Below are 143,876 nucleotides of genomic sequence, written 5' to 3' on the forward strand. Positions count from 1 at the left end.
AGCAGCCAAATGTCCTGTAGCACAGCGCTTCCTTGGTCAGTGTGTGCATGCTGTTCTGCCTCCCCTCCCCCCATTGCCTACCAGGGGAGCATTTCTGTAATATTTGGGAACTGCACACTTTGAGCATCCTTGGGATGAAGCTGTTGGAGAGAGCAGGAGAAAGACACTTGTATCTGTCACTCGGAAACAATATACCACATGTGAGCTTGATTTCAGACCTATCATATATTTTTTTTTTCCTAGCTGCTGAAAACATTCTTATTCTTCTTACAAAAGAGAGTGGAATTTATTCAGCTCTTGTGAAAATCCATTTACTCATGTTAGAGATAGATTTGCCCCTCAGGACTCTAAAGAAAGCAGTCAGAGTATTCTGGAATGCAAATAATCACTCCTGCTCCTGAAATCCATCCTGAGGCATAATGTATTCTCACCCACGCAATGTGCAAACTCTACTGGCTGGTACTGAGTAGGAAGCAGAAAAATATCTCTGCAGCTTCTCCCTTTCAGTTTGCCTTTTTCTAATCACCATCCCACCTGACTGTATGGGAGTTGCCTGTCAAGTGCTGCTCAGCCTTTACCAGACATGGAAAGGAAGAAGACAATCTCCTGGTTTTTTCCCCCATGCTACTCTTGCCTGAACAACACCAGACTCAAGCTTACCACCAGACTGAAAAACTGCAAAGGTTCTCTCAGCTGACAGAGTCTGTGGAAACATAGCATCAATCTTAATGGCCTCCTATTGGCAGTGTCTGGGATCATCCCTGCTTGCCTGCAAGTATTTATTGAGGTCAGTAAAACCACTCTGACATTTATGTGTTGTTTGCAAAAGGAAAGGAGTGGCTAAAGACTTATACTGGAGGTTGAATCTTCATTTTATCAGGAGCTATTTGAAAAGTCAAACTAGATTTAGTGAGACAGTCCAGGAAGGATCAATGGAGCTTTATTTCATATAGTCCTAACTTGAGAGCCAGGATTCCTTTGCCTGAAATTGCTGTCAAGCTGCTTCTCAGTAGAAATGTGGGGTTTATGCAGCTTGGCGCCATCTTCTCTCCTTAAAATCCTTTATCTGATATATCAAAATTTCAGCCTTTGAGGATGCATTATTTGATTTTTACATAGCAACATCTTTGATTCATCAGGATGCACAGGGAAGACTGATAGTTACACAAAAGCCCAAAGCAACAGTACGAAGTAAACTCAAAAGACAGGGTTTTCTTTGACATATCAATAAAATACACACAATTTCCAGGGAGAAATTCCCATCTTTATTTACCTCCCAAGCAGCCCTGGCAATGACAGCCTTTATCAAGTTGTCAATACCAAGAATAGCACTCTGTCATTTTGGGCCATCACTGCAGAGTTGCACAATCAGGTCAGCAGACAAGAGCATCTGGTTCCATCATGGCAGAAGCAGCTCAGCCAGGCTGCTCTGCAGCTCACTGAGGCCAAAGCACTTTGCAGAGTAAGCCCCCTCCAGACTTTTTCGTTTGTCCTTTTGAACACCTCAGAGTGGCTATGCCAGGCCAGCCCAGCCTTCTCACTGCATTGGTGAAGTTTAGCAGCTTTTCTTTGCCCAAAACAAGGAATAGGAGACAAACTGGGTCATCACAGATAAATAAAATTTTCTTCACCCTTCCTCCCCAAAGTCTCCGAGTGCAGGAACTGGGAACTAAGAGCTCTCTTCTGGCTCACTATCTCTGAAAATAACAGCTGGGTTGTTATCAAGGAGCTGTAAAAGTTCTCCATCTAACACGAGGCCTAAAATATTAACTCATTGCTGAGACCAGACTGGGATTTTCCTGATTCAGCAGTACTCACTCAATGTGTCTGCAAATGCTTATAAATTTAATCACTAAGAGCCTGTGCGGATGACAGATGGAGATAGACAAAGTGGTGATGACAGGGGTGGAGCGTTGAGTATTTCCTTTCCCTATTTGTTGCTTAGTCAAATAAATAGCAGCCAAATAACACTCTCCAAACTCCCCCATCTCTGCAAGGTAAGGGCAGCTACAGGATGTAACAATGGTATGTAACTCAAGGCTCAGCTGGTATTTTTCATGTGGAATGAAGAACAAAAATATAATTGGAAAGTTTATTGGCTGGATGATGCCTATTTCTTATTTCTCTGATTGCACCTGAGAGTTAATTGTGAAATTTTGCACTTGAAAAACATGTATGTATGTTATATTAAAAAAAAAATACCTGATTATAGAACTTTTGAATAGAAAGCAATGAACCTTTAGTACTCACCTGTAGGAGTATTTCAAGTAGTCCTTTTATCTAGCTATTATTCTTGGCCATTTTTTCCAATAATTTTATTTTTACACCAGAACAAGAACCTTGGAATCCAAAGTCCCCTAAAATAAGAATAACTGTAGCACATGAAGCAGCAACACAATCTCTTTATGTTTCATTAATATTGCCAACCTCTTTCTCTTGTAGCCAAAGAAGCAGCAAAGCAGCCTACATCTTTTTTTGGCCTATATATATCTTCATCCAGGTCTTTTGGTGTGGAACTAGAAATGCCAAGTTTATTCCTAGGTTAGCATTCTTTAAAGCACCGGTTTTAATCCATGGTCCAGCTTTCCTGGTCTGTTGTCTATATCCTCTTTATTTTCTGTGTCCAAAACACTTGCTGCAGGGGCCCAAAATAGCTCCATATGCTTTTTCCTATTCTTCTTTGTCGTTACATTCTTCCAGCTTCTCCCTCTGTATCTACACATTTATTATTATTGACCCTGTCATCTTCTACATTTCATTCACCATGAACACATCCATCATACAGTTATGGCAATTGTGTCTCTTCATAACCTACAGCTGCATCTCACCCCAGCAATGGCTGCATTGTGCAATCTGTGCCTATGAAAATTCAGTAGTAATGGACTATAGTAAAAATTCTGTGGCTGCCCATAGTGGTCCTCATTTTCTGTCCTTCAACTGGTTTTCTCCTCCTGAAGAAATTATTTTCTTTGCCAAGTTGGAAGCTAAAACTTTGCTGGTTTTTACAGTAGTTTTTTTTTTGCTTAGCTCAGAAAATGGCATGTTGTTATTGTCCAGACGGGAGCCCCAGGTGGGAGCCAGGCCTGAGACATCAGCTGTTTAAACAAGTGGAACGGCTGTCATTAATCTCTGCTTCTGGAGCTCATAACAGGAAAATGGAGCAAGCAGGGAATTGGTTCCCAATAAAAGAAGCGTCCTTCAGCCTTGCACAGCTTCATGTCCAGCCACCAGTCAATATCTATTGTTCCCATAGATCACAGCAGCGGCAGGTGAGAAATTGCTTGGACTAGAGGCTTGTGTAGAGTGGACATGTGAGGATTTCCCATGCACACTACAGACAAATCAATCTTCTAGAATAAGACTTGAAAGAAGGATCAAGAAAAGGCAAGAAATGATACCGAGGATGTTTGGGAACAGATCCTTTGTGGGGAGTATTTAAGACAGGAAAAAAGCCTGGTTCTTGTCAAAAGGGTTTTTTTGTACTTCAAAGATCAATACAAACATGTTAGAGGTATGTCTTTGCAAAAATACTGATAGCTGAGAGCTAACTGCAGCATCATCTGCCTGCACACCAGGCTTTAACTTGCTTTCCAGTACCAAAAGGAGGCCTAAAAAAAGCCAGATGCACTTTTTGAGTGCCACTACAAGGTCTTGTAGTGATAGGGCAAGGGGGGATGGCTTTAAACTAAAAGAGAGCAGGTTTAGATTGGTTCTAAGGAAGAAATTCTTTACTGTGAAGCTGATGAGACATTGGAACAGGTTGTCCAGAGCAGCTGCAAATGCCCCATCCCTCAAAGTGTTCAAGGGCAGGCTGGATAGGGCCCTGATAAACCGGATCTAGTAGAAGGTGTCCCTTACAATGTCCAGGAGGTTGGAACTAGGTAATCCTTAAGATCCCATCCCAGTTCAAGCTTTCCTGTAGTTCTATGTTTCTAATGCCTCATTCTCAGTATCTACATCAAAAATCTGCAGCTTCAGAATGACATTTCTCATTAAAGGTTTTAGCTACAAGAAAATCAGTTTTTCTTTGGAAACAGAGTAAAACATCAGCCCTATTTAAGTGCTGTGGTGTTCAAACCCTGTGTAAAGGCTACTATTTCATGGCCTATCACAATCTCTTTTCACTGCTGGACAGTAGGGCATGCACTTGACTGGACATCTCTGAAGGAATGGTTTATTGAGCCCAACAGCTGTCTCTTCTGTTCAGAGCAGAGAGTACCTGAAAGTGGGCCACAATGGAGAATAGAAAGGTTTTAATGGCTTGGACTTTGCTCGGTAGGTAATAGAGCTGCAATGTTTTCAGATGCCAGGAAGGTTAGAGCAAGAGGCATTTCAATTCCCAGAAGGAAGAAAACACTTCTGGTTATATTACCAAGACAAATAGTGCAGTGAAATCAGTTTTGAGAGACAAAAATGGGTCCCAAAAGATTGACTGAGTAAATTTTCAGTACAATTCAATTCATATGCTCCTGTGATACTTTCTATTTTTTTCCTCATAAGCAGGTGGTAGGCAGTGCAGAATGTGGCAAGCTCTTTTATATGATTGATGGTTTAAACTTTTCAATTAAAAGCATGTTTGCAGGTTTGAGGAAATCTTTGGGATGAAGGAGAAGGGAAAGCGCTGTGTGAAGAAGAAAGCCTTATTTGCTCTGCCTATTAGCATCTCCATTCCTGTTTAAATTCACTCATTTCTTGACCAAGGGGACAAGACATCACAGCACATTGTTGTTGGGTAGAGGTGTGACACCCAGCTCCTCTCCAGAACGGTGTCCACAGCACCCTGCCAAGGACATGGGGAAATGGAGCATGAACTGGAAGTTTTGCCATTGTTGAGTTGTTCTTGGTCCTTTCTGTCACCCATCTCGTCATTCTCTAAGGGTCTGCCTAAGGAGGAATAAACTCAGGGAAGCTGTGTGTCACTACAAGTCTAAGCATTTTTAAAAAGTGTAAAAATATATTTCTGCTCTGGAATATTATCATCCAGTTCCTTTTTCCTCTTTCAGAACACTGGAAATGCCACCACTGGTGTACCTCCTCTTTCAAGGTGAGACATGCCCTGCTTTGGTTTGGCAGTTCAGGGATCACAATCCCCCCCACTGTGTCCCTGCTGACTGCCAGGGCTGTGCGTGGACTGAGGAGATGCTGATGGGCTGCTTCAGTGTGCTCCCATACTCTGGCTTATTTTGCAGACTTTCTAATAAACACTGAGACAAGACACCTTGGATTGCTCTGCTGCCTGGCTCCTGACAGGTGTTTTGAAAAAGACATTTCACCTTTTTTTTTGCTGATTTAAAATGATTCAGTGAGGATGATATGCACTGAAAATATTCAGATTCCCCATGATCCTTGAGATAATTAAACTTTCTTATTCTTGTATGTGGTAGTCTGTAATGTGTCCATAGCACATGTTTTTAGTATCCTTGATACACAGACATTTATTTTGCCATCTAAGAAATAAGATTTTGCTTGACTTGTCTTATAAAAGACATTTTATTATGGTCACAACTGCTGAGAGTCATAACAAGCAAGTTTTTTCTTTTGTTTTCACTAATTTATTGCAAATTACATGATGAGGCACCCCATCAAATGGTTGATACCTTCACTGCCTAAACAGTCATGGGATAAAAAAAGCCTGTTGTCTGCTAGCGGAGACAAAAGCAGACTTTTGTAGCCCTGTTGCCATTAGCTGTATTTTGAGCTGGGAGTTCACTGACAGTTATTTGTAAGGTACTGAAACAACATTGTAAACTGGCCTGGCTCCAGCTGTACTTTGGAAGAAGTACATGAACAGTACACATCATTCAAATCCACCACATTTCAGAGATGTGCTTTTGTTATAAATTTGGGATACAGAGCAGCTATAAGGCAACTATAAGGCTTCCAGACTACAGGTGTTACTTCAGTTAGTTGTCATGTTCTGTTAATCTAAGGGATGTTGCTACAAAACAACCTCTACTAGCTATACCTGAGTAATCATCTGGAGGTGCATCACTTTCTTTTCCTTGATTACAGATATCTTTGTACCTTGATCCCCAGGGAAGTGCTTGACTTAAACATCCCAGACTAGATGGAATGAAGCCAGTCTGTGTGTCCCCACTGAAAGCCATAGAAATTTATATAATCTTGATGTCAGAAATATAAAGACTGTGAGATTTTTAGCACAATGGCTAAAGCAGGCAGCGTCCATCAGGCTAGATCTACAATTTGTGATGCTGAAAACATTCCCATTGGAATTCGCATTGTAGCCAGGTAGAAGTGGCATGGCCTGCCTATGTTGACTGTAACGATCTATAAAGAGCCAATTGGGAGAGGAGTCCTTTGCATGGGCTTCTGTGGTACTTGGAGCAGGAAGGTGTTTTAGTCAACAGAAGCTATCAGGGAGTATAAGACATTATTCTACCATGTCCACTAACTCCCAGCCCCTTGCAGCCTGACATTCTTCTCAGAAAGGTTTCTTTTGACCACAGACTGTGTTGTGGGATAACAAGCCTGGCCTCTCCCCCTTCTACTGTCTGCACTGACTTAGGTCTGAAATGTATATGCCAAAGCCTTACCTGAGTTTCCCTCTATGGCAGCAAAGATAAACCCTAAGACGTGCAGCAAGGACTTAGCATTAAATTATTTTGACAGAGCTAGGACTGTGTTCCCAGAGAGAGTCAGAAGAAAGCAAGGCAGCATGAAAAGTACACTGATAAGGCAGCTGAGACTGGAGTCCAGAGAAGAATCTTTTGAGGTGAAAAGTCAGTAGAAAGGGCTTACAGCATGATAGAAGAGCTGGTAGCAGCTGCAACACTATGCCTTGCATCCTGCAAGACTCGGAAAGCCCCTGTCATTTGAATGTCTATGGCTGTTGAAGATAAGCCATGCATGAGTGATGGTAATTAGCATCTGCCTATCTTTTGTGTGCAGTAACTCAGTTCCCAGTGCCATGGTACAAACACGTGAAAACATTGCTGTTTAAGAATGACTAAATCAACTTTTATCTGAATTTCCATATGTTTCTTATAAATATTCATATGTTTATTTTTACAACACATTTATTGCTCCTTCAAAGCACGGATTTAAGCACCTGAACAACATAAACTGCCAGCAAAAAAGGGACAAGCTCTGACCCTCTGAAGGTATAGGCTAATGCCACAAAAACTCGCTCTACATGAAGGTCTACATCAACTCAGAAATGTGCAGTACAGAAAAGGGAGCTTTCATGATCTTCACTTTTTGTAATGGTTTTTAGCCAGAAAACCATCATTTCTATGTATTGTCCTAGTGTAAACTATGAGACTGTATCTTACTTTGTTTAAATAAAAAAAATCTGAGAGGAGTGCAGTAAAGCAGCAAGTGTAAAAGTTCTACCTACGCATGGCTTGAGCTCTACCTGATAAATGCATTAAATCTTCTCCAGAAAAGGGTATGTGGGACAGATATTTGGGGTTTTATTCAAATAACCTCACTAAGGAGACAATTTTTACTGCAGCCTGTGAAATTATTAGCTGTTCATAACTTCAAGCACAGCATCTTAGCCATGACTTTGACTGTTCACTTGTAAAATCTATGTTAAGCCTTCAGTGCCTTGATAATCCAGTTTCTTTGTCCTTCTCTGGATGGATGAGGGTGTGAAACTAAGGGACTATGAATATTTCTCACCTATTCCTAAAGTTAGAATTCCAGTTCATAGCATTGCCACTAGAATAATTACTTATTAGATTTGTCATTAATTCTACTTATTTTTAATGCATTAGCATAGAAGCTGTAAGAACCAAGGGAACAGAAACATCGGAAGCTACTTCTCACACATCAGTGAAATAATAAAACACTATGAACTCAAAGTGGAACATGATCTTAAAAGAACAAAATTGCATTTGGAAAATTTATTTATGTATCAAAACTAATTATTGCAAGTTCCACCTCAGTAGTACTTGAGGATTTCATTACAAGATCTAATTGGACTTACATGTGCTGTAATTTTTTTTTATCTTTTAATTGGTAGCAGAGATCAAAGTAAAGAGAATGAAAGACAAACTTGGTATTTATTTCATAAACTCATCTTCTGACTTCATTTGTATTTGCATGGTTCCTTGGTGATGCTCATAGCAGAGGCTTGTATTAGCATGCCAAAAGAGAATCTGCTCCTGTTTTTTCAGTTCAGCACTTCAGAGATTCATCAAAGTCATTCAGCCAGTCAGATCTTAATTACCAAAGGATGCTACTTCAAGTCAGTCTTGTGTATCCAGCCTCTCCTCATGCCTTTCTAAAACAGGTTTGGAAGAAAAGACAAGTAGGAGCTGTTGTGCCATTTTAGGCAACTTTCCACCGTGTAGCCACAAGCCTATTTTCCCAAGGGTGAGTGATTCCTTGTAATAGCTCACCTGAATTAAATTTGTGGGGCTGGGCCTTTTAAACTTCACCCTACTTGGTAACATTAACATTTTTGATTGATTCTGTCTTCAATGCAGCCACACTGAATCAACTCCTTCCGAGCTCATGGATGTAAGAATAAGAATGAGTGAATTCTGTCTGCACTGCCCAGTGCTGTCTTGTGCATTGACCCCCATTAATGCCAACCTGGCTGGCACCAAATCCAGAAGTAATATAGCTGTTCTGTCATAATGCCATAAGTTAAAAATGAAACATACACAAAATTTAAATGCCACTTTTTGCACTACCCTCCAACAGTTACTGGAGCTGAACCACTGTAAATGATGGTAAGCAAAACATCTCTTGAGCCAAGGGGGATAACTTCTGGAGTCAGTGATGAAGAAGAGACCTTAACACACCTGAGAGGTGTGCTGAGGCAAATGTCATGAACTTCAACAAAGCACAAGGAGCTAGACAGCAGTAATCCCAGAAACATCTACAGCCTGAGTGGAGAAGTGCTTGAGAGTAGCCCTGCAAAGCACTGGAGGGCAATGGTTGATGAAAAACCCATCATGAGCCAATCACAGCCCAGAAAGCCAAACCAATCCTGGGCTGCATCCAAAGGAGCATGATCAGCAGGTTGAAGGAGAGGATTGTCCCCCTACCACGCTCTTGTGAGACTCCACCTGGAGTGCTGCATCCAGTTCTAATGTCCCCAGCATAATAAGGAAATGGAACTGTTGGAGAAGTTCCAGAGGACACCATGAAGTTGGTAAGAGGACTGGAGCACCTCCCCTATGAAGATATGCTGAGAAAGTCTGAGCTACTCAGCCTGGAAAAGAAAAGGTTGTGTGGAGACTTCATAGCAACCTTCCAGTATCTGAAGTGAGCCTACAGGGAAGTTGAGGAGGGACTATTCATCAGAAGTCTAATGCTAGGACAAGAAGTGATGGGTACAAATTGAAAGAGGGGAAATTAGGCTAGGTATTAGGATGGAATTCTTACTGTGAGACTGGTGAGACACTGGAACTGGTTAACCAGGGAGGTTGTGGATGGCTCAACCCTGGCAGTGTTCAAAGCCAGTTTGGATAAGGCCTTGAGCAATCTGGTCTGGCGGGAGATGTCCCTGCCCATGGCAGCAGGGGTGGAAATAGATGATCATTAAGGTCCCTTCCAACCCTTAACATTCTATGATTCTAAGTGGATTCTTCCAGTCCAGTGAAAAAATGGGCCTCTTAAATATTTAAGCTAGTAAGTTTAAGCTTCCAAGTTAGGCAGAATGAGCAAGAGCTGCCAAAGAGACTGTAGAGTTCATTTTGTACTTACTACTCACATGTTCTTGACATTCTTTCAAGAATACAACATGATTTGTTGTATTTTGCCAAAAACTAGCTTTGTTCTTTCTTTTATTACACTTTTATTTTACATGCAACTTCAATATTTATGAAAGATGAATTGCCTGTCAAAGTTTCCATTGGGAGGTATTTAATCTTCCCAATTTTTTGTGTGTTTGAGCTGTGTGGTTACATCTGTAACACATTCCAGTCCTGGCCACCCAGCCTAGGAGAACGGTTTTATGTGTCAGAAGCGTACTCCCTCCCAGTGTCTTCACTTGAAATTGTGAAAGTTGCCAGTCCAAACTTCTGGTTGTCCAGCAAAAAAAAGGCAAGTTTTTTCCTAAATTTGAAAATACAAATAACTGGCAAAACTGCACACACACCACAGACAGAAGGGGAGAGGGGAGAGGGTAGAGGAATGCTGCTTTCAAAGGCTCTTGACCTCCCTGCTCTGTACCTTGCTCTGTCATTTTCCAGTGCTGCACTTTGCCAGGTAGAAAAAGGAAACCACAACCTTTACAGATAGATTTCCAGATGGCAGAAGGCCAAACTGTCATTGCTCGGTTGTTTTTGGAACCTTCAGAGAAGGTGACTCAGGAAAGATAAAATGTGATGCTGACCCAAATGACACCATGATTTGCTCTCTGTGATGGTCCTGGAATGTCTCCTCCAGTAAATAAACATCCTGTTTCCCATGGTACTTGGACATAAAGTGATATCAAGGAGGATTCTTTTCAGAAAGCTGCTTTATTTCTTTTTCTCCAGCTAATTCTAACTCTTGCCCTCTCCTTGAGCTGGCCCAAGGGCTTCAGTAGTAGATTCTTCCCTTTCTTTACGAGATATTAATTAAAGAGCTCAATCCTCAATGCATTTATTATAATAAAAGAGCTATGCAGTGCAAAGCAATCTAATCTTCCCTGCCTCACAGATGCCAACAAAATGCCCATTTTGGGGCCTTAATAAAATAAAAGAGCTGCAGAGTTATTTAGAGCCAAGCTGAAGATTCACATGTGTGAGTGGGTCATGGGTGCTTTATTATATGCTTGTCATTACAAAAAAAAAAAGCTTATTCTGTAATGAGTTCCAGGGTGACAGAAAGCAGGCAGAGGCTCTTGTAGGAGCAGCCAACATCTCACAGAAAGTATATGCAGTCCTGCCTCTGAATTATTAGCTTCTCACAGCTAAACAGCTGCAGAACTGGATGTGGCCCATGACACAGATGGGCTGCAGAGCAGCACATTTCTTCCTGAATCTACCAGTAGTGCACTGTACCAGCTCATATAAATGGACAGATGGGAGGAAAGGCACCAGCTTCTTTGGCTGGTGTGCCCTAGTGACAATGCTGCGAAGCAAGTCTTGCTCTTACCTGATATTTTTTATGTCTGAGAAATTGAAGATTTTTGAGATATGATCATCTTCACTCAGCATTAGAGATCTGATGAAGAAACTTGTCTGAAATGCCTCACCTGCAGTGTGTACATTACAGGATACTGAGAAATCCACCCACAATATACAAACCCATAGGAAATCAGAGTTCATTTGTCTCAGGACTACATGTTTATATATGATGGTAATTCTCTTGAAAAGAAGACTTTCATTGCATGGAAGTTCTCCTGTGTTCATAATCCTCTGCCTGGAACATCCTAATCCTTTGTTTGCACAGGCATGTCTATACTTTGAAGTGTTAAATCATTGAGAAAAGTTCACAGAACAGTACAAGAATGGCTTTGGAGTTTTGGTATATCAAAATATACGCTGGGGGGTGATCTCCCCCTGCATTGGTAATCATTTTACATCTGCGTAAAATGACCTTCAAACCTTTCCAGTCTGATTCAGATGAGTTCTGACATCTTTTATGGGTTAGTTTAAATGACAGCACAAGCAGCAAGACAACAGAAAATCAAGCACTGTGATTTGGATATGCTAGCTCAAAATGGATAAAGCAATAATAAAAAAGATTAGCATTGTGGCTTTCATGCCAGCAGCTCTAATATCATTTACGTCGTCTACAGGAAAATAGGGACATAGGACTGGCAGAGTCTGCCTGGGTCATTGAGTCTGGTCCTCTGCTATCACAGGCAACAATATCATCTAATCCCTTTCATAACTCCTGTGACTTGCCAATAAAACACAGGAAACACATGGGAGAGCATTGCAGCTGTTCAGAAGAGCACAGAAAAACCCACAGCCTGTTTACAATTAAAAATGTGATTGAAGTTATATAGGATTTTAATAGGGATGAATCAAAAATTTTGGGTTAGTTCAGCTCTACTCCAACATTTTCTGGTATGCAAATGGGAAAGGGTCATATGTGAACATGTCATTCAAGAGATTCACATACCTCTTTCATATATAAAGAGGTACTTTGAGATCTGAGTTTTGATTTGAGCACCAGCATCATCAAAAAGTGCTCATGGATCTTGAATAATCAAGACTGGTTCAAAATTCCCCTTTATCTATCACTTGACATATATTCAAGATGACATTTGAGTGGGTTGCCTGTTGACTCCAGGAACGGCTAAATAAACCCAGAAGAGACAACAGCCCAACCTAATTCCTCTTTTGCATGGGATATCAGAGTTACTCATCTATGGCATGGAGAGTTCTGAGAAAACAACTGGTGTTTCCAAGAAACTTGTCTCTGTTCCATTTGTGATTCAGACATTTAGTTTTGTCTTGCTCCTTGTTAAGTTTCATATAAATAATCAATTGCTAGTTGAGTTGGCTGTCCAAAGGGACAAATTCAATGGCAAGAGAAAGGGAATAGTTGGAATGCCTCACTGGGACCAATAAGGCTAATGAGGGAACAGTTCATATTGTAAACTTCTAAAGAGTGCATGTCCAGAAGGTTAACCTTTTGCTGTTTCCTTGACAGTAGCTGATATTTCTGTCTGTATCTTAATAGGGGAATCATAGGTCTCTCTTTCAGAGCTCTTTAGGTTGCAGATTGTATTACTAGCCAAACTATAAGCAGCTAATAATCAAGGAATTTAAACCCATGCCAGAAGAAAAAGTCCAGACTGTCTCTTAAGCTAAAGAGAAACAATCTGTTCCCTGCTTGTCCCCTACAGGAGACAGTTCTCTGTGCTGCGTCAAACAAAGCAGGGAGGAATATATAGCTGCAGAGGATCTTCTTATCAAGTTTGTTCAGTTTGGACTGAAAAATAGATGGTTTGGGCAATACTAGGTCAAAGCTGAGAAGGTGTTTCAGTGGTCTCCTGTTGTCACAAATTCAGAATGGAAAGAGGAGTGAGTTGGTAAGGGAGAAAGTTTAGCCAGTCCAAAAACTGCCACAAACTCTGCTGACCCTCACATGTCTTCACTAGTCACTGTTTCACACCATTTTAGAAAATACAAATTGAGGCCAAGCCGATGCCTCTTCCAAACTGTCATGAGATTATATGTCTGCAACATCATTCTAGAGGGAATTTGTTTTTCACTCTTACTATGTATTATACTCAGTTTTCCATAGTATGTGTAAGATTCTATTGCAACTGCAGATTTCCATCATGAAAAGATATAATTATACTAGATAACCCTTTGCTTGGGATTATCTAAACAATGCAGAGATGAAAGAGGCACTGAATCAAGGTGTTGGACCTCATTCAGAATATATTACAGATGAGATGTTGGGAAATGGCCAGTTTGTAGAGTTGAGGGACAGTTTGTCAGAAAATAACAAGAAGATGTACATAATAAACACCTCTGGCTTCAGAGCCTGGGAAAAGAGAGAACCACTGAGAGAATTTCTGTGGTTTAACCACAGCTAGCAACCAAGCCCCACACACCTGCTCACTCACTGCCCACCATGGGATGGGGAACAGAATCAGAAGGGTAAAAGTGAGAAAACCCATGGGTTGAGATAAAGACAGTCTAAAAGGTAAAGCAAGAGCCATGGACGTAAGCAGAAAACAGCAAGGAATTCATTCACTGCTTCCCATGGGCAGGCAGTGTTCAGCCATCCCCAGGAGAGCAGGGTGCCATCATACCCTGGTTACTTGGGTAAAAAACCACCATCACTCTGAACATCCCTCTCCTTCCTTCATCTTCTTCCCCGAGGTTTACAAGCTGGGCATATTGCCATAAGGTATGGAATGTCCCTTTGGTCACTTGCGGTCAGGTGTTGTTGTCTGTATCCCTGCTCAACTCCTTGTGCATCCCCAGCTTCCCCACTGGTAGGGAGGAGCAAAGGCCTTGAGCACTGCTCAGCAGAGCACTGTTGATAACTCCCCATTATCAACACTCTTCCCAACACAAACCCAAAACACAACCACATGCTAGCTTTTGTTCTAAGATGTTAAAAGTACTTTCTTAGAAGTTTTTTTTATTATAAGGTTTTTTTGTTCTCACTGCTACTACTAGAAATTAAGATATCCCCCTTGTCTTCACTGAAGTGTATTCATCACATACCCCCAAAAAAGTACTTTCACTCCCTGAAAACATGATATGCATATTCTCTGTCACTTTCTTAGGTGCATATTTTAATTAATTCTTTCTCTTTGAAAAAGCAAGGAAACTCAGCTAGGTACAGCATTCATAACAGTGTGACAAAATCTTCATACTTTCAGCACAGCAGGTGCAACTAGTGAAATTAGTGTCCTAGAACTTCCATGTCTTGACAGAAAACCCCTGAAAATACCAGATGCTACTGGCCTTCACTTTGATAAAGGAATTTTTAGTCTCCTCTTTCCAGTAGGTGCTGTGCTGATTCTCCTGACCATTACAAATACCATCAGTCTCTGCTGCCAAAACAGAAAATGAAGGTGAGGAAATAAGTGCTGTGGACCTGAGGCAGCACTGCTCATCCCAGGGTCTGTTCTGAGCAGGTGATGAGCTGAGAGGCACTGGTCTGAGGAGTTCCTGTGGTCCCAGAGATATACAGACAGATGTGAAAGAGCATCTCTAGCATAGGGCTTGAAATGCTAGAGAGAGGCAGGTAACCTACACAGCACATACAAAGGAACACAGGGATGGGCCACTCCATATATTGGGCAAAATGACATGGCATAGCCATGCCAAGACATGGCAGGGCTGATATTTCCTGAGATCAGAGGAAGAAAATTATAATTCCTAACAAGAGCAAAAACATGAAACAAAAGAAAGTGAGAATGGACAGAAAAAACTAAATAAGGCGAGGAGGTCATCTAAAGAAGCTCCAAGTCAATGTAAGCAAACCAAAGCAGGAAGAAAAGGACCAGGTACACTCACCCTTATGCAAAAAACAAGGAAAAATGGTCAATGCTGCCACATGCTGGAGGGTAGGGAGAATAAATTAATAAATTAATAAAGGACAAAAGAAACCGTAGCTAATTATGGTGTATTTCATGCCTCTCTTCTAGTAGTTAGCAACTGCAGCAGCAAAAAACTTTCTGCTCTTTCTCTGTTAGGAGAGAGAAATACTGCCAAAATGCACTTAGGTAGTGAAGGGTCTCCAGTGCATTTCCTGCAGACTAGCACTCTCTATCCACGTAAAAACACCTCCCACATCAGTGCTACCAAAGACACATTGAGCTGCTCCTGAGGGAATGAGATGTCACTTTGGTCTCTGGCCGTTCAGTTATCCATTTCCCTGTTCAGTGCTCTCCTATATGAACTGGGCGATAGTAATAGGTAGGGACTGAGGAGAGAAAATACTTGTTCCTTCTCCAACTTTGAGCCTGTGCAGCAACACTCAGCTCTCCACACGATGCATAAACACAGCAGGCTGGTGGCTGTCTCAAGTCTACCTCCTGCTGGGCAGAGTTCATTTCTATCTGAAGTACAAGAGCAGAGAGACTATGGAAATGTCACCAAATTACAGCAAGGTATTCACAAGGGAAAAAAAGACATGCTAGCCAGCAAGTGTTTTCAAGGCATGTTAACAAATCCAGTTTATCTCTCATGCCAGCTCTCCCCCACCTCATTCCCATTCCCACTGAATAGATACTAATTGAAAATTATGTTTTCAATGTGAAGGCTTTTTCTAATTTGGTCTTGTTTAAAAGCATTTAGGGATCTTTTTGTTTGTTGTATTTCAAAGTGATTTGCATGAACTCCCCAGGGAAGCCAACAAAGGGCACTACCAACATTTTGCTGGCAGACAGCAAGGGTTTCTACTCACCACAGAATATTCACATGCTTCAAGAAACACAGATTCTTGAGGTAGAGGAGACAGCTGAAGAGCTCCAATGCAAAATATCTAGGAAACTGTTGTAATATCTATTCCTGTTCAGCATTTTTAGCAATCATGGTAGACACGGAGCTCAATTGAAAATATGAATAATTTTTAAATATTTTTCATGGGAAAGGTAGAATTGCCAATGCAATATAAACATGCTCAAAAAGATATTTTCCAGGCTTTAAGTCTCATGTATGCATCACACTGCACACTCTAAAATCTCTTCACTGAATTCTATAGACTGCCACATATTTATGACAAATGAGTATTTACAAAGTGTAAAACTTTTTGTATTTACCCAACAAAATATGTAATCATGCACTCAGGCATGCACTGCACACACACCTATATATTTGACACATGCAGGATGCCAGACATTGTGTATATGCACATATTTGTGCATTATATTACATGAGTGTCTTTGCAGATCATACAAAGCACAGGAACAGCCTGCACCTTACAACACACCCGCAGGACCTGCACCTTACAACACACACCTGCAGGACCTGCACACAGCCAGATTTGCCAGTAAAGTTCAGATTACTTATATCTGTGTGCATTAACAAAACCTGTGTTTATGACATCTTCCAATTTGTATGTATGCAATACATGTCCATACATTCATTTACGTAATGAAGTATGATATGGAGGAGGAAAAAAAACATTAAGACATACAGTAAAGTCTGAAGAAGAGACTTTGTTATACAGAAAGCCCAGTTCCTATTATTACGAGTTTTCAGATTGGTGTAAGACCTGGTCTGCATGCAAAAGCTTAGTTGGCACAGCTAGGTTGAGAACATAAAAAACCTCCATTAATTGACATCCCCATGACAACAGAAGTCTTAGAGCTATGCCAGAAAAAAAACCTCTTTGGCAATCTAATTTCTCTAGTTCAAGAAATGGGAGAAGGAAAAAGAATATTTTGCTTCTTTTTTCAGAGTAATTAGAGATTCAACTTGCCATCAATTTCTTTCCATTATAACAAAGGCCTGCATCTATTTAGGATGATTTTTCAGATTAGAGTGGCTCAAAGTGCCAGAGGAATACTATTTCATTCTAATCTAGTCAAGTTCCAAGTTGAAAAGAATCATCTGGTTAGAGATCCTGTTTCAACTGTGACTTGGACCACAGCAAGTGCTGCAGACTGTGGTTTCCATAGCCATGTTTACACAGCTTGCTACAGCCCACAGTGTGTCATCCAGGTGGCACGGACCATTATTAAGTGCTCCTTGAGCATATATTCCAAGTATCACAGGTATTTCATCCACACTGCTGGGATTTTTCTGAAGTATGTCTGAATAACATTGCCAGAACCAACTAAAAACAAATCTCAGTCCTCAAAATTCTTCTCTCTCTTTTGTCACCATCTAGCTCCTTCTGTGTAGCCACTGTCATTTTCATACTCTTATCAGCCAGCACAGATGAAAACAGTGCTCCATGCCATTGCAAATGCCACTGCAAATACACAGAAGCTGTGGGAAAGTTTTCACAGCCTGCTGCCATGTGGCTTTAGCACTTCCAATCTGTCACTGTGCTGCAGAGCAGCTCTCACATGTTTTCAGAAGCAGTGGCAACAGCTGTCTCACCAGCAGCAGCATCAGGAGCAGTGGAAGGTACAGGATGTCAAGCTGCTCAGTGTGGGAGCTGGGTCAGTATCCATGTCTGAATTCATCAAGCAAGAGGCAAGTGATGGGGAATTTCATAGAGTCATAGAATGGGTTGGGTGACCTTGAAGATCATCCAGTTCCAACCCCCCTGCCATGGGCAGGTACACCTTTAAGCAAACCAGGTTGCTCAGAGCCCCATCCAACCTGGCCTTGAACACCTCCAGGGATGGGAGATCAACATCCCTGAGCAACCTGTTCCAGTACCTGACCACCTTCACAGTTAAGGATTTTTTCCTAATAACTAATCTAAACTTACATTCTTTCAATTTGAACTCGGTTCATCCTCGTCTTGTCATTACACACTCTTGTAAACTCTTTCCCCATCTTTCCTATAAGTTCCCTTCAAGTATTCTAAGGCTGCAATTATTTCACCCCAAAGCCTTTTCTTTTCCATGTTGAACAATCACAGCTCTCTCAGTCTTCCCTCACAAGAGACAAAATTCTGACCAACGTGGTAACTCTCCTCTGGACTCACTCCAATAGGTCAATGTCATTCCTGTGTTGAGGACCCCAGAGTTCCAGGTAAGGTCTCACCAGAGCAGAGCAGAGGAGCAGAATCCACTCCCTTTCCCTGTTGGCTACACTGCTTTGGATGCAGCCCAGCATATGTTTGACTTTCTGGGCTGCAAGTGCACATGGGTGGGTCATGTCCACCTTCCTATCCCCCAGCACCCCCAAGGCCTTCTCAGCAGGGCTGCTCTCGATCTGTTCGGCCCCCAGCCTGGATTGATACTGTGATTGCCCCAGCCTAGGTGCAGCACCTTGCACTTGGTCTTATTAAACCTCATGATATTTCCCTGAGCCCATATCTCAAGTTTGTCCAGCTCCCTTTGGATGGCATCCTGCCCTTCATGTGTGTCAACTGCACCACTTGGCTTGATGTTATCTGCTGAGGGTTCTCTTGATCCCACCTTTTATGTTATTAATGAAGATAATAAGTAACACTCATCCTAATACGGACCTCTGAGGAACACCATTCATCATTGATGCTCATTGGGACCCTGAGCCATTGACCACCTTCTGGAGGCAATCATCCAAGCAACTCCTAATCAATCTAACAGTCCACCCATCAAATCCATCACTCTCTAGTTTGAAGAGATCCTTCTCTGTTGTGGGGGACCGTGAACTGGCAGCGTGAAAATGCAAAAACTTGGAGGCAAAATACAGAGATAAAACCTGTTGTGAGCAAGCTCAGAGAAGCAACAGACTCACACTGAAATGTTCCAGGAGGTAGGAATCATGGCATGGCAAGTCAATGATGACTATCATAGCAGAGAGGCACAATGCATCCAAACATTAGCCTGTATAAAAGTAACATGCTAATCATGTCTTTTCAATGAAGGATGGAGTACCCATTATATGCCCTATTAATTTGTCCTAGCCAGCATTGTACACATTGTGGAACTTTTCAAAAAAAGTAGCATAAACTCAGTATAAACCAGTTATCTGTCCCTCTTTCATAGACGCTTTTTGAGCTAAACAATTTGTGGACGCTATGTCTGCTTTTAAGTCTTCTTGCCAAATATCATATTTCACAGTCCCATTTTCTTACTCTTCAAGATGTTTTGTCTCTAATATTGCTGTATGAATGTTCCACACAAACAAGACAATCAAAGTCTCTGAAGAGGGCTGGGTTTTCAATATTTAGCCAGCCTTGCCCATGTGGAAAGACGTGCAGAATTTTGGTCTGCATATGAGAGCGCTGATTGAGCACGGTTAAATGCGCATAGCACACGCTTTGTGGGGGTTGTGGGAGCCTCTGGATTGTAGAAGAGAGGAGCATTACTAACACATTCACAAACCATTTAAAAGGATGTTCTACATTTCCTACACACTGTGGCAGGGTAAGCGGTAAGAGGGGTACAAGCAGACTGTGTACAAAGGCAGCAACCTGGAAAAAAAATATAGGGAGAAAGAAAAAGCCGGCTCTATTTCTCTAATCCCTTTTCTCGGCTGAATTTGGAGATGTGACTTGGAACAGACTAGGCGTTTTTCCAGAGGGCCATGCGGAGTGCAGGGAAATAGCGCCACAAGGGCCCGCGCCGTCCAGCGGCCGGGAGCGGCTCCTCCGCGGGGGCCGAGCGCCGCCTGCTGGCCCCGCCTGGGACCGCGCCCGTGCAGCAGGCGTAGGGATTGCCACTCCTATAGGAAAAATTTCTCGCCTTGCCAGGGAGAAATTTTGCAGGAAAAACCGAGCACACTAGAAGGAATTCGTGGAAAATCTGCGCTTGTCTGAAGACAGCAGCTAGGTGCTTATAGCCACGCAGAATACCTTTCGTGTATGGCAATAAAAGGCTTTACATCTGTGAACATAGTTATGCACTCATTGTATTCCCCTGTGATATCTGGACACCCTTTTCTGAAAAGATCTCCACAGATTTTTAAGATGGATGGAGGGTAATTGCTGTACCCTTTCACGTGTAAAACCTCTGTTACTGGCTCAAGCCCAATTCTAAAATGTGAGTTTAGAAGAATTCAGGAGCAATTGCTCATCCAGCATAAGCCAACAAATGGACTCTATCTCAGTCACTTTATTATTCACAGAAACCTTCCAGGTTTGGTTCATGGGAATAAACCACTGTTCCAGTGTGAAGTTTTCATTAATCGTGTCTTCTTCTGTCATAAGAGAAGTCTTTCCTTGCCCCATCTATGGTTTTGTCTGAGGCTCGTCCTCCACCAAAAACCAGAGAACTTGTGGGATAGGAATAATAATTTTTTTCCTCTGAGGAAAACAGAAAACATCATTAATTTTACAAATAAATTATTTGTCCTCTGGAGAACCTGCAGTGATTCCAGAGTACTTGATTTATGGGCAGTGCACAGGAATAGGAGTCAAATGTATAATGACACCACTTCATTATAAAATTTACCACAAAGTTATCGCCACAAGCTTGGGTTTGCAGAGATTGAGAAGAAAAAAAAGAGAGAAAAATCCTGACTGATGGCCAGATTAACCCTGTTTTGTGAAACTATGAGACTTGCACTGCAGAGTCTGAAAAAGCTGTGTGTCATTCTCAAATGTGCATTTCAAGCTTCTGAGTTCCTAAAAATGCGTTTTCAAAAATATCACAACTTTAATAAAGAGATCCATTACTAACTTTGAGAAATAATTTCAAACAACTTCTTCAAAATGTGTAACACCATCAGCTCTTCATTTATTTTCTTTTCATATAAAAGCTAAAGACTAACGTGATTAATTTTAAACAGGTTCATTATAAAAAATGTTATATATATATTTCATAAATAGGAAAAAATTAAAAAGACTAGAGAATTAAAATTGTTGTCAGGAGAGAAAAAATGAAATTAATGATGTAAAGAAACAAGGAAGTAATTGAAGAAATAAAATTCCAATATCAAAGGATGGAAACAGAACAAACCTCAGAGAAAATATTTTTTTATTGTGGCTCTGAATACCCCTCTTCATTTGTGTGTTCTCTGTTAGAAAGACAATGAGAACAGCTGAATGTATCGCTGCTACAGAAGGTGGAAAAGTATAATTCCAAGGCCTATAACAGATATTATAAAAATGTGATTAAAATAGTTAGTTGTAACAAAATACATAATGCTTACCATGCCACCCTACCAGTTAATCTCCCTGCCATGCAGCCGAAGACCATCACTCTCCAGTGTCTGAAGCGCCCCTTCTGCTCTCCTACAGAATGCAGAGCCAGTCTTTCCCAGAAGGTACACAGCCCCTCTCACAGCCATTTTCATTCATGCTTACTTCTTTTTTTCTCCACAACTGTCATACATACAACAATGCATAAAAGCTACATATTTATTCATGCTTGCTATGGAATGTAATCATGATTTGATAGAGCATTCTTGATGGAAAAAAAAAAAAAACAAGAAAATGAGATAACAAGGCAGCTCCTCCATCTATATAAACACTTCAGCAGGGGAGAGTAAAAGGCAGTTTAATGAGATGTTCATCTTTCCTCCTTTGTGGCCAAGTTGTAAAAGTTTGCCATGGTAGTGCTGATAAAGATGATTATAGTGAATTTTAAAATCTGCATTCAGATGCAATGCTGCCTGGAAACTGCTGGAGGACAAGAGATTGACATCTCTTAATATCCGCTAGGCTGCCCAAGGAAGCTCTCCCTTCCTAGAAAATGGCAGGTTCTCCTAAGCATGCAGCTCTTTTGTCATATCAAAAATATTTCTTCTCTCATGTTACATTTTGTTCCCACTACTAAGATTACCCAGCATATTCTTTTTAGATTACTTTGGGTAAATGTGATGGCCACAAGCACATTGAGGGGCAGGATGTGGTTAGATCTCTCTGGGATCTGACAGCAGCCAGAAGCTTCCACACTCTCAGACCCCATCAGAGTGTGCAGGAATGACATGAATCCCCTGGTGGAGGAATGCCGAGGTAAAGGCACTGAGTCTCAATTCAAGGAAGGGGAGAAAGGTGACTGATGCCTCCAACAGCACCCTTCATGCTGCTGGGAAGGATACTCAAGAAAGGTCCAGTGCTTTGTGTAGCTCAGCCTCAGATTCACATAAGGGGAATCCTCTTTCATTTTAATTGCCTGTGAAATTTCCAAGAGGCTAAAGCACATTGATATACGAAGAGAAGACACTGCTACAGCCTTAAAACCTTTGCCACAATTTCTATTTTGCAATTGGTGCCTAATGAACACATGCAGTCTTCATTGGCATGAGTAGCAGATACTTCAGTTCCTGGAATTGGGGAGCATCTTCCTCTGCAGGAAAAGACGGAAGTGACCAAATCACAGGAAAGCAGTCTCCGTCTCGTACTAGGAGCTCAGCGCGCAACAGGCGCTTCCCGAGCATCTCCCAATGTACTTGTATAGACAGACAAAAAGGGATACAGAAACGAGGCGCTGGGGAAAAGCATCAATCAAGGGAAGAAGGAGTGTGAACAAAGACCCGGGGGGACCGGACGACAAAAAAAAACTGCAAGAAGCGCAGGCCATGGCGCATCTGTGAGCACAAGAACGCACTCTGTAGCGCGGCCCCTGCCCGAGCCTGCGGCCGGGCGGATAACGCAGGGCTCGGTGAGCAGCCGCTAGGGCCGGGCGGATAAGGCAGGGACGGGCGCTGCTGGAGCGCGGCTCGTCGGGCGCTCCCCGGCCGCAGTCCCGCTCCCGGTTCCGGTCCCGCCCCGCTCCGCCTTTAGCTCCCGCGGCTCCCGGCCCTGCAGTGCCACCTCCCACCGCCAGGGGGCGGCGCGCAGACGGCGGCGCGCGGCCGCTCCGGGACTGGCGCCTCGCTGGTGCTGACGACGCGGCCCGAGCGGGAGCGGCGGCCGGAGCGGCGGCGGCGTCGTCAGTGGCGGGTTCGGTGTTTCGGTGGCTCTGCCCCTTCCCCGCCGCGCCATGCCCACCGTGGAGGAACTCTACCGCAACTACGGCATCCTGGCGGACGCCACGGAGACGGCGGGCCAGGTGCGATGTGGCTGCGGCCTGCAAGGCCTCGCTAGACCTCGGGCTTGCGTAGCGCCACGGCGGGGAGTTCCGGGCCGAGGGGGGGCGGACGGGCCAGGGTGCCGTCAGAGGGGATCCTCGCCTCGCCGCACAGCCGGCGAGCCTCCGGGGCTGTGCTCGGGTGGGTTTCCTCAAGCCGGCGGCGGCGCGGGGCGGGTAGAAATGAACAGCGCGCCCGCGGATCTGCAAGAGCGCGGTGGCTCCCGTCGCTTTTGCAGCATCCGCGTCCTTTCGGCAGCTCTCCTTTAAATGCGACGTCTCGGATATTAACCGGTTCTTTGCTAGAGTCAAGGCTGTTTTTTCCAAGGGGGCGGGGAGTTTCGCCTGGCGAATTCGGGCCTTGAAGCCTTTGACACCGCACTTGCAGATCCAGCGCGCTTGCAGGTCTGGAGGGCGTCTGGCAGGCTCTCTTGCTAAGAGGCTTGCTGAGGAAGGTGAAGTATGTTATGGTTTGAAAGCTGCCTGTAGCCCTTTGGTTTTTTCCTTCCTTGAGGCAACAACATAAGTTCGACCCTCAAGACTGAAAAATGTTTTTTCTGTAAAATTTTGGCGAGATCTGCCATTTGTTTACACTATTACTGAAGGATTCAAGAAAAGAGGGTGACTTAGAATATTACCAACAGAAAATATTATGGCTAGTTGCAACAAGTTTTGGAGTTAGTCCCTCATTTTCCCAAATGGCCACCTGAAAAAGCAAAAGATACTTTTTTTTCCTTTTGGTCGTAATGTCAGTAAGTAGGAAAGTAGTTCTTCCATCTCTGTATCTAACCGTGGATTTTAAACTAAATGAGAACACTGTTATACAGTGTCACTTAAAAACTTCTTTAAGAGAACAAATATTTTGGTGGTTGGTTGGGGGCAGGGGGGTGTTGAAGTTTTTTTGTTTGTTTGTTTTAATTCAGGTCCCTTCACTTTGCTTGTGTGGTTATGCCCTAGTGAAACAAAGCATCCTTGCAGACAGTCCAACAAAAAACATCACCTCAGAGCCAAAACCAAAGTGCAAATAAAATGTAGGGAGCTGCAGGGAGAGGTGCAGAGTAAAACATGCTGTTACCTTGCCACTTCAGAAGTGCACAGTTCATCTCACTTTGATTCTTGTGAGGAAGGAATGGGTAGAGCAGTCTTAGGTAGAGCGAACTCCAGCATGGTTAAGCAATGCAGCCTGTGACAGGGTAGGTGTGTAAGAACCTCTGAGGATAAGTATAGAGTGGGGATTCCTAAAACTCTCCCAGCTTTGCCCCTCTCCAGCTTTTGGGTTCCCAGAGCCAGAGGAAGTGTCTCTGTAACAAGCATATCTTGTGAGGTTATTTTTCAGTGAACTTTTCTGATGCTCTGTTGAACTGAGTGTGCTTCTGGCATATAAAGGTTCTGTGCTAAAACGTTTCATTGTTTTGTTAACCTTTGTGGTGGAGTTCCCTCTTTCAATCTGTCATTTCATAATCTTTACTGGTGGCTCCAATTTCTGCATTCTGAGAAGCCATGAGTTCCTTGTTCATCAGTTTTATCCCACTTAATGCTTTATTATCTCTTAACAACATCATGAACGTGATCTCTTACTGCAAAACATCATGGTCACTCTGTTTCAAACAAGGAAACATTGAGCATGGGCATGGGGACTACGAGAAGTTATGGCATCAAGAGAAGTACCAAGCTTGTCCAAGAGTGTTTCAGTTGAGAAAGGTGCTCAGGTATGAGGTGTCCACAAGTGGAATGAAGGTGAGAAGTGGGAAAAAACTATTAGGAAGCTGGCTGAAAATAAAGAGGAAGACAAACATTTCTTCATAAGGCATTGTGGACCTTGGCACAGGGCACTGCAGGGCATGAATTGACTCAAGAATGTACCTAGAGAAGTTAATGGATGATTGGTCATTTAACAGTAATTGAAAACAAAGGTCTGGACACTATCTCCAGCTTAGGACATTCCTTTGTTACAGGTGGGAAGGGAATGCACAAAACAGAAGGATCACACTGCTTCTGTAGTTGCCTGTGGTTTTTCTAGAGCATTCCATGCTGCCAGGTACAGATAAAACAAACTCCTGCCTGAACGGCATTTTGCCTATGGTAGGAGTAGTTAGCATACAGGAACACAAATGCAGGGAACACAGGCTGCTCTGTTCCAGTGCTGTGTGAAGAATACTTTTTCATATGTATTAAGTTTTATGTTACGTGTTCTACAACAGAACTTGTTCTTAACATGCAGCCTGAGAACCCACGTCTGTTCTGATGTGTGTTTTCATTGCTGGTTTGTGCTGGCTGATTCCTGCCTTTGCTGCTCAGTGCACTGCCCTGGCCCAGCTACAGAGGGAACTGGGTGGTGATGTGGTTCAGCTGAAAGGCAACTGATTCTTTCACTGCTTATTTTTCATCCAGATCTGTATCCCTCTCTGGATTCTGACAACCCAGCTATCAACAAGCTGTAGGGAGTGCTTCAGGAGCATGGGCACTAAATTTTAAAATGCAGCTTGCTTTAGAGGGCATTAAGGCAGTGTACTGCTTTGTAAATTATTATCTGTATTTGCTATGGGACAACTTTCATGTGGAGTAGTGGTGTTGACATATGTGGCTCTGGGAAACTTAATGTAAATAAAGCAAAGAAAGTGTCCTGTGTTGTCAGGGTTGCTGTTTAAAGTAGAATAAGCTGTTTTAAGCATTCTTTTTCACAACCATGAGGAAAATTATTCTTAAAAGATCCTGATTTCTGCTAGTTATCTAATAATGCTGATTTGTATTTTTTGCTGATTTCTGCTAGTTACCTAATAATGCTGACTTCTATTTCACAAAAACACAGCTAACCACAAAGACTTCAATTAATTTGAAGTTTTGGTCCTGCAGGCACAGAACCAGAGCACCTGTGTGATTCTAGTTGGAGCAGCTAGAGGAAATTTTATTGTTGTTGAAGTGTTTATTCCTGTATTTGGAATATATATTTCCGTATTTAAAATTGGAGGTTTCTGGGCTTTTTTTAAAGTCTAGTTTCCCTTAACAGTTCTTCCAAGCACTGTATTTCATCCCAGATTAGCTACCTGAATACATACCAGAGATTCCAGGTGACATTAACTACCTGAATAGATGCCAAAGATACTTTAGCACCATATATGTTAACAAGAATTCATGATCCACTGCAGTGGCACAGTTACTGTAATCTCTACTTCAAAGACATGAAGTACAGCATCCATGAGGATACAAAAGGCAGAAACTCCCAAGTTCAGTGGCAGGGATCATAGAATTTCTTGCACTAATCTAATCACAGTGTGCAGGAGGTGTTATTAGGGCTGGCAGCTGGAGTGGTACATGCTTGAACAGACAGGAGCCAGAATAACAGTAAAAGCCAGGCAACAGAGGCAAATATTACCAAACTGGCATGGTTATATCAGTCTAAGAAAAAAATATATTCCTTTGTAAGAAGATTGTATAATATGGTTCACTTAAATAGTTTCAGAGAATGGGAGGAAAAAGTCCTTCCTTGTCTTGAGAATAAGCCAGGATTTTTCCATTTATGTATTCTGGTTTTGTTTTTTAGCATAAGGATGCCTACCAGGTGATCTTGGATGGTGTGAAAGGAGGTGCCAAGGAGAAGAGACTCGCAGCCCAGTTCATTCCTAAGTTCTTCAAGCATTTTCCTGAGCTAGCTGACTCAGCTATCAACGCCCAGTTGGACCTCTGTGAGGATGAAGATGTTTCTGTAAGAATAAGAACCTTGTCGCAAGTTGATACTTTGAATTTGTATTTTGCTGTTTTTTTCTCTTTATGTTTAATGGGCTATGTCTTTTGGGAGGGCAGGGTTGGTCTTTGGAAAACATAAATTTCATTGTGTTCTTTTATTTAATTCATTGTGTGATGGTTTGGGAAGATGCATCAGTTTTCATTTATCTTCTTTAGCTCCCACCACTAATCAAAGGAATAGCTCTGTAGAAAGAAACTTACAGTTTATTTGAATAGCATTTACATGGCTTCCTATCAAAGTGCACTTTGTCGTAATTGATTCTGATAAATACTGCTGGGAGACAGAATCTTGTTTGCACCTGAGAACCATGGGTATGTGATTCTGACTGTTGTGCTTCTTGAGATGCTTCATGCTGCTTCTGTGGTGCTGGTAGAAGCTGTACCTTTGAAGCATTTCTGTTTATCAGGTCTTAAGGGATTTGGACAGATCATTCAAGGATTTTTTTCAGTACTGGGAACAAACTGTAGAGTTTATCCCTGCCGTATGCACAACTATGGAACTGTCCTTCCTGTCAGCAAATTAAACTCCTTAATAACACACATTCCAGCCTTTATTTTGTTGATCCTATGAATGATTTTGTGAACAGAAGTGCTGTTTGAATTTGATTTTTCTCCAGTGCTGCATAGCTCTAAGAAAACTACATTATTTACTTCATAAATATGTCAAAACAGGGGGATTTGGAGTGTTACGTAATTCCTGAAAGTTTAAAATTTTTTTAATTTCCGCATTATTGACAATTTTAACAGATCCGTCGACAAGCAATCAAGGAGTTGCCTCAGTTTGCCACTGGAGATAACCTTCCTCGGGTAGCAGACATACTGACCCAGCTTCTGCAGTCAGGTAGGAGACACATCCTGGCCAATCTCATGGCATGCCTAAATATGTACACCATTTTGCTTCTGAAGAACATTTTTCATTGATTCATAATTTATCCCAGTGCTGTTCATGTCCTTCTTGTGTTTTCTCCTGCTTTGTATTTGCTGTACAGTTAGGCTGAAATGGCACTAATTATTCTAATCAAAACCAAAAATCTTTCTTTTAGATAAAACAATCTTTTTTTCATTCAAGTTCTCTGAAAGCAGTAGGAAAAGGCATGGTGAGGGAAACCTTCCAGTTATGGACTGCAGAAAATTGCTTTCTGAAAAAAAGTTACTGAATTTCTGATCCAGTTTCTAGAACCTGAAAAGGCCTGAGGGCATTTTGTCCAATACAGTTGCATTTTTTAAAAAATACCAGTTATGTTGGTTACAGGTAAATGCTGAGGATAGAATTCTTCTTGTGCAATATTAGCCTTTTTGGTTTTCTGCCCTTACCTTTCCATTTCAAGTGTATGTATATGATTTTTTTTCTCTCTCCAGATGATTCTGCAGAATTCAATTTGGTGAACAATGCCTTGCTCAGTATATTTAAGATGGATGCTAAAGGTAAAGGACAGGTTTTTCTATACATGGCTTTTATTAATACTTTAGTCTGTAGTAGGATGAGAACAGGACTCAATTTTGTATCTTGTTAGTACAGTGCAAAAGTGAGACGCACACTAATTGTTTGGTTTTGCAAGCAGTACTGAACTTAATAACTGTGGATCTGAATTATGCAGACTTAATAAAAGAGTGTGAATTTTTATGTTACGATATATGAAAATTGTAATTTTTTTAGAAGTTAGTATAGCATTTATTTTAAAATGTTTCATGGAATATTAAAAGAGGAAACTTCTGTGTAAATGGTCCAGGTCATAACTTCTAAAATAATTTGTGTTACCCAATTTATTCTCCTTTCAGGGACTTTGGGAGGTTTATTCAGTCAGATTCTTCAGGGAGAGGATATTGTGAGAGAGCGAGCCATTAAGTTCCTTTCTACAAAACTGAAAACCTTGCCAGAGGAAGTGATGACAAAGGAGGTGGAGGAGTTCATATTGACTGAATCAAAGAAGGTGAGTGTTTGATTTCAGTTCAAATTCAAGTATTGTTCAACCATCCCTTGTCATTGGTGTTGCTTTGGAGGTCTGTTTGAGCATTGTACAAATGTGATCTTGTACTTACCTATTCTGATACTCCAAAGTTTGCAGCATTTTTTTTGTGGTAATGTTAAAATCATGGCTCTTCTAATTTTGTAGGAGTGACTTTGATTAGAAATGGACCCAATCATTCACATTGGAAAGGGTCTTTGAGAGATTGTTCAGCTCAGGGAATCATGCTCAGCTGAATTCTGATCAGACTTCCTGGTGCTTTTTCCAGTTGGGTTTTGAAAGCCTCCTATGAAGGAGAGTTCCTGTACTCTCTGGCCAACCAGCTTCAATATTCAGTTGTCCTCAAGAGATTTTTTTTCCCTCTATCCAGTTGAAACCTCCCATTTTAGTTTTGTGTCATTGTTTCATTCTGACGTGTCCACCTCATCAAAGAACCTGGCTGCTATGGGCAGTGTCTTGTTCTGAAGTGTTGGAAGATTAGTTAGTTTGCTCCACCTACATACAGCTCTCTTCCTTTAGGCTGGAAAAACCTGATTGCTTTAGGTTCTCCTCATAGCTCATGTGCTCTAGACACAGATCATCTTGTTGATTTACCTTCCTAAAGCTTATCAAACCCTTCCTCATACAGGAGAGCCCAGCACTAGGTGCAGTATTCCAGATTTGGTCAAATGAAGGCTCAGCCAAGGACCTGTCAGTCTTCTGTCCCTTTGTTTCCCTTAGTCTGTGCTCTTGTCCTTAGCCAAGAGCACTGCTTGTCAGCCAGGGTATGGTGCTGTCACTGGTGTTCAGCCTGCTGTCCCCCAGAACCCTCAGTCTTCTCAGTAGAGCAGTTCCCCAGCCAATCAGTCCCCTGCATGTGCTGATGCAGGGAAGTTGCTTCATCCCAGGTGCAGGACTTGGCATTTGTCTTTGTAGAATCTTAGGAGATTTCCATGCATTCCCTAAGCTGAGAAAGATGCAAAAAGTTTTAAAACAACCAGTAATTAGTAGATACTTGTTTAACATTTATCCTGCCTGAAGCATTTGATTTTTGTTAGAAAGAGGTTTGTTCTCAACAAATGTTTGTTTTAAAGTTAAAAAACCTGTTTCCTATGCACAGCTTGATGACGGTTGCTTTGATTTGTAGGTACATTCAATTATACTGAATGTTTTCATTTGTTCCTTCAAACTTGTGTTTTTAAATTACTAAATGTTAAATTTAAATGCTAAATATTTGCATACTTTACCTTTTCAAATCCAGTAGGTCTGACTTGGAGGCTTGCAAATTGCCACCACAAAAATACGTTTTCTGGTTTTCTCTTAAGGTTCTGGAAGACGTGACAGGCGAGGAATTTGTTCTGTTCATGAAAATATTGTCTGGATTAAAAAGCTTACAGACAGTCAGTGGGAGACAGCAACTGGTGGAGCTGGTGGCTGAGCAGGCTGACCTGGAACAAACGTTCAATCCATCAGATACGGACTGCGTGGACAGACTTCTGCAGTGCACTCGGCAGGCAGTGCCACTGTTCTCAGTATGTATTTGTTTGCTGTGCATGAGGACTATTGAGGAAGTTAATGGCTGGAGCTTAGCTTTAGTGTTCCCAATGATTATGTTTGAAAGACTACAAATCAGTACTTCTCTGCCTTTAACCTCTAATGTATGCAAATGTTGGAAAACATCCTTAAAGCCTCTAAACACAAAGATACCTTGTATTTTCCTCTTCTCTTTTCAAATTTAAGCTGTTACAGTGAATTATGACAAGATTCTCACATTATTTTGTATTAATTTGATTATTTCAAGTCTAGTGCCAGGCAATTGCAGAGCTTAAGGGCCTATTCTTGGGTTGCAAGCAATCTTTTCAGCTGCTGTTGTGGTCATCCTCTGAATTTAGGCTACCTACAAGGAGGTCTGTGTCTTAGGAATAAGAGGGAAGTTTCATAAAATTTTAAGGTACAGCTGTGAGGCAGGCATTTATAAGGGTGGAGAGGGGGATGGGAGAAAAACATTTAGCCCCTTCAGACTCAAGACTTACATGAATTAAGTGTGATCATTTGTTTGTCGGTTTGTTTTTATTTTTCAGAAAAATGTTCATTCCACAAAATTTGTTACTTATTTCTGTGAGCATGTTCTGCCAAACCTCAGCTCTTTGACTACTCTAGTGGAGGGTCTTGATATCCAGTTAGAGGTAAGCCAAAGCTAAAATGTCTTTCAAATAGTGAAAAATAACCATCCTAGATAAAGACCCCTATTTTAAAAATCACAAGCTCTTTCCTCAAGTAGTTTTCATTTCTTGGCTTGTAGGAAAAGTAGCTGCACTAGAAAAAACATTTGCTCTTTTGAGGCATGACTGAGCATTGCCTTTTAAAGCATGTGTCATCTGTCCCAAGCTTTTGAAGCAAGGTAGAATAAGTAGATCAGTGTAATCATTTTTATATTACTCTCAATTTTTTTTAAGCGCATAGCATTTACTGAAATGATGGTTGCATAGTTTGGGCTAATTTAGCCTCCTAAGGGAGTGGCTTAATGTCTGTAATTTTGTTTACATTAATCAGTGCTAGGGCTTCAGTTAGATCTCTGTGGCTCTCACTTGAGGGTGAGCTGTGCTGCAGATGTGGAGATTAAGTTTTGTTTACTTGTTGACTAATGCTTGTTGGGATTAGACTTGCAAACCTGTGTTTCTCTTTACAGACAGGAAAAACAAATTAGGCATGTTCTTCCTTGAATTGCTTCCTGCTGTTTTGGGAGGGGTTTAGTTGTAATAGCTGGCCTCTACTGTTCCAGCCATCACTGTGATGTGATAAGTGATTTTAGGTTGAATCTTAAGCTTGTGTTCTTTCAGTTAACACACAAAAACCTGGCTCTCCTTATGTGTAGGTTTTGAAGCTTCTTGCTGAAATGAGTTCATTTTGTGGTGATATGGAAAAGCTTGAATCAAATTTGAAGAAGCTGTTTGATAAATTGCTGGTAAGACTACTTCAGTTTTTATTCATGTAAAACACTAAGAAATTAAGTTTTCATCAAAACAAGTTATTTTTATGTATTCATCTCTTTATCCTTTTTCTGAAGTGGCTGTTTCAGAGATAGTCCTGTCCACTGATAGAAGGTTAAACATAATTTTGCCATTTAAAGCCTTTGTAGGTAGAGAGCTGTTGCCTGAATAATGTTTTTACTCCAGTAAGTTCATGTGTGTTTCTTCTTTTTAAATTTCATAGTCATGAGAAACTTGTGTTGATATCATTAAACACTGTATCTGCACTGACAATTCTAAGCAAATTTAGCACTATTTCAGAAGCATTGGTGCAGTACATTATTGCTTCCTGTGGTAGTTGTGCCACCATAGTATTTCCTCTGAGTCAAGTCACAGAAGTGTAGGTAAAACCACCTGCACCAGGACTTTGTTCAGTACTTCATCCATTAGCATAGAGATGGTGGATACTTCTTAAATTGTCAGCACAGATAAACCATCCAATTCAAACACTGTGAAAGAGCAGTCATTCAGCATAAATGTGTCTCATGCATTTGTTTTCCTTTCTGTTCTTCAGGAGTATATGCCACTCCCACCAGAGGAAGCAGAAAATGGGGAAAATGCTGGCAATGAAGAGCCCAAGTTGCAGTTCAGTTATGTGGAGTGTTTATTGTATAGCTTCCATCAGCTCGGTCGCAAACTTCCAGACTTCCTCACAGCCAAGCTGAATGCAGAGAAATTGAAAGACTTCAAAATCAGGTAATGATTTAGAGGCAAGTGTTAATGTTCTATTACAAGGTGTTTGTTAGAAAATGTTAGTGGAGTTCCCCGGGGCTCAGTACTAGGGCCCGTCCTATTCAATATGTTTATCAATTACTTGACTGAGGAGATTGGCTGCATCCTCAGTAAGTTTGTGGGCAACACCAAGTTGAGTGGGAGTGTTGATCAGCTGAAAGGTAGGAAGGCTCTGCAGAGGGTTTTGGACAGGCTGAATCGATGGGCTAAGGACAGCTGCATAAGATTTAATAAGCTGGAGTGCTGGGTCCTGCAGCTGGGTCACAACAGCCCCTTGTAGCACTGCAGCCTTGGGCCAGAGTGGCTTGAGAGCTGATCAGCAGAAAGGGGCTTGGAGGTTCTGGTTGGCAGCCAGCTGGGTATGAGTCAGCAGTGTGCCCTGGTGGCTAAGAAGGCCAATGACATGCAGACCTGTATCAAGAGGCCAGCAGGACCAGGACAGTGACTGTCCCCCTGTACTCGACACTGGGGAAGCACAAGTCTCATGAGGAGTGGCTGAAGGAGTAGGGGCTGTTTAGTCTGGAGAAAAGGAGGCTCAGCGGGGACCTCATTGCCCTCTACACCTGCCTGACTGGAGGTTGTAGTGAGGTAGGAGTCAGTCTCTTCTGCCATGTCTCAACTGAAAGGATGAGGAAATGGCCTTATGTTGCACCAGAAAAAGGGTCAGATTAGATACTAGAGAAAAAAATTCTACTGGAGGAGTGGTTGGGCACTGGAATAAGTTCCCCTGGGAGGTAGTGGAATCACTGTCTCAGGAAGTGTTCAGGAGGCATCTGGATGTGGCACTTAGGGGTATGGTTTAGGTGTGACACTTGGATTAGGGCAGTTGGATTAGTTTGATCCTGTAGGTCTCTTCCAACCTTTGTAATTCTCTGACTCTACGAAAGTGTGAATTATTGTCTGGGTGCTAAAGAAGCACAAATCAGATTGATGGAAGACTTACTTTGAGCATTTTTCCTAAAGGGGAAGAAACAAGATTACAGCTTTCCTTTGCTTATGCTTTTATTTCTACAGGACTGTGTAGATTTTACTAAGGGATTGCTTTTAAATGTTTTAGGCTACAGTATTTTGCTCGAGGACTGCAGGTGTATATCCGACAGCTTCGTCTGGCACTTCAAGGAAAAACAGGAGAAGCTTTGAAAACAGAGGAGGTAAGAATTGTCCAGGAATTTGGATTTTTCTAATTGAGCTTACTGAAAGAACCATTGGCACACGTTAATAGGCTGTAGTCAGTTTTAAGTATGCAAATAAATTAAGGGAATAATTGTGCTAACATTATTGCAAGTGCATGTTACCTTATGCTACATTTTGCAAGTGAAGATGATCTAGTTTTGACTTTCAGCTGCTTGCTGCAGTCACATGTATTTGGTTTAATTGTGACTGTCCTTTGTTTTGAAGGGGAGATTTTCATATGTTGAATAAAAAGAAAAACACAGTGGGAACTCTACTGGAATATTGAAAGCAACTAGTTAGTGTGAAACTACAAGAATCTTAAAAGCAGCTGTGATAAAAACTTGAAAGTGTGCACACCTTTCACTATCACTGTTGCTATAGCAATTCACTAGGAAGAACAATGAGTTTAATGTTATGGCTTTGTGTAATGAGGTTGGCATAAAGCTACTAGATGCTCATTGGTGTCTGTTTTTTTTACAGAACAAGATTAAAGTGGTTGCCTTGAAAATAACCAATAACATTAATGTTTTAATCAAGGTAAGTCCTCACATTATGAAGGACTAAATTCCCACTGCAGAGTAACCTATGCAGAAGAAAGGAATGGATTTGAACCAAGTTGTTTTGTGGTATTGTGTTAATTGGCGGCAGCCAGCTCAGAGTTGGTGCTGCTTTACTTTTTCTCAAGAGGTGTGGATCTTGCTGATCATGCTAGCAGCTTAGCTTTTGCTGCTAATTTTCTTGGGATAGGGTGTGGACACACTTCCTTACAGTACTAGTTGTCCCCAGGAAAAGACCACCTTGCTTCTTTAGGGGTGTCTGGATTTTCTTGTCATTTCCCTTTCCTGCAGTGTCAGTGAGGAGTATGGAATAGTTCAAAGAGGTGCAAGGAGATCTAAAGGAGGGAGGAGGCAAAGCAAGCTTCTATATAGAACCTGTTTCTCCAAAACACCTAGAAGAGATGGGCTGCAAGAAAGAGACTTTTATCTGGAGCCCATGAAATTCTGATTTCTTCTAACCCCCTTTTCCTCTCTTCTTCACTCTTGCTTCCCACAATGAACCAAAAACTTGGCCCACCATATTGAGAAGCTTTGTACCATCATAGGGATATCAAATGTCTTCCAGCAGGAGCCACTGTAGTTCATTGTAAGGTGCTTGATGTGCACAGGGAAGGAGAGAAGTCCTGGGCTTTCTCTGTAGATGCCCCATTCCTTGGAACATTCAAGGCTGGATTAGATGGGGGTCTGAGCAACCTGATCTAGTGGAAGATGTCCCAGCTCATTGTAGGGTCATTGAAGTAGATGGCATTTAAACATCCCTTCCAACCCAAACTAGTCTATGATTCTGTATTTGGTCAGTGTAAGACACTATTCTGCGAAGATAAATCCTACTTGAATTTCCTAGTAAAGGCAGCCAGATAAGGCAGTGTTCTGCTGCCTTCTCTCTCTGCCATGGGACTAAAGGGTTTAAAATTATTGGAAAGTAGTGGTTATTCTGGAGTCTAGTAAGTAAGTAGCTGAAATTTTGAAGTGCAATCGACATAAATTTAACTGTAGAATAAACTGTCCAATTCTGCATCCATAGGATCTCTTCCACATTCCTCCTTCTTACAAAAGTACAGTTACATTGTCCTGGAAACCAGTACAGAAGGCAGATGCAAGGTAAGAGTTCTTCATATAATAAAAGAAAACAGTGGGGTTTGTTTTGTAAACAGTAGAATTAACCTTCCAAGCTGTGTCTGTACAATATAAACAGCATTTGAGCTAAAAGTTTCACATCAGAAATAACACCCATGCTGTGGAGAGATGCTCTTAGTCATGCTTTAGGGATACTAAAGACAGTCAACTGGAGGCTCTTCTGAGATACTATTATTCAGGGCATCATCATTGGCTGCTGCTGGCTTCCAGGGGTTAATCTTTGTGGCTGAGCTACTATTACTGTACTTGTCACCATAGGGGTGTAATGATATGTTTTTGTTTTCTTCTGTCAGTCAAAAAAGAGCAAGTGAAGATACAACTTCAAGTTCACCCCCAAAGAAAGCTTCAGCAGGACCAAAAAGGGATGCCAGGCAAATATACAATCCTCCCAGTGGAAAATACAGCAGTAACCTGGGTAGTTTTTCTTACGGTAAGTTAGGCAGCTTGGAAAAACTTCGCCTAGTGACAGTTGTGTCTTGGGGTGGGGCAAATATCACATTAATGGGAGATCAAATTGTACTGCCATTAATTTTTGTTTGTGCTGGTCTCTTCCTAGCTGTTGATGTATTGCCATGTTTGAATGTTACCAGCCTATGACTTAAGTCATTTGCAAGTTAGTTTTAGTAATGTTTTAATACCTAGAGCTAGTAATTGAACTGTTGTGTTCTGTTAGGACACACAGTGCGCCAGTTTCCCATTCAACAGGCCCCTTGCAGCAAATGGCAGAGCTGGGTTGCCTCCTGTCATACGACTGTGCTGCATTTCTATTACAGCCACTGCTGATGTTACAGACCTGATCCAGAAGTTCTGGGAATTGCCAGGTTCACTGTGCATGCACACAGTTATATCCTCGTGCTCCCAGTCACACTGAATCTGCCTTTCTGCGAGTCATATTTTTGGGTGAATCACAAGAGCAGTTGCAGACTGAATGAGTAGGACCAGCAATGGCAGCAGCCCGTTCCTGTCTTTCCTGTAGGCCCATTGGTCCTACCTCTGGCAAGTAAAGAGTCTGCTATGACAAATTGTCACCCACACCCATGGGTTGAAAAACTATTATAAAGCTTTGGCAGATACATAAAGCAAAGAGAAGAGATAAAAAAATTTCTTATTCTAGACATCAGGTGACACACCTATGTCTTTTAAGATAAGCTTGTAATCCTGCAGGTCTAAAGATTGGGAAGCATTCAACCAGAAATGTTTTATTAATTGCTACTGTTTCTTGTTAGTGAGATGCTTTAGCCTAGTCAGTCAGCTCCTGATTTCTCTAGCCTTTAAAACCAGCATGAATTTCTCTCTGTAGATTAATATAAACTGTATTTAAAGACGATACATGAAGAGAAATTGTGAAAGGGAATGAGGGTTTGGTACACCTTCAAACAAATCCAAAGAAACTATATAAACTTATTAAGTTTTGTGTTATTGGGTAATTTTTTGCTGTGATCAGTTATGTTCTTAACAAATAGAAAGGAAAAACTTTCTACAGTATCAAATAGTTTGTGTGGTATCCATCTCTAGCTAGGATTTGTGACTGAATGATGATATCAGCCCCAGAAAAAAAGAATAATATGCTGGTGGTAACTTAAGGATAGGAAAGGACAGAGAGAAAGACAAAGTTCTGGTTTTCCATAGTTTTATAAAATCACTAGTAGCAAGTCAGACTGACACCTCAAGGTTAATATTGTGTTATTGAACAGAAGGAAGAGCTAGGCAGCCAGCTTTCTATCTGTGGTGATGGATTGGCCCAAATATAGTCCTAAATTACAGGGACAGTTATGTATCACAGTGTTAGTATGCAGAAAAGCTCCACTTAATTTGGATGGGCTCGTTCTCCTGACCTCCTTTTAAAAGTCAGTGGGGTCCATTTTCCATCAGAAAATAACTCAGCAATCTCATGGCCCATAAGGAGGCTTAGCCTCAGAGACTGAAGTTACCCTTCAGAACCTCCAGATCCTGCTATTCAGTTTGGATCTGTATACAGCATAAAACCTTCCTGAAAAGTTTTGACTCTTTATTTCAGAGCAAAGAGGTGGTTTCCGGGGTGGACGAGGAAGAGGATGGGGAGGACGTGGCAATCGCAGCCGAGGAAGAATCTACTGAGAAGACTGCTAAGTCTTGCATGCCCCTGAAGGGCTAAAGTGAAAGTGCTACTCAGCAAGTTTGCTTGGAGCATTGTTTTCTTCAAGGACTGCCTTCCATTGAGACTGACTTAAATGTTCTTTATACCTTTGTATGTATGATCTACTTTTCTAACGGACTACAACTTGTCCATAGTGAAACTACAACTGTATTTTTGGATGCTTACAGTCAGCAGTTTTGGGTTCTTACTTTTGAAGTGTCTTCAAGATTCAAAATTGGAAAAGAGCGTAGATGTTTCATCAAAAGCTGCATCTTGACAGTTTGTATATTAACCTAAAAGTCAGCTACTGCATAACTGAAATATATAATTGAGTTTATGTATTAAGTAATGGACAGGAAAGGCATGACAACAGAGATATGTGTTAGATAAGCTTAGCAGCTGAAGTAATCCTTTCCTCATCTGTAACCATATTTTGCAATATGTGGAGAAGAGTACCATTGTTAAATTTGCTTTGATTTACTTTCTTTAATTGAATTGAATTAAATACATGCTGGTTTTTTAAAGTTTGCAACGTGGCTGGAAATCTGTTCTGCTTGTAGCATGAAGCATTCTTACTTAGAGATGTGGAGAATGTGGCATTTTTTGGTTTGCACATCTTACTCTTCTCCGTGCATTGTAATACAAAAGTGATGTTTTGAAAATTAATTTTTAATGTTTAATATGAATATGTGCATATAGTTATGCCGTGAAATCTCAGTAAATGAATAGCATAAAAAAACCAAAACAATAAATGACGAATTATTTCAGGAATGGGTAAAGACTGATGCAGTGATTAAGCTTCATAGACTGGAGCTGGACCATAGGTGTTTCTGGCTCTTTTCTGTTTTATGCAGATTTCTGGATTAGTTGGCACTTGAGGGTGGGCTGGTTGGTTGGTTGGTTTTTCTTGTTTTGTGATTTTTGTGTGTGTGTGTTTTGGTTCTTTTTTTTTAACCAATAGTTGCATTTAAAAATATATAAATAAAACTGTATTTTGGGTAACATTGAAAAATTCCAGCTACATACTTCAATTCAGGTGGAAAAGTTAACAATTCCATGCTATTTTTTCCATAGCAACTTGAGATTTTTATTTACTGATGTGCACCCAGAAAATACAATGTAAGAGCACAATGTTGTTTTGTTTTTTTTATTCTCACCACTCAAAATTTTAACTTCTCAGGTCATTCAGCATTGTAAAGGAATTAGTATATAGTAAAAAGAAGTCAAAACCGGAAAAGAATTTTAATTAAGTGTTCCAGAGCATGTTGATGTAAAATACCGTAGGCTTTAGAAGAGTGAATAATACTTCTTATCCTCCTGTTTTTTTGCCCAGTGATATCCACAAAAGATGATGTCTCCCCACCCTAGTTGCATTTGTATTTGCTTGTGAATCTCATTCAGGTGTTTTCATTAACACTCTTTGATATTTATCACTACAATCAGAAGGCCAGAATACCAAAATTATGTCAAAGTTAGAAACATTGTTGAGGATGCTAAATTCAAAGTCTGTTTTTGCTTAACTCTGGAACAGTAGGTAGGAAACTTTGGACATTCCTGGACATGTGAGCTGACTGTATTTCTTGTTACATGCCAGCTGCTAACCTCTGATTTGTCATTAAAACCATGAAACTTGGCTAAAAGCTTCGAAGAAATTTGTGAGGTCAAAATGTCACTCTGAAAATAGATTTTGGCATCTGAAAATAGGCACTAGATATGTAATAAGCTTCTACTGGGAGGAAAAAAAGGAAAAAGAAAAGACATTTTGCACTTGTGGCTATAATTGGTATTTTGAGGGGATTTAATAATGTAATCCCAAAGCCTAAACACAGCTTGTATTTAGACTAGTAACTAGGTACTAGCAGCTTCTTTTCTCACTGAATTTTGGGTGAGTTTTCTTTGTGTGACTTCTGTATTTCAGAGGTGATGTGCAAAGCTCTTGTGGCCTCAGAAGTAGTTAGATCATTTTTCCCCAGTTTCCTATCTAATTTTAACATGGTGAGTTCTTGTGGAAACACCTGTTTACCATCTTGTTGAATTGTAAATGTTCCCTTACAGCTTTGGAATAAATTCATTTTGTAATTTTGTTTGGCTCGTTGTTTCACAGTTACTCTGCAGTATTGTGTCACCTTAGTAAAAGAAGTTCTGTGGTACCTTTTTGTTGTAGTTCAGTTACTCCTTAAGTTGCTGTAGATGCAGAAAGCTGTTTACCACCAAGGAATCATAATTAGACTGCGTTAACTGTTTCAAGTTTTAAGTAATTCAACTTTCAAATGTAGAATTTTGAGGGGGAATTTAAATATTCGGCAAAAGCTGCACATTTACATCTTACTTGGAAATTCAGTGAAAAGGAGTCAGTCATTGTCTGACTCAAGCTCCTCGATGTTGACAGTGTGATACAGTTTCTTAGTAACTTATGAGAGGAAAGCTAATGTCTACAAACAATTTGATGGATGAAGGTGTGGGTGTTAACATCTTTGAGACGTGTCCCAATGTCTCTCCTAACTTTGGGCAGCAGGTTTGTTGCGGAGCCCAGGCAGCTTGGCTCCTGAAACAGACAAGGGTGTGCACAAACCTGAGTTTCTGAACTGTGGTATAAAAAAAACTTTGGTAGGTTCAAGGGAGGAATATGTGGAAGGCGGTTCAGGAAGGCTGTACCTTCCTGGTACCTCAGAAAGTGGGGAAAGGAAGAGGGCAACATGCAGCCAGTTTGGGAAAAAAGGAGGCTGTGCCCTCCAAAACCCCTAGAGAGAGAAAACCCTACAGCTGTGTGCCTCAGTGGACTCTCTCCTTTTCCTGGAATAAAGTTGCAGGACTCCTATTTCCTTTTTGGACATAAACCTCGGGCGTCTGTGAATTTTCCTGACATTTTTAATAAGCAAGAGCCACTTGGAAGGTCAGCCTAGGGTTTTTTGTGGAATCTAATACGCCTGATTTGAAAACTCTGGCAGCAGTAAGGAACTATCATACTTGTGCAGTATTTTCTCTAGGCTGACAGAAACCAAATCCATTGAACCACTGACATACCATTTCACCATTTTGTAAACTTGTTCTTGTTTCTCCTTAATGAGTTTGAGTTGCAAACGAATGTTGCTGTTTAATAGGCGCTGGGAAGTTTGATGTTCCCAAGAAGCTGGACTGCAGAAAGATTGAACAGATCAACATTTGAACGTGGCAGCTTTTAGATTTCTCTCGGTATTGGGGAAACAGGCTCCCGCTGCTGGGTTGGTATTTACTGTCAACTAGAACAGGAAAAGCAAAGTTCAGGTTTTGCTGTCTAACTGGAAAGCATTAGAAGGGATGTGGCCTTCAGAGCTCTCTTCACCCAGCTCCCGGGAAGGCCGGCATTAATGTGTATACATGGCTGCGGGGTACGGCTTGGTTTGTGCTGGCCACAAAGTCGTTCCCTCGACCCGTCGTGGCAAATGTTCCAGTGCCCCGGACAAAAATCACCTCTTTTAAATCGAAATTCAGCGTGTCGCCACACGGCGCTTGTTGGCATTTAACGCCGGCCTTATGCTCGGGGCAGCAGCTCGGCCGTTACCGGCGGCTGCCAGGGCTGCGGGAAGGCGCCGTTGGCCGGGCCCGGCTCCCCGCGCGGGGCAGTCGGTGCGCGGTGCTCTAACGGTGCTCCCAGGCCACGCTCCCGCTGCTGGCCGCCCCTCAGCCCGGGGCAGCTCCAGAACTGAAAGCGCTGCAGCCGGGGGCTCCCGGCGCCGCCTCAGGCACCGACCCGGGCCCGTCCCGCCCCCGCCCCGCTCCGCCCCCCGGCGCGGCCACACCGGGCCGAGCGCGCGGCACCGCCCGCTCCCAAAATGGCGGCGGCGGCCGTTCCGCTTCCGGGGGGTGCGAGCAGGCCGGGATTGGGGAAGATGGCGGCGGCTGGAGCGTCCGGGCGGGGCGGGCTGGGGCGGGTATGGGTCTTCTCCGGCTGGGCCCTGGGCCTGTGCTCGCTGCTGGCCTCGGGGACGCGGCCCGCCGCTGCCACCACCCACTGGGTGGTCACCGAGGACGGGAAGATCCAGCAGCAGGTGAGCGGCCCGAGGGACGTGGGGCGCTGCCCACCCGGCTGCGGAGGCACGGAGAGCCCCTGTCCGCGCCGTCACTCACCCATAGCCCTGATCTGCCCCGAGCTGTGCGGCGCGGGGCACGGGGCACTCGGCCCGGGGCGAAGCCCTGCCTGTTCCCGCAGCCGCTGCAGCAGCCGGGCGCCGGTGCCGGTCGCTCCCGCGGCCCCGGCACAGGGGTCTCCCGCAGCGAGCTGGCGTCGCTTGTGAAACGTGGCTTGAATCCGCCGGAGCCCCGAGGAGAGGCAGCGGGGAGGGGCGGTCGGTGGGTTGGGGTGAGCCGAGGATGAATTTCGGCTGGAACTCTAGAGCAGCGGCCGTTCCTGCCTGGGGCCGCTCCCGGGAGCCTCCGGCACGAGGCCGGGTCCCGCTGTGGTGGCAAAAGCAGCGGTGCCGCGGCTCCGGCTCGCAGCCGGGACCCGAGGGGGGCCCCGGGCAGCCCCGGGCTCCTCGCCGCGGGGAGGGGATGTCAGTGAGTTTGCGATTTTTCACATCCAGCCGCACCCGACCCGGCCACTTTTCCTTCCTGCTGGAAGTAGGAAAGAGAAGCGGCGGCGTGTGTGCTCGGTGCCGGAGCACACGCACGCCCTGTGGGTTTAGTCAAAATGTCTTATTTTAGTGAGCTGTGCCGCATGTTCACTAGGCGGCTTGAAAGAGTCGATCTGTATCTCATATTTAGGCTTTTTCTTAGTTGTTTGCCTTCCTCTTTGTTGTTAAGGGAGCAGTACTAGAAATTTACTTTTGTGCCAGATCTGTCCGTTTCCCTCTGGAGTGGAAGAGTTGATCGCTGTAGCAAGCAGTGTGGCCTTCCCCCTGTACAAAAGAGTGGAGATATGAATGCCCATTATCAGTTTCCATTTGTGAGGATTTTTAGTCGGGTTTTCTGTCAGAATGCATTGAGGTCCTCAGACAGGTGGAGCAGACTTTTCTCTGCAGGAAACTCCTCCTGTCTTTATGGTTCTCGGGCACTTTGGCTGTCTCGGTGGATCCAGGCACTCTAACACCCTCATTAATAATAAATTAATTAATGACACCACTTCCAGTGCTGTCTCATCTCTTTTTGCTGCTTAATATAGTGGAGAAGTGGTGCAAGTATATGATAATGGTTTGGAAGCATCTGTGTGTGTATACTGAGTGTATATTATAACATTTGGGCTAGGTGTTGATTTTGATTATTGCAAGAAAAGCAGCTGTGACTTGGAAAAAATCCAATTAGATAAAAAGGCTTGAAAATCTTATTAGCTAAATTCATTACTTATTTGAAGGCATGGTTTTTCATTATGTCAGCTAACTGATGGTACAGGTAGAAGCTTCCACTGTACCATTGCTGTGCATTAGTCTTTTCTATTACAGTTCCAAAGGCTTTGTAAGCAGGGGCATTCGCATGTTCCCTCTGTCAAGTTCTCAAAGTCTGTAGGTGAGGTGAGAAAACAGTATCTGTGGAATAGCTTCTCTTACTTGCATGGTCAAAATTAATTCACCCATTTCCAGGTGTGCAAGGCAATTCCAATTATAAGTATGTTCTTACTTGGGCTATGAGAAGCCAGATTCTTCGGTACCTGGAATGTAGTGCTGCAAATTGTCCAGTGAGCTTTTTGTAATTAGATGCATTTTGGCAGCTGTTAGTGGCTCTTGTGAAAATTGTATTTAAATTTGTGCTTATTGCTATTGCCAACTCTGCATGACACCTCTGAATTTCATTTTTTCCACTTACTTGTGTTTTGGGGAATCACTGGATAAGTTTTTTAGTAAACTTCAATGTTGTTTTAAGTGCCAAAATGTAGCAGTAGTTCAGTAGTTAGCAGCAAAAGTGACAGTCTCCACCTGTCCAGCAGCAGGCAGGAATTGTTGTTGTCCCACTCTTCATTGCACAGGTGCAGTCACACCTTGAGTGCTGCATGCAGTTTTGGGTGCCTCAGGATAAGGATATTAGACTCTTAGAGTGTGTGCCCTCCCAGAGGAGAGCAAGCAGGCGGATGGAAGTTCTCAAGGGCTACAAGAAGCAGCTGAGGTCCCTCAGCTCATTCAGCCTAATTCTGAGGAGACCTCATCCAAGCATACAACTTCCTCAGTCAAGGCAGTGGAGGCACAGGTGCTGATCTCCTCTCTCTGGTGACTGGTGAGAGGACATGAGGAAGTGGAAAGAAGCTGTGCCACGGCAAGTTCAGACTGGACATTAGGAAAAGGTTCTTCACAGACAGGGTGGTCGGTCACTGGAGCAGGCTCCCCAGGGAAGTGGTCTCAACACCAAATGTGTCTGAGTTCAAGCAGCATCTCAGCAGCACTTGGAAGATTCATAAGGGATTTATCAGTTAATTGGTCGAACCACAATATTCCAAAATATTTAAGCTGTCCTCATAATACCAACAACTTATTAACAGGACAAAAGCCTCCAACTTCACTGCAGAGCATTCCTTTGCTTTAATCTTTCAGAGTATTTTTCTTTAAGTTGTTATGTATCATGAGAACTCAGGGTTCCATTCCAACCTGAGATACTCTGTGATTCATTGGCACTGCAGACCTCTGTTTGTTATGTGCTCCAGGGAATGTTGCTGGTGGTCAGCTGTTGTTGGACCTTGCACTGCTCATTGCAGTGCTTCCAGCACAGCAGTTTCTGACTGCAAGTGGCTCCTGGTAGCAAAGAGTGGTGATATTAATCAGCATTTATATGATTTAATTTTGGAAATACTAACATTCTTAAAGTCTGAAACACATCTTCAAAGATTACCAGCTTTTTAGAGAGGCACAGGCTTGATCTTCACTTGGACTACTTCACTTTATCTGAATGAAGCCTATATAGTTAAGAGATAGGCAGAACTTAATTGATAGTAAGACCCAGACATTCCCACTGCTGAATGAGCCACTCTCAGTGGAAATGCAGATGAGCACCAGTGACAAGTGACTTCCTTGTAGCTTTGAGTTTGCTGCTGTGAGCTTTGTTTTCCTTCTTACCAAAGTGCGGAACCAGTGGGTGAGGAGCTGACAGCAGGAGTCACAAATCCTGACCTAAATACAAAAGATCATTGCTGGAATGTGTTTGAGGGAGGAAAGATGAGATTATTATAAATTATTGACCTAAAGCCTCTCTTAGCTTTTTTTCCTTACAGTGCAGCAAGGGTGCAAGCATTTAATATGGGACTGTATTCAAGCATTCAAGTGAGATTGACTTTTCTGTGACCCAAGGCCACAGGAGTACCCTGGCTCAGCCTTGATTTCCTAGTGGTACAAAAACCTGGCAGCAGTGGCAAAATTAGCACAGACCAAACAATTTTCCATATATCATCAAGATTTCATCTAGTAAACAAGAGTACTTGCTAAGTAGGCCCTGTTCAAGTTTCTAGTGAGCATTTCTAAATGACAAAACAAATTACTAGCAGTGCATATGATATTTCAGAGTCTCAGCCATCAAGAAAAAAGCCATCAAGCTGTATCTGTTGCTATAGTAGCTGGTTTTCAGATCAAAGACATCATTCTCTGGATCAGTTCATATTCTTCTTTTAGTCTGAGTCTACCTTCAAATGTGTGCTCTTGCAAGGCCAGACTGACTAATCGTCTCTCTTTAATGAGATAATATCTGCTCAGTGCACATGTTTATAAGCCATTTCACAACTCACAGTATAAAGTTCAGGCTAATATATAACTGATTTTTGACAGTGCTTGTCTACCAGTAGGGAAGCTAGTCACTCTACAGAAATACTAGTGTGCTTCCAGAGAAGAGAGAAACTCGGTGTAAAGAGAGGACAGACAATTGTCACATGAAAAGCAATGCAGAATGCAGTCATTCGTGGCTTTAATGGTGGGGACCAGCTGCTACCATGGCTCGGAGACCTGACATATGAGAGCAGAGGTGGGATCTTTCTAGAGATACCTGGATGGAGGTGATTAAAACTGAGCAAGCTAGTGGGGACTCAAAGGGCTGCCTTTTTGTGGACTGCTGTAAACTCTGAAGAAGTTAGGTCAGAATAATGAAACAAAGTACAGAAACTTCTAGGCAGATGATCCAAAGCAGGATTGGGAAAGTGTTGTCAGGAGCAAAGAGCCCCTGGCAAGAAATCTGAGTTGGCAAAAAGTTGTTTTAGTTTTAATGTGTTGTCATGTGTTTTGAAGTTCATGAGAGATGATCTGGAGAGGAGAGTCAAAGAGCAATGCTGGCTAACTTATTTGGAATTAAGACAACCAGCTGCTCAATGAATGTGACATCTGGATTTCCCGCAGTGGTGTAGTGTGCTTCACTCTGGCATAGTCCAGTAGAGAGGAGAGACAGTACCTGCCAGTTGTTCATTTGGTTGCAGATTTGAGTGCAAGTGCACCTCAAGCAGCAGCAAGGCAAGTTGATTCATGGATGGCTTTAGAGTTAGTTAATGCATTACTCTGTCTGGCATCTGAGTGCACATGTATGCTAACAGGTTGAAATGAGAGCAGTGGTCCATGTGCTCAAGAATACAGGAAAAGCAGCCATCCAAACCCAAGGAAAGCTGAGATTCTAGTGCAGCCAAATAAAAAGCTATTTCCTGCTTACAAAAGCATCTTCTGTGATACATTAAGTAGTCCTATCTTGAAAATGACAGGTGAATGTTTGCTTTGCTCTTACTCTAAAGGTTAGTTTGCTTGTTTGCATGAAATCCTGCTTGACTGAATTTCTTATCCTTCCAAGTCTATTGTGTGCTAAACAACAAAAAAACAAAAGACAAACAAGTAAACAAAAAAACCCCCACACACATACACAAAAATTGTTCATTTTTACTGAATTGTGTAAGGTGGAGCTATGCCTTCCCCAAAATAGTTGTCAGTCCCTCCTTACGAGGATGTGCAAAGACACCTGGGCTGGTTGGTTTGAATGTTCTGTAGTTTATTAGATGTTACCCTGTCCCTAGGATGAGCTGAAGCGGAATGGTTCTGATGTAAGGTTTTCTTTAAGGCATAGGTAAGGTTTTCTTTAAGAAAAGGAAAACTTGTTTAGAACTTCTCTCTTGATCACCAGAGGACCATAGGCCTTCATGTGCTATGAAAAATAGTAGTTTAAAAAATATATATCTTTACATTTTCTGCCTTTACATAAGTGTAAAAGAAGTTTTTTAGCCTGAATGTTTTGTGAATGGCTGAGTTGCTTAATGTCCTTGTCCCAGGCAGGCATTTAGAACTGCACTTCACCAGTGCTGCCTGCTCCCAGGGGAGCACAGCCTATGTCTGTCTGTGTCATTGTGAACATCATAACTAGATCCAAATTTATAAAAATAGGCCTTGTGGTAGCCTGTATGTGGCATCAGAAATGCAAATGTTTCATTCAGTGGAGTCGTGGTAGAGAAGTGGCTTCCACTGCTCCCAAATCAGCAGTGAGAGATTTGCATCTGAGGTGGACGAGCTAAGAGGCAGATCTCAAGGGCTGCTGAGTTGCAGCTGCCACAGTCCAGCAGGTAATCTTATGGCAGGTTTTGACTGCTGACAGAAAAGCTTTGGTGCAGAGATGTCTGGATTATCTGAGCATGGTAATGCACACCAAGGCAGTTCCGGCTGGAAGTCCAGAGTGCTGCTGCAGTGGCTCTGACCATGTGTAGGGCATGTCCTGCTCATTCCTCAGCTCCTGGTTTTCATACAGCCTTTGTCCTCTGGACACACTGTGTTCCCAGGTCCCGTTTCTTTTAGGGTCCTCACACTGTATTTCCTGTTTTCTGTCACCTTTAAAATAAAGGTTGGACAATCTGAAAAGATGATATGAATAACTGTTTCAAACTGGCTGTTCTGTGGTGAGGGTTGTGCTTTGTGCCTGGAATGCCTTCCCCTTATTGTGAGCTTCACAGCTGACGGGTAGCCTCGGAATTGGCCCAGGCACATGTTTGCATGAAGACCCCACCAAAGCCCAAAAGATCAGAGTCAGCAAGACTGATATCCACTGTTATTGCGTGTACCTGCCTGCTTTAAAAATACACTGCTGGATAAAGTCATTTCCCTCAAAGTTTAACAGAAAAAATTAATGGGTTTTCTATTGTTCATTTGCTGAAGAAATTACTGCTCAGAATTAATCTTTTTTAGATATCTTGTAGGTCTAATAATTAGTCTTCCTGTCTGTATTTTCAATATTAGAACACTTGACAGTTTTAGGATTTGGCAGTGAGGAGACATCAAGAACCAGTCTGCTTTTATGAAAAAAAGTACTTGCTCTTTACAGATGTAATCTGAATGATCTCTCCATCTCTTGTTTTGATTCAGCTGAGCATATAGGGACTGAAGAATATAAGCCTTACCTAGAATATACAGGTTAGAAATTTGTACCCTTAAATATGACTAGCAACACATTGGACACATAGTGTTCCAAGTAAAGTCTTGTTTCCCTTTGATGCATTTAGATCTGTTACCTAGGATATTCATAGCTTGTGTGATGTCAGTTGAGCAGAGCTATTCAGTAATACTGCAACTTTGTTAGGTTTTATTTCTGAAGTGCTACAAGTGTTTAAAATTTGTGTTTTCCCTGTAGCACAGTTAGTATTAATAATATCAAAATATCTAGTGCTGTTTGTTAACAGGTTCTGCAGCAGTAAGCTTTTAAATGGCTCTATACTTATAAAAACTCATTTCAACGTCATTTTTCTGTGTGAATTTTTCAGTGACAATATTGGAACAAGTATCTTCTGACACTGCCTACTCATCATTTGGATGAGTCAGTTTATTTTCCAGTTTTGTAGTTTGTCTTGCACTGAAACCTGTACAGATTTTTTGTGGCATTTCCTCAGAAATGCTATGTAGCATAATGTTGGAGTGTAAAGTATCTCGAGACAGCAAGAATATACCAAAAGACAAGCACTAGTTTTCAGTGCTCCCCCTCAAGACTTCAAGACGTTCCAGCCTGTTGGAGGGGGAATTGCCTTTATTTTGTACAGTGACAAAACATCCACTGCCTGTAAAACAAATATGGGAGCCCATATTTCTGTATGTCATCATTTGATACAGTGTGTTTTCAGCTTCTTTCTCCAATAATCTGCCTTCTGCATGTAGTATAATGCTTTTAGGATGTGCAGAGGCACTAACAGCAGTTCTGATTTTGATGTGCCGGTGCCTCAGTTAACAGTGGGGTTTCCACAGTGCTTTAAAAAAAAGCCTTACTTAAAAATAGTTGACTGAGGCATTCATCGACCTTCATTTTAAAATAATTACTTCCTGGTGCAATGTAACTGAATTGTTGGGCAAAATAACCTGGAAAGTTTGGCAAAACTTGCAAGTCTAATTGCTGAGAGACTTTGATATGTGGAGGTAACATAGGAGACTAAAACTTCAGGGTTTGATTCAACTCGCTGTCTTTATTCATTACACAAATTCTGTGTGTCTCTCGCTGAATCAGGTTCTTGGTGTACTTTGTGACAGTGAATAAATTTGAACTGTGCTTTATAAAGAAACTTTCACCTTTGGGCAAAGTTGAACAGAAAACACTTATTCTAAAAGTGTTTTACTGGCAGGCTTTCTGCAGTGTAACTACAGTAGCTGTCAAAGGTTCAAAGAAAGCTTTTCAGCACAACTTTTTTTCCCTGTTTACTGTGTTGGAATTGAAGTCAAATTCTTGCATTTCAAGCACTTCATCTTGCATGTCACAGTTTCAGCACTTTGGAGGAAGAATAAATGAATGTGGTGCTTTGCTGTCAGCCAAGCAGAGTTAAAAATTACTAAGTTGGACAAAGCATCTGTTCTGGTGCAGGGGTCTCCACTCTCCACACCATGAGGCTGTGTTTGCTGTGCAGGTTGACATCTGTTCTGTTTCATCCCAGAGGACCCTTATGGAGAGTTGCTTACATTTTGAAAAACATGATCCAAGTCACAATATCTGTGTATTTTTCACTCGTCTGATTCCAAAATCAGGTGACAAGGCACGACAGACTTTGCATGAGGTGGTGAAGGTGGCAAGTGTTTGTAAGAGCACAAGCATGACATGAGTCTGAGTGAAACCAGTATCCTCTGAAATCTACCTGGAGTCTTGTTGTGGGAAGGAAGGGCATAATCCAGAACAGTCCCGAGGTATCCATCAAATTTTATTTGGACTATTGTATTTCTGACTAAGTGAGTGAAGCTCTGAGGGCTTTTCCAAGTCTCTGGGCTATGTTGCCTTATCTTTGAATTTTAATAAGCCGCAGCTCACAAGAAAGTTCTGATTATTTTGTGGTTTTATTAAGGGTATAATTTTCCTGGTTTGGGGATGTGGCTGCACAGGAAAGCAGGAAGATGCCAGGTGGAACTTGAGCACAAGCAGCATGAGGGAAGTGTGAGCATCCATGTAACAAGCCCTGCAGGGCTTCAAGTGTGTCTTCCTGATTTCAGCACATCCTGCTTCCCACTTATCTTTATCACTGCTGCTACTCATATCTGTGCTGTACACATTATGCAGTTGCAAACCTTTGTTTGCAACTTACTGTATTCTTCATGAGGTCACTACTCCCCTCAATGGCAAACACAGTATTGGTGCTCTTCACAGCTCAGTATGTCAGCTTTGTCTTTTTCTTACTGTACAAATGGCTGGCACTGTGAAGAAAATGTGTTTGATGTAGGGATGGGTGTTGTAAAAAGCTGAATAATGAACTGTAAGTCTTCACAGCTTTGCTGACTGGATCTGAGATTAATAAGTTTCAGTTCAAAAGCCATCAGTCTGTCACTACAGAGAGGGGGGTAATGAAGAGCTTACCAGGTGCCCACCAAAGCTGCTTTATCACTCCTCCTCAGCTGCACAGGGGAGAGAAAATACAAGAGAAAGCTCAAGAGTTTGGATAAGGACCGGGAGAGATCACTCACCAGTTACCACCACAGGCAGAACAGACTCAGCTTGAGGAAATGAGTTAATTTATTACAAATCAGACCAGAGTAGGGTAATGAGAAATACAAGCAAATCTTAAAAATACCTTCCCCCAACTCATCTTTTTTTTTCCTGAACTTAACTTAATTCCTGATTCCTTACCTCCTCCCTCATGGATGGTACAGGGGGATGAAGAGTGGGCATTGTGGTCTGTTCATCACAGAGTGGTTTTACCACAGCTTCCTCCAAGAAGAACTCCTCCTCCAAGGAAGAACTCTTTCCTGGATGCCAATGTCATGTCCCTTCCACAGGCGAAAGTCCTGCATGAACACTTCCAGTGTGGTTCCTTCTCATGGGCTGTCACAAACTCTTCCAGCTCAAGGTCCCTCCCAGGAGATCCCATCTTTCAGGAACAGGCTGCTCCAGTGTGGGTCTCCTGGAGGGCCACAGGTCCTGCCAAAAATCCTGCTCTAGTGTGAGCTTCCCACAGGTTCACAACCTCCTTTGGGTATCCACCTGCTGTGGTGTGAGGTCCCCCCTAGGCTGCACGTGGATCTCTGCTCCCTCATGGGCTGCAGGGGACAGCCTGACTCATCATGGTCTTCACAACAGGCTGCTGGGAATCTCTGCTCTGGCACCTGGAGCACCTTCTCACTCCTTCTCCACTGACCTTGGTTTCTCTTGCATATTCTTACTTTTTTTTTGGCCACAGTAACTTCTTTTCCCTTCTTGAATGTGTTATCACAGCAGCACTGCCACAGTCACTGATGGGCTCGGCCTTGGCCAGCAGCGAATCTATCTCGGAGCCAGCTGAAGGCTTCTCTGTCAGACTTAGCTTCTGGCAGCTTCTCACAGAAGGCATCCCTTGCCATGCAATCCCAATGCAACTACTAAAATTCTGTGTTAGGAGCTTTGTGCTTACACACTGGTAAGGTTAACTTTCTACTAGGCTGAAGGATTCTGCTGTTATTAAAAAGTACTTATTTGTTGGTGACAACTGAGTCAGATGTGGAAGGGAAAATCTGAAGACTAAAGAAAAATATCCTTAACTGGGATGATTTCCTGGTGGATCACCATAACTTTATGAATTAATTCAATTATATTGCTGTTTGGCTGTTGAAACTTTGGTTTCTGCTGCCAGATAATAGTTGATGGGAGTGTAGTACTTATTGCATTGCTTTCCTGTCAGCCCACACACACTGGGTTGGTAACATACTGCTCCAAATTCTCCAATACTAAATTCAGACTTCTCATGAGGCTGTCTTGCCAAAAGTTAAAAATAGAAGGCGACCCTGAATATGATTCTGTTTCTGAATGAATGATAAGCCAAGATCCTTCATCTTTCAGAATAAGGTTTTCTGATTGGTGATGCCTGCATAACTTTCTCCAAAAATGCCCAGATGCTGTTTGTCACTGAAAGTAGGGCTGATATTCCCCTCAGTGACTGTGTGGAATCATGCAAGCAGCCTTTAGATGTCAGATGAGCAGTGCTATTTTGGAATGGGTAATGAAGTGCTTTAAACACAGTAAAACTTATTTTCTTTGCAAATTAATCTCTCATTCATTTGCACATACCGTGGTCATTTCTTTAGCAAGTGAGGCATAAACCAGTGCCACATTCAGTGCATAACTCTGTCCTTGTGTGCAGCCAGTTCAGAGTGAGGTGGGGCCCGTAGGAAGAAATAGGAAATATGACCGTGAATAAAATGCTGTAGACTTTAATACTTCAGCTAACAAAATCATTAGATTTTTTTGAAATGGTATTTTCTGTGCTTCTCTGCATCATGGTGGATACTTGGTCATCCTTTATTTGCAACAGTTTAATCCAGAATCTCCAAATTCACAGTGTAAAAATTGATTAGTGTCAGTAGCACCCATTATTTTTTATTTGTCTGGTGATACAAGAGAATTAATTTGCTAAGGAAGAAACTGAGTTTTTTTATGTAACTGTTTGGACTGTATAGGTAGCCACCCATCAAAATGGCTCCATACTAAAAGAAGCCCTGCAGCTTTTGCTTTGGAAAGGAATACTTAGCCAAATTCAGCCAAAACCACCCTTAGGGTTTAGTAAAAGGAACAAGTGTTTATATCTCAGAGGACAAGGTCCTTACTCAGTCAAGAATCTTGCAACAAATGTAGACTTCACAGTCAGTAGTCCAGAGAAAGCAGATTTGAGCTTCTTACCTGACTCACAACCAAGAGAGTACAGCCTAAGGTGTAGCCTGTTGACAGGACACGTTATGACCAGAACATATGCTGGACATGCAGTTCTCTGCAGTAAGAGAGTGTAACAGAAATTTGTCCAAGCTATTTGGAAAGGTGACAGAAAAGGAAGAACTGTGGTTCTGGAGGTTCTCCTGCACCTGTATATATGGCAGACTTCCATTAAATTGTAATGTCATCAAGTTTGCACATCTTCATGCAGCAGCAGGTTCTGTATCCTGAAAACTTGAATGGAGACTGAGCAGATCCAGGAAAAAACATCTTGATGTAGACCATCTAACAGTCATGTTAAAAGTGTGAGATGTTTCTGTCCTTGTCAGTTTTCACCCTGTCGTCACATACTCCTATTTCCCTGTTTCTGTTCTCACGCCCATTGAATCCTTCATGAACTAATTTAGTTTACTAGTTCAGACAAAACAACCAGGAGGGAGTTACATTCTGTTCAGCTCCTGAGTTTGGGTTAGCTTCCCAGAGATCCTGGTGGTTACCACAGCTGGTGTGCAGCTAAGTGTACTGCTCTGACCCTGACACAGGGGAGGAAACAGGGCTGCAAGCCTGGAGGTGAGCCTTTGCATCAGCTCAGCTGCTGCTCCACCACCTTCTCCACTGTAGGGACTTTCCCCACCCAGTGAGACAGCAGAGTTTGGCATGAGGACAAGGCTGGGGTGTTTCAGCCGTGGGGTGAAGTGCTGCAGTTAACTGAGCCCAGCCAGGGGCTGACGTGTAACTGCTCTATCTGTGACTTGCCTCTAATGTCCCTCTTCATGGAGCTGGGAACTCCTCTGCGTAGCTATGGAAGCTGTAGCATGGTTTCTGTAACAGAGTTTACAGTCTTCCCCTGCTTCCCTCTTGATTTTGTTCCTTTACTTATTAATTCTGAAGGCAGTAGATCCTAATGGTGGGCCAGTGTGTTAAATGAGTTGCAGAGAGGGCTTGAACACCTATATGCCTTTTGAGGGACGTGGTGGAGGAATTTTCAAGGTGCAAAAAAAAATAAGCTTCTGTGATTGCAGTTTAAGATATCTAGTATTTCTGCAGTAAGTACTCTTAGTAATGTTTGTTGTGGAAATTTATTTGCCTCTTATGCTTAGAACTTGTGTACCTGATTTAATTAAAATTGGTTTAAAGTTAAAAGCATGGGTTGAATTGGATTCTCAAATGACAATGTTGTTTGAAGTATGGATTTTCATAATGAACATGTTATGAATGTTGACTGGACAGAAAACCTCTGAACAGACAATCTGTGATTGAATGAACAAAATTGCCTTCTTTTAAAATCACTATAATTAGGTGAATATCTTACATGATGGACTGTTAAAATGTCTTGCAGGTGGATTCACCAATGAACTTGAGAAACCCACATGATTTGGTAATACTAATGAGACAAGAAACAACAGTTAACTACCTCAAAGAACTGGAGGTAAAGTATAACATTTAAGTACTAATTAATTCTGAAAATACAGATTTTTTTTTCCCATAGACTTTATAGTGATAGTTTTAGATGACGAAAAAAATTTGTTATTGGCAAAGTTCTCCTTCAATGAAAGGATGAAAAATTTTTCAGATCTCAATAACTTTTTGCCTCAAGTTTGCCTAACTGGTCTCCAGTTGTATCATTCCCTGTTGTTAGCCATAAATCTTAACATTTTTGGGTAAAGTCACTAGATTGTGTTGTACTGTATTTTGGAAGAACACAGAGCAAATCATCTCTGTTTTTCTTCAAGCCTTTTTATTATTGAAATGGGGTCTGAGACCACCCTTTTGGAAAGGGTTTAATGAACTTCGAACTGATAAACTGAAGTTTAAATATAATAGGGGTTAGGTAAGCAGACAGCTGACAGCCCTTCTGGCCATGCACCCCTTTCTTGTGCCAGCTTTGGTTTTATCAGATTGGGATAAATAAGTTAAGCTACATGAACACCAGAGAAAAGAAAGCTAGATGAACACCAAAGGTAGCTTTAGGTGAATGGGTGAAGTAGGAGAAAGGAAAATAAGCTGGACTGCCCCTGGGGTGACTCTGTTCAGCCAGTCTTTCTCATCAGAGTACAATCTTTTTTGTGGTGATGGACATTTTAGCTGTGGATAGAATAACACTTGCAAGCTTTTTGGGGCATGGGTTGTGGGTGTGGAAATGGCTGATGTCCAACTTCTGGTACACAAATGACTTTGAGCAGCAGTTACCTATTGTAACTTATAAAATTCTCATACAAATTCTACTAGTATATGTATCTCTTGTTTCACAGTAGCATGTAATCAAATGTGTATGGCTTTAATTACAAATGCGGGTTTTCTCATTTCACAGATATTCACGTACAGTACTATTCACATGTACTCATGTTCAGTTGTACTTAGCACACTGACTGATGATGATTTGTTGCAATGTCTTGTATTATTTCCACAAGGTGTTACTGACAGAAAGGGGGCCAAATGTGAAAAGATTTGTTGTACTTGTAGCAACCATTTCTTCTTTTCCTAAATGGCCTACCATAGATTTGGAATGATACTAGCCTGCTTTTTAGGCAAACAGGAGAAATAAGGGCTCATTCAAGTTATATTATCTCTAAGGAAAGCATTTATATGCCATCCAAATCCAAAAAAGTCCTACAGATGTTATAAAAGATAAGGAACTATTACCAAAATTTAATGAGAATTTTTTAGATTTTCTTCAGATGAACTTTGTTTTAAGGAAAAGGTGAGACTGTTGAGTTGTAACAACTGTAGTGTTTGCTTTCATTGGTGTCATATGCTTCTGTTTCCTTTTCTTCCCTACAGAAACAGTTAGTTGCTCAAAAGATTCATATAGAGGAAAATGAGGACAGAGACACAGGGCTGGAACAAAGGCATAATAAAGAAGATCCAGACTGCATTAAAGCAAAGGTGCCCCTGGGGGACCTAGATCTGTATGATGGCACATACATCACCTTAGAGAGCAAAGATATCCGGTAATAAGATGCTTTAATAACATACTTTATATTCTGAGATTTTTACTGAATGAAAATAAAATCAAGAGTACCTCTAAACACAAGTGAAAAATGACCAGCACTGACTTTCTTTAGATGGCAGTTTTTGTTTTGTGTTACTGTGGAATAAAATTGAAACAACATCTGCCGGTAGTTGTGAGCAGGTACAATGTACAAAAGCTGTTTCCCCCAAACCATCTATGCTAGCCCTGCCCTGAAACTTTTCCTTTCTTCCCAGTTCTACCACTGTTCCTTGGTACCGATACAACCAGATGTGTAAATTAAAGTGAAATATGTCATGTAGAAGGGGGTTGAATTTGCTTGAGTGTGCTTTCAGTGTTTTGAGCTGGATATTTATTTTAGTGGAAACTGTCTTGACTCAAATTTGAATGAAATTCCATTGATTACCAAGCTGTTGAACTTTCTGCTCATATTTTGTCCCGTGTTTATAAAGTGAAGGATGAGCAGCCAGTGTACTTGACATTCAGCTTCATTGGTAATTCATCTTCAGGAATGACTGTTTTGTTTTAGTTGGTTTTTTTATCATAATCACATGAGTACTTGAAGTGGGAAAAAATCAATTTTATTGTCATAAACCTTCATTTGGACTTCTCATCCCCCGTATTTGGGATTGGTTTGTTTGTTTCAGCTGAAGAGCCTGCATGCATTGCCATTTGCCTGGCAGATACATCATTAATCATAGCAGTGATACACTAGGTTGACCCTGATACATTTTGGAGGCTATCCAAATGTTGATATTTTCTGTAAAGCAGACAAATTTATTTACTTTATCCTATAGCCATGACATCCCAATACAACTGAAATCTGGGAATACAGAATAAATGGGCTAATGAGCCCGAACAGGGGATTTCTGTAATGATGAAGTCAGAGTACTCTCTGTATCAGCTATCGTACTCTCTCTTAGGAGCTTCAGCAGTATTTTAATCTGCAGTCTGCTGTGTTATGTTATTATGTCCTCAGCCCTGAAGACTATATAGACACAAAGTCCCCAGTGCCTCCAGACCTGCAGCAGCCAGACTGTACAAAAGTTCTAGATCTTCCATACAGTATTCATGCTTTTCAGCACTTACGGGTAAGTGAGCAAATGCAAGTAAGTATTTTCCCCCATTAGGAGGAGGAATAGAAAACTGCTACTGGCAGTTCTCACTCCAGGTTGAAAGGTATTGTAATCTTCCAAGACTGTTTCACACTTTTTTAAAACTACAGTTGGGCCCTGATTAAAGTACTTGTGTACTGGAGGTTACACCTGTTCCATCAGGTATACAGTTTCTCTTTTGTTGTTTTTTCCCTTATTATAGAAGGCATTTTTAGGAAAACGGAGTCTTTTGTTTTCATAATACATTTCATTAGCAAATTGGTAGCTTTCATTGAGACTACTACTAGCTTGTGAGTCGTCTCAGTTGAAATTTGGAGAATGCTGAACAGGATCATTAAAATGTGTGAAGATTCAGAATAAAAAAATTGTTTGCAGTTTTGTTGGTACATCCTAACAAACATGAGTGTCTGTTTGGTATCTGAATGCCAGGCCCTAACCCAGAGGATGAGATAATTGTTCCCTACTAGTACAAAGTTCAACTGCTCTAAAAAAGTTAGAGCACAAGAGTGGTAGGAAAACTGGTTTTGTCAACAGCATTATATGAGCAGATTTTCTAATGCAGATGCAGCTTTAGTGCTTTTATCTTGATATTTATTTTATTGCAAGTCTTTTCATCAACAAATAAGGATTTTCTTACAGCTAAACACTAAGTGGGTTTTTTGTTTCTGGGTCTGGATGTATTTTTGAAAGAAGTGTGTTTGTGCTTGGGGAAGGAAGAAAGAGAAGAGGTGTAGGAATACTTCCACTGTGTGAATGTAACCTTACAACACTGACTTCTGTGCTTCAGTGGTCATTAGTGAAATCAGTAGCTGCCAGATACAGAGTGCTACCAGAACTGAGTATTTCCCTTGTAGAACTCACAAGTAGAGGTGCTTTTGGCTGCTTCTACTGTTTTCCCATCTGCAATAATATATATTATTATCTGTCAGAGGTGAAATTGTTCTATCAATTCCCAAAGATCTTGAAAGGAAGATAAGATTGTAAAATAACCAAGCCACGTGTTTTCCTGGAGTAATGCTTTTGTTTGTATTTCTCTACTCTAAAGTGTCAGCAAATACCTGTATTCCATTTTTATTTCAGGGTGTCCAAGAAAGGGTTAATCTTTCTGCACCCCTGTTACCTAAAGAAGATCCAATCTTCACATACTTATCACGGAGACTGGGAAGAAGTATAGAGGAAATAGGTCACCGTATTTATGACGGGCTTATGAAGGTATGAAACTGTAATCTTGCTGGGTGCACAAAAAAGAGTGCTGGAGAGGTCTCACAAGTTTAGATACAGCTTGTACAAGCAGTCAGATCCAGTTTTGCACGTGTATTTTTGGTTTACGGTTCAGTTTCAAAAGGCAAACTGAGACCATTTTCTGATAGGCAAGTAGAAGCAGGAGAAGGCGTCAGAAAAGGCAGTAAATAGATAGTTTCTGTCATCTTTAAGGATTTATGTAGTTATGTTGTTTAGCAAGCCACATTCTTTGCTTTGTCAAGGTAATTAGAGTTTTAAATCAAAAAATACAGGTACTTGAAGAGCAAAGAAGAAACAACAGTACTGAAGTGTGTATGATTTTGTTAAATGTCTTCCTGCAAAATCTAGGAACCCTCATTGAACTCCAGCTAAGATGCTGATGCTTAAACTACTGTCACCTCTCATTTCACCTCATTTTGTATTTTTACCTGCCTGAAATGCAGAAATTCTGTTTCTTTAATACATGAGTATGCTAGTTCAGTGGTCCTAAACATTGACAACTGTTGCAAATGGCAGCTTTCCAGTGGAGAAGGATAGCTTAGAGCAGCTGAGCGCCAGCTTTGGTGCTCAGATTTTCATCCTATAGTAATTAAAGCCCTGATTAACCTTTTAGTTCATGTGTTAGTAGTTCGTACAGTTCATGTGTTTCTCTTTACTGCAGAACTCTTCTTCCTGGGTACTCTATAACATGGCTTCTTTTTACTGGCGAATAAAGAATGAGCCATACCAAGTAGTAGAATGTGCCATGCGTGCCCTTCATTTTTCTTCAAGGTAAGAATTGCTAATAAGGATTTCTTCTCAGATTGCTTTTCTAGTTATCCTGGTTAGTAAACAGGTTTTAGTTTCTAAGACAGTATGCTAAGGAATAATCTATGTTACTTGTTCTTGGTCTCTATGTGCTATACTAGACATATAAATAGTTGAGACCTTTTTCTAGCAAGTGATATGTTTTAATGTGTGACTGGCAAATTAATGTATCCTTGTGCATGATTCTTACACAGTCTTACTTTAATTTTAGTTTTTAATTTTTTTCCTATTTATTTTCTTCTATTCTTTTAGGCAAAATAAAGACATTGCACTGGTAAATTTGGCAAATATTTTGCACCGGGCTCACTTCTCTGCAGATGCAGCTATTGTGGTTCATGCAGCTCTGGATTACAGTGACTTCTTTACCAGCTATTACACTTTAGGAAATATATACGCAGTAAATACAATCTTTATTTTCCAAGACTTGAAGAAAATTAAATATTATTTAATCTTTTGAGGTTGACTTGTAATGGTTTAATCTTTTACAGTGTGTCTTGTGCTCCATGTGCATCTCATGCTTAATGCTTAAGATTCTGTTAAGATAGTTTTATTCAAAAGTCTGTCTATTAGTAAAGGCTTTTCTCTGCACCTGGAAATAAATTCCAGTAAAATTCTTCTGCAGCCTTTCTTTAATAGATGTAGTGGCTTGAGTGTCAGAAATGACAGGCTACTTGTTATCATAAATTAAAATTTCAATTAATGGCTTCTTTAAAAACTGAGTATTGTTTATTAACTATTACTGCACAATGGCTAATTCTCTCTCTTGGTCATTCTTCAGATGCTCGGAGAGTACAACCACTCAGTCCTGTGTTATGATCATGCTCTACAGGCCAAACCAGGGTTTGAGCAAGCTGTAAAAAGGAAGCATGCTGTCCTATGTCAGCAAAAACTTGAGCAAAAATTGGAAGCCCAGCATAGGTAACTAAAATATCCCAGTGGCAATGCTTACAATCTAACTTCTGTAGTTCTGTTGCAGCAGTTATTTACACTTCAAGAAGAATTGTTTTTAAATTTCTGTATTTCTTTGATTATGCAATAGAATTAAGCATAAGAATACTTTAAGAAACCTAGAGTTAAAAATATGCAAGAGTGTAGGAAAAGGTGATATTCTAAAAAGCATTCAAAGTAAATCTTCTCTGTTTAATTTCCAAGATCACTTCAGCGAACATTAAATGAATTAAAGGAATATCAAAAGCAGCATGACCATTACCTTAGGCAACAAGATGTTTTAGACAAGTACAAGCTCATCCAGGAGGAACAAATCTTGAGGAACATCATTCATGAGACACAGATGGCAAAAGAAGCTCAATTAGGTACAACTTTTTAGTGTTCATGCTCATTAAAGCAATGAAATACGGCACATATTCAGATAAGTGTCAGGATATAACTTCTTCATATATTCAGATAGCCCTGAGTGGCTCTTGGGTTTTTCTTATTAAAACAAGCGATTGTAGTATGTTCTTGAGCAGGAAATTCTTTTTTGAGTCTTTTGAGGTTGGAGTTTCCTCTGGGCTGATGGAGTAAATAAAAAAGATTGACCATACTGGGGGCAGAGAGGTTGACTGTGTGCTGTCTGTCTTCTCAGAAACCATACTTCTCTAGTATAAAAAAATATTTTCTGCTCTGCAGGGAACCACCAGATTTGCAGACTGGGCAACCAGCAGCATAGCTTGCACTGTCAGTGGGATCAGCCTGTTCGTTATCACCGCGGAGACATTTTTGAAAATGTGGAATATGTTCAGGTTTGTCTGTGAATTGATACCACTGCTTCAAGTTACATCCCATTTGCTTTACTAGCAAAGTAATTTCAGTTTTTTCAGGGTTGACACAAGGGTTACATTTTGGATGTAGTAATTATAGTGAGAAATCTTAGTCTTTTCCAGAGTGCAAAGTATTTTAAAGCATATTTCTTTTGATACTAGTACAGGCTGAGAGACTGTGAACTATAGAAATAGAGAGGGTTTCTTGTAAAAGGCTTTGTTTAACCTAGAAAAGAGAATTACTTGAAATCAAAAACTTCATTTTAGTCCAAAGCCTTAGTTCCCTATGATTGCACCAAGAAAATTTTGTACAAGAATATTACGAAGTTCTGGAAGCAAGGTGTGTACTAATACTGAAAATCCAAAATGACAGGCACGTAAGCAACAGCTCTACTGTGTTAGAACTGCAGATAAGGATTATGATTTCCCTTATTTTGCAATGTGGAGTATGTTCTGTAGTTTTCCCTTAACTAGTTTAAGAAATAGGAATAATTATTTTTAATTTTGCTCTTGTCTTCTTGTCTGATTGTTTTTGCTATTATAGTAATTGCAAATTCAGATTATTGAAATAATTCTGAAAGCCATGAGTCTTAGCAATTCTGACTTGATTTTGAGCTGTGCAATCTAGATAAGTAGATTTTATTTTTGGCCTATTACAAGTATCTGCTTGGTATCTTTTAGCATTCTTTCCTTGATTTGCACTTGAGTTTTCATTGTTGGCTTATTTACAGTATGAATATTACTCTTTCATGTTCTGAGTGGATCAAGAGGCTTAAATTCCTTTTTTTTTTTTTGCTACCCACAGTTCAGCTTATCAGTGAGGCTTAACTACATAAGTGGGGAGGGGAAATAAATGGAGAAATTCAACAAGGAATGTACCATCTTTATTAAAATCTGTCTTTCTGTTGTTTCTAGTTTGGTGAAGACTCTTCAACTTCTAGTATGACATCTATGAATTTGGATCTTCATGCAAACCAAAGTGTTCACAGCCAGTCCTTGCAGTCTTCCCCTGTGGCTCGTTCTGTTGTTTCAGTGTGGAGTGTGGAACCCAGCAGAGTGAGTGAAGAGGATGAGCTTTGCCCTTGCACAGGGGAGGGGTGAAAGTGAATCCTCTCCTTGCTTGTGTGAAACTTTTTAGCGTCTGGGCCGCAGTTTTGATGTGGGACAGCACTGGAGAATGTAGCATTCCAAATTTCTTCAACATACAAGTATCTGCCTAGTTTCTCTGTACTGGTTTCCCAGCCTTTGAAACTACTGGAACACTGAGGGAGTTTTTCTATAAGCATCTGCTGCAAGTAACGTGGTACAGCTAAAGATAGAAATTTCAACTGCTGATGTTAAAAAAAAGATGGAAAAATAATAGCTATAAAGGTCTCAGTTTTGTTTTGCTTTGGTTTTTTTTTTTCAGACTATCCTTTATTATCTCTTTTATTACCTAGTTTATTAGAATATTAAAAATGCTGAGAAAATATTAAAAAATAATTCCTTTCCCTCTTAGGACAAACAGCATATTCTTTGGCCTCAGCGGTCAGAATGCATGAAATCTTTCCCCAGAATTCCTGACCCAGAAGAACTGCCAACTTATTTCTTGCCTCCAGAAAACAGGGGATTCAGGCAAGTGTTGATTTTTAAAAGCTATATTTGTAAATCTTTATTTTATGAGTGAAGAGTATTTTCTTTCTGGAGAGGATGGATGCAATTAGTAATCAACAGCACAGAGGTGTTCAAACCTTTTTCTCTGGCCTTTCCACAGAAGGAAGGCATTTTCTTTGATTGTTATCTTTGCTGTAAGTATAACAGCCAGAGCCAATTTCATGGTGATTCTTCCCTGACTGTTGGTCCAGGGTGAGCACATTAAACACAGACAGAATGGGGATTTAAGCACAAGTCTGAATGTCTTGGGAACTATATTAATAAAAAAACAGCTTGAGAGAGAGAATGAGGTGAACATCTATTTAATAACTACAGTTAACTCTTGTACATTACATACATCCTATTAGCTTTAGTTATGATGACAGAAAACAATGAAGACCAGAAAACAGTAAAAAAGGATTAGGAGTGGAAAACTCCAGCTCGTTCCTTTGGGACAGAGGTAGAAAATCAGTTTAGTCATGGAAGAGTCAGTAATACTTGTTATTATATAGGATAAAATAAATGTGTCTGTACTGCAATAGCTAACTTACATAGATCAATGCAGTGTTGTAATACCCTAGTCGCTTAAATTATGACAGTGGTAGTAAAAAAGCTGTTTTGTTCTACCTAGTCATTGTAATACTAGTATTGAGCCTGTGTTAAATGTTCCCATCTGAAAACATCCAGCAACTTCCTTTGGAGAAAAGCAGTTTTCATCTTAGAATGTTCTTTATACGTAATTTGGCTACCTCTTGATGTTTTTGAAATCAAGTTCTAGTGTGAAAAATTCAACTTTTTTTTATCACATATCTGTTTAGTCCTAAACTTCATAGAATCCTTATTAGCATAATATGAGAACTTTCTGTTATCTCTACTGCACTGTTCATTGTTCTTATTATTCTGTGCTTAAAAATGGAAAGTAAAGACCTTATAAATTATTTTTCAAGGGAAGGGTGGTCCTTGAGTTCTTGATGTTTGCAGCTCGTGTCTCATAAGAGTCTGCAGTACGAGGCTTAGCAGATTCGTGTATTTCTACATGATGACATGGAGCACATGCTGTTAATTTGTCTTGGTTCTCCTTCTTACTAGAATCCAGCCATTACTGAATATTCCAGGAGATACTGTTGAGCATGGAGAAGCACAGGCACCAGATTGTTCTTCCATTACTGATGCTCGTAATAATGAATCTCTAAACATACTAGTCAAGGAACTAGACACTAATCTAGATTTGAAATTCAGGGTGCCAGACAATCAAGCAAGACAGGTAAGAGACGTTTTCTTGTTGGTTCTCTTCTGGTTTAAAATCCTCCTTTTTATTGCCTTAAAAATGTTATTCACATCATGAAAGATTTTGATATTTCAAGGTAATCAGTAATTCTGAAAAATGTGGGCAAATTCTTTCTAATAGTATTGGAGAAAGGGTTAAGTTGTCTGGCTTCTTTCAGACGCTGACCAAAAGCACACAAAATGGAAAATTTAATTTACTCTTTGAAATCACATCTTTCTTTTAAATCTAACAGTCACTGGATAATGATTCATTTCCAAGAGCTACTGCATTCTACCAAGCTGATAACTTCGTAGTGCATTCTGGAGATTGGTTGCTTTAAGTGTTATGCGTTCACATCCTCCCCTTCGTACAATATATTTATCTTCCCTTTACTAAAGAGAAGATTTAAGGAAGCAAGTGAATGACCCTTGTAGGTCTTGACTGTAAAATTTATTCAGTAGTTCGGGGAAAAACAAATCTTTGTCTTCCAGGTTTTGCATTCTCGTATCAACAATGAGACTATTTCACTGGCAAAGATAGGAGTGTTTCTAGATCATGCCATGAAAAAGGTATGTCCATCTGTCACATTATATGAATTCAGAATTCTTACTTGAGATTTGTTTCTATACATCTGAAGTAGTCAGTGACACACTAGAGAGGAGTTTATTTGCTACCTGTAACTGAAATGAAACTAACTTTAAAAGCCATGTTTACAAAGCAGAAATATGTAGAGAAGTAAGTATCTAATTTAGCTTAATGTGGACCAAACAGCCCTGTAGTTGCTTGTTCCTGTTGTAAGGATATGGAGCAGCAATATATTAGCTAATTCTGGCAGCCATTTGCTTAACTGGGAGAGGTAGCTTGAAGCTACTCCTCTGTCTGCCACTCCTTCCTGCATGCCTGCCATGTGCTCTTCCTCCTCCTTCCCACTACCCTGCTTTTCCCCCTACTCTCCCTCCAAGGAAACCAACCCTCTGTCAATCTTCTGTCAGGATAATTAGCACTCTGGGGCAAAGAATGTACCTCTGTATAGAAGCCTGTGGAATGCCTCCTCCATCTTGCGTGGGGCCTTTGAGAGTCAAGTGACAGGAAGCATTGAGAGAGACGTTGACTCTTTTTGACATGTCAAGCTGATATTTCTCAGTTTAACTTTCTTGTAGAAGTTGTGTCAAGGTATTACATGTAGATTCTTTTTTAGTCTAAAATCAGTACCATTTACTATGTGCATCTGTCTTAACCAGGAGAAGAAATGAGCAGTAGGAGTTGATTCCTTTTATTGTGTTGTTCAGAAGAGTCCTATACATGTCTAATGTCTTACTGTGCAGTGCATGAGTATTTTGGTTTTAACTGTAGTATTCTGTTGCTGTCATGCTAAAAGCCTGAACTTTTCTGCCTGCTGATGTAAGAACAGTCTAGTGTTTTACCTGTTCTGCTAATGATAAACTACTTAGAACAGGAATGCTAAAGTTAGTATCTTTGTATTGGGAAAGACAAAATGCTAATAACTTGCTGACGATTTAGTTAAGGGAGGTCATTGAGACCTGTGAATGAAGAGTAATTCAGTGAGGAGTTTGCAATGAAGAGCAACGTGCATTGCAAAACAGGGATCATTAATAATCTTGAAATCACAGGTTATGTAAGGTGATGAATTCACTTCAAACGATGAATTTTGTATCCTATTGATATCTTTCAGTTCATCTAGAACCATAGTTAGAACCCTTCTGTGGGAGGGGTTTTTTAAAACCTGGAACAAAAATGTTCTTACTAACTCAACATAGTATCACTGTTTTGCTTCCTTAATCCTAGCTGTATGTTTCCTACTCAGGCATGCATTTGGGCTTCATGTAGGTAGAACTGAACATCCATTTCAGGTATTGGTTTTATGCTGTAAATGTTTTGTAGAATTGGGTAATACCGAATGATGAAAATATTAAAAACTAGAACATGCTACTAAATAATTACAAAGTGCATCTGAAAGTGGATGTTTTGCCTACCTCTGTCAACCTGTCAGTATTTTCGAATTCTGATATTTCTCCTCTAGGTTGAGTGCTTCTTTTTGCTGTTAGAGGTTAAAGAGGAGGAAGGAACATTCAAGGTGTATTTGACACTTCCTCCATTCTTTCATCTGCGCTCACTTATTGCTTACTATTTTACAATCTTTAAACAGTATCTAATGCATGCCAATTGTCAACTTTAATAAGACAAATAGATAACTAAATCTAAGAAAAAGCAACTCTGAAACCTTAAATTGACAGGGAAAGGTAATGTTAGACAGAGGACCTGGAAGCACATCTGCCTGACTTTCAAGTTCTAGCATTTTACACTGATCTGTGTTTGTATAATTTTAAGACTCTGCAGTGGCTCTCAAGCGTTGCTTCCTGTAGTGAACTAACCATTATCGCTTGTACATTTTAAGGGAATTTTTGGTCATGATACAAAGTATTCATATGAGTGGAGCGTGAGCAGCAGCTACTACTAAATTGCAGTTCAGCCTGTAAATCATGTCCATTTGAGTAGAATGGAGCAGATTGAATAATCTACTAATAGTTACAGCAAAGTCTAATTTGTATCAATTTAACAATGTAGTATGCAAGAGTGAGTTCTGTTTGCTTATTATTAAAGAGCAGGCATTTCTGTGTTCCTGAGACACCTCTTTGTGGGTTTTTTTATCCTTTTCCCTGACTCTCCTATAGCCAGAAGATCCTCTGTGGCTTGTGCTTAATGAAGCTGGATTGTACTGGCGTGCAGTTGGAAATAGCACCTTTGCTATCACCTGTTTGCAAAAAGCATATAATTTGGCTCCACATGAGTATCAGGACATCCCTCTGGTCAACCTTGCTAACCTCTTGTTTCATTATGGTCTTCATTTGGATGCCAGCAGGCTCCTGCTGAAGGCTTTGGCCATCAATGCCTCTGAGGTAAGATGATGGGGTTTTGTGTTTGCCCAGCAGTGAATGTGTTTCCCTTCATTATTTTCTAAGTACATGTTACTGGTGTTTACCTGCACATGCAGTTAATCTTCCAGCTGGTGATTTGCAATGGATGTTAATTTCCATATAAATTCCTGACTGCACCAGGGGGGATGCTGATTGTTGAGAGTATAAACATCTAGAGACATTCTTGTAAATCAGCGACAGACTTCTAACCTCCCAAAACCTGTATTATCAGCAGTGCCTCCAAAGAATTTAATCCTGGTGTTTGGCAGATCTGTCAAGTTGTCAGCATTGTATCTTGATTCTTAAAACCCTTAAAGTAGTGTGTATGCCACCAAGATCTTTATAGACATCTTTCTGTGACACTTGATTTTTATCTGTACAGTTTGATTTGTCCCTAGCTTTTGTCTATCTACATAAAAGAAAATGTGTTCTAGTTGTTGGTGGCTTTACTTCCAACCAGAGATTCAAACCAGGTTTTTGTATTTCTGAACAGTAACATGATAAACATTCTGTAGGTTGTCACCTATGTCATATAGGCAGTTTCTGTATTATACAGAAACTGTTTGAACTACTGGACTGGCCAGAACAGTTGTGAAAAGAAAGGAGGAGGGAATGGCATAGGAGGAAACATCTTTTTTCTAGCAGATAATTTTGGTCTTGCATCACAGACACTTCAGTATGAAGTTCAAGTGATTTCTTTCCTGTGCTTCTAGCTCTCTAGTTAGATTAACAGCATTTAAATCTGCCAGGCCATCAGTCACCTAGCACATAAAACAGCTAAAAACAGAGTAAGTTTGTTCAGTGTAGCAATCAGAAACAAATTTTCAAGTGTTGGAAGGGAATGTAGTCCATGTGGGTGGCAGGTAAGAGTGCAAAAAGGAACTGCAGAAAGAACTATGCTTGATTGATGTGCCTTAAGAAGAACATATGAAAACACAACCTTGGAGGGGAGGAACCTAGGAATCCTTAGGACCATGCTGTGTGAGTAGGGCTTTTCTTGAAAAACACTTGTAAATGCTGCCTCGTTACAGTAATGCCTGCTCGTGTTTTTCTCAGGTGTACTCAGTCCTGTAATACCTATTGTACCAGAAAAACTAGCAGGAGGCATTGCACTTGAATGCGATTTCCTGGAATATAATGGAAAGTAAATACAAGTTAAGATTAATTACAGCTACCGGGAATAAAACATGTGCTCCATCAACAAAAGCTCTTAAAAAGAAAAAATAAATCCTGTTGCTCAGCTTGCACAGTTTTCTGAATGCTGTTTAGTAATGCAAGCTGAGTTGGAAAAATTTTCAGCTACTGCTCAGTCTTCACGTTTTTAGATAATGAATGTAAAGGCTGTTTCAGTGGGAAAAATGACTGCTTAAATTATAATACTATAGTCTTTATTCTAGCAGTGTCTTGGTAATTGCAGCAAATTACTTTGACTAAGTGAAAGACTTTTCAGTCAACCAATAAATGTAATGCTTTGCTCTGTGCTTATATTAAAGTGTTGAGTTCTACCCAGTGAAAAAGGTGTTTATAATCTTTACTTTTCAAAAAAATGCATATTTTAGAGATAGTAGCCAAAAGCAGTAGACAAAAATATTGTTTTACAAACAATTGAAAGGCATAAATGTGTACCCCTAGGCTAGTGTGACATTGGTGTTTTCAGTAACCTAGCTTTTCTGAGGTAAATCTGAACACTCTTGGCAAATGCAATGCATCTGTGTCCTGCTAGAACACTAGTGATATTTTAATTTTTTGCGGACTTTTAATGATTCTAAATTGCCTTTGCACATTTCAGTTTAGTCCCATGGCGTTCTCTGCAGTAAGCATTATGTTTCTGATGGTTAGTAAGTAAGTACTTCAAGCTTCATTTCAGTCTGTGTGTATTTAACAGCTGTTTTTTGTTGTGGAAAGATGGAACTCTTAACACAACCCTATGGCAAAACAGCTTTTGGTTACCAGCAATGCATCAAGCCATTAGTTTTCCATTGTAAGAATAGGCAGTGCCTGTTTAGGAAGTTTTCTAAACTCTTTCCCACCGAATTTATGGGGGTGTGACTTGACAAGGGTATTTCCTAGTTGGCTTCAATCTTAAAACAGTGAACATACTTATGCTGCAGTGTGTCGCTTTTGTATTCACAGCCCCTGACTTTTCTGAGCCTAGGAAATGCATACCTGGCTCAGAACAACATCAGTGGAGCACTGCAGGCCTTCAGACATGCGCTGGATTTGACAGCCAAGTGCTTGGAGTGTGAGAGCAGCCTGAAGATGATCCGCTGTCTGCAGTTTTATCCTTTCCTCTACAACATCACCTCTTCTGTGTGCAGTGGTAAGCAACTGCTGAAAGGTGGACCACAAGTGAAATAATGTCTGTTTGCCTTGGGTGTGGGAGATTTTTTTTCCCAAGTTTCCACTCTTCTGCTTCACAGTGCTTTCTACCTTTAAGGATCAAGGTTGAGACGTTGCTTTTAATGGAAAAGTTACAGTCCATTAAATAATTGCTTGAGGATGACTTCTTGAATATCTAGAGGGCTTCCACTGAGTGCAAATTACTTCCTGACTGTCAGTAATACCTTAACAACACCACCAATATCTCTTACTGGTTAACAAGGAATGCTGAATGCAGTATTTATGAAAGGGCACATCTACTGCTAGGCTGCTCAACTGCCCCTTTGAACATCCCTTCAGGTTTTACAGTCAGCTGGATTTGTTTTCTTAAAGTTTAGGAATTTGATGAAGGGCAGTTTAGTTTGAATTCATATCCTTTCAGTGTGTTCAGTACTTTGGTTGTCATTTTCTGGAGTTCAGTCTTCAAGGAATAGACCGTCTTGTGTCAGCATTATATTATTTGTATGAGGCCAAGATCATTGCTCTTAACACTCCAAAAATCTGTAAGAATGAATTAGAATCCAGTCTCTCCCCCAAAAAAATTTGTAAATATTTTCAACTGAATTATTTATTGTCATTAATGGCTACTTATATTTTTAAAAAATATTAGTTTTTGGAGGTGGATTCTTTCATTTTATTCAATCCTATTGAATATTTTCAGTACTTTGTCTGTACTTGAATATGGCCAACGTGATAAAGTTAAGCAGAAAGTAATTTAAAAGTATATTCACAGAACTTAAACAGAAACATGCAGTGGTTGTATCTGAACTCCAAAGTTATCTTTCACATGTTTTGTTTTATATGCTTTTCTTCCTTCAATTTGTCATAATGTAGTTTGGTTGATTTTTGGCTTCTGCTTGCATTGGTTCCTGATCCAGGGTGTTCATTCTGAGGTCAGCTGTTACAGCATATACTGTTTAGGACGTTTGTGTTTCTTGAATGTGAGGGAAAACCCATCTCAAAAGTGCTTAGGAGAAAAGTGTTATCTTGCCTTTTTCTCCCCAGCTTGGCCACCGGTTAGCAAAGTGACCCCGAATATATTCATCTGGTACATTGGAGCTGGGATTTGGTCAATAAGGAATTTGTGGAGCTGCTAAATCAAGGAGGAGCAGAATATGCCTTAGCATGTTAATGTAGTCATTAAATTTCAGTATTCCATTATTTAAGTATTATACTCTGTACTTATATTATTTACCTTTTTCTAGGACTTTTCTTAATATTTTTTATTTTTATTTATTAAGTCTTTTAGGTCATCTTTTGGTTTAGTGCAAGAAACCTGAAAATACAAAGCTGACAAATAGCGTAAATTTCTTTGTACATTCTTGAGCAGAGTGTAACATAAACAAATTGGTTAATTGAGCCTTGATGATGATTTGTGGTTTAAGTCCAAACTCAAAATTTAAAAATTGAAAAGTAGATTTACCTATCTTATTTGCATACGGCTTGGGTAAATATTTTTCCCCCACTGTAAACTTCAACTGACTCAAGAGAAACCTTGACAGGCTATATGAAAGTGAGGTAAAGTCTCCAAAACCAGAATGATTTCAAGAATGTGTACTCAGAAATCATATTTTGCTCTTAAAAGTATCCTGAAACTTTGGGAGTCTTCTACTGCTCCTTCAGTCCAAGGAAAACAGTTGAAAAGAGATTGTTGTTATTATTCACTTGATGGCACGTCATAAAGTATTTATATCCTTTGAGATCAATATTTTATGCTGAAAAATGTACCAAGAATTTGGAATGTCAGATGTTTCTCTGGTTTAATATCTTGTTTTGATGAGCATTCCTTCAGTATTTCTGAAAGTAACAGCAGTAGGCTTCCTGTGCTTTGGGTTGTAGGCCCATGTGATAGCTGTGTTTTTGCTTCGCCTGTCAAAAGCCTCTGTTCATGAAAACTGAACTGAGTAGCGAGACATGGAATTCCTTGCTCTGCTGCCGTGAGCCATCGGCAGAATCCAGCCAATGGTCAGTGGGAATTATATGCTAGCATGAGATGGAATATGGGATCAAAAATCTGAATTCATGGCCTGATTTTTGATTACAGTATGTGCTTGGTGTTATTTCAAATAAGTGAAACAGGCATTTTCTCAAGCATGTTGGGACGTTTGCTGTTAGCACAGGATGTTGGAAGTGTAACAGACTAACACTGACTTTTTGGATGCTTGCTTATATTTTCCTGTCTGTACTGCTTCCTGGTACTGTTTTTTTAGTAACTTACTTCTGATATAGATAATTTATATTCAAACCCAAGTCTCTTCATGCACATGAGAATGAGAATTTAAAATCTCAGACCAACACTTTTCTATTTAACTTTTGCTTCCTGTATTCAAGTTTATATAAATGGGTTTTTTTCATTGTAGAAGAATTTCCAAAACTGCAGAGGTTTTTGGTGGGGTTTTTTATGGAGGATGTGTGTGAAGTGTCCAGTGTTATTCCAACCCTATCACCTGTGACATGTATTTTAGCTGCAGGATTTCAGGCAATTGTATCTAATATAGATGATATATATAGCAAGAACCCACACAGTGCCTTATTCCCAAATAACTGAGAAAACAGTTGGAAGACTTCGTTTTTCCAGCATTATCCTGTGGTGATCCTTCTAGAGGTGACTTGGCAGTGTTAAGGGTGCTGCCACATCAGCTGTTAGGTTACTGGTGAGTCAGTTCCTGAAGCAGGTTAAGAAACTTCATGTTGCTTGACAGATAACTTCAGCACCCATGTCTGACACACAGGTAACAGGACCAAGAGATGTGTGTTAACAAGTGTAAAAAGCTTAATGTGAAAAACAGGGACACTCTAAAGGTGCAGAAATTAAGTATTTGGGCTGCTTATTAAGCCAGCAGAGAAAGCCAGCATCATTTTTGTCTGGTGCTAAATGGTGCATTGCTGAGATTTGTCTTGCCCACTTTATGACTTAAAGTATTGCAAGTAGCTTTTATCAGGTATTAAGGTCTGTAGAGGACTGTCCAGCTGTGGGATTGTTCCTGTGGCAGTTCACTGGCTAATGTAAACATTCAGATGTTGCCAAACCTTATAGCAAATGTTACAGAATACGAGAGCCATATTTTTAGTGTGATGGTCCGCTGGCCATTGAAACATACTGATTTGTTAGTTGCTGTTGGATAAGACTTTTCTTTCTGTGTGTAAACAGAATTGTTGCCTGGGCAAACAGAAGTTATTTGTACTCAAAATATTTTTATCAAACTAAGCATCTATCTCTGTCTCACAGTACCATTTGGTTGTGAGCTCATGCACTTCACATTCTTTCAGACAAGACCAAAATTCAAAATCTTATTAATAGACTGATGCTATTCAAAACATGAAACATAACTTGTTTCAAGCTTCAAGTTCAAGTCTTACTGTCTTTCATCCTTGGCAGAATAGTGCTTTTACAAAAGGCTTTGTGCTGCTTTTTGCAAAGTCGAGGGAGTGTGAGTTCATAATGAATGTATGTGCATGCCACCGGGAAACCTGAATCCCTCTGTAGAGGGAGTGTTTGTGAGAGCAGTTCATCCTTCTTCCTCAGAGTGAGTTCTGTAATGGGGATCCGCTTTAGGCGTGGCTTTAGTGCCCTCTTGTGGTACCAATACTCCGTGCCACATGAAATCAAAACTCCTGGTTTATTCCTTCTATTTCCCCTTAAAATAAAACATGGAAAAGGTGCTTCAGCTTATATGTATGTGGATTTCCCTTTATCCCTCAGCACTTAGGTTCTTACAAGTTAAAGTAAGTTAAAGTTAATAAGCTTATACCTTTAAGCAAATTGACCCGAAGGGGAGAGGTTGAAACTCTAATAGTAAGCTTATGACAGATTAAATAACTTCCTTAAATCAACATCCCAGTTTAAGCAAGCATCTGACACTAGTTTGACAGCTGCAATCACCTCAGGTCCCTTTAAGTGATTTGAGATACACAAACATTAAGCAAAAGTATAACATCATTTTCTTTCAATTGTATGTTAGGACACAGGAATGTGAAATACTTTGCATTTTAAAATGAACCTTTCACTTAATTATTCCCTACTAGTTATGACTGACTTGATAGTCCCAGCAACAGCTACATTTTTGTTCAATTTTCTATAGAATGAGGTCCCATTAGATATTTTTATTGTAAGAGTAGTCTCCTCCTTTTTCAACTGCTATATCTTTTTTGTCCAAGGAATGCTTATCATTTACAGTGTTAATGGTGTTACATTAATGCTAACGGAATAAACATCCCCTAAGGTGTTCACTCTTGGAGCACTTCTGTATGTTTAAAATTCAGCTTTTTCTCACTTTGATTTGCATATTAGAAGGCAAAATTCATGAGTGCTCCTGAACCTTAGTGAGAATACTGCATGTATTAGTGCTCTTACTTATCTTAGAGTTTGTGAAAGGGGTCAGATCTTTGGGTGACCATTTGTTTCTCTGTTGCTTTTACTCTCTCTCTTGCTGTATGGTAAAGTTCATCTGTATGAACAGAAGAGTCAACACCAGTAGGGTATTTAAACAACAAGCAGAATTCTGCGAAGCACTTGAACAGCTTGTCAGGGCTCTCAGAAACACATCAAGACAATAATTTGCCTTGATCATGTAGCGGTAGCATAGAGAAAGTGGGTTCTGTGTGTAACAGTGGCAGTTCTAAGATCATTGTTATCCCTTGAAGTTAAATACTCAGTTGTTTATTGATGCCCCATACATGCATAGGAGTGCACCCACGTGCCTGTTGTTCACCCTGCAAGTTCCACCTGGAATCTGAAAATCGAGCTGGATTCTTGATCCCTCTGGCAGCCAAGCATCTCTGTCATTGAGGATCATACAGTGACTGTCCATCTGAAAGATCTGGTGGGTGCCACACGGGTGGACTCTAGGTCACCATATTTGGGCTCTTTAGTGATAAAGGAGTAAGAGGAGGTTAAATTGTACTTGTGTAGAGTGAAAACATCTTGCAGAATGCAGGCGGGTGGGTGATATGGAGAATGATGTCTGCTCTTTGTCCTGGTGGAATCCGACATCCCTGGGGAGTGAAGGTGTTGGGAAATGCCAGATGTGCTTCTGAGTGGAAGATCTTGGAGAAATCCACGTGAGAATGTGTTCTGTGTGAATAATGCGACCAAGTTACTTTGGGTTTGTGCTACTGTTTCTGCACCACTAGCCAAATAAGGGAAGAAGCAGTTCCCACAGTCCACTTTTGCTGCAGTAATCTTAAGAATATTGATGTGGTCTTGAAGATAGTTGACCAGATGCAGGCTTCTTGGTACTTTTCACTCCTTGGAGCCTGATTTATAAATCATACTTTTCCCTGAAAAGTCTTCATTTAGTGTCTCTTGAGTGGCTGAAGGAAGTTGAAGGCAAATGACCTTGCCCTAACACTGCTGTGCCACGTTCATTGAAACCTGTCTTCTCTTTCCATGTATTTTTCTTGTCAAAACTATATAAAGGATGTATAGCTAGAGATTCTTACATTAAAAAAATGAAAGAATGTGGTGCTGTGTTAAACATGGCATTTTTAGCTACATCTATACCCCAAGGCTGTGCACCCACTGTTTGTGCATGTTGCTTCCAAGCTGCTGCTTGCTGGAAAACCATTGAGAATCTTAAAGGTTTCTGTAAACAATGCATGATTCCTTGCGTGTATCTGTGTTACTCAAATGTCATTCTCTTTTGCATGTGTTAAATATGCTAATGATTGAGTTTGTTCTGCAGCTTCTTTCATCATGTAGAGTATGCCTTGCTATCCCACACACATGGCCTGCTTCTTTCCTGCATGGCAGCGCACCTGACAGCTTCTCCCAGCAGTCATCAGTCTCACTTTGCATCATGCTCTGTTACGAATGGTACACCTGCAACATTTAGTGTTCTGTATCCATTTTGTCTTTTCCCAAGATCAGAAGGCCATTGGCTAGCAGAGGAAAGAGGAGAAAATCATGGCCTCAGCTGCTGTAGTAACTGAGGGAATGAGAATTGCGCTGTGGAAGGAAATTTAGAACTGTAGGAGAATTCAGTGAGAGTTTACTGATGCAAGACCGTTCAGTATGAAGAAAAAGCAGTACAGTATTAAACTAAATATGACATTTCGCATTTTTATCTGCCTTTACAGTGCAAAAGACTATTCTTTATATGTTACCTGGATCTTTCCTTTACTTGAGCAATAGCTACATGTTCATATAGGAGGAGGAGAAACATCAGGCATTGCTCAAAGGGAAAAGATTCCCTCTCCAACTAAGTTTTCAAAAGTTGATACCTTCAGTTATCAGATGTATTATCATTTCTCTGCAGTGTGTGTGGTGCTTTTCTGTGACAAAAATGTAGAGAAAATGAGAAATTTGTGACTGTGTCTTCCTCTCTGAGAGGCTTTCTTTGCCAGTGGCAGTTATTCTGTGTAGCTGCTAAAATTTCTTACTGAACCTTAACTGGATGTACCACCTAGAGCTGGACCTATTTAAAGAGCTCCAACAACTGCATATGTTCAACAGCCTTTTTAGGAGGAATAGTAATTCCCCAGGTACATCTGCAGGGAGATGTGGTTTCACAAACATAGTTTATAGTTGAGTTGTACCCACTGAACTAGTGAGTTGGTTAAAGCATGTTTGGAAGAGAAAAGAACCACATATGGGAAAGTGACAATGTGTAGTTTAGTGTCATTAGCAGCTGGCCAAGACCTTGAAGGCTGTATTCACTTGGTGTAAATCTGAGAACTTGTAAAGTGGTGATGTGTGGCCTCAGCGTGTAATGAGTCATGTGGAGGTTGTCTGGAAGCAGCATGCAATGCCATGTGCTCAGATTAAAATGAGCACTGCATGCTGAGCCACGGAGTGCCAGGCACTTAACTACCCCTGATCTGTCTGCTTTATTGATTTGTTTTTTCCTTTTAAGGTTAGTTGCCTGGTTCATGTGAGTTTGTGTTGTGCTCTGACTGTCCTCAAAGCTTTAAATCTATCATCTGTTCTGGCTACTAGAGACTGAAACTAGGACAGTTCAGCATTTCCCTAGAGGAAGAAATTGAAGCTTCCTGAATGTTGTAACCATTCTGGGGAGAAAGGACATTCTTGCAAAAATTTTTAGTCTTTCTGCAGTAACTATTCTATGACTTTGTACTGTTCTGGCAGTGTGAGGAGAGTGTTTTCTTGTTGAATTCTAATCTAGAGTGGTTGGCAGTATTCTTGTCCAACATAACCCTTCTGTAGGTATTCCTTACCTAAGGCTAATCTTGATCATCAGAACCATCAAACCAGGATTTTTTTTATCCTGTTTACAGAACAGTTCTGCTTTTAAATGGATTTGTGTAGAATGTGCCTTGTCAGGCAAATTGCCAAGCACCTAAAAGCTCTTAGATTAGTAAGGGACAGGCCTACCTGACAGTTAACAGTGGTATGCTGTTTGGGTGTGTCAGCTCTGCTTTGGTGTCCAGTTAGGAGGAGCAGTTGCATGAATATCTATTCCAAACAAATCTATAAATTGTCATGGATCAAGTCTGACTATGAATCTGCTCTTGCTGAACAGTATAACCTAGTGAACAGATAAACAGATAAACATAAATACAGCCTAGCAAATTAGTTTCTCTGGATAAAAAACATGTAATCAGGTCCCTGTGGTATGTTGTTTAAATTCCAGTGTATGGTGCAAGTCTTACAGACAAAGTGGTTATCAAGACATATGCATTCAGAGAAGTGGGAATCTAACAGTAACCTATGGTGGAGTTAGTAACTCTTGTAGAGTTCAACCGTATGATGCCATTTCTCAGTAGAAGGTTACCATTGTACTTAAAGTCCTTTTTAAACTTGAGTTGATTGATACTTAGGATCTAACAGGATCTACAAGATATGTGATGCCTAGTATAACAGATGTGTGGAAAAGAGGAAAGATTAGAAAGCTCAAAAAAAAGGCCACTGTAGGCTTTGCTTATGCCAGTGATACTTAAACTAAGAATTGTCTTTTGCTTAATCATAAACTGATTTCAGAATTGTGTTGTGTACAGGGATGTAAATAGTAGTCATTTAATATTCACAGCAAGCCTTATATTGGGATCTACTGTGGGTGAGTATTTATTGTTAAGAAATTAATAAGTAACTATTTTCTTACCTACAGTAAATAAATCTGGCCCAGGGAGATATCACTGAGGACAAGCCCTTGTCTTCAGAGCTTTTATGTGCTTATTTCTCTTGGCTTTTTTCTCTCTTTCCCCAAAACAAACAAGCAGAAAAAATTATTATCCTTGAGGCACAGACTGAAATTCAGACTGGAGGGCTACTTACCTCTCTGCTGTATACATAGAAACAGGGTCCTCTGAAAGAGACATTGTCCAGTCTTCTTTTATTCACTGACTGAATTGCGGGGGGGGGGCGGTCTACATATAGATGTTTGGATGTTTTTATGTGTTATGCCCTATTCCTGGCATCGTAGAGTAAGTTTCTGCTTATACATGCGCATCATGAAAAAAATAAGTTCCTATTTTAGTGGGTGGAGAGAGAAGGCTGTAAGTAATCCGTCTCTTTGATTCTCCCCTCTGTGATGCTGGGAGGAAGATTGATATTTTCTACTCTGTTATAGAGTAGCCTACTGAATTCTTCAGGATGTTTTGCAAGCATGTCCCTTATTAAACTGCATTATGTTCTATTTTAAGTAGGTTTGTGTTTCTCTTTAATTTTTTCCCATGTTTTATTTATCACTTCTTTATATTTCATGAGGAAAACTTTTGTATCTGTTCATCAGGGACTGGTCTGTTAACACATTGGTGAGATATTTCTCTCACTATGATCAAGAAATCTGGTTATGTATTGTTGGCATTTGTATGTTTTGAAAGGTTTAATCAGAACTGCTGTGATGAAACAAATAGATAACCAATTTAGAAGCAGCTATTTTGCTACAAAACAGATTTTAAAACTTCCCACAAGTGAGAACAGTTTTACCATATAAACCTCTTAACTGGAAAACTGTTGTTGGAATAAATAATAAAAAAGAAAGAACTTCTCTATGCTTCATTTTGTGTGCTTTGGTCTAAATTTTGTTGGCATAAATTATCATCCTGTTTTTTGCTCTGCATCAAATGAAAGCTTTTTATGTAGTGTTTTCTTTGGTTATTCCTTTATAAGCACACCTCTCATCATTTTGAAGAAGGACCACTGGCTATCAAAGGGAGGAATTTGTGAAAGTCAACTTTTAAAATACTTAATTTTGCTTTTCATTATTTGTTTTCAATACTTCACTTTTTCAATCAGCAGTTTGTCCTGTCCTTTGAAAATGTTTGGTTTTGTCCTGTAGATTCCAGGTTTTCAAAAGAGGATTTATATTAAAGGAAAAAAGCTAAAAATTAGCAAATTGTTTGTGTGTGTAGGGAGAAAACACATTAAAAGCTTAGTTCAGAATTTGGGCATTACACTCCTCATTCTTTTCCAGTACCCATATGGATACTGAACTTCATCAGAGTGGGAACTTACTGCCATCTGTCTTTTGTTATCCAGAATAGAATCTATGATGATATGTGGGTAGTAGATACATCTTTTTTAGTGGTTTATCTAGTGTGTTACAACTGTAAAAGGCACTGGAGTTCCACTGGTGTTCCTGTTCTGGAGCTGAGTCGTGCGTGGCTGAAATCACAGTGATTGTGTGGTAGATCTGGGGTATTTCTCTTGAACTAAATACAGACCTAGCAAACATTCTTGGGTCAGTATTGCACTGCCAGCTAATTCTAATTGGAACATCTAGTTTGCTTCTTCTTTTACTTACCTGCTTTTATCATTTGGTGATCATTTTTCACTAAAAATTAAGTGGATATTCTTGTAGTTGTTTTTTTATGCTCGTGTGTGTGGAAAGCAACAAATTCCATTGGTATTGCTTCTGGAGTTTTATTGCAGCGCTGTTGTGCAGTTCAGCAGTTATGGCCTGTGACATTTGTGTAACATTTTTAATGGCAATCCACTCTAGTCCTAAGTGTTCTGCAGTTTCTGCTTTCAGAGCTCAATCATGGGATTCATTTTGAAGTACAAACATGTGGGTTTTTTTCATTAAAACAGTAAGAGAAGGACTGCATTAATTTTAGAGCAAAATCTAAATAAAACCATGTTAATTTATTATTAAGGTGAGCAGAGCAGCAAGAGCTGCTAAAGATCTCTTCTGTAGTTACTGCTCATCCTACTGCTTTTAAAACTCATGTCAAAATAAGTGGCTTGGATTTTTTCCCTTAGCAAATGTGTTGCAATCAAATATGTGTTTATATGTGATTGGAATAACATGGTTGCTGTTAATGTCTCAGAAGATCTTTAGGAAATTACCATGTTCACCTTGAATGATCAGGGTAATTAGAGTATGCAGTGTGTTAATTACCAGTGTTAAGGTTGCCAGGCAAGTCAAAGTTCATGTTTTTGTGTTGTCTAGAGAATGCTCCCAAACAGCACTTCTCTGTGACGCTGCCTGGCTTGTTGATGTCAGATTGCAAGAGAGTCACTGTGGTGCAGAAAGTAAGACAGTTCTTAGGGTGCTCATTTAGCCCAGATATTGATGAATGAGATCCCCATAGTTCTAGATCCACAAAAGGTTCTGGTAGGTGAATTTTCTCATTCTAGATTATTTTTGTAAACCTTGGGAAATTATATTGCCTGTGACACAAAGCACTGAACAAGACTGGTTCTATAAAAGTGATGGGTGACAACATGCTGAGTTTCAGTTTAATTTCTGTAATGAATATGTTTTAGCCTAATTGTAAATATATGTCACTTACGTAGTGAGCACACCCAGATTTTTCACGTGACCTCTAAGGAGCATCATTGCCCATTCTCATATGTAAAGTGGTAATACACCACCCCCATTTATTTATGTGTCTCTGCATCTGTGTGAGCAGTGCAAAAGTAAAGAGAAGACTCCTTATTGATGCACTGCTGCTGAGATGTCTGTAGATGAGTCTGTTCATCTGCATGTAGGGATTGAAACTTATTTCCATTGAGCTCAGTGATATGTCATTCCTGCTGTAGAAAGAAAAAAAAGACCTATCTTTACCGAATTTCACTGCGGGGAATACTAGTTTTAAGCATTCATAAAAAATAAGTATGGAGTTAATAATTTTTGTTAGCAGCTTGGTTTCAGTTTGTTCTCTACTCTGACAACTCAGGTATTAGGCTGACTTACATCTGTATTAGGTGCAGTTCTCTCTTGGCTGTGTTTACCCATAAAGAGGCAAATTATTTAAGTGACACATATCTCCAGGTAACGTGCATTTGCTTAACCTAATGCAAGTCACTGACTACAGCAACAGTCTTTGACTCTTGTTATACTTCAGGTGATAATGCAGCTGTGTTTATTACAAACAGTAGGGAAAAAAAAACAGTACCTAAATTTAAAATTACTTGAGTTTTAGTTCTGAGGCATTATTCTGCCACTGTAATTTCTAAATATGTACTGAAAAAAATTTAAGGGAACTAGTCTTTATAACATTAGAAGTTAGGACCCAATAATTTTCATAGACCTAGGATGTTAGAATAGGTGATGGAGTTAGCAATGCCTTTTTTTTTTGCAGGTTCTGCCCTGACAAAGAGCTCGATGTCAGTAAAAATTTTGTGCTGACCAAAGACACTTGGAGATAATTTTACTTTTTATTTCTAATGCTGTTGATGATACCAAATCATGTATCTTTAGTTAGTATATAAGAATCAAATTGTGAAAATATTTAATGAGGCCTCATTCTCTCTACCAGATATACCACAAGAAACGAACAGCTACAGTGGCAGTTAATTTACATTTTTAGAACAAACAGTGCCTAATTTAATGGTGAGGTTTGATTACTTTGAAGAACTTACTCAAGATGCACCACTTCTGTGTGATACTCTGGGGGTGTTGTTTGTTCATCTTTCCTCTTTTCTGCACTTCCCACGTTTCTTTCCTTGCCTCAGGTGAGTGACTTTCAGTCTGAGCATCTGGGGTCACCTAAATTGCCAGGAATTTGCTCTTAGACAAAAAACCAACACATAGCACCAGAAAAGTTCATATGTAATGAGGAGAGTTCATAATGGTTTCCAGGTGTGACTTTCCTGAGAAATGGGCAACATTAAATATGGCTCAGAATAAGTATTTGTTACCCATTCATAGATGGAACAACTCGTAACCTCCAGTTAGTGCATCGCTTCTCCCTCCTAATATTTCTTCTTCCCTGTGACAGATGTCAACACCCTGGGTGCTTCCCTCCTTATGCTAGGTGGAGTTCAGCTTAAGAGGTCACTCCATTCCTGAAGAACTTGAGTCTGACTTTTTCTCTAGGGTTTTTTCCGCCCTACCAACTGCAGTAGTTGCCACAGCTTTGGTGGACATTTGAGAGAAATCCTGAAAATCATGAAGGTGGTTGATATTAAATGGCATGGATAATCTAGCAGATCTTTCCTATATTTAAAGTTTGGTTTGTGCTAATGCTGCACAAGTGTGTTCACATTGGCCGAAAAAATCCAAGTTATAACAATATGGGAATAGAGTCCTTTAATAAACAATATTGTGTTCTGCTTTTAATCTGCAAGGTCTCAAGGCTTCAGTCTCACATACAGAGTTTGTATTTGCTTTTTCTACAGAGGATTTCCTTTGTAAATTAGGAACTACTGTGTGGGTTTTTTCTGCCAATTTCTACATGAACCTCATACAGACTGTTTGTGTTATTTGCATCGCTTAAATAAAGGCCCAGACACTTGTTTGTATCGTCAGTATGATTTTTGTTTCACTGTCTGGAATTTAGTAACCAGGTCTCATAATACATAAGGTAAGGCAGACTCTGATCCTCTTCCCTCTGAGCTTTCTTAGCTCTACAGAATCAATGGAAAGAGTGACAACAGCTGCTCTCAGAAAATAAATGAGCAAGAAAGTGATCCTTTTCTAGTAAATTTTCAAGGTGAAGTAAGCTGAACTTACCAAGTACAATGTAGAAATTTTAGACTTCCAAGTTTTGTAATATCACTGTGTCAGGAGTTTACGCCTAAAACTCATGTGCAGACTAAGACAGCCAGAATATGTGTGAAATACTAATAATAAATAGCTGGGCATTTTTAGGTCAGTGGTCACTTTTGTCCTTCACATAACAGAGGTGCTGTAAGTATTGCAGTAATACAGCCAAAGTTCCACAGACAGAGACTGTGCCTGGAGTTTGGGGCTGTGTTGTTCCCTTGCTGGTCTCACACTCTTCCCCACTGGACATCCTGGTGGGTTTCAGGCTTCTGGCTGACAGAAGCTGTGAAGTTCTGATTTGCAGTGTTTCAGTGCCACCAGCTTCATGGTTCACTCACTAGAGATCTTCAACTTCCATTGGTTTTTCAACTAGTGTTTTTGTCTCCAGCAATATCAGACAACTGAAAGCAGCAATTTGAAAAAATTAGGCCACTCAGGTTTCTATATATAGTAGCTCTCAGATCCCAAGAAAGCCAGCACAGTCATCTAGCCTGTTTTTAGCTGTCAGTGTTTGTAAATTAATATTAACAGAGTTGGTATTAAGTAGAATTTTAAGTACCATCATTTTTTTCCTTATGCTTGCGCTTTCCAGCTTTTTTAATTCTTTTTGGCATTTTTATTTCAATTAAAAATAGTTGTCTATGTTTGAGCCCCTCTGCTTCTTTCTTTATACTAATGATGAGTGGATCTTCAGCCAAAGGAATTGTGGCCATCGCATTTCTGAGAAGCCCCTGACTTGCATTGAAATCAGGCTGGGTTGATGTCAGGTGGTGACAGCTTAAGTGTTCTGTGTGCACCATTTCTCATGACTAAACGTTGAGGCTCTCCATATATTGAAGTGATTGTTTTATCTTTTTCTTTTTTTTTTTTTTTGTATGAAACTGATTAGTTTTTATTAGCAGAATGCGAGAGGTGGGCAGGGGATTGAAGAAATAATCAATGACTGATAGAGTAGGAAAGGTTGAGTATAAGTGGATGGTAGATATTAGAAGAGTTTATGACATTAACTACTTCTGGTTTATATATTTACTCATATCATTGTTTGTTTTCTTACATACAGCAGAAGAGGTAGGACAAGAAATAGTTTTCCCAAAAGATTTATAAATCTAGTTTAAAATCTAGTTTAATTTGTTTGATTTTGGTCACTCACACACACAGAGAAAATACTGGTCTGTTTCTCCTCCAGAGGTGACACCTGAGTGTTCCCAGGTGGAGAAGCAGAGAGCTAAAAGCTGTAGTTTCACTTTGCAGAGAAGCAGGGGAACAAGTTACCTTTATGTGAGAGTTAGAGCCATCCTCTCATCCCACTGGCCTGATGAAGGCGTAAAACCTAGAATTTTCCTTTATACCATAGGATCATTGTGTGAAGTAGAAAGGGGTCACTGATCTACTTTATTCACGTTCTTGTTATATTATGCTTCTGGTTGAAAAAAATAATGCTTCCCATATGCATGGAGAAATACAATTTACACTCAGAGAGGGTAGAATGGAGAAGGTTCTTGAGAATCTCTAATGCTTTTATTCAGCTGTGATCTTCTTAATTCATTTGCTCATGTAAAATATTTTCACTCACAAGTGATTGAAATAAAAGGAAGGAAGGGTTTTAGAGCAGCAGCTGTGTCCATGTCTGTGTCTCAGCCCCATAGCTGCACCTTGGGGTTCAGGGCAGTTCCCAGCCTCTCACACATGTGGAGAATGGCATCATTGCCTAAGCACCTCTGGCCGTGGAAAGTAATTAGTATTAGAAAATTGGAGATTTGTAGTTAAAATGTACTTATTATAAGTATTGTTACAAAGATGCAGATGGTCACCCTTTAAAGTGTCTAAATGCTTATGTGGCACTAAAGGATGCTCAAAGGCTACTGTTGAAGTGTGCCCTTTTTTATTTCTGCTTATTACTGACTCTACGTTTGAATTCTTTCCGATGGTATTCCTGGATCTTTGGATTTGGTGGAATATGAACTTGTAACCTGAGCACAAAATTATAGATGTTTAATTTTCAGCTGTATAACCTTCTGATTTTTTGCACAGATTAATGCTCTTAGCTTTTGTCTTTCTATTTCATGAGCTGGTCGTACCAACATGCTGTCTATTGCTGGCATAGAAGGAAAGCCTGGCATTCCCAGATCAATCTGCCTTGGCTCTTTCCTCAAGCATGATCACCACTGTGGTGTCTTAAGTGAAAATTCATGTGGCAAGCAAATACCTCATATGGTGTATTGTCACTAAAACGTGTCTTGGGAGTGTTCATTGGAGTGGGTACCAGCACACAGTAATTTCTCATCTCCTATGCAACCTTCCCTTGAAAAGTAGCTGATTTTTCTTGCATTAGTAGTTCACAGCATATACCTAATAGCATAGATTCCTATAACTGTTTTACATTATGTCCCTTGTCAGTGGGCAGATCCGTTTTTAATCACTGAATGAAGTCTTTCATACTTTGTAGAATTATTGTTTTAATCCATAGATTAAAAACATAGAAAATCCACACAAAACTAGAAGATGGTGGCTTCCACAATACAGCTTCTGCACTTGTATCCAGGAGGAACTTTCTCTCATGGTATATCATTAAATTTCTCTCTTTCAGGCCACTGTCATGAGAAACATCCAGATGGCAGTTATGGCAAGGAGAAATACTTTGATGACCACTATGAGTCAGCTACAGCAGTGACAGGAGGACACTCTGAGGGAGGTACAGAAGATCCAGAAGTCCTTACTCAGAGTTCAGCAAGAGATCCCTCCTTCTTGAGACTGGAAAGTAAGTCAGCCTTACAAAATCAGTTCTGGCCGATAAAATTGTTTCTAGATTTTCAGAAGAGCTGTCTGTTTTCCACTGGGAAGCTGTGTTTTCCCCTCTCTGTCCATAAAGTAACACATTACCATAAATTAGTTTCATTCTCTTCACCATTTTTCTCCAAGTACAGCAGGGATGTTTATTTGTGATGAGGAGGTGTGCATTGACTAGTTCTCTCTTTGTGCAGTGAGTAGTCAGTGATACTTGTGCATGTGGAAAAGTTGGGTCACAGAAAAAAGATTGGTTTTGTACAATTTGTGAAAGCACAGGGAAAATAATTTTTGAAGTTTTTTATGGTATTCCCTCTTAGACACAGTCACTGCAGAAAGCAATGGTTCAGAAGGAGTGGAGGGTTTAGAAGATGATCAGATGTCTGAAGAGATGCTGGCTTTGGTGGATGAGTTTGAAAATTCTTGGCCTCAGGAAGCTTTTGAAGGGGCACTGGAGGTAAAAGGTCGTCGGATGGACTTGCAGGGAATCCGGGTCCTGAAGAAGGGATCTCAGGATGGACTGGCTAGCTCCTGTCTTGGGGACTGTGGTGATGATGATGAAGCTGAATGGGTAAGTTTGAATAAGTTTACTTAAGTCTTGTACTAAGTGTTGTGGACAAGGGAAAGATGAGAACAGTTCAGGGAGTTTAGTACTGGGAGATACAGATCTATGAACTTCTCCTATGAGCTTAAAAGATGCAGTCGTTGATAGTGGTGTGAAATGAACAAGTAGTTTCAATCCATCACCAACTTCTTGATCATAGTTAAAAATAAAAAAAAATATTTTAACGAAAAGTTCTAGTTAGCATGAAAACACAGGAATCTCTCTTGTCATCGTGTTACCAGTAAAATATATTATGAAAAATGTCTTTCAGTTCTTCAGCAGTTAAATTGATTTTCTCTTGTGTTGGAGGTCAGAAGTTGCATACTTGGTTTGCATGGTGTGATGCAGTGAAAGTGAGCAGGCTTTGAGAATGAGTTGAGATGGGGAGGAAAAGAGACAAAGATCTCATCTCTAACATCTTTGGGCTAAAACAAGTAGTGCAAAACAGTCATGGTGTTTCTTACTGTTAACCTTGCTAATACTGTTCTTTTGGTAGATCACTTTTCAGGTCAAACGTCTAAAGAAACCAAAAGTTGAAAGCTTGGATCTTCAGGAGCCAACTGGAAGAAATGTGGAAGAAGGGACTAATGCAGAAAATGAAAACTTTTACCATACTGGTCTAGAGATCAGTGGACCAAAGATACCTTCTCCTGGACCAATAGGTAACCTACAACTTCTAGAGAAAGCAAATAATTTGCAGCTTTTGTATTACTATGGTTTATTTCCTTTGCAGCCTTTATGTTACACTGGTTTATTACTGAAAATAAGCATCACAAAAACTACATAGTGAAATGCCCCTTGTAGATGAGTACATGGAAAACCAAGAAATCTCTTCCATCAGCACCTTCTTGATGAAGTGAAGCCTAACGTTATGTGTTGAATGAAAACTTCCTGGTTAATTTCCAAAACTTCTGGGGGATGAGGTGATGAGAGTGGAGAATGAAAGAGGTAGATATTGTGAGTAGAAGTTGTAAAAGAGAGGGGCGACTTTGGTGATCTCTTTTGGTAAACTTAATGGGCAGAGGAGTTAGTTTATCAGGATGCAGAATAGGACTTCTGACTTCTGGCTAAGCAGAAGACATACAACTCAAAGAGAAAGAGCTGAAAGCTTAGTCTAATAAAAATTAAGTATATAAATAAAAATCAAGTGTTCTGCTATAATTGTTAGTGATATTATAAGAGAAAACTTAGAGACTGTCTTCCAAAACAGTGTAGCTACAGAAGAGTAGAGCTCTGCACTAACACAGATGAGATTTTGAGAGGCAGATGGAGTTTTTGCTAGTTGAATAAGAGGAATTGGAGGGTAATCTGTTAATATAGTGCCAAGGAATAAAACCCAAGTAATTGACCCCTACACTTCTTGTCTTACCTTTCAATTGAGCTAAAATCTTAATGTTGTGGGGCTGATGTGTAAGCCCAGTTCTACAGTGCATCTTAGTTCTTGACGATTTGATGACCTGGAAAGTGATTTCACATTTTGAAGGCTTTTACATTAAATCTTTAACAACCTCCTTTTTTAGCAACTGACAAATGTAGGTTATTGAATTAAATATTTAAATGGGGGGGAAGGAATACATGAAAACAGACTGTCATTTGTGAGTACACACCTGTCCTTTCCTCAATGTATATCATCTTTCCCTCTGAGTTACTTTTGTGGCTTTATTACATACCATCCCTCAGTTGTAAAGCAATCTTCCCAACATTCCTGTGAGGCAGGGTCTGCTGGCATCCTCTTTGCAAGAGCTAAATCATCAAAATATTACTAACAAATTGAAGATAACCTGGGGAGTTCTTGGTAGAACAGAGGAATGATGTCTTGTGTTTCACTCCTTCCCAGACTACTGAACTGTGTCTGTAGCATTTCCATATCTCTCTATGTCCTTTACTGTTCATGCCAGTAGGAACTTGCAATCAGATGGTTCACAGTGGTGGTGAGGAGAACTGATCATTTCCCTTTGAAATTTCCCTTTGTATCTCGAAATTAATTTCCTTTTTATCACAATATTTTACAAAATTCATGGTATTGCAGACTTCTTCGTTATTTGCAAAATATGGTAAAGTGGTTTACTGTAACTTGGATGAGAAATAGGCATTGCATCCAATGGGCAAAATTTCCTAACTAGAAATAAATCCTGAAATATTATCTACGTAGCTGGTTTGATGGACTGGCATGTTGTTAAACTTGGCTTCCCACTGTGAAAATCTACTGCTATAGTGAATTTTTCTTACGTTCCACATAGTTTGGATGTTTCTGATACCAGAGGAAAATGTTTCCTAACATTTAACACAGGCCAGTTTCCTAGGACTTGATACAGTTATCTACCAAATTTGAGGGAAAGATTTCAGTAGGCTAGTTCAGATGTGAATATCAGGTTCATGTTTCTCTCAGTAATCTGTTAGTTAACATAAAGCAAGTTATTTAACCTTTCCCTGCCTTGCTTTGCTCCTCTGCAAAGTGGGAGAGCTAAACTGTAATTGTTAAATAGTTTCAGGAAGGTTTCCATCTTGAGTGTTAGAACACGGTAAAAGCCACTGACTGTCTTAGAGAGTACTCATTGAACAGTATTGGCAGTATTTTTTGCCTGGAATTGTCAACAAATAGACAGGTCAACTTTTACTAGTTTTTAACTGTAGCTGTAGAGCATTAATGATGACTCACAAATTTGGTTTAAGAACATTTAAGTAGCAACATTACCTGTAAACAAGATTGGCAGTTGTTCTTAATCTGTAGTTTTGAAAAAGTGTACTGAAACAGGTTTGAAACTTCATCTTCTAATCAATCTTGTGCACAGTCTGGTTCTGTCTGTGTATGCTACCAGCGCCATTCAGTCCATTTAGATTCAGGAACATTCTTAAAGAAATGTCTCTGCAAGACAGTGACTTTTATAACGTGGGGGATGTATCCACTGGCATAGAGTATTTTAGGAGTCATTGTTCTGAAGTAGAATGTCTTTCTCCTTCCCGAAAATTTCTTCTATTTTTATTTTCTCAAGGAAAAAGGCATGACTACCGTAGCCTTGGCTGGCCAAGTCCCGATGAATGCCTGAAACTCCGCAGAGTAGAGCTTACAACTGTAGCCAGCACGTGGCTTGCTGTTTCTGCTAAAAACATTGAGTGAGTATCTGGGATATGACCCCTAAGTAAGTTACCTACACAAAGCAGGACAGTTATGTGGTCTTCAGTGTGTGTAAACTGAAGATTTTATGTTAGAAAGAAAGAACTTCAAGGATTTCTAAGAAGTTTGAAAGCATTATGTGGAATGTCATCGATTAGACTTGAAAAGTGCAAGTGCAGATGAAAGATCCAGTTTCTCTTGCTTCTTGCGCTACTCAGATGGGATTCTGCCAGGTTCTGGGCAGTTTACTTTCACTAGAGAGCTCTTTCTAATGACTATTCTGTTCTCTTAACTAATTTGACTTGTTTTATGACATTTGTAGCATTACAGAACACATTGATTTTGCCACACAGCTGCAGGAGCCAGCCATGGAGCCCCTTTGTAACCCAAACCTCCCAGCCAGTATGCATACTTTGGACCACCTGCAAGGTGTCTCTAGTCGGGCCAGCTTGCATTACACTGGAGAAAGTCAGCTGAAAGAGGTATGCCAGAGCTGAAGGCTGTCACACAAAAGTGACCATACCGTGGCAGATTCAAGGTGCATTTAGCTCAGTGCCTTGTCTCCAGAGGTGACTTTCAGTGAGTGAATGCCTGGATAAAACTGTAAGAACAGTGCAGCATGAAATTTTACCAGAATGCTTTCTCAGCCATCTACAGTCTGCCCTGAGGGAAATCCTAAAACACCATTAGTGTCTCTGTATTTGTAGCTCTATGTGAACGAATTAGTGAAGGTAAAGTCCAACTCAGCATACTCAGAATTTCTAGTGTTCTTAGTATTCAGTGCCATGGAGTTATAGCACTGTGTTATATAGATGGTATCAACTCAAGATAGACAGTTATGTTTAGGTTGAAGTAGGTTACAGCATTTGTAAAATGCCAGGCAAAAAAGCAACCAATGAGCAAGGGAACATCTCTTACCAGGTTCCAGCATCTAAGCACTTTTACTTCCTCTTCCACAGGTCCTACAGAATCTTGGCAAAGACCACTACTCACCACAGTCACTAGAACAAGTTGGTACTCGAATAGCCAAAGCTTTGGAAAAGGTATGTGTAAAGGAGATGAGAAGTCTGGGCTTACTGCTCATGACTGGCGTTGTGGTCAATCCGGTCGCCAATCGTTTGTCTAAAATCCTGCTCAAGGAATGTATTAGTACTTGGACTAGGGATTTGTGTCTATTTAGCATCTGTAATGCCCTCACAGGTATTTTGTGGAGGTATATCCTATGCTTACACTATCAAGTGTCTTCTATATCTCTCTGCTGAAACCTGAGCTTGTCAAATGTCCCAGTGTTTCCTGTGCCCTGTAGTGAGCAGCATTGCTGATTATTGATTTGTTAAACTATTTCAACAGTTCTCAGCCCTCTTCTTTCTCTTTATGCTACATTGACTTGGAGCTTATGGAAAGTGGAGTTAAGCCATATCTCCCCTCTCTACTAACACTCCTGGCATGCTGCTGTCAGACAGCTCAAAGGGGCTTCCTGTTTCAGCCTGCTGCTTCTACCTGGTGCAGTGTTGGCCTGAGGTGTCAGATGTGTTCAGGCAGAGGTGTGGTACCGTGTGCAAGCCTGCACTTCTTGTTCTCCCCAGGGAAACCCAAGCTTCCTAGCTAAAGGACCTCAGCTGTGAGCCCTAGGATGAGAGGATTAGGGAGATAATTTTCACAGGATCCACAAAGCAGTCAGGGATTGCTATTCTGTATTTACTACTCGTAGGGACCATATCCCAAACTACTGTGGAAAAGGGAGCTCAATGAAAACAGTTTGATGCCCCTAGTCTGTTGGACCTAAAGCTGTCTGAGGTACTTGCTGTGCTTTGAAATTATTACCAATATAGCTTTGTCCATCCCATGAAAGTAAAGACATTACTCTTATCCTCATGTTACAAGAGTTAGTTTCTTTTCACTTTAGATGTATACTAGCTTTTTCGCTTACATGCTGGTTTCCCCTGCAGACACCAAGATTTATCCAAATAAGCTGAATATATAGTGCAGAGATTAGAAACAGAATTCTCAGTATTTTCCTTTGTAACACAGGGCATGGGAGTCAGCCAGATAGAGACTGGGCTTTGGCAGTCTTCTGGACTGAGCTGCATCCCAGGGCATCCTTTCTCTTTCCAGTGACTGCAGGGAGCCTACAGGTCCAATCAGCTAATTTAGCTAAGTTTTTTCCTTCATGTTGGGTAATGTGTGTGCTCATATAGATGCTCAGCATCAGAGAGCTGGTTAGAAGCTGTTGTGGCTGCTCAAACTGTTGTTGCTGTTGAAAGCTATTTAACTGCTGTTCTGTTCCTAAGGAAATGATGTTGAACTTGGAATTTGTTTCATTTGGCAGTCTCATTTACCTTGCTGTTGCATATATGTTGTCAGAAACTTTTTGCTGCTTTGAAATAGTTTAATGCTCTTTTAAAGTGTAACATCCTCTACCTCAGTATATCAAATAAATTAGAAGAGTGAAAGATAGGAAGAGTATTCACTACCAGTGTTTACATGACAGTTTCTTGTGTTCTTCTTTTGCCAGAATCAGACTTCATGGGTCCTCTCTAGCATGGCAGCTCTTTACTGGAGGGTGAAAGGCCAAGGAAAGAAGGCAATTGACTGTTTACGGCAAGCATTGCAGTATGCACCCCATCACATGAAGGTGTGTACACGTGTGTGCCCACTTCTCAGGTGAAAGAATGTTTTGCTTGTCACAGCAGAGCTTTCACAGACTGTTGTTAAGGCCAACAATATCAGGTGTCTGTAATGTATTAGATACTAGCTAGTTGAAGTGAAACCAAGATTTTCACCCTTTGTTTAGTATAGACTTAAAAAAAAGATAACTGCAGAAAAGGTTCAGTGGAATTTCCTGCAGTTCAGTGGGTGTGACATCTCCTCTGGGCATCCCAGACTTGAAATTCCTCCTGTTAGTTAGGACTTTGAGTCTTCATCAGCCGTTGTCTGGACAAGTCTAACCTAAGATGTGGGTGTATGTTTTCCGGTTATGCTTTTAGAGAAGGGAGTATGTCTTCTGGTTGTGCTTTTAGAGAGGGTGGAAGGTGATTATCTAAAGGAATTACTTAAGTGCTTGAATCTTAAGCATTTGGGCTATGAATCTCAGTTGTACACTTGTCCTTGATTTTGTGCAGCAGTTCCTTGCTCCAAAAAAAAGGCAGTACTTTGGACACAGTCTTCTCTTCAGTGTTTCAGTTGGCTGAAGTGCTCTGTACCCTTCACCTTGGCAGGTGCTGTGCTGAGCCTTGTAATGTCTGCTCTTAAACACCAAGCTCCCCCTTGCAAACTGATAAATGCAGTATAGGCTCCTTACTCAACATAGCAGATTTTTCTTTTTGAAAGTAATTCACGCTTTCAGGATATTATTAGGAAGATTTAGCCATTAACAGCAGCAATGCCTCAACTAAGAAATGTACATCCCCACTGCACATCCTTTGTATATTTCCTATATTTCTATTTATTTGCTTTATCCATTTAAAACAAGGTTGGAACGAAGACCTAAAACATCAAGCTTTTGCTTATTTTCCTGTCTTTCCATGTAATTGGTTCCTCAGGAAAGGAGTCCTTAGCTGTGTGATTTGTAGGGGTCAGACTATGGATTGGAAACTACAGTTTTTCAAAATTATGGTGAAGTAGTGCTTTTGTCTAGAAGTATGATATAATGTTGCTTGAGACAGTATGACTCTCCCGCGTTGTGCCTTGTTTTTGTCCTCCATATTGAAGCTGCCCCCAGAGAAAACTCTGGATCTTGTTTGTAAAGATAGAGCTGCAACTTTTAATTCAGTGCTAACTCTGAGTAAAAGCTATTTTGTGTATTTTGGTTTATCCTCCTCTTTGTTTTTATGCACTTTGGCTACTTTCTCTTTACTTTTCTCATGCAAATAAAAGGTAATTAATTTTCCTGTGAACTTCTCTTGTGATCCTGACTTCCATAATATCTGCTTTTCTCCATAACTTTTTATTGTCCTGTTGAAGGCACTTAAGCCTTGGTACTAAGCAGTATTTTGAAGATTTGAGGCCCAGCTCCCAGAGAGTCTGTTCTGGCTGCCAGGGCTCTACAGTTTTTTCAGTCAGACAAGGTCACAGTCTGGAAATCCAGGAAATACAGAACATACCATCAGTGTCTAGCTGAGAAAATTTTATTCATAGCTATTACTCAGCATCAGAATAACAATTCTGTGGCAGAGGCAGGACAAAAAATGATGCATCTGTTGCACTAAGGGTTAGACCATGTTTTCTTCCCTGCTGTCCCCTTTGTTCATATTCCCTTTCCTTTTATGCAAGAGCTGAAGGAGGGTATTCAAACAAAACAGCTTCTCTTGTCTCTAAAGAGTGCACCTCATCTTTGGAGAGAAAAATAATCTAAGAGCTTCTGAAAACAAAATGTACTTTCATTTAAGTGAGTTAATTGTTGAGTTTTTTCTGTCCAAGAGTAATGTTTGTCACTATTGTGAGTGGATGTGAGGTTTTTTTTTTGTTTGTAACTCAGGCTCAAATGCAGTTTTTTATTAAAATAGGTCTGGATCATTATTCTCAACATCAAAAGAGAGGGAAGTGGGTAGGAACCAGATTAAGTGTGGTTTGGTGGTGGATTCTTCTGTTTGTCTTGCTGATCCTGAGACAATTGCAATGGAAAGAAACTGTTTGTTGCTTGCTCTTCTCCTCCAGGATGTACCACTAATAAGCCTAGCAAACATCTTCCACAATGCCAGACTCTGGAATGATGCCATCATTGTGGCTACCATGGCAGTGGAAATAGCGCCGCACTTCGTGGTGAATCATTTCACACTGGCCAATGTCTATGTAGCAATGGTGAGTGTGCTGTTGCCTAGGTATGGCTGTCTTTGGGACACTATTTAATGTATGTGAAAGTCTTATTCTCACAAATAATTTTGAAGGAGCAATGTTCAAGAAACTTGGTATGATCATCAAGAATTAGTATCTTCAGAAAGACAAAACTTTTACTACTTATTCTACCCCTGTTTGTCATTTAGTACTTTAAGGCTGACATTTTCATAAGCTGGCTTAAGGATGCTGTGTGCAAAGCTTTGTAAAGATAGTAGCAAACAATTCGTAATTTAGGTTGTCCACCCATCTAAATACAGGATTTTTTTATCGTACTGGAAAATTGGTGATTAATTTGGTCTCTATCTTGAAGAGCTAAGCTTGCAATAAGTAAAACCCAACTCTCAGTTGTGAACAAACACAAGGGAAGTTAATTTTCAATATAATTTTCAATTATTAATGCTCAATATAATTTTCAGATTGAACTCAAATTTCTTTATACTGTCTATATATACTATTAAAATACACCTTTTTAAAAATCAAGTTTTACAACTCACCTTGATCTAGTTAGTCTTTATGATATGGGCAGAAATTCATATTATCTCTACTTCATAGCTAAAGTTACTGAGAAAAGGAACTTAAGAGAAAAAAATAAGTGATGAAACTGACTGAAAGCCCCAGAATGTTTTGGGTCTTTTCTCCTCTCATTTTTCCTCTAATACACTATTGGATGTTAACATGCTTTCCTAGGTAATAAAAAAGCAGGGTGGCATAGGTAACGAGATTTCATCTATACAAAAATAGATGCTATTTCCACATGAATGCTTCTAACTACCAGCCTGGAGTCCAGCTTATCAACTGAAATTGTCTAGTTATTGTATGCACTTTAAGTTTTGTGGGGGGGTTGTTCACGTTTACTCTTTTTATTGAGTAATCTTTTAAAAATAATTTCAGGTTGTTTCTAAAAATGTTAGCTTTTCAGAAAATTTGATGATTTTGCATTGTCCATTATTTTAAAGCTTTGATCTACTCAAATTCTGACTGAAATCTGTTTTTAGAAGTTACTTTCACAGCAAGAATACAGAGGTGTAATATTAAAAAGAAAATGCAAGAACATTGGTCAATAATTCTCAGCAATAACTTGACTCCTTTCCATGGATTATGCAGAATTGAGTCATTAGCCCAAGAAAATATCAGTTATTTGTGGGAGAAGGAAAAAATCCTAAATCACATGGATTGGTTTTGTTACTTTTGTACATATCATGCTGCACAAGTGGTTGGGATGGGAAAGGCATAGAAAATGTGTTCACAGTTTTTAGAATCTGACTCTTTGCAGTCTGGTTTCTTTCTCCACAGGAGGAGTTTGAAAAGGCCATGAAATGGTATGAGTCAACACTAAAGCTTCAGCCGGAGTTTGCCCCAGCAAAGAACCGAATCCGCACCATTCAGTGTCATTTACTTCTGAAAAAGGAGCGACGGTCTCCTTAGAGATCAGCATCTTTCTCTTTTTTAAAAATGTCATTATTCTCTATTCTGCTCTTAAGTGTGCTAAGATAAATTGATGAATTGAAATTTTTAACAAGACTGTTAAAAAGAGATGGGATTTGGATCAAGGGTTCTTTTATTATTTTTTTGTCAAATAGAGGAGCATCTTTGGAAAATATATTTCACAGACCATAATTTTAAAACATCAGTGTAAATATTAAACCAAGAAACTTCCATGAGTCCATGACCACCTGTAACAGGACCTAGGCACTGTTAGTTTTTCCGTAATGCTCAGATTGGCATCAGCATCCAAAATAACTTGCTTCATGTCTTATAATCTAAGCCACTGGAAATGCAAAGCACACAACCGTACCAAATAGTAAGAAGAGGTAATCAGCAATTCATCCATGTGAAACTCATGCTTTGTCCAGTCTTGTTCACTCCATACCATATTTCCTGCTTTTTCGGAAGGAGAGGAACAGACTTTTAAATATTTATTAAAAACATGAGAAACATGAAGCATTTTTGGAATTCTTCGTTTCTGTTGGGGAATGAGGAGGAGGAGGTAACAGCAGGACCCTAAAGTCAAAATAGTTTTTAATCATATTTGCAGGGAAGAAAAAAAAAGGCAAAAATCCCAATAAGATGTTTTATATTTGTCTGTATATTCATAGCCCTCTGCCTCCCTGAGTGGTTGATTTACTAATTCTTTGTTCACTGTATTTCTAGCCGTTTTGGAATGAGGTGCAAGTTTATGCTCACCCTGAGCCATACTTTCAGCTGCCAAGGAGGAGGAGGGACATGGTGTCAAGGTATCAACAACAAAAAAGTCAGGTGGAAGATTTCCAAATCAGTTCTGTCTTTGGTTGGTGGAGGACATGATTCTCCAGAATCAAAAAGGGCACATACTTGAAATAAAATAAATTGTTTATGAACAACTCACAGCTTCTCCTGTACTGTGTATGTGATGCGCCACTCGCAAGAGTGCAGGTTAGTCTGGAGGAGCTACAGCCTTTCCTTGGGAGCAGACTGAGCTGGGAGCCTGGAAAGCCTTGGACAATCCTGAACAGACAATGATTTCCTGCGTACCCTTGGAAAATTCCTTGCACCGCTGTGTCTCACTCTGTTTGTGGCAGAAGGAAATAAGGAAAAGTTAACTAACTCAGCTGTCATGGAAGCCACTCTGCAGCTTCTAGTGTTAAACATGCTTCTTCGTGATTCTTTTTAAAGAACTAACAATGCTTTTGAACTTACTGGGTATTTTTTCTCCCCCAATATTTTTCCTGTCTCATTGATGCAAATTAAGAGTAAGTATGGCAGTGGTAGAAAGTGTGACATCAGTGTAATTTTTATTATAGTGGAACTTAGTACTTCATAAAAGGATTCTTGAATATTTTTATATATGACTGAAGATGAGCAGTTCTAATGCAAATTTTACCTCTGTTTTATTGCAAGTAATTTCCATTTATCTAGGAATCCTGACAGAGGTATGAGCAAGTGCTACTTTTGGGTAGATTTTTTTATTAAAAGTGTGTGAACCTGTCAAATTTTTGTCAAGAGAGTCAACAGCATGTCAGATTTTATGTTCTTCCCAAGGCTACTGGAAGGCTGAATGTTGTTGGCTGGAGACAGGCATAACTGTATCTCTGTATAAACTCCAAGAGGAAGATCACTTCATGAAAGGTTTAATACCACCACTAGGATCATGGACTGGGATAATGCATTACAAAGATTTCTGACATAGAGCTGTGAAAGGGGAAAATAGCAAGGCAAGTGCAAGTAAATGGAAAGAATTTCCATTTGATGTAGGAAGAAAGAACAAAGGCTTTTCCTTGAATTAATGTGCAGAGCAGGTGCTTTTATTCAGTTTTGTTAACTAGTCTGCTTCACTTTTATAGTGGTTAATAAGTATTGGGAGTCACTTAAATACATTTGGTAACTCTCCCGTTTCATATACTAGTTTTAAAATGTGGTATGCAAAAACCTAGCTTGGTACTGAGCATGGGCCTTACAACATGGTTTCCTAATGTATCACATGGTTAAATCAAGTGGTTGCCATGTACTGAGCTCTTTTCTACTGCATCTGTCTCACTGCTGCTGGGACATGCTGAGATTTAAGTCTAGAGTAAGGCTGGTCCTTAAGAACCTCAAGCATCAATATTTGGAGCACTGGTCATGACTTTGACAAAAGATGCAATTAAAATAGACCTTTTCTGGATCAGCAAGGATTATACTCATGGAAAATGTTGCTGGGCACTTGAAATTGGTAATTAATACTCACACCAGCTTACATCTTGCTTACTGCAGTGTTTACTGATTTATTTAAGAAATCCAGCAAGATGCACTGTACGCAGACATCAAGCAAAAATGTAGGAAGACTGAGTTTGTGTGTGGTCCTACTTTAAACTGGCAGCAAGGAGGTAGCAGGACATTGCTGTTCTTGCTATCTTTTGCATTTTCAGAGAATTTGCCCGTTAGAAATGGTTCTTGAAAACTGCAGTAGTCTGGTGATGGGTTTTTCTTCTGAATCTTGGGTAAGTACTTAAACGTGTACTGCCTTAGGCCCATAAAATTTGTATGTATGGATGTTCATTTGCTACTTGGCTACTGTGTGCTCTCTCTGCCATACAGCCAATTTTAAAATAGCCTATGCTTCTCTCTTTACTGTATTTCCTGAAATTTTAGGTAATTCCTGGATGTGTAGTGCACAAGCAGTACATCCAACTGAAGCAGGAAAGTAAAAAGATCTACTTGGGAGCATAAACTTGGCCTAATGCTAGCAACAGTGTGTGTCTTAAAGATTTCACCCACTGGTGATCTGCTGGGGAATGTTGGCTTCTGCCCTTGGAGAAGGCTAATGGAACACTCTCATGTCCATGCCTTCAACCCTTCTGTATAAATGCCAAGAAGTGCTGGACTTCAGTGCTTTGACTGTGTTCAAATGTTAGTCAATTAAAATTAATTATGCTGATCCTATGAACAGAAAACAAGTTGGGCAGCATGCTGAAATAGGGGCCACTGAATTTTTAAGAGCAAAAGTGTGATTCTCTGCAGGGTAAGATACCTATTCAGAGAGTACATGCATCTTCTTCCGTTTAACTTATTTCAAAATAAGCTAAGGTGGTTGTCTAGGCTCTGTCTTTCATGCATGGGAAAGATGGTTACCTTGAGAGGGTGATTTACCCTCCCTGTTGTAGAGTGTGACAAATTACCTGTTCCTTTCCATGGACTGTTTGGATACCTTTGACAAACTGAACTTCAGTATGGTTTCTAATAATGAGGCTTAGTAACTCATTTCACATTGATTGCTCTGCTTAACATGTCACCAAAGTAGTCTGATTTAGGGATGACATAACCGTAGGTAAATAGCAAAATTCTCTCTTCTCCAAAAAAATGGGGTTTTCTCAGTTGTTTTCAGAGCATATCCAGGAATGAAGTACAAATGGAAAAAAGTATCCATTTGTTCACAGATAGCATCCTTAAAATCCTCAGCATCCTCACTTTAGAGGCTTTAGATAGCCTCTAAAGCTTCTGACATTCAGGGTTTTTTTGAGGGAAAATGGTACAGGAAAAGAATCAGACACTTGTATCTATGAAGTGGTTGGATTTGATTCACTGTTGATGCCTTAGTTGGACTGGTAAGCACTGCACTGATGCCATACAAAAAAAGGAAACACTATATTGGCATCCAATGTGACCATAGGATCATATTCAAACAAGAGGTTTTAAAATGCAGTTGAGACTGACATTATCTGTGGACACCTTGCATCACCTGTGATAGAAAATAGCCATCAGAAAAGTTTTCTGATGCAGCTCACAACCTTCTTTTCTCTCGCTCTTTTCCTCTCACAGGAAAAAGGTCAAAAAGAAACAAAAACCCCACAGCCTCTCCCTAAGAATAGTATGGTATAGCTGAAGATGCTAATTAGTTCTGTTGCTGTATTGTGATGCTTTTCCTTCCTACAATTTGCAGTAGCTGCCATTAACTTGTCTGGGTACCAATTTAGAAACCCCCACATTTGGACCCAGGTCAGTAATGTTCCTACCCTCATTGTTGTCCTCCTGTATGACTTTAGGCAACATGTTTCCCCTCCTTGCTGTACCTCTCCCTCCCACACATTGTCTGATGTCTTTTTAGAACATATTGGGGGGAGGGGCGTTGGTTGGGACTGAAATTATTGCTGTTTATGAATTCAGGTGAGAAACTGTTGTAATCAGAGGTTATGAATAATAGCAACCCAAATGAAAAACAACCTATGAAACAGGGAATAGGCCAAGTTTAAGTCTGTATCAGCAATGAAAGAATGAAAATGCTTTAGAAGGACTTGCCTGGGTATTCAGGAAAACACAAGCTCCTCTTCTGCAGAGCTACTGGATGTTGCATGGCAGGTTCAGCTGATCCTCCCATCTCAAGCATTACTTAGATGTGTCCTTCTGGAGTGCTGCAGGTTGTCTTGATTCTTAGAGGACCAGCTGGCTATGTTTGAGTCAATGAGACTCTTAAAAGAAACATCCCCCAAGAGAAGGCTTTGTCAGGTGTGGGGTTGGTTTTGTTGATTTTATTTTTACTCTTGATTTGCTGAATGTACTCAAGTGTGCCAGTATTTATTCAAACAAAACAATTTGAGTCTGTGAACACTGAGGTTTATGAAGCTTTCCTATCAATTTGTGGTCCTCTTGCTGAAGTTCACTGGCTGGTCATCTGTGAGAGCCAACAGAAAGTTGTGCAAATGACTACTACAAAAGAAAAGACAGTAAGTTTAAAGGCAATTTGTTTTCACTACCATTTTTAGGGAATCAGCACAAGAGTGGCACAACCTATATTCCGCACAAAGAAAGTTTAAAAAGTGACAATCTGAATTAAGGGAGAGGGTTCTTGTACTTTATTTTTAAGTATTGAAAAGCTCAGGATTGATTAGGAGCAGTGTTTTGATAAGGATGACTGCTCAAAAAAGCATTCCTTCAAACTTTTGAAGCAGCTGGTTTTTTAAACTTTTAAGCCTAATTATCTATTTCTGGATTCCAGAGCAAAAATAATAGCATTCAAGTTCAGTAGTCTCAGAGGAGATGCAATGACAGTGCCACAGAAGGAATGGTTTTGAATACAGGTGAGCAGGAGTTAGCTTTGTGGTATTTATAATCTAGGGGTATTTTCTTAATGCAGTTGTTTTGATTTGTTGCATTTTTTTTTCTTTAATCTAGTTTCAGGCTTCTCCTTCCATTTCCAGTCCTTCAGAACCAGGTCATTACTTGTCCAACAGTGTATTGCTGTGCATGTTTATATGTGCCTATGGCATGCCAGGTACTTCACAGAAGTGCCAGTCTCTGCTCTGAAGGGTGTACAGCCCCAGACACTGGCCCACAGAAGAATTTCAGTGGTTACTGGTGCCTTAGCCAGGGATCAGACAATTGTTGAGTCAAATCTTCTGGCCACAGTCCCTCCATGGTGACACCACTGGTGGTTTTGAAATCCAACCCATCCTTATGTCTCTGAGAATAATACTCTGACAAAACAATGGTCATCATTCTACTACAATTCAATGGAAAATTTTTGTTTGTTTTGCTTCTTGATCTAAATCCAGTCATGTCCCCTCTCTCTGATAGTCTAATTCTACTGTTGGTTTGGTTTTTTGTTTTTTTAAAGAAATTACTTCCCAGAGCTGCAGCTGTTACAATTACAGTATGGTAGCATGAGTTACCACAATGTCTTAGGAGTGTGTTTTGCTGTGCCCTCTCTTGTGATTCATATGCTGAGGAGCAAAGAATTGGTATATAAAAGTTGTTAAGGGACACCAACTTGTGGGCAGATGGAATCCAAACAAAAATGGATGGAGGAGCCAGTCATATCCCACTGCTATGGTAGAAGTTAATGTAGGAAAATGTTTTCTCTGTGAAAACAGAGAAGAAACCAGGCTTTAGTGGTGAGACTCTTGAAGGAGAGAGAGGAAGCTCCAGGTAGATGAAGCAAGGAAGGCAAGGGTCCTGCTTTTTGTACCATCAGAGACTTCCTGGTGGCAGAACCAGACAAAGTAAAAAGGACAAAGCAGTGGGCTAAGTGGATGGTTGCTTCTGGTTGTCTGGAGGCATCACAAAACAAGGAGAAGGACACCTAAGAAGCCGTGAGTCAATGTTGCAAAGCCACTGCAGGCAGTGGGGCACCTGGCATTGACATGCATTCTTGCACGGTCCGTGTGTCCATGGAGTTTGGAGGGCCACAGCTGCTCAGCCTCCCTGGCCCAGGGACAAGCCTAAGTGCAGAAATGTCCTGGGAGCACGGGAACGAAGCCTCCCCTCGTCACCTACAGCTGGGAGTCCAAGAGGTCAATTTCCAGTGAAGCATCTGTTCTTTTTGAGACTGCTACTTCTGTGTTAAAAAAGATCATTAACAGCTTTTGTCCCTCATTTTTTCTGTGACATGCTTATCTAAGGCATGCCTTCCTGACTAAACTGAGGCCTGAGCAGACTCAGCTTGACTTCTAGCCTACTGACTTCTTTGGGAGGGTAGAATACTCGGTTGAAAGCAATTTTAAGATTTTTTTATAATAAGACTGTAAGCATCCGTAATCTGCTTTTTTATTGCCTTCTCAGGCTAGATTGAAGTTACCTCTGGAAAAGAAGGGTCAGGATGTGATTCCAGTAACTGAGGTGTTCACACCAGGGAAACCAATCTACACCTCACACACAGGGAGGCATCTTCCCACTCACTCTTGCCCTCTTTCCTGGGGACCTGCAAATAGTGAGTTCTGTCTTGTGTGACACGGGGACCTGTCACACAAGGGTGTGGGCAGTTCGCTGTGCAAGTGGGTGGCATGATGGCAGAGTGTGTAGTCCCTAAGCATGGCTGGATGCACACATTTGCACAACAAAAAGTACATGATGTACCCTACCTCAGTCACTGAACCAGTTCTATTAACTATTACACTGCCATAATGAGAATTGGGTCTAAAATCTATTTAATCTGTGTGTTATCCCTTGAATACAGTATTGCTTTTACAGTCTTTTTCAGTCATCTGAGAGAGGTGAATTGAATGATCTTTCAAACCCTACTTAATTCCTGACTGTCATCATAGGGCAATTTTAATTATTTGGAGCAGCTTAGTCAGCACATCAGGTTGCAAGAGCTCTACAAGGGTTCTTGTCACTGTGGGTCTACATGGGCCTTCCTTTGAATATCTATAGCAACACCCCCTACACCTGCATGCAATAACCAACTTTAGCAGGAGCATCACTAAAACCTCTTAGAAAATTGGGTGGCTGCAACCCAAGTGACAGGAGCAGATCAGATCAGTGCAGCACTGCTTCTGGTACCCTGACAAAGAACCCTCTGTCCCTTTTCATAAACAGGATATTTTGTGCCTTTAGATGCCTAGAGTGTTTCTTATGAAACACTTTCTCCTAAAATGTTTCAAAGACATTTTGACCAGAAGAACAAACAATTTGATGTATTTTAGTGTAGGCAAGGCTTGCTTTCTTCAGTTGGAGGACTTGCAGGAGATAAAAATAAGGGAAAAAACCCAAATGGGTAGAAGTTAATTTAGAAATGCTTCGGAAGAGAAGCCAAGACAAACCTCTTCTATTTGCCTGTAGTTTCAACCTTCCTCAGTGCTGGGCAGAGGCTTAGAGCCTGCCCATTCCATTACCTGTGTGAATCCAGGGACAGAGCTTTTATTTTCTTTCCATCTTTTTATGTATTGGCTTAGCCCTGAGCTTTTTGTTTGTTTGTTTGTTTTTAATCCTTTTGACTGACTGCATGGCAGTTGTAGTTCTTTCAGTCTGGATAGCATGTCCTAGCATATCAGGTTACTGTGATTTCTTTGTTCAGCACACAACCCTTCAAGTGGGTGAAAAAGAAGAACAAGACCTTCTAGTATTGTCAGCATGACTCTAGGAAGTTTGAGAGGGGAATGAGAAGTGTGAATGAATTCACAATATTCATTTAAATGTTGGTATTACTAGAACGAACAGCAAGGTCACAGCAGATAAAATGTAAATTAATTCATCCCTGTGACTCTTTCACTTCAAAGTGTCACCAGCACCCCTTGATTACCATCTCAGAGCCTTGCTTGCACACTACTCACGAGATCTCCAGCAAAATGGATCCTGGATGGCATGGCTTGGTTTTCAGGGGGAGAGCCCATGAGCTTTACTCTTTTTTGTTTACATTAATCTTCCCTTACTTGCAGCAAAATGACCTCTTCTCAGGGCTTCAGTCACGAGCTTTAGTTCCCAGGCACCCACATTTCTCTGTGCCCCACACCATGCAGCTCGGCCACCTCTGTGAGTGCTGCTGCCAACTTGGAGCAAAGGCAGGAGACAGTGAAGGTCGAAGGAAGATGGGGCTCTGGAAAGAAACCAGGCAGTGGCATCTGTCAGCTTGTAAGTGCTTTCCCTGTTCCTTGCTGTCTCCTCCAGCCTCTTAGAGCTGCTGTGTGGGAGGAAAGAGCAGCACCAGCAGCTGGAGGAAAGTGGGAGGAGTGGGAGGAAGAAGAGGGAAGAGCACCTGGGGGCTGAGAGCCAGTCTCGCTGTCTGCTCCCTCTCACAGTTCCCTCCAGCTGTGTTTCTGTTCCTCACCTAGACGTAAGATCAGAGGGGCTGACGAGCAGGTCGTGGTGTGAGCAGTGGCTGTGGGGCAGTGCCCACCACCTCACTCCCCCTTGCCGTGCTTCTGTCTTTCTCCATGCCGGGAAAAGTGCTGTCACTGACACTGAAGCACTCCAGCACTCTCATGCCTTATTCTCTCTACCTCCAAGTTAATGAATGGGCAGCTGAAGCAAAGATGAGAAGTGGCCAAGGACAAAACTAGTATTGCCTCCTCCCTGGATGTATTTGGACTTGGATGGATGGTCTATCCTACTAGGAGCAGGTAAGATTGTCCTATCCCAGTACACCTCTCCTATGCCATCCCACGGACTGTCCCAGCATCTTCCCGGGGGGAGTCACTGTGATGTGAGGGTCTTGCAACTCTTTGCCAGTCTGGGCACACCAGGTTTGTTGAGCTGTGTGCCCTGTCTCAGTCATGCTACCTGTTCTCCTCCTCTGCCACCGCACTCTTGGTCTCTCTTGACAGAATCACTCTTGCAGGGCCCAGTTTTTGCTCTGCCTTTCTCTGTGTGCCAGCTCTGGCCTGTGACTCCCTGGAAGTGCAGTTTTGTGCCTACACAACTGCAGCGCTGGAGCCTCCTAGGTACACTCAGAGCCCCCTTCCTGCCCTCCAAAGGGCCCCTCACTGCTGATTCATGGCAGCCCTCTATCTGTCCCCTCTATTCCTTTCTCGGCCAGGCTTTGCCAGTGTGACAAGCGCTGGCGATGGACACTGAGGAACGCGCCGAGGCTGATGCTGATTCTCCAGTACCCCCAAATTCGGGCTGAACTAACACCCTGGGCAGGAGTTTCTCAGGCTGGAAGGGGAAGGGGATGTCCGTGCCGCAGATATCCCGCTCAGTCCCGTCCGGGGTGGGGGGGATCCGGCCCTTTCGCCGCCAGGGACAAAAGCCGCTCCCGCTGCAGCTCGGCGGCCCCGGCGGCGGCGGGGGGAGCCGGGGGCAGGCCGGGGGCGGCGGGCGGCGCCTCGCCCCGCTCGGCCGGCAGGTGGCAGCCGCAGCCCGGCGTGAGGCGGCCGGGCCGGGCGGGGCAGCGCCGCCGCCGCGAGCCGGGGCTCCCGTCGGGGCTCCCCCGCCGCGCTCTGCCCCCGCACGGAGCGCGGCCCCAGCCCGGTGGGATCGCCCCCATGGACACCGGCTACTCCCCCGCCCACACCGCAGCCGAGAGGGCGCTGCCCTCGGAGAGCGGCGCCGGGCGGCCGGGAGCGCCGCCCCGCTCCCCTCAGTGCCCGAGGTGCGGCCGCGAGGTTCCCGCCTCGGCCCGGGTTCGCCCCTTGTGGGGCGGATGGGGGGGCAGGAGAATCATGTGTTCGGGGTTTTTGGGGACGGGAATCCCCATGGTAGCGCCGTGGGAGGGCCAGGTTTTGCGGGGGTGTTCCTGAGCCCCCTGCTTGGGGCCGCCCGCACTTCGCCCGCAGGCCGGCTGGAACCCCCGGGTCCGGGACAGCTCTGGCTGCAGGGAAACCCCTGCCCCGTCCCCGCCTCCCCGCCCGCCGAACGGCCCCGAGGGAGGCCCGGCTTCCCCGCGGGCACTGCAGCGCCCCGGCGGCTGGGGGGAATCTTCCCTCCCGCCCACACGGTCTGAAACTCGGGGGATGCGGCTGCCGGGGCTGGAAAGGAGGAGGCGGCGCGGTGTCACCGGCGATCCCCTCCGGGGCAGGTGGAGTCCAGCGCTGCACTTCTGAGGGGTTTACCCACTGCAGCTCTAGATTCTGCAGGGACAGGGTTTGCCCGTGGAAGGTTTGTGCGGGCGATCCTCCCAGCCCTCGGAATGCTCCTTTGTGCAGCCTCGCGCCGATCCGCCCTTCGGGCTGCGGCGTGTGATTCCCTCGCCTTTCACTGTGGGTTGTTGTTTTGGCCAAAACTTCAGTCACAGCTGCGTTAATCTTTATCTGTTTCACGAAGCTCACGATCGTTGCTTTCCAGATGACCCTCCCCAGCTTTTTTTTACCAGCTCAGTGCCTCACCTCTGCGTGCCCTCCAGCTTCTCGCAGCAGCCCGTCTCCCCCGAGCCCAGGGGACAGCCCATTGGCAGGGAGTTCCCTGCTCACCTTTTCTGCCTCTGGAGCGGGCAGAGACATTATCCAGCGCTGCATCTGCCCTGAAATGTCTGTAATTCAAAGCACCTCAGGCTCTGTCAGTTTCAAACCTTTCGGGCTGGATTCATCCTCAGAGAATGACACCACTTTCTTCCAAACTGTTTTAAATTCAGACAAAAATCAAATTGGAGAGTCATGCTTCGAGCTGGGCTTTATGTGGAACCTGGGAGAAAAACATCCGGTCTTTTCACCTGATGGTCACCAATCCTGCTGGGACAGGTAGTAGCTGCCTTTTGGAGACCTAGAGGGGCTGAGCTGGAGAAGTGGTGCAAGCATCCCCACCCCAAGTTGCACCACCATTTGTTAGTCCTTGCTCAGCCCCCTGGCAGGTAATGAGAGATTAATTGGGAACTTGCCCACGCAGGGTGTGGCACAGACACTAAAGGCTGAAGTACAGAAGCCACAGCCATGGTGGGGACTTGTCCTGCCTGTGTCTCTGATGTTCTTTAATATCTCAGGATACATAGGGGATTGCAGTCTACAGGATTCTCAGACTGCCCCCCATTTTCTAGCTTGAAATGCTCTTTAGAATGTTAAAAAAAAAATCCAAACACTATTAAATGCAAAGAAATCATGAAAAACAACAAGGAACAAAAGCTCTCAATCCTAGCTGAGCACTGCACAGACAGGAACCTGCTCTGACGTACATGAGCACCCCATAGGGATTAACTCTCTCCTGCCCAACAAAGCCAGCCTTCTAGCTTCTACTTTGCAGCACATTTTGTGTGCTATAAATGTATTTAATCTAGCCAGATAGGGAGATTAAAATGTACAGGCTTAGTACATTTTACAGTACTATCTGCAGTTGTCCCCACCCAAAAAAACCCCTCACAATCCTGGTCCAGGAGTTTTCTGTCTATATGACAGATAAAAAAAAAATTCCCTGTGAAGCAGAAACAAGAGTCAGGCAGCAGAAGTCTAAAGGAAAACGACAAGGGGAAGCTCTTAGAGTCATTTTTCCCTTCGCTTTCTTGTAGTCAATATGCAGAAGGGCATCTATTGCATGTTTACTACCAGCCAGTTAATATTTTCTTACCCTCACCCCTTAACTCAGGTTCCTAAAGCCCTTTGAAGCCACTGCTTCACTCAGACTCAGGTACTCTCAGGAGACAGCTGGTGTCACTAACCTGCTTATAAAAAGAGGGGCAGTGAGCCACAATTGTCTTTGTAAAGTCACCTAATAGACAATTCCTGGAACACAAATTAGGAGGTGGGATTCTCAGTTCTGACTTTAACCTTCAAGGTAGGTTTCCTCCTTTTCCCAAACCTGCAGTGCCAAACCACTGCAGTATCAAACACGTAACAGCATCCTCCATCTTCTTGTCTTCTTTGGTACCACATCAGGGTGGAGGGACATGTAGGCTGCAAGTCTCCAGACCCTCACCTGCCTTTTCGGGAGACTGCCATTTAGAAAGCTGAACCAGGGGATTCATGCTTTTGGCTATTTGTGTTATCCTTCATTTCTATAATGGAGCATCATTGCTGAGGACGGAATTATACAGAAATCTCTTGCTTTAGGTGCTGCATCTGTCCCATGTTTAAGCACCACAACAAGGTCTGATGTTTTTCTCAATGTACCACACACTTTTATTCCAATGTTTTTTCCCTGCATCTGTGTGCAATTCAAAATCTCAGCATGAGACCACATGTACAGGGACACAGCCCACAGAAGATCTCAGTTGTGGCTGCAGAAAGGACCACCGTAGAATAATTTTTCCATAGCCATGGCAATTAAAGCATAACATTGCCTAAGTATGCTTGTCCTTCTCACCATGGTCTGCAAATTTTGCGTTCTCTCATTTTTTTTTTTACTTTCAGGTCTGACTGGACCCAACCAGCATCTTGGGGTGCCTGTATGGGAGATGTGTAGAGATTCTCTCTCTCTCTCTCTCTCTCTCTCACTTACAACCCATTACAGTGGTACAGCACAGGACATGAGCAAGAGGCTCCATAGCATCTGAGATTGCAGTGAAGATCCTGTGACAGAGGCAAGATCCTAGGAGACAGGTGTGTCATAACAGGTATGGTGTTTTCTCTGAGAAAGCCAAGTGTAAAATATTTGCTAACTTGCACTCTACTGCACTTTGAGGAAAATCTAATAAAAAAAAAAAAGTCTCTCTCAGAAGAAAGGGAGAAAATGGGTTCTTGGGAAGAAGGGATTTATAGAAGGGAATTCCTCATGTCTGCACATCTGTTCTAGAAATGGAAAATGTTTATGAGCTCTACCAAATCAGTTACTTGGAATCTTTTCCCAAAACACCACATCTACTTTTCTTAATTCTGGGATGGTACCATTCTGAATCTATACTTTGAGTTCATCCTAAAATAAGATAAAAGCATGTTGAGGATGCCTAGTTAGCATTGCAGGAGTGTCGTATGAGACATAACTTTTCGTACATGACATGGAAAGTATGGTGGACCAATACTGAACTCAAACGCATGCCAACAAGTTTCTGGATGATGTTGCTAATCGGTGTGCCCTGTGTTTCATGTGCTTGTGCCCTCCACACATCAGTGCAGTGTAGAACTCTTAGGGGAAGCACCATAGGTGCCAAATTGGGCTTTTCCAAGCCTCTTGTCTTCCACTTGACTGTGCGGAACGCCCTTGCCCTCTGCAAGGATCTGTCTAGGAGCAAGTGCAAAGTTTAAGTGAGATATCTCTGAGGGTATTATGGCATGAGATGGGTAAGAAAAGAGGGGGAAAGCACTTGCTTATAATCAGAATGTGAAAAAATTAATTTCAGTTATTTCAGGCTTGTGTTGCTCAAAAGCCAGCATTCATTGACATTTGGGAGGAAATGAGAACTTCTCAGTTAGGATCAGGCAGACATCAGTGTTGTTCAGTGTTTCTTGAACACTACAGGGGATGGCTTAAAATCCCTTTAGTGCTCCTAATGCCTGTGTCCTAGGAATTCCTCCTAATTTGCCTATCTCTAGAAGATAGACATGTCTATCTCTAGAAAGTCTGACAAAGTCTGATTTTTTTATACTGGTTTAAGTGTCCTGAATCTTGGCTTGAAACATAAAACCTTCCTCACCCATGGCCCTCCTGTCAGTGAGACAACAGGATCAAAGATCCTCTTAAGCATCTTAAGTTAAAACCCCTTTCTTCCAGTGTTGCTCTTCTTGTCTCCATTTGCTAATTGTGAACATGGGAACTTGATAGCCAGAGACCTCATGCTAGAGCCTTACAGATCTCCAGATTACATGGCCATAATTAAATTGAGGAGACCGGAGGGAAAGGAATTAATATCTTAAAAAAAAAAAAAAAAGGAAAGAAAGAAAAGAAAGAACAACAACCTAACCCCCAGAAATCAAATACAAGGCAATGACTTTAATTGTGTAGTATGTGGTCAGTGACATATGAGTCACTTGAGCCTATCTTTATAAGAGTAGCGAAATATGAATAAAACGCCCAGCTGGCATGGTGCCACTGTCCCTGTAGCTATATCAGAGCATTACAGCAGCCTGCATTGTCAGCTAGAGGCTTATTGTCATCAAGGCTAGTAGAAATCCTAGTCCTGGGGCTCAGCTAAGAGTCATCTTATACCTCATCCTTCTATTGCAAGTCTTCCTTGGAGCTGTCTTCCATAGCTATATTTCTTTTTATACCCCCATTTCATTTGCATGGTTCCAAGAGTTTCCAAAAGAAGGGGTAGAAGTTATGATGCCTCTCCTCTCGTAGTTATATTGTTCACAAGACTCACAGCTCTGCAGTGCAGGTTCAACCTACACTTGCTTAATGTTTCTGGGCTAGCACAGAAGCTGGTTGCTGCCTGCCAGGTTTGACAGTCCAATCTACTTTATGCGATGTCACCATGAACCTTGGCCAGGTCCATCCAGGTCCTCCAAGTGTGGCAGTGCTGAACCATTGCACTTGCTGTCTGGGGTGGAGGAGCACGAGGAGGTCCTCTGTCAAAAGGAGATGTGTGTAAAGGGTATTGGCAAAGCCTTTAAAAAGGTTGAACTGGCATCTGTCAGCAATGACATTGGTTGTGGCTGACTGCTCCAGCTAGATGGATAGATTAGATAAAGCAACCCAGGTGCCCTCCAGCTCTGCCACTCTGTGACAACCCCTTGAGAGCAGTCTGTGCCACCATTAGCTTGATGAGCCATCACAACCAAAACATAAAGAGAAGACAAGAGCCTATTTTGGTTTGGGAAGAGAGCTTGTAGTAAATTATTGTACTTCCAAACCTGTGATAGTGTAGATACAGCTATAGCACAACTGCAGAAGTTGGTAACCTGCCATAGTTTAAAACCAGGGTCCATCTCATCCTCTATTTCCAAGGAGCAGACTAGAGGGAGGTTGGAAGTTCAAGATGAGTTTTCCAGAAATGGTTGGTCTCCTATGCTACGTCACTCTTTACCAGCATGCTGACATTGCAATGGCGTTGTGCTGAAAGGTCAAATCCATTCAGTTCCCACGTTGTGACCCCCAGTTCCTCAAGGGAGTCACACAACACACATGGTTAGCTACTTATGCTAGCTCACTTCACCTCCAGTCCCAGGTGAAGCAGCTATTTCCCTTGAAGAGGAAACCTAGAAGAGGAAAGTTTCAATGAGGTGCAAGACAAACAGCTGGGAACACAAGCCTGGTGACATTGCTCAGCAGCAATCCTTAGCCCCTAATCCCCAAAAGAAGGGGTTTCTTCTTGCTGGCTCTAAATAGGACTAGCAGGCGAATTCCCAAATGAGTGAGGACGTTACACAACCATGAGGCGACTGATCTCATGTTGATATCGCTGAGAAGGAGAGGAGCCCTCCCCCGCATCTTACCAGAGCAGACAGTGAGCGGGGTTTCCTTAATGGGAATCCCTCCACTGCTTCTCCCCCAAATCCCAAGCTCCTGTGTGTGGGGTGTGCCGCCTGTGCATCAGCTGGGTGGAATGAGGCTGTCGACTTATTTTCCATTCAAAGGTTTAGCTGAAGATAGATTTGAACTCCACACATATATTTCAAGGGAAATTTTTTCAGCAAGTGTAGTAGGCTTAGCCTGATATGCCCACCTCTATCTACCCTTCTCCCTCTGGAGAAAGGAGGCAGCTCAGTTTGTTGCCTTTCACTATATCTATTTGTAAGAAAGTTGTGAGAGAAAAGCTGTGGGCTGAACACCCCATGATAAAAAATAATAAAGCCAAAAAACTACCATGATCCTCATAAGCTATCTGACAATTTGAGGTTCACCCTGATGTCGGTGAAGACCAATTGAGGAAGGGCCTTGTCTTTTCCCAGCAGTGTGGTGTCTGTGTGTGCAGGGCAGGTTAAAAAAGACTCTGATCAGGAGCTCTCCCACATTCCCAAACTTTTCAGCATCTTCCATCACCTAACTTTCATTTTTTTTCTGAGCTTAGAAGCATTTACAAGTCACTGATTAATCTCACCCTGTGACTACCCCAGCTACTCCTGCTCTATGCTGCTGAGTAAGGGAGCATGACTTGCCCAGGTCAGGCCATGACAGAAGCAAGAGAAAGCCTCAGGAACATCTGGTCCCAGTGCTTTCCTACCTGTCAGGTTATATCTGTTCCCTCTGTATGCAAGTTTGAGGAAAACTTGGTGCATGAATGGGTTTTCCCAGGAGACTGGGAGTATATTTGCATGTGCAGATCTGATAAGTTAGGTAACTGCCATAGCTGGTGAAGATCAGTTCCATCCTAGGCAGCTGCAGAGGAGGATGACCTTCCCCATGTGGCATGGATGGGGAGAGGGGCTGAACCCTGGCCAGGAGGGGGAGATAGGAGACAGGTCATGGCCCTTCAGGAGTGGATTTCCCCAGTGTCACCAGGAGAGCCCTTGGAGAGAAGTGCTAAGCTCCCTGCACTAGGTGTCTGAAGAGCTATGCTGGAGCCTCCTCTGACCTCTCCTCTCCAGGAGTGAGGAAGCTTTGGACTAGGCTGACTCAGTTCAGCAGGGGACAGGAGCAGGGACACCCTCCTGGGCAGCCCTACCAGCAGGAGGGCCAGGCAGTGACCACAGGCAGCTGCCGCCCCGAGCCCTGGGTGAGCACTCACCACAGCCAGACTGAGCACAGGAGTGACTGCAACATGGAAAAAGGGGCCTTGGAGGCTACTGGGGCTGCCTCCCCCCACCATGCTGGACACTCGATGGGGAGGGCAGCTCTGGCTAGTACATGTCCCTCCATGAGAGACTAATAGGAAGATTGCTGGGATTTCTGCTTTTGTACATCATCCTGCCTGTGAAGTAGCTAAGCAGAAACGTCTAGGAGAAAAAAAATGGAAGCATCTTGATCATATGAAGAATGTTGTCCCAAGACAGAAAAAATGGCTTTGTGTCCCAGCAATGCCACAGACTATCTCTACAGCCTTGGGTCAGTCACTCAACTTCTATTTACCCAGCTATAAAGTAAGAGCAACTAGTTTTTTCCTTTTGTCTTAGTATTTTATTTTTCTTTTCTTTCTCTTTTCACACACTGAGGTCCTTGGGCAGCCTCTTAATACCCAGCATGTCTGGGTCCTCGCATGTTTTGGTGCAGATCTTATTTGGTTGTTTACTTCCTCCCATAACATAAATGAGAATTCACTATTCAGATATCCTTGTAGGAATACTGAGATTGGGAGAGGCTATTTTGAGAATGACAGGATGGAGAGGAAAAAAAAAAGGATTTTGTTAAAATGCAGTCATTGCCCTTCCTAAGCAAGGCTGAGTTAGCATCCTAGAATTGGGCAATAAATGCTACTTTTTTTCGGTGTCCATCCCTTCTTTCATCCATTCTGAGCTGAACCTTTCTGCTGCAGTGTATGTTCTGTCCTCAATAAAAAAAAAAAAAACCGAAAAAACCCACAAAATAAAATAAACCCCTGATAATATAATTCCTCTTCCACTGTCTGAATCTCTGCACCAGGGAACTGTGAACAGCACAGTTCCCAGTGCAAACAGCCCCCTGTGTAAAAATAGCAACGCAAGTGCAAACTTCAGGGTAATCACTGCTTGATTTCAAAATATTTGTTCTGCTTCTGCCCTGTCCTTTATCTCTCAGGCCTCTATATGTCACTAAAGCAACATTTGACAGCTCCTCACCAGGTCTGCCTCCTCCAATGTGCTCCATCATTATTAATGGAAACAATCTCCATTTCAGAGTATTTAAAAATATACCCTTTTCTAAATATAGACAATCTGTGTGTGCTTAACTACTACAGGGCAGAATGAGAGGGACCAAAATATTGACATGCACTGGGTGTGTATAATTTGTTTTGATTCCTGCTCCCCCCGCCAGCCCCCCAGTGCCGATCTGTATATTACCCACACACCTTGGAGGAAAATCTGACATTATTTAGCATGAGGAATGTAGCTGCTGCTTGGAGCCTGGAGTTTCCTTTGTTTATTTTTCTATCCTCTGTCCAAACGGTGTCAGTGAGAGCGGAGCTTACGGATCTATTTATAGCCTCTCGCCACACCAGGCTGCACCTTGCCAGCAGCAGCAGCCACCGGGGGAGACAGGACAGGGCATTCCACAGGGCAGGGCAGGGCACAGAGACCCGGCAAGGAGAGGAGGGCAGGAGAAATCCCGGAAGGCAAAGAGGGGCAGGGAGCAGAGCAGAAGTGGTGTTCAGAGTGGGAGACCGTGGCATGCAAGGTGGAGAGGAGCTGGGGGGAGGTGGACAAGGAGAGCTGTCTTCAGTGCTCGACAGAAGCTATTTTGGAAGAGATTTGAGGAGGGAGATGTCAGGTAGCTATTTCCTGGTTAGTATGGGGGCTTTGAATGAAATCATCTTGAGGCAACCTTTGCCTGGGGGAGTGCTTGGGAGCTGGTCAGAGTGAGACCTGCCTTTTTGGAAGGATGCAGAAACATCCCACCTCACCCAGTACAGAGGGACAATCTAAAAAAAGAGGAGTTTGTCCCAATGGGAGGGGGCAGCAAGTCCAGTGAGAGTCATAAATGGGACTGGGAATTTTGAGCTTATGTGGCCTGTTGACTCAGGGGACTGGGTGCTTCCCAACCCTTCCCTGGCATCATCCCTTTTTTGGGGTGCCAAGCTCTGACCTTGGCTGGAGCAGACAGTCAGAACCATGGCATATGCATGGCAACCCCCAGGAGGGTCTCGGTGCCTCCTCCCCAGCTCCCTCAGCTGTCCCTGAGTCTTTGCTCCCCTTGCCATGCCCGGCCCCTCTCCCCAGGGATCCTGCCTGCTTCCCATGCCCCACTGGGGACATTGTCCCTTCCCTGTTCATGGGTGGATTTGATTCATGCCTGGATTTATGTGCAGATGTGTGCTGGTGGCAGTTCCCTAAAAGGGGGTGAGGGCAATGTACCCACTGATAAGGCAGCTCTGGGGCTCAGTTTGCGGCTGTGCTCTGTTGTTGTTAGCATTAATAATCTTGCCCTTGGTGCAGTCTGCAGGGCTTGAGGTGCTGACTAAGGAGAAAAATCCAGGGAAGGTGAAGAGCAGGAAGGAGAGCTTGATTTGGGGGTGTGTGTGCATTCATGCTCTCCCCTGAGTACATGTCCAGAGCCTAGGGCCACCCCGTTTTTCTAATGGGGTGCAGGGAAAAAGCTGCAGTTTCTGCTTGAGGTATTGCTTGAGCTGGCAGGGAGAGCTGGGCTGGCCAGATGGAGGGATGAGAGGGAGGCAGGGAGAGAGAGGCAGGCAGGGATGGGAGGAGGGAGAAGGGAGCTAGACACCTACGCAAACACAGAGTGAGAGGAGATCCTTGGATGCAAACACAGACACAGGCGTCCTCCTCCTCCTCACATGCCCCTGATTCATTTCCACATGCCATACACGTGACATGCTAATTCAGGGCTACTACAGAACTCCAGGGCTAGAGAGGAACAGGAGAGAGAAATAAAACCCAGTAAGGCACCAAACTGCAGATCTTTAAAGGGGATTCAGCGCAGCTTAGCCGCACCCCCGCCCCTAACTCCCTCCGGGGGGGGCAGAGCCCGTGTGGCCCCCTCCCCCGCGTCCTCATGCCCCAGGCACCCCCACACCACCACCTTGCGGGAGTGGCTCCACGTGAGCCCCGCACACAGCACAGAGCCAGCACGGAGCCGGCACACATCCCAGCCCTGGCCGGGACACACGCGGTTACATCAGCGGCACGCTCCGCTCCGCGCCCTGCGGCACCGCCGCGCTGGGGCAGCGCAGCCTCTGCCCTCCTTCCCGGCACTGAGGGCCTGCCGAGCTCCACTCTATTTTTAGGCACAGGCACGTAAGCCCTGCATGCTGAGAGGCGAATAACTCCAAACAACCCCGTTACAAACCCGAACATCCCCGAGGTAAATGTAGTCACCCGGCTGAGGGCAGGATATGCTCCCTGCCGCAGCCCACCTCCCCACCGCCGGCCCCGGCGCTTCGTGCCCCTGCCCACCTCCATTCCCGAGGCACGGCAGGCTGCCTGCCCTGCCTGACTCAAACAGTCACATCCCCACTGTGACAAGGAACTGAAAAGGAGGGAAGGTAAAATACAAAATACATCTGTAGCTGCAGTGGGCTTAAGTAACTCTGGCAATATGACTGCTCTGACCCCACAGGGGTTTACACCAGGGAAATGGATAGGACAGTTTTATCCTCTGTACCTGTACCTTTGCCTGGTTTATGAGGTGCTTTCTTACCATTCACTCTTCCAACACTGGGTCCAAAAGGAATGAACCACCTGGATTCATAATTTCTGTCATGCAGAAATAACGTCAGTGCAAAGAGCTCTGCAGCCCATCACCAGCCATCTTCCTCCCACTCCCTAAGGCTGCATCGATGCAAAGACCTGAAGAGCTTCACCCTCTCAGGTACCACCAGGTGTGCCAGAGACAAGGGCAGGGGAAAGCAGTTTTTCTTTTCAGAGCCTCCCCAGCACGGGTAGGCAAGGACTCTCATCTCAGCCACCCCAGATGAGCCAAATAGGGGTCAAAGTCCCTGGACCACACCAGAGCAAATGTGGTGGGCAAGAATGAGCACCCTCTGCACTGCGCTTGGGAGTGGTGGTGGCCACAGCAGCAGGACTGGATCTCTCCCCAGCAAACAACCAGTGATAGTGGGAGCTCCCAGTGCCCTTTGGAGTTAGCCCTGGTCACCAGCAGCTCCCATTGTATCAGATCAGTTTGATGGGGCTCGCTGGGCATGACACAACCAACTTAGTGGAATTGATGTCTTTGTAGCACAGAGAACCAAGGATATTTTGGGCTATATTGTATCCTTAGTACGTCTTCACTAACTGGACTAACCCTCCAGACATTTCTAACAGGAGCTACAAATCTAGTAAGACAAAAGCCTCTTTGCTCTCTCCTGGGTAGAATCTTGTGTGTTTCACCTTTGAAAAGCATATTGAAGAAATTTAGGATGCAGTCCTGGTAATTTGCTCCTGTGAACAGGTGGTGATAACAATTTTTTCACCAAGTGTTGAGTCCCCTTCTCATTTTGGGAGCCAAAGGAGCTGGCCCCTTGCCCCAGGAAAGATAAGTTAGCAAGCTGCTTTCTTCTGCATTTCTGAGGAGAAAAGAGAGATCTAGTTTACTGGCTTAGCTCTCCCCACCTGTGAATGGTCTTTATTTGCTAGACTGAACGTTTTGAACCAACACCTAGGAAGGAGAATACACAGCAATTTCAGGTTTAGCTGCCACTGCTTGTATTAGAGACACTCTGCTCACTCAGGAGAAGAACTTGTGTTGCAAAGTACGAAGAAGGTGGAAAGCATTCAAGTGAAATATTCCACACAAGTATTTTAAACTGACAGTCACATGAACTAAAACATCCCACAAGCTATATAAGACTGTGTAAGGCTTACTGAAAAACAAAGCTTTCTGTCTAAGGCAGAGGAAACAAAGGTCATTCATAACACCCACTACTGTTTGTATTTTTAACTTTTATTATGTCCATTCTCAGAAGCCCTAATCATGATCAAGGCCTTTGTGTGTACACATATAAGGATAAGATAGCAACCCAAAAATGTTTTTAATGACATAGACAGACAGTAACACTGAAAAGGGTTGCAAATATACACATGCACAAGTGTGTCTGTGTGGTTTATGTTTAGCATCCTGCCTCCTCACGATAGCACTCATGGGCACCACAGTGCTAGGTATTCCCCTTAGAATAACAGGGAAATGCTTGACCAAAGAATGTGCAACTGGAAGTGAGGTTCAAACTGCCCTGAGTACTTAGTTTGAGCCTGACATGCTGCTGCACACATGCCAGCATTGCAGTCCAGGAGTCCTGCCTCTCCCTGTCTCCAGTAACCATGAGACAGCACTCCCTCCCACATTTGCAGAAACAAAGATTTTATTTTTTGTAATTACATTAATACTGGTTCTTCCCTCATGCTAGCAATTTGGTTGATTTCTTGTTTATTGCTTTTCACCTTCCACCATCTATAATTCAGCCACATAGCCCCCAGGAGGTGGAGAACTAAATCCTCATTTCACAGAGACTTTCCCAGGAAAGGAGTGATATGATAGCTGGAATTGGATCGCTGGCATTCCTAGTTGCTAACCCAAGACACAATCCCAGAGACAGCAATCCCACAACCCATGATGCCAGGGCTCTTGCTGGCTTTTGGAGGTTTGTTCTGGCTTCATCTCCTTGGGTTTTGCCGTGAATAACAACCGCAGGATGTGACCCTGATTGCAAATGAGGTCCATGGGTGGGTTATGCACTGTCAGTCTTGCTTCTTCTCCTCTGGTCTTTAATCCTGTATTTCCCAAATCAAAGTGTTGTACCCGGATCCTCTCAGGAGTCCCTCTGTGGATTAAGTCGTGGGATTAATTTCATTCTCAGTAAAACTGGTTCTTGTGATTAAACTGCTACCATAGTCGATCCCAGAAAATCCTGTGTTAGGGACTGGAAGGGGTGAGGAGAGAAAAGGCTGTGAAGAATCAGCTCCACTCTCGCTCTCTAGCGAGTGTCTGAGCCATATAGGTCAGGCAGAAGCCATTTGCTGTGCTGTACCTGCTCCATGGATAAGCAGGAGACTGCATTTTGCATATGTGTCGGCTGCCTTACTTTTCAGTTTGGTTCAATTAGCTAAACCCTTCTTAAAACCCTGTAGAAATAGACATCCCTCTATTGCTCAAGCTACTGCTTTTTTTTTTTTTTTTTTTCTTTTTTTTTTTTTTTAATTATTTTTCTTTTCTGTCTGCCTTTGCATGCTGTCGTTCCAGCTCATTCTTTAAACACCCCGGCCATCTCTTCGGGTGCCGTGGGCTATTTTTAACCTCGGTGCAGGTTCGAGCGAAGCCTCCCCGTGCCCGAGTCCCCCCGCCGGGGTGCGGAGGGGGCTGGCGGTGTGGAGCAGGGAGAGAAGTCAAGCCACAAGGGGGCATGTGCTCTTCTAATTCATAAAATGTGCCTTCATTGACAAAAAAACCCTGAACAATTGGTGAATGGTGTGTGCATAAGTTAATGCTGCTGGAGAACACACGGGTAGTGACGGGGAGCTTTGGCTGGGGGGCTTGTGCCCAGGGAAACAGAAAGATAGGAAGAAGTAGTGGGGGCCTAAAGGGCGCCTGGGGTCTCTCTGTGCCTCTCTCCTGCTGAAGCAGGGAGCTCTGGTGAGGGAGAGTCAGGGAGCCCAATTCTGCTCTCAGATTCCTCTGAGAGTAATGACAGCAGCAACTCTAAACCCAGGAACATCTTAGTGATGGTCACGGGCTCGAGCTGGTTCTGGAAATGCCTTGTTGGTTTTTTAAGGTTTTGTAGCAAATGCTCTCAGCTGCCAAACATTTTTAATTCCTTCACTAGGTGACAGTAGAGGAGACTAATGGCTAAGAAGAATATTTACAAGCAGAATATTTATTTCTAAGCAAACTTGACATCCACCTCCACCTCCTAGCCAGGTGTGGCTGAACCCATCCTCACCATGTAAGTTCCCCACCTTTTGCTGTCTCTTCCTGCCCTAGAGCACTGTGTTGGGGCTTGGGTGATTTCACCAAAGGGCAACCAGTGTAGAAGGAAGAGAGAGGGACTGAGCACTGAACAGAAAGCATGGACCCTGGGCATGCTTTAGCCCAGCCCCTCTAAAGTCTCAGGTGTGTGTGAGTACTGCAATGAATTAAAGCACTAGGAACTGCTAAAGACCACTGTAAAGTCTTGCTTTCAAACAAATTTCCCAATGAAACAGATAAAAGAAAATATGAGATGAACAGAAGCTTTCCTGTCTGAGGACCTCACAATAAGTATTTGGTTTATTGGCTTTATAGAGTTTTAGAGTATTTTCAATCCAAAATGGAGCCAGATGTGCAGGGAGTCAGTTTATAAATTTCCAGAATATGGAGTTCAGCCAAAAATGAATTTGACAAAAGCGAATTTATCAGGATGATCCTAAGCGATATCAGGATCGGGAAGACAACCCTCATTCTGCCTGCCTTGTGAGCCCATGCCCTTCTTCTGCAACCCTTCCCCTCCAAGTGTCTGGGCAATGCTGCCAGACCTTCACCCACCATGGGCTGTGACCAGTGAAGGGCTCTTTCACCAGTCATTACAGACCGTGCTGAAACAAGGGGCAGGGTTGCAGACAGTGAGTCTTGCCCTGCTCTCTGGATTATTTCCCACTTCTCATTCCTTTCTTTGATGGGGAGGGGGAAGGGGAAAGCCAGGCAGTAAGGAGAAGTACCCGTGCTGTCCCTACAGCATGCAGAGGGGAGATAATGGATTACTCCATAGTGACAAACTGGTGTGTCAAATGCCTCCTCAAGTAATGAGGCATGGGAGGACCAGGCCTACAGCCACCATTGTTTAACTTCAGTAATTCAGCCTTCAAGCCCCTTCATCTCATTTTAAATAGGCAGGGGATGCCCTTATCATGCAGGTCAGAAGGTAACGTTTCCCTCTGTGTCCATCTCTGCCGCTGCACAGGAACAAGCAAGACATAGGCACAGCAAGGTTTTATAAAAAAAAAAGATGAGGGAAAGGAGACTGGATTTACTTGTCGTCTAAAACAGATTTATGTCTTGAACGAGTTTCCTAAAATGGCATGTCTGAAAATTTTGGGTACAATGCAGCAGAGGTAGAAATAAACCTGCAAAGGGCTTTCTGTCATGTAAGATCCTCTGACAAAACAGTGGCATGTGTGTATGATAACCTTTTTTAGAGAAATCAACAGAAACAAACTCAGCCTAAGGCCTGGGACGTCATATCCAAGGCTGCTGCATAACAGTCTCTTTCAGAAGCTAATTCATGATGTTGACAGCGACACCACACAATTCAACATTCTGTGTGTGGCATGGGCAAAGCTTTGGGAAGCCTAGCTTGCCCTTGGGACATGTTTGGTTAGGTGAGATGCAGGACAGTCACCTCTCACCATATTACCAATTTGTCAGGCCTTTGGTAGTACTTTTTGCTTTTGCTAAATTCCAGATAAATCCTCCATCTCACTCCTTGCACTTTGTGCAGACCAGAAATTTTCCTTTGGACAGCAAATTCCAATGGTAATCCTCGTACACATGGGAAAAAAGACGTCTTCCTTTGACTTGAGGCTAGACACATCACTTGCTCATGTGCCCTCTATAGCCTGCGGCCTCTAATACCCCTAAAGCCATGTGCCTTGAACAAAATTTCCTAGTTCTTCTTCCAGGACTGAAGCTCCTGCAGTAATCACTAACAATCTTTAAATACAAGATGCTGATTTGCTTTAAAAGCTGAAAATAGGAGATGGATCTGTCCCACCCACAGTGAAATTTGGTAACTTACTTTGTCCATCCTTCTTCCTCTCTTCTAATTGTTCTTCTTTGTGCAGTTCCTCATTTAGACTGCAATCTCCTTGTGTACAACACGCTCTCTTATACTGAACCATACAGCACTGTCTGCACTGAACTGCCTCCTTTCACTATTATTTAGTGTTTACAACATTTGCTGCTGCACAGGTGGTGTGGTAACTCCCTGCTCTTCTAGAAAATTCCAGTAGTCATAGGACTGCAATGCCTAAGAAGTCAACAATGAAATGTTAAAAGAAATATCCCTTCCCAACACGATCTTAACTGTGAGCTGCTAGCATTAGCTCCTGGAAATGGCATGGCAAAAACTGAGGAGCCTAATAAATAGACACTCTCTTTGGGTGTGCTATTATTAGAATCACAGACAACAAATTGGAAATCCAGCATTTATCTGCATCTATTCTGAGTGTATTAACTGTGTTGACTGTAGCTGTATTGATTGTCTGTCAGAGTAGCTTGGGAAAGCTGATATCGTGATACACTGCAAGGTCTACATTGAGAGATGGCGTGTGGGTTATTTGGTTCACCAGCACAGGTTTGGCCAATGTGTCTGCGGGAATTGTCTGCAGCCTTGTGTGTGATCTCCTGGTCACTGGGAGAGGTCAACTAGGCCATTACACAGAAGGAATCTGTATAGAAAGGGAAAAGTCAATGCATCTTTTTATGTGATATATGTAGGCACAGCACTCAAACAGCGGCCAAGCCTAGCTCACACTCATTTGTTTGTGCGACCTTACCTTGTGCTTTGCCACATCAAGGGAGACATTAAACTCTGTCCAGGAGTCCTCCATACTCATTTCCAGTGTGCATGCAATGGCAGGTGAGAGCCCTGCGGTGTCACAGCACCCAGAGGGCAGAGTTGAGGTCTCATTGCAAAAAGCAATGTATGCAACACAGTTCTGGGTCTCTTCAGTTTCCATACTTGCTTTTGCCCACTCTCTGTTTCTCTACTTCCTGAAAGGAAATGAAGGAAATTTAATTTCCTCTAAGCAAAGTTTTGGGGATACCAAGTCATACCGAGTTTTCTTCAGTTCACACAAACATACACACCCCTAGAAAAAACCCAATCCTTTCCACATTGAGAGCCCAGGTCCCCACACTGCATTTCCTTCACTGTCTTGCACACTACTTTCCTCTTTATGCTCCTATATTTGCAGGTACCAGCAAGAAGCTCCAAAGAGGAGCGAGGGAACGACTGTGGAGTAGCCTGTGCCACTGACTACACTTTGAAAGGTGGAGAGGATAAATGTGAAGAGAGCACATATGACAAGCAGGGGACCTGAAACAAAGTGCCCCAAAGCCCTGTGAGGTATGGGTGTTGGTTCTGAAGTTGATCAGCTTCTCACATTATTTTTCACTGCTTTCATCTACCGTATTCCTTTGGGTTCTTTTTACTTCCTACAGTGCTTCAGGTCCTCTGAAATCTCTTTCATTGCACCCACACTTGGTACCTCCATACCTTCTGACACCTTCCCCTTCTTCTCCTTGCAGCCCTGTTTGCAGCTCTCCTCCCTTTTTTCCTCCCACATGTCCATCCCAGCTTTACCCTTCTGCTTCCCACATCACACTTGGAGGTTATTTGACATATCTATGGGCAAGTTAGAGCGTGGCAGTGGTTTGAGGTGTGGGTGTACCATGCACAGAATGGCAGCACAAGGGACAAGAGGCAAGGGACAGCCCCAGGCTGCTCCTGGTGCATTGGGAAGGGGATTTACAGCTCTGGAAATTCAGAAACTCATTCTTGGTCAAACAAAAGTGCCACATGAAGGAAAACAATGTCTGCACAACACCAGGTGGCTCTGGCTAGAGACAGGCTTAATGCCCAGCAGAATTCCCCTCTACTGCACTAACACAGAGGGGAATGGGAAGTGTGTCTAATTTGTCCTCTTAACTGCCTACCTGGCCTTCATTCTGCACCAGGCCTTTCACCATACTTCTGAGCTAGGGCCCCAGCTCTATTCCCTTGCTTTTTTTCCTGTTGTCTTCTAACCCACTCACTCCAATTGCTTTTGTGCCTGCAGAATCCTATCCTCTCCTTCCTCTGCTCTCCTCCAGACCCTTCTTCCCTCTGCATCCAGCCAACCCACCCTGCCTCTCTTCAGCCAGTGCACATGGCTTCCCTCTGTCCACTCCCCCCAGAATGTAAAAATTTAGAAACCTCAGAATAGTTTGTGCTAAAGGGACTTTTTGTCAGTGACTTATTGGAATAGATGACCAAATTGCTTGTTTTTCTTCGACTGCATTCACTTTCCTTGCTCCAGATAACCCAGTCCTGTTGTTTTTAACTGTCTTCTATCTTCCCTCAGTAAGTCATTACTGATTTTTCCTGACTACTTATGTTTCTAAAACAACATTGGACTGTTTATTTTAGAGAACACACAAATGTTGGTTAAAACCAGAGATAGCGGGGTTTGGACAAAAGGAGCTCTTGTAAAACATGAGAAGCATGTTTATCACTCTGTTCCCAAAAGCTGTCAAGAGAAGTCACCTGCACAGTGCATGGGTGCTGCTCAGGTTTAGCCAACAGACCATGGCACCCTGTGATCCACGTGGATCACTTAGTTGTTTTCCCAGCAAGCTGCCTGAAACTTTCTTGCCTCAGCATGTCTTCCTTCTCACGTGCAACTCACTTTCTTTGACCAGTTTGCCACAAGCTTATGTGGGGACCTAAGGTCAAAGGTCAATCACCTTTGAAGTAGAGCGTCATCACTGGTGCTGAGCACCAGCAGAAATTAATATCAAGGAACAGACCAGTCTGAACATGGCCCAAAAACATCTTTTGCAAAACAATGATGAGGATGATGATGACAACCATAATAATAGTAGTAGTAGTAATAATAATAATAATATTAGCAATAATACAAAGATGAATGAATGCATGAATGAATGATTCATACAATGGCCCTGCTTTCAGTCTTTATTTCTCCCTCGGAACTAGGAGTGGAGCCTCTGTGCACACAAATGACATGTGAGATGCCCATCTCAGGCAGGCTGTGCATCTGCAACTTCTAGCTCAAATGACTCCAAGTTTGCTCCAAGTGGTTTTAGCCAGGGCCTCTGAGAGGTTTATCAGTATTGCAAAAATCAGATCAAGCACATGAATATTGGGGTGTGTTGCATACTTCCTCATTCAGCAGAATATGATGCTCATTCCTTACTAGAGCAGAGCGAAGCACACTCTCCAGGATGGATCCAAGTGTATACAGCGCTGAAGTATTGTAAGTAATAAATTGTGTACCCAAAAGTGCAGTGGTGATTAATCATTTAGGCCCTGATCCTGCAAACATGCATGAGTTTAATGTTACTACTATGAGTAATCCCCTTGATCTCAAATTAGATTAGTCACAGTCTTAACACTTGGCACGTGAATAAATGTTTGCGGGGCTAGAGCCCTATTTATGGCCTGATCTTGCAAATTATTACTGTCTAGCACTGTGCCTCTGTTTCTGAATATTTTCACCAATGCAAAAAAAAAAACCCCAAATCCTCACTCTCCTGAACTGTGAACGTTGCAGGATTAGATCTGCTATTTGGTATGTATGTACAGCTCTGCGTCGTGTAGGTCATGGATAGATACAGCTGTATCTGGCCATGGGTGTGTTTACTGTCCTTTACCACTGGTTCTAAGATTTAGGTCTACCATCTACAGTGTAAATGGAATTTTTCTCCTACTTCTTTTTTTTTAAAGAAAGGAAGAGAGAGATACATTAAATCAGTTTTGCTAACTTAGGATGAGGACAATAAGGAACCCAATAAGCAGCTTGCAAATTTAAGTCACCAGTCTAATCAAATTCCTCTGGGCTGCGGTGTCCTTTCTGTGAAATCAACCTGCATTAAAGCGGCTGGGTTGCTGTTTGTGAATGTACCATCTCTGCAAATTACCGCTGCTCCGTTGCATTGTGTTTGTATGAATGGGGGTGACATGTGCTTGCCCACAGGTCCACGTGAGAGAGGTGGGGTGAGGAAGGAAAGATATTTTTAAAATGAATCTAGAGGGAGAAAGTGGAAGCTGCGGCTTCACAGAATGTGAATGGTATCCTAAAATAACCCCTGTCATCTGCCCACCCACCCACTGCCAAAATCAAGGTGCAGCTCTTTCATTTAAAATTAATTCTTGGCCCCAGAGGGTATCGATAGATCAATATCTTGTGCTTCTGATCTCTTGCGGGCCACCCTTCAATGGCTCATGCAAGGGCTAAAAACAGAAAGATGCAACACAAAAGATACCGCAGTCAGCTCAAGCAAGGGGGATATTTTTAGATCAGAAAAGGGAAAGGAGGGGAGAGGGAGAGAGAAAGGAAAGAGAGGGAGAGAGGCTGGTCTAGGGTTTGCAATCTAATTTAGTCTCCCTCTTCCCCCCTCCTTTTTTTTTTTTTTCTCTCTTTTTTTATTCCATCGGTGGTATTTTCCATACAATCTGATTTCTGCCCGCTTGGCTGGGGGGGGGCTGGGGGGAGGGGGGTGGGCTGGCACAGCAAAGCCAGGCTGAAGATTCTGGAGTTTTATGGCTCATTCCAGCTAGTGGCTTCTCTCTGCCAGTTGAATTAATTTGATACTATTTTTGAAAGTCAGTGTTTCTAAGGGAGACCTAATGACGCAATGACGTCAATGCAGGTCAATAGCACACACTGGAGGAACTGACTGTGCTACCGGGAGCCAAGGGCTGGGAGCCCGCTCCAGCAGCCCGGCTCCCGCACACATCCCCGCCGCCTCCCTGACCACCCCCCGCCCCCCACGCCCCTCGGGGGCTGTGGCAGTCACCTCCCACCCCCCCCACCCCCCCAAAAAAAAATCTGCGGTGAGAGGCAGAGTGGTAAAAAAGAAGCCCACCCTCGCTACCTGTGAAAGGCAGCGTTATTGTGGCGGTGCACGCACCCGGAGGGAGGGAGGGAGGCAGGCAGGGACACGCGTGTGCCCCCGGCCGGCCGGGCCCGCGGGCTATATATAAATAGCAGCGGCGGGGTGCGGGGCGGCGGGGGCTGAGTGATTCCGTCCCGCGCACTCGCCCAGGAGGTGCCGGGCTCGGCGGTGCGGGGGTGGTGCGTGGGCGGCGGGGCGGGGGGGCGGCGGGGGAGGGGAGGAGGGGGCTGCTGCTTCTCCCTGTCTCCAAGTCAGGCTCTGAACACGAACTGGCTTCTTTTTTTTTTTTTTTTCTCCCTCTTTTTTTTTTTCCCTTTCTCCTGGAAGAGTGCAGGCACACATTACGCGAAACCCACAGCCTTTCGCGATACACAGCTCGAAACGCTCTAGTTTATTTATATAGCCCCTTCACCCTCGGCTCTTCCCACCAGTCCCCAAATTCCCTAGAAATCCAGCTAAGGCGTGGGGAAGAGGAAAAAGCAGTTTTGGAGGGGAGGGGGTTATTTATTTTTGTTTTGTTTGGGGATTGTTTTGCTTTGTTAATTTTTTTTTCTTTGCACACAAAAATAAGTGAAGAAGATTTTGCAAGGTAGGTTTCTCTGTGCGTGTGTGTGTGTGTGTGTGCAAGTGTTTTCCTTTTGCTTTTTGCGAAGTTTTCTGATTTCAGTTGTTAGATGCTTTTACAAGAAGTAGACTTTTCTGATTTGTTCGGCTGCCTGCCTTGGAAAAGACTGGGCAGTGTTGCATTCCCCCTCCTTGTGAAGAGTTCTGTAGGCTGTCGTGTCGTGTGTCCTGTGCATTTGATGTTCCTGCAGGAAAGCATGCTAGTTTGCAAGCTCAAACTGCAGGCAGGGAGCTATGCATTTAAGACCCACACACACTTTTTGTAGAGGCTGCAACTTTCATTTTGTCACATTTTGGGTTGGGGGGAGAAGAAAGGCGTCAAGTCACTCGGGAAACGAGCTTGCAAATGAAATTTTAATTGCAGAAAGAGTCAAAGTCAGCAGTGTTGAAGCTTAAGGAGGATGGGAGGGAGTTGACATTTCTTGCATAGAGAATTTGCTACCACTGGGAATAGACTGAAAGTCCATAGTGGAGGGGGGGGGGGAACAGGTAAAATAGTAACAAAGTAAATGATGAGGCAAAATTCTAATTAAAGTGATGCAGGAAAGGCTGTGAGAGGCTGTTACAAGCTCTAACCACCTGTAGAGGGAAATCTTTATACACAGTAATTTCTGATAGCTGATCTATAGAGAAACTGAAGACAATTACAGGTTCCAAAGTTTGCTGCTCTGCAATGTTCAAGCCAAGATGCCAAAATTCTTGGTTAATTCTTGGTGGCTTGCAAATTGCAGACACTGTTAGCTCAAGAGAAGTGGGGGTTTAGCAGCTACTGATTCTTAGTCTCCACCTTGGCTGCAGCCATCTGTGGTGCACATCCTGGTTTTCTTTACTGCTGCCGCACTCAACGTGGTTATCAAGAGATATCTTGCCTGAGAAGAGTGGGTTTGATTTATTACTAATTTCAAACAGGTTTTTTAATTGGAAAAAGTTGGATGGTCTTCACTCTCTGAGGGGAAGGTTTCCAAAGTAGCTGTAGGAACCAACTGGTCTAACCAGTGGAAAACATTTTTCCCTTCAGAGGATCCTGCTCAAGTTCTATATAACCAGAAGAATAATACCTTGTGACAACTGACACAGGCCACAACGTGGGTAATGTGTCACACCTTAGGCAGTGCTTTTTCTTCTGAGGAATCTCAGGGCACTAAGCAGAGCAATGAAGCAGCCTGACCTCAGAGGGGACACAACATGCAACTGCAGGGTGATGACCAAGTGCCTCAGAAGGATGAGGTGGCAGTGGAAGTCAAAGCCGTGGCAGGTTGTGGAGAAAGTCAAAAGTGAGGTGGTTAGGAGGCAGCATTTTCCCTTCACATTTGCTCATACACTATTTTCACCCCTTGTCATGGAGGACAGACCTGTCAAGAATGGGCTGCTGGTAACAAAGCAGTCATTTCTTAATCATAGTCCTAGAATGGTTTGGGTTGGAAGGGACCTTAAAGATCATCTAGTTCCAACCCCCCACTGCCCGTTTGACCATGTTGTTCAAGGCCCTATCCAACCTGGTCTTGAACACATCCAACACTTAATTCTTCTGATGCCTGCTGCACCATTGCTCCACCTCCCTTAGAGAAACATGGAGATCTCAAGTTAACTTGGACTTGAATCACCTCTACTGCCATCTGTTGACCCCTCATCTCTCATTTGCCTGTCCAGCTGAGGAAACATGGAAATCCTGTGTTTTATTCCTATGAATCTTGATGCATGTGTCTTTGGGGTCATCTGAGTAGTGAGACTGCAGAAGGTGAAACAGCACAGGACAGTGCCACTCTCTTGTTTGCTCCATATAACATTACAGCAGCTGGAGTGCATCACCTCGGGGTGCTATTTTGGGTCCAACCTGTGCCCTCATTATCTGCATTAACACCTCTGATTTTTGGTTCAATTATCTCGATCATCTTCTGCCAAAACCTCAAGTTGTTCCCACCCCTTGTTTACTGAGGTTTGTGCTTCATCTTTTCTTTTCTCTGTTCCTTATCCCAACCCCCAAATCTTTGATTGATCTGGATATCTGAATGTTTTGAAATGCCACCAGGTTTAAACAGCTTCAGGAGTTCCTACCTTGACACTTCAAGAAAGCAGTCAGTGGCAGGATGACTCTCGGTAATGGGTTTTCACTAAACTCCTTTCACTTCCTCCTCTCTGGGAACTTCTGAGGTCCTACACATGGTCTTCTCCATACAAACTCTCTTTAACCCAGATATTCTCGCATCCACTTCACCTATGAGTCACTGCACTTTCTAGCCTACAATTACATTTGCATAGCTTGTGCAATAGAGGGAATTCTCCAGCTTGCACACTGCTCATCTACCCTTCTGCAGCTTTCCAGATGCTGCAACTTTTCGTGTCAGATTTAGAAGGATTCTCTGTGTTGAAAGAGCTAACCACTACCTCTTTTTCTGCCCTGTCCTTTCTCTCTACTACCATCTCCTCCTAGTCCAACAGGGAACAGGACTGCATCAACACAGGATCTTACCCTGAAAATGCTTATGTTGGTTTAGATGCTTGTGCAGAAGGATATTCCTTATTAAGACTCCTCCCAATTTGTATGGTCTCCTGCTACTCCTAATTTTCTCATGTTAAAGTATGTGCTGTGATGAAACTAATCTCAAGGAGACTGCATAAAGTGAAGTTTTTATTTAAGAAGGTGGTTGTTTATGTCACCATACAGCATATTAAGTGTCAGGTGGACAGCCATGTAGATGAAAATCCTGTATTTTTTCTCACAGTACTTCTCCGAATGGTCTTACCAAGAATAGCATAGTACCTCTGGAGATCTCGATACATTCTTCTCCATAGCAAATGGGCAATGAAAGTACCACTTTCCTATGAAAAGCCTTCAGAGAGGCAACCCCACACTACCTTATAAACTCTGGACGCAAGAAGCAAAACTCTTTCTTCTACTAAATTATGCATTTTGTAGAAGGACTGGACAAAAGGTCAGTGCTGGTGAGGTAGAGCAAAACTGTTTCTTGCTTGGACTCCCTTTTAATTTATAGAAATATGAGCAAGAGGACACAAGTCCACAAGCTGTCTGGCAGAAGGACTGCCCTCTCTCAATTTCACTGCAGACCTTTCTGAAAGACACTCCAAAATTCAGTGACACCTATGTGCAGTCCCACTGCCCAGTTAGTTCACCTCTGCTTTCTCAATTGAAAACCTGGTATCATGACAAGTGGCCCCACTCATCCTCAGACTCATTGGAGTATTTTTGATATTTTTGACACTTTTCCTCTTGAAACACCTGGATCACAAATAGGATTCAAAGATTGTCTCAGCCCTCATATTTTCTCTATTGCATCACATTCTTGCAGATTCTTATTGTGTAGAAGCTTCAGTTCTTCTTGCTTTGCAAGACTTAGCCAACTTCCCCATTGACTCCCACTGTGAGTGGAAGCCATGCATCTTGCTCTTACTCCTTCCTTACTTCCCACTTCTCTTTGTACTACCCAAGGTCTCCTGCCTATGAACTTGTCTGTCACTTTCTATAATCCTATCAAAATTATCTGCACAGTATAAATACAGTTATTTATAATATAAATTATATGTTAACTCCATAATATAATTTATAATGTAACAATAATATTTCTGCAAAATATAACTATTCCAAAATATAAAACCATGCTGGGACACAAGTAATTTTCCTCTGTTTTTCACGAGACTCTGTTTTGCGCACTTCCATTTGAATTGTAACCTCATGGGGCAGGTATTGAGTCTTGTTCATTCTTTTGTCCAGTACCTGTCACATCACAGATGGGTAGGTAACAATGACACAATCTGTCATTATTTTTACTTTTTGTTCCCCCTGAATAAGTATCCAGCTTTATTTTAATGCTCCACACTGTTTTCAAGTGTTGACTCCCAGCTAGAATGTTCCACATACTTACTTTTTGATTCTGGGTTTGCACAGCATCCAGTAGGATGAGAGCTTAATCTGAGATTGCCAGCATATGATAATGGAGCTCATGTTTGAAAGTTTAACTTGTGACGTCTTGCTAATGTAAGGAGCAATCAGCTGATACAATATTAACATTAACAAAAATTAACACATTTCTAAATTTAGCTAAATATTCATTCTCAGTCTTGAAAAACAACTCAGAATAGCTTTTACATGCAAACGTTGAACTACTCAGAAAATCATTACCTGGAATGTAATTCAGACTTTGTATCTCTGTTCATATAGCCCCATAATAATTGCAATTACTGCAAAAGCAGCACAAAACAGTGATCTGTGAGACATTTGCATAACTATATGGGTTTCATCCCCTGGCTCTGCAGCAGGCATTTATAACAATATGATAATAGCCTGCACTTCTCTGTTGCTCATCCATGGATCTCCAGATATTCTACTAATACTCAGTAAGTTATGTATGATACTTCTCCATCCAGTTCACATCATGAGCTGGGTAAGTATTAATACACATCTCTTGTCATTAAAAGCATGTACAGACAGCCACAGCAAGGACCAGAGCTGCTGCCCATCCTGTGCCTTGGAGGGGACAAAATGGAGAGAACCACTGTAGTTTCCCTACCTGCAGTTTGCCATATATTGGCTGGTGGTAGTGGTTTGATCTGGTGTGTGCAAGGCAGTGGTGTTTCTGAGGACTTTCTAAAGGGCCTATACTCTTTCAAGTAATGAAGTGTGTCCTTCTTCCTGTGAATTTCATGGCATGTCTTGTCTTCTCAGTGATAGCTGTTAGTCCAGCAGCTGTCACAGTTTTCCCTAGGGGAGCTGAAGCATGTCTTAGCAGTAAAAACTTATAGATGCTTCCACTCCTATGCCCAGTCACATGAATTACCTCCTCCCAATTCATGACCAAATAACACCATATACTAGTAGACATAGTCACTTATTGGCAAAGTAAAAGAATGTGAATTCTAACAGGTTTCTATTGGGAAGATCCAGCATCTGGGAAAGTAAAAGCCATTGGTGCTTGCCCAGCTGGTCCTCCTGGGACTTTCACAAGTTCTGTACACACTGATGGTCTGCCAGTCACAGTCAGGGAACCAGTGGCTTAATTTGTAAACTGCTCATAGAAAACACAGCTTGGATCTGAGCACAAACAGCTTAGATCTTGGTGCCATTTATAGGTTTGAACTTGCTATTAGCACACAGTGCATAAATGTTAACTGAGGATAAAAATAGATGTTCAGACAAAAAGTCATATGTGATCTAGATCTTTTGATCCATTTGTGTTTTCATTTTCCTTCATGCTATTGGAAACTGCCAGATGTTTCTGCTTTACTGAATGTGGATTTCTCTAATTTGGGGGTCCAGAGAGATAGGAATTCCAGGACTACTGAACAGTGTGAATTTGAGACTTTTTGTTACCCCAAAAGGTAAGTAGAGGAGTGAATGATGAAATCACCACCCTGTCCTTATTTGAATATGTGTTACATTTTCTGGCTGAGTAGCAATTTTTTGTTGCAATTTTTGATAGTCACATCGAACTACATTATGAGGAAGAGCAAATCAGAAGCAACAAACAAGCAAAGAACAGTGTTACAGGAGCACCATAGGTCAGGATAAGAGCTCACAAGGCCATGTCTTCATAACCCTAGGCATCTCACCATCTAAGAAATGAAGCTAAATTAATGTATTTTCTTTTGCCCACCTCACTGTCTTCTGCCTTGAGAGAACTTGACTTGCTTTTTCTTTGATGGATCCTTTGTCTTCATTATTTATTATCTCAGAAAATAAATTCTTCCTAAATTAGTTCAATATCACCCTATCCATATCCCATTCTCTCACACTGACTGTAATACTGGATAGCTTGAGGTAAAGACTGACACAGATTTTTGGCATTTCTTCATCACAGACTTCTCTTATTTTCTAGTTGTTCAAGTTCCTGTATAATTTACCTTGAAGTGTTGTCTTATCTTTTTGGTCTTGTTTATAACTCTTTCTTTAAGGTGGTTGCCAGATATATATGCACATTATGTTAAAGGTCATGGGTCTTATTCGTGACAAGTTTCGTTTTAAAGGCTAATGAAAATCAAGTCTTAGTCTAAAGGCTCATCAAATTTGTAGCAGGATTCCTCAAAGGTTATGCTCCTTGTATCTGAAGTATGATGCTTATTCACTGTATTTCTTCCATAGGTTTAACTTTTATTAAGAAGTGATAGGAATTTCTTTTGATATCATCCTCAATATTGAGACCTTAGTACTCTTTTCCACCAGCTTCATTATGCTAATACATTTCTTCTTTTCATCCCTGTTATGCAGAAGAATGTCTCCAGGGCCTGATTTTGCAGCCATTGGAGGAAAATCCAGTTTCTATCCTTCTACATGTTATAGCAATGATATATATCTATAATGTAAACAGAAAAGATAATGATGACAAAGCAACCCACGTATACTGACATTTCAACCCCAAACTGTTCAACGTGTTTATTAATACAATCTCTGTAAGATGATACTTGCACAAGTTGTCTATTTATTGGTGTCCTGGTATATGCATTTAGGTTCTCAAAATGATTCATAAATTGAAGTCTTAATAAGCCCTTGGTCTTCTGACACAGGTGAGATTTTCTTTACTAATGTACTGCAGTTTCTCATTCTGATGTTGGAGGTAAAGTGTTCCTTTCCTCCTTTGGCTTCCTTGCATGCTCTAATCTCTGATTATTTACAATATTGCTGTCTTCTTACTGATGACTTTTATTGATTATCTCAATGCTATAGATATCTTCAAGAACATCCTCTTTAGGTAAGTGAGTATTGTCTTCATTTCATGAGTAGATATGCCAAGCATATAGTGATTGGCACTTCATCTAAAATTTGAGGAGGACCTCAAAATTATTCAAGGAAAAAGCCTTTCCATGAGAAATTTCAGGTCAATATTTGTTGTAGCAAATTTGTGATTGGAAGAGGAATATCTAGATTCTAATCCTCTGCTTTAAGTAGCAATTACTCTTCTTCAGTCCTTTCACTAGCATATACTCCACCACCTATAAAAAACAGCAAATTGTTGAATAGGTGTTGCTCTAATTTATTTCCATTTCAATGTGGTTGCTCTTTCTTCTGCATTCTATGTTTTCCTGTAACAAGAGTTAACTAGCAGAAGTTATTGATTAACCTGAACCTTTTATTCAAAAAGATGACGTGAGTTTGTGAGATCCTAGTATATCCCGGTGGAACTTCATTCTGCTTCTGTTTATCTTCTGTTCTCCTTATGTTTGGAACATATCACACGTCTTTCAGTTGCTTGGGTAAACCAGGCCAAGAACAGACTTGAAATGTTAGTGGGAGTAAGACTGGGTTAGGAGAATATTTTATAGCAATTATGTTATTGAATGGCTAACAGGTGAGCAGAACTCCAAGTTCTGAGGAAGTAACTGTCAAACTATAGCAAAGCCAAATTGAGAAAGAGGTGGTGCTTGAATTTGCTGGATCAAAACCCCAAACAAGTTATGAATACCACTAAAATAGTTTTATTTTCAAAGTATACTGCTTTTAAAGCTTCATAGTTGGTTTTGAGCAGCAATTATTGTGCACGCTAATGTTTTACTATTAATAACAATAGTAGTATCCCAATGTGGGACATTATCCATCAGGACAGAGTCTGAAAGGGAAATTTCCAAGAGTGAGGACAGATCAATATGTGGAGCATATGTGTTAGAAACTGGGCTGCCACTTTGGCATCTTCAGTAGCTATAGATGAAAGGTCATGTACTTGCAGGTGGTGGGGACTCTGCTGCTTCAGTCACTTCAGTCAGGTATCACTTTACAGAGGAGGAAAGCATACAAGATCCATTGCTTTTGTTAAGACTTCATTGGCAGGGAGGCTTAATTGTTCAAAAATGAGATGGCTGATAACTAAAATATCAAGATAAAAGATTTTCTTTTTAGTGCTTCTAATGATCAGGAGAAATGGGAACTGCTGTTTGGTACATGGTCACCTGCCAAACATTTTTTTCATTTTGGATAGCTTCCATTTATTTTTTCGTGCATGAGATTCTCTGGGCACTGGACATCACTTCAGCAAAGCCTTTAGCAGCAGGCAAGGACAACAGGAGATGGTTCTGCTGAGATGGAGATGATGCATAGGGCTGGAGAAACAGGGGAGAGCAAAGAGGAAGGCAGGGTTGTTTTATGAGTGAAAGATGGTACTACAGCTTCCATGAGAACACGTTAAACCCATTGGTAGGAAGATCTAGTTCTTTCACTAAGACTAGAGAGCTTAGGAGAAAACAAACTCAAAAAAAAACCAATCCCCCATCCCCAACACAAACAACCAACGAAAATCAAACCTAAATAACCCACATATGAGACAGCAAGGAGCTGCTCAGGATGTGAAGCAGAGAGGGAATTCCAGGCATCTTTATGGCTGGAGAGGGCCTGAGGTCCAGGAGTTGCAAGGCTTGCCAGTATGTCCACTCCTGACCTGCCTCAGAGATCATCCTTGGTACACAACCAGGTTCATACCTTTTTCTCTGTGACAGAGAAAACTAAAGCTGAACAGCTTTCCTCTGTTCATGTGCACAAAAGTGAACACTACAGAGAAATGCAAAGCTCTTGGGGTGTGTGTGGGAGGGAAGAGAGTAGATGATCATCCCTTCCTTCCACAGTAAGCCATGGGTTATCGAAAGCTCTTGAGTCTGAGTGACAGAAGATAGTTTAGGTGTGCATTCCTCCATACTCAGACTCCTGTGTTCGCTAATGTTTTTATTAATCCAGGATGAGCTTTGTTGCAGTTCCTCAAAGAAGGTATGTTGTGTGTCTGACACTCTGTCTGGGCTCTTGAGGTGTCTTGGTCTATCCTTGGTATAAGTTCTTTCCCTACAGTGGTATTTCTCTGCATCTGTCTGGCTTCTGGGCTGCTATAAAGGCCAACTGCTATAAAGGCCAACTTCTTAGGTGTATATGGTGAAAACATGGTTTAGGTTGGGCTTTTCTCCTAGGTCTGAAGCACAACATCTGTCCCAGTCCTGGGAAGATAAGATTTGCGGCTGGCATGCCAGAGATGTGTGAATGAAAATGGATCTGCTCACTTCTACCTGAGAGTGTGTGTAGTCATTTTAAAATGCCTAATCTGTCTCCCCAAGCCTGACAGTGCCTATGATGTGATCTCATATAGGTGTGTGATGTCCCCCTCCCTGCGTGCTGCTATATCGCTGTATCACTACCATAGCTTACAATGGCATTGTGTAGCTGCGACAGAGGAGGAGACAGCCTTACTTCATTGATTGCAGTTTATTGACATCAGGAAATTCATTGTCTGCAAAAGAAGTTGGTAATAATTAAGTGAGTTAATAAATAAGGAATGTGTGTGTACAGATTAGACAGTAAATAACTTACTGGCTTCTTGATTGCCCCAGCATCGTGCTTCTCTCTTCATGCAAGGTGTGAAAAGGGCTGATGGTGGGCAGGGTGTGGTAGGATATTCTCACCTGGTGAAGAGATGGTCCCATAAACCTTGGCTTTCCTTGGGATGCTGGCCTGTGTGCCTGAGCCTGTCCCTGGGGCGGGGAGGTTGTTTAATGCTTTTAGTGCCATTTTCCAACAAATGAGAGATGTGTTTAAAAATAGCAACAGCCCTTTGCGCTTGCCTTTTTTTAGGCATTTTAAGAAACAGCTGCATCCCTTTGACTGGGAAACAGGGAAGGCGATCTGCTCTTCAAGGTCCTCATTAGCTCCTCTGGGACTGTGGAAGGGCTACTGGTGCCCTCCCCTCGCCGGCTGCATTTGTTAATTGACCCCTCTTCACTCACTTAGTGGCAAGAGAGGTCGTTTCAGAGATGTGTTTTGCTTAATGGGAGCAGGGAAAGGTGTGGTGCTTAAAGAAAATCCCTCTCTTGGCCAGATAAACCCCGGATTTGTCAGCAAGACAATTCTCTTTTGTCTGGTTGCTATTGATGCCTGGGTTTGAGGCGGGGGGCTCGGGGGTGCAAGTGCGTGTCTGTGTGTGCACCACTGTGCAAGCTCAGGTTTAGCCATTTGCGTACAGACAATAGCAGCATTATAATTTTTAATTGCAATTTCATTTGATATTCTCTCCCTTTCCCCCACCCCTCTCTCTGTATAATCTGGATCATTGCTCTCTGTAGCTGATTCCGTGGGAGACCAAGCAGAGTGCGTGGGTGCAGAATATAGAAAGCCAGAGCCATAGAATCTGTTATTTGCGTCATTCTAGGAGACGGGGCTGTTTGCCTGACAAATATACGGAATTAATCCTGGTCTTATCAATATCTGTCTTTTGCTACAGTAGCCAAATACAAGTGTAAAGTGGTAGGGGGACTTGCTGCTGGTGCTGTTGTTGATATGGGGGGGGGGGCACGCGGGGGGTGACAGGGAAACAGAAAAAGTGAGGATGCTAAAATATATTCAGCAACCCCCATGCTGTTTGCCTTACAAATATTCAGAAAACAGGCTTATGTTTCCAAATTGTTTTTTGTTAAAATTGGTAACCACGAGAAGGGAACTGGGGGGGGGAAGAGGGGGGGCTAATGTTCTTGCAAGGTCTGGCTATGCAGACTGCTCTCCCTGCCTGTGCTTCTGCATGGGATATGTGTGTGGTTTTTAAGAAATACCTCCCTGTCCCCAGACCATATCCCCCTCCCCCTCTGCCCCCCCCCCGCCCCAGCCCCCTCAGGATTTTTGTGCAACTGTACAGAGAACCGCACTACACAAAATATGGGGCTTGCTAATTAACTCTTTTCCTCGAATTGAAGTGCCTTACTGCAAGCACAAAGCTCCAAGCACAGACATCTTTTATGATGAACTAGAGCCTCTGAAGAGGAGAATCTGAACGTGACGTCAATAGCTGATAACTGACGCAGCCTTGCAAAGGAGTCTCAGGCTGGCTCCTTGCAGCCTGCAAGCCCTAATGATTCTATTTTTTCCCCAGTCCCCCCTCGTAGTGAATTACTAGAACGCAAACACACACACCCCTTTTTTTCATATATATATTTATAGATCCTTTATTCTCCAAACAAAGGGTTTTTTTAAAGGGGGAAAAGGCAGTGGGTGGGGAGGGGAGAATTTTTTTAAAAGCAACCCTTCTTGGTGCTGGGTGCAATTCAGTACATGAAACCATCTCTGTGTCTTGGCAAAGCAAGCATCCCTGCCTGAAATCCACATTTGTGCATGATGGCAAACTGGTGCATGGTGGTTGTGTTTTTTCCAAAGCCCACTTTATAAAGACTCCGGAGGAAGACAGACACAATAATGCTTGCAAGGCAACAGGCAGAGAGGCACAGAGACAGACTCAATACAACTGTGGATTAGGGGTTTGTGCAATAGGACAACATGGAAGGCGGTCAGTTTGGGTCGTTTGGTGTGGGTTTTGTTTGTTTGTTTTTGTTGTGTTTTTTTTTTCTCTGCAATGATGCACCTAGAGCAAATGTAGATGGTGTTGCAGAAAGAAGCTGGGGTATGGGGGTGCATGTTTGGGGGTTGTTGTGTTGTAGGGGGGCAGACTAAATGCACATTTAATGTTTTGGACGTAGTGTTCCAGCAAAATGCCTTTGTGTGTGGATTTTTTTCCCCAGTACCTGCTAAAAATAGCATCAGGGTTTTGATCGCGTTCCAGAAATAGACAGAGGGTTGCACTTGTATAAAAAGCGAGCGCGGGTGGAAGAAAACCTGGACATCACCGCAGTATTTTTTTTCCAACTCCTGTCTGGAAATTAATTGTTGGATTCACCCCCCCACGCTCCCCCTCTTTCCCCCTCCTCCCCCTCCCTCCCCTAACCGAGGAGTTCCCGTTCGGGTAAGTAGTGATCTTTCCTGTGCATGATACAGAGAGTGGCTGTGAGTCTTGTCTTTATTTTTTGCATGCCTGGATTATTTTTCCTTCCTTTCTACTTTTCTTCTAAAGCGAGAGGGTTATACTCGTCTACATAATGAATTTGGTGCATGCCCGGAGCTCAGACAGAGGGAATTCTTGCAGAAAGGGGAATCACCCTGTCGGTAAATCTCTGAATCAATAGCGAGCTGCAACTCTCTCTCTCTCTCTGTCGGCGCTGTTGAGCCCCTCTCCCTGCCCGCCCCCCCCTCTATTTTCGCCCTCTGCGGGGGGAGAGGCAAAGCCGGCGGCGGGGCCGGGGGCGCAGGCCGGCCGTTCCACGCAGGGCGGCCGCCGGGAGCTATCCGCGCCCCGGTGCTGAACCCGCCGCTCCGTCGCCGCCGCCGCCGCTCCCGCCACGGGCGGGAGTCGGTCCCGGCCCCGGTGTCCGCCGGGCGGGGGCCGCGCTGTGCCGCCCGCAGCGCCGCTCCCGCGGCGGCTTCCCCGCCGCCGCTCCTCCGCCCGGCGCCGCCTGCCCTTCCCGCCCGTGCGTTTGAAAGAGCCTGTACCTGATGATGGTGCTCCGCAAAATAAGAGGCTATAGGTTGCTTTATTTGGACTCACCCCTTCTCCTCCCACCTCATTTTTCCCCTCTAAGTGCTCACACTTTCTGCAGATCGCGTGTGTGCGAGCGTCTGTTTTTATTATTGCCCGTCCTTCGCGTCCTTAGTCATACCCTCGCCAGCGGAGTTGGTGAAATGACTGAATTAGAGGTGAAGTAGTAGGGGATTGTTGTGGTGTATACGGAGTAGCTGTGTGGGGTTACCTCTGTGCTGCAACCACCCGTCACCCTCTCACCGCTTCTGGGAGCCAGGGAAGTTCTCGCTAGGCTACGAGCATGCATGTTCGCAGGCATTCCGGCTAGCAAAGGCATGTCATCAGATTGCATTAAAAGAGGCAAGGAAACACCGTCTGGCACTCACATGCACCACCGCGTTATCCCGGACAATGGTATCCCCTCCGAAACCGCCGTGAAAGGGGGCTTAGCCGCAGACTGAGACCTGCAAAGGATGAAAAACGCACGAGGCAGACAATAACCAAGGAAGGATCTTCCCCCGGAGCACGTTTAGCCATGGCCTCGCAGTAAAAGCAAGCTTAGAAAATGGTGCACCTACCACACAAAGCCCAGCAACAATTGCGGATCCTGCAGACAATGGCATGATGCAGCCATGAACATCAGTATAGCACAGTACACTGGGCTGGGGTGAGAGCACCTCCTGGCCAAGACCGCATGCAATGGCTCTAATCTAGGCATACAAAAGACATAATTTCTTGCAATTAATCAAACACCAGCGCCTGAATTCACAGCACGGTACTCCACCCACGGCTCCTCTTAATGTCTAAACCGTCCCTTCCCCGAGCTTGCGTGGTCGTATTTACAAGCGGACCAGATATCTATTTTTTTTTGGTTGCTTTTTTAAAGCAAGAAAAAAACCCCTTTACAACACGTGTAGCCAATCATTGCAACTCTTAATATACCTCTACAAAACAGGCATTAAAAACAAGAAATGCCCTCCTTCCTCGCCCCCTCCCTCGCCTTCCCAGCCCTCCCCTCCTAGATCGTTGCCTCACTTGACACAATGCATAAGATTACCCTTAACTGGATCCTATTAAATAATTCAATGGTGGCGGTGTAATTTTGGTTGGAAACTGCACGGATTTCCAAGTCGTGACTGTAAAAGTGAGTAATGTGCTCTGGCTGCGTCATGGCTCCAGTCACAGATGGTTCCAAACTGAGGAGAAATCGTGACTTCGACTTGAGACGTCCCCTCTCCATGAAAAGACCATCCAATCACAACGGCGTCGGGGGGCAGCCGGACTCCGCGGAGCTCGCTTTCTCCTTGCTCTCCCGTCCGTGTGTGTGTGTGTGCCCGTGTGCCCGTGCCTGCGCGCGTGTGTGTATAAAATCCTCAACAAGTTGCAGAAGGGGTAGGGAGAGGAGGGGTTAATCCTGGGGAATCTTCTGCACCTAGTGAGATCGTGACCCTCCCACACAGTACAGTAACTTATATACACACCTGAAGGAAGGGACGCTTTGCTTTTGGGCTTTCCAAAAAAAAAAAAAAACCACCAAAAAACACCAAAACACTGTTGGTGATGGTTGCACCCCGCGCGGGACTCCCCGGAGCGGCCAGGGACGCGCCCCGCCAGGTAAGTGTTGGAGGTTTTCAAACTTCTGCTGCCTGCGCTGCCCCGGCCGCCCTGCCTGTCCTGCCTGCGCTCCGCTCTGCTCCGCTCCGTCGCGCCGCTGCCGCTGGTCTCGCCCGGGGCTCGGGAGGCGCGGGGCGTCGTTCGGCCGCTCGGCGGGCAGCAGCGTCGGGAGGGAGCTGCGGCCATGCGGGATAGGACGCGCGCGGGGGCGTCACGCGTGCCGCTCGCGCGGGACCCTTTGCCGCCGCGGGGCAGTGGTGGAACTGCAAGTTCTGGAGTTCGGGCCGGGATGCGAGTCCCCTCGGTCCCCCGCGGGTCTCTGCCCCAGCTCGTTCGGGATGCCGGTGGGCGGGCGGGCCGCGACGCGGACGTGTGTTTGTCTTGCTCCCGTTGCCGCCGGGCACTGGCGGGGCCTCTGGTTCCCCGCAGGCTTTCAGGAGAAGACCTCTGGAGTTCAGTGACACGTCCTGGAAACTTTTAGCAAGCGGGTGTCCTCGCCGGCGGCGGTGGCAGGTGGCTCAGCGCCCAGGACGGCGCTTAGGAGGGAGGGAGGGGACGTCCCGCGTCCCCCGCCGACCCGGAAGGGTCGCTCCTCGGGTCTGGCTGGGTCCCCGCGCTGAGGCGGGAGGAATAGGGGAGGAGGCAGAGGCAGGTCCTCGTGTCCCCGGCTGCCCGCCGCGAGGTGGCGGGCGGCCTGGGGCGCCCCCGCCGCGGGGACCGGCTGCTCTGCGCCCGGGGTAGCCCGCGGCGGGGCTGGTCCTTAGCTTAACGGCGCCCCTTTGGCAGAGGATTCCCGGAGAGGGGCTCGGGGAGCGGCAGAAGCGAGAAGGGATGTGGGCTAGCCCAGCCGCACTTTTGGACGTGCTCTTGTCGCGGATTTGGTGACTAATTGAACATAGAGGAGGCCTTTTTTTCCTCCTTTTTTTTTTTCTTCCCCCATCCTTCCTTCTATCCATCCTTCCCTCCCTCCTGCTCTTCTCTTCTCTCCCCCTTTCGGAAAAAAAAAAAAAAAAAAGGAAAAAAAAAAAAAAAAAAAAAAAAAAAGCCGAGAGAGGCAGTGTGAGGCGGCCGCTGATTGGTGGGTGACGATTTTAGCCCGCACCAATGAGAGGCCCGCCTGCTCTCTATTTATTTAGCGCTCAGGGGGGAGAGTTTTCTCTTTACGCAGCGCCCGTGCCCAGCGCCGGAGCCTCCGCGCGGAGCGGGGCCGCGGACACGCCGCGCTCCGCCACGCTCCGCGGCCCCGCGCCGCCGGCCCGCCGCGGGGGGGAGGGGGGGTGGCAGGACACCCCCCTTCCCTCCCAGCGCCGCCTCGCCCCGGCGGGGTCCTGCGCATCGGAATGGGACTTGGCGGAGATGGGGGGTGGGGACCCGGCGTGGCGGGGGACGGCGGAGCCGATCACCCGTGGGTCCTGTGGATGTTATGGTGGCAGCCGGATGGATGGATGTAGGAAGCCGCGGGAGACTTTGTCCTTCGCGAATCTTTTTGCGGTCTGGGCTTGCTGTACATAACTACCTACCCGGGAAGCCCTTACCCCAAAAAGCATTCGCGGAGGGCGCATTCGCCGAAGGAGCAGCAGCTGCGATCGCCGAGCCTTGGACTTATCTAGACTCTGTGGGCTTCTATTATTAATTCCTGGCACCTTTCCCTTTCCCCCGTCCAACCCACCCCCCCCAACCCCACCTCCCGCTGTGAGTGTATATATGTGTCTCTAGATATATATGTAGTGAGAGAAATAAACACCCTTTCCTCCCTTTCCTACTCCCCTTGGTCCCCCAGACGTCCAAATATTTCCCGTCGCCTAACTTTTTAATCGACTTTTGCCTAAAGGAGCAAATCACACGTTTATTCGGATAACTGTATGGTGTTTTTTATTTCATTAATGGAAAAATAAAAATAGAATAAAACTTCCTAAAAGTTCTCCTATCCTCACCTTCCCCACCCCCCTCCACCGACCCCCCTCCTTCCAGGGCATAGCCGTGTTTGAAAATATGGGTGTCCTAGTTGATCGAGATTAATTCATAAAAAAAAATTCTTCAGAGCGATTCATTAAATGCTCTGTAATCGTGAGCCTCGGTTTATTTCGAGGTGGGGAGGGTGGGATTTACTGGGATCACCCTATAAATAATAGGGAGGGAGGAGGAGGAGGAGGAGGGGGAGGTGCACGGATCCGCCGCGGTTTGGGGGAGACCCCAGTTAGCAGGAGATGCACCATGGAAGCGCTTGCCAAAGGCGCCTCCCTCCCCCCTGCCCACTTCCAACCTGATTTTAAGCAACTTGCAGTCCGGTGATATCTCCACTCACTCTTTCCGCAAAAACTAGTGCCCCCTAAAAGGGTAAAAAAGGCAGAATCCGATGGAAAACCCAGCCGAGGCGATGCTTTTGGACGAGGTGATTGCAAGCGAGCAAAGCAGCATCAGCACCAGCTCTGTGGTTCTGAAACTGCCTTGTGCATGCACACAGCACTGAGAGCATCTCAGGCAGGAGTTAGGGAAGCTGCATTTTCCCTCTCTTTGCAGTAATTACCAGCCCGGATTCCGTGGGCAAGAAATAAATAGCAAAGAGAAATCCTCCCTGCCTGCCGCCCCCCAAAAGAAGCAGCGATTAAGCGCAGATCTGTCCGTGCAGATCAGCCTCGTGAAAGAGACAAGATCTAAGCAGCAAGTTGGTAGCAGAGTGGCCGCTTGACGCAACACAGGGGCCTATGGTTCGCCCGGCTGTAAAATAAAAAGGAAGTGGGGGTGCGATCCAAAGTCTCAGCTGTTAGAAAACACAAGGGCTCCCCCATCTGCCCCCCGACAGCGGCACGGAGGGAGACCCGGCTGAGAAAGGGCTGATCTTGCATTTCAGGGAAGCCTGCATTGGAGAGATCGGGTGAGGACCACAGTCTAAAAGTTAATATTTCTCGAGAAATAAAAGATACTTTGAAGGCTTGCTTGCAGTTTACAAAAGAGTAAAAGGCTGGCTAAGGGACAAGTGAGAAAAGAAAGCAGAGCAAAAGCACCTCGTTGCTCCCTTCCCTCCTTTTCTTCTTGCTCAGGACACGTAGCTTGAGCACTAGCTGGGTTGATGAAAACAAAGGTGGAAGGGTCACAATACCTTTTAAGTAGCCTTGCATTTTCATAATTACTTATCCTCTTCTACTTAGAGAAAAAAAAGACGTTTGTACTTTCCGGTGGCCAGCAAACATCTTTACGGGGGTTTTATTCATGTGAGCATATTCTAAAGGGAGAGACAAGGTAGAGGGAACTTAGAGAAAAAAAAAAAGAGAGATGTGATAAGAGGGATCAGCCAAGCTAAGGCTATAAAAAATCCTCTCTGTTCCCTGCCTACTGTCGTCCCTCAAGAGGATGGAAACCAGGAATGATTTGGGGGAGCAGCTCAGGCGCGAAGGGAAATCCGAGCCACGATGGTGCAGCTCCCCGTCTCTTTACCTTGCCAGCCAACTGTTGCTGCCATGCTCAGGGCTGCGGCTGCTGCGGGCGGAGCGGGAGCCGCTCCCTTCTGCTTGGGGCTGCCCCTGGCCGGGCTCCGCGGCCGCCGCAGGTCCGCGGGGCGCCTCTCGCCAGCCGCCCTGCCCGGCTCCCTGCCCCTCTCTCTGCTCTCGCTCCTCGCAGGTTCCTGTCCGCTGCAGGACACTTGGACACGTCGGGCGGTCCGCGCCTGCCGCACCCGACCGGGCACCCACCCGCGGCAGCGCCTCCGGGCTGCCCCGGGGAAGCCCCGGCCCTCTCCTCCTGCCGTCGGGCTCCTGCCCGGCCCTACCAAGGCGCGTCCCGGCCTGGCCTCGTCTCCCCCGACGTGCTGTGCCGGGTCTGGGCCTGAGGCAGCTGGAGGGGCTCCTCTCTGGTACTCTGTGTGTGCGTGGGTATGTGTATCCCCACGGGTGATAGGGGCGTCCGGGTGGGGCCGTGAGCCAGTCTCCGCTCCCCTCGACGCTTCAGGGCAAGCCGCAGCCAGGTGAGTCGGGAGGAGCGGAGACCCCTGCGAGAGCCACTCCGGTGCGATTAATCCTCCTCTCCCTCTGCCTTTCCCCGCAGGTGCGGCCGCGCCGTCGAGGCCGGAGGCGCCGCGGGAGCAGCGAGGGCCGCAGGCAGGTGAGAGAAGCGACGGGCTTTCCCCACACCCCCGGGATTCCTCACACGGGCCCCTCCCCAAACCCGGACGGTTCCCCGGCTGCTGCCGTTCCCTCAGACCCCGGCGCTGGTTACGGCCAGGCTTGGCCTAGCACAGCACTAGGCCACAGCTGCCCCCCGACCCCAGCACCGACAGGGCTCCAGCAGCACCTGCTGCCCCCAGGCACAGGCAACAACCTCATCCCACATGGGAGAAAGCTCAGGATGCTGGAAGGGAGGTCAAGGCAATGAAACAGGGGGGCAAATCCACGTAAAGTTGTTACAAATGATATATAAACAGGCCGTGGTGTTGATTTCTAGTGAAAGCTGTCGTCTTAAGACAGTGGGGAAGGAAAAAAGTTAGTAAGCATTGCCTAAAATCTCCGTACTTCCTTCATTCATTCACTAGTTAACACTATTCCACTTCATGGTTAAATGCATTGTCCGACATTTGCAGTTCTCGTAGTTTTTGCCTGGTAGATTTCATTCTTTTTTCTTTTTTTTTAAATCCACCATCCTTGACACTGATAGTACAAATTACTGTCTACCGCTATAGTCGTGAGGTAGAAAATTGAGAGGCAAATTAATTGATAGCGCATGTTTTAAAAGCCAGAGGACCCTCTCCCAGTAAAACAACCAAACATAACCTTGTTTCAGTCAGGTTTGGCCATTGTCCCCGGCTCTGTTTTCAGACGTGGCAATTTTAGAGAAAGATGAAATATGTTTCAGTTACAAAATGAAAAGTTTACAAATAATTAACTACAGAAAAGTCTTTTTATATTTTGAATTT

At 42.6% G+C, this 143,876-nt stretch overlaps 2 protein-coding genes across 4 annotated transcripts; both read left to right on the forward strand.

Annotated features, from left to right (window-relative positions):
* Positions 1–22,732: 22,732 nt before the first annotated feature.
* API5 (apoptosis inhibitor 5) lies at positions 22,733–39,119 on the forward strand. Its single transcript, XM_030949479.1, has 14 exons — positions 22,733–22,930; positions 26,490–26,651; positions 27,440–27,533; positions 28,052–28,117; positions 28,472–28,623; positions 29,964–30,170; positions 30,720–30,824; positions 31,514–31,603; positions 32,182–32,363; positions 33,457–33,550; positions 34,053–34,109; positions 35,154–35,230; positions 35,560–35,696; positions 37,284–39,119. Exons 1-14 carry the CDS (start codon positions 22,862–22,864, stop codon positions 37,361–37,363), a joined length of 1,572 nt encoding a protein of 523 aa, XP_030805339.1. The 5' UTR covers positions 22,733–22,861; the 3' UTR covers positions 37,364–39,119.
* A 2,075-nt stretch (positions 39,120–41,194) lies between these two features.
* On the forward strand, positions 41,195–95,548 carry TTC17 (tetratricopeptide repeat domain 17). Of its 3 annotated transcripts, XM_030949051.1 has the most exons (26): positions 41,195–41,410; positions 53,770–53,859; positions 55,212–55,381; positions 56,381–56,492; positions 57,597–57,728; positions 58,420–58,529; positions 58,818–58,962; positions 59,344–59,483; positions 59,718–59,878; positions 60,195–60,307; positions 61,241–61,381; positions 61,824–61,939; positions 63,047–63,221; positions 63,716–63,793; positions 65,918–66,142; positions 68,294–68,480; positions 84,020–84,190; positions 84,537–84,787; positions 85,317–85,482; positions 87,814–87,934; positions 88,258–88,417; positions 88,895–88,978; positions 90,451–90,570; positions 92,592–92,735; positions 94,065–94,225; positions 94,923–95,548. In XM_030949051.1, the coding sequence occupies exons 1-25, from the start codon at positions 41,195–41,197 to the stop codon at positions 94,194–94,196; spliced, it is 3,660 nt and encodes a 1,219-aa protein (XP_030804911.1). In that variant the 3' UTR covers positions 94,197–94,225; positions 94,923–95,548. The 3 variants fall into 3 exon arrangements, with proteins under 3 accessions (XP_030804911.1, XP_030804910.1, XP_030804913.1); XM_030949050.1 differs by having other exon boundaries at positions 94,065–95,135; XM_030949053.1 differs by having other exon boundaries at positions 41,240–41,410; positions 94,045–95,135.
* The last annotated feature ends 48,328 nt before the right edge of the window (positions 95,549–143,876 follow it).

The sequence above is a fragment of the Camarhynchus parvulus genome, chromosome 5 (genome assembly GCF_901933205.1).
Source record: "Camarhynchus parvulus chromosome 5, STF_HiC, whole genome shotgun sequence".
Lineage (NCBI taxonomy): Eukaryota > Metazoa > Chordata > Aves > Passeriformes > Thraupidae > Camarhynchus > Camarhynchus parvulus.

Coding starts and splice junctions, on each gene's coding strand:
- API5 (XM_030949479.1), top strand. CDS start 22,862: ATGCCCACCGTGGAGGAACTCTACCGCAACTACGGCATCCTGGCGGAC. Junction 28,624..29,963: donor TATTGACTGAATCAAAGAAG/GTGAGTGTTTGA, acceptor TTTTCTCTTAAG/GTTCTGGAAGACGTGACAGG. Junction 35,697..37,283: donor CCTGGGTAGTTTTTCTTACG/GTAAGTTAGGCA, acceptor TCTTTATTTCAG/AGCAAAGAGGTGGTTTCCGG.
- TTC17 (XM_030949051.1), top strand. CDS start 41,195: ATGGCGGCGGCGGCCGTTCCGCTTCCGGGGGGTGCGAGCAGGCCGGGA. Junction 56,493..57,596: donor ATGCTTTTCAGCACTTACGG/GTAAGTGAGCAA, acceptor TTTTTATTTCAG/GGTGTCCAAGAAAGGGTTAA. Junction 90,571..92,591: donor ATGCACCCCATCACATGAAG/GTGTGTACACGT, acceptor CTTCTCCTCCAG/GATGTACCACTAATAAGCCT.